This window comes from Ascaphus truei, chromosome 5 (genome assembly GCF_040206685.1).
Source record: "Ascaphus truei isolate aAscTru1 chromosome 5, aAscTru1.hap1, whole genome shotgun sequence".
In the NCBI taxonomy this organism is placed as follows: Eukaryota; Metazoa; Chordata; class Amphibia; order Anura; family Ascaphidae; genus Ascaphus; species Ascaphus truei.
Window position 1 is genome coordinate 278,010,191 of NC_134487.1, and position 132,800 is coordinate 278,142,990.

Consider the following 132,800-nt stretch of genomic DNA (forward strand, 5'->3'; position numbering starts at 1 on the left):
GTTACATTTGTCAAACATTTCCCAAACATTGGGTCTAGATGGTGTGCCTTTAACAATGGCCTTCATTGTTCCACTACATTTTAGTAAGGGCTACAAGACTAAACCTTTTACTGCAACAGTAGCAAGAGGATTAAGTAGCACAAAAAGTCAGATAATATATAAACCGTGACTGGGCAAGGAGACAGCAGATGCTGTTGATGTAACAATATTGGAAAGGTCCTATTCTTTGAAACTAATTTAAACATGGTGAATTGTTGAAAGATTAAAAACCGCAGCCTGCTAATTACCCTCAGATCTCATCTCTTATTCAGAGCATGAATCACATTCCATCACCATTAATACGCAGCCCATGAATTTTCAGTCTAATTAGAAGCGCTAGAGACGCAGCAGAGTTAGGACGTAGCACCCTGCGCCCGTCAGCACGAAAAAAAAAGGAGGTCATTAAACAGTCCTAAATTATTTATGGAAATTACTTTGCCCAAATTGTAATTATTTCCTCTGTGAATGCTGCTGTGAAACGGCGGAAGGAATGAGGGAGGCAGGATCAGGGATGGGTCAGAAGATTTAATGATGGAGAACATCTGGAATACAATGGAAACAGGTAAATTATCAATGGATTAAAAACAAGTGCAAAAAATGAAAAAGCAGAGACGATGGCCCCTATTCAATGAGATATGAAGCCTTCTTCCCGGTGCTGGAGAAGAGACCAGCTCACGTCAAAATAAAATCTTCTCCAGCACCGCAAGAAAAACATCCTCACAGCAGAAGAAATAATGGCTGATGCGAGAGGTTTGCATGCAAGCTTATACGGAGCAGTTCGTCATGATTGAGGAGAGGAAAATAATGATTAGAAAAGGTCTCTACCAGGAGGGGAAAAAAAAAAAAAATTAAAAATATCTTTATTGTTTACATTTCCTTTATTTCTGCCAAGCCAAGAAATTTTTGGACAACTACTGCTCACCTTCAATAATAATAATAATAATAATAATATAGATCTGTATTAATATCAAGACTGATTCCCAACACCGACTGCCACCTTATATACACGGGAAAAGAAATAAAGAAAACATTTAGGAAACTTTGTATAAAATCTAAAACCAGCCACGCTTTGTAGGAGAGCGGTGGCAAAGGGAGTTGCCATGAAAATCTGGATGTGCCCCCAGCCCCTCAGCCGGCAGGGAAGGTGTGAAAGAGAAATACTCCAAAAGCGAAGGGTTAAAGAGACCTTTGTTTCTCTGCTAGAGAAGCAACAGAGCTCTGGCATTGAGATAGAGAAACGGCAAATCTTACCCTGCAAACTCCTTTGCCGCTGCCAGTGAAGAAGTAAAAGCCTGCGAAAGCATTACTTCTCTAGCAGTGAAAAGCTAAAAACAAAACATTCCTATCCATACTGGGAGAATCACTGCGAACATTAAACACATCACAGGTCAAAAATCAGAGCCCAATGCTTGTGATATATTCACGGAGGGATCGGACACCAGTGATGCACAAGCAGAAAAGCGGATCGACTGTTTCAACAATTTCAGTGCTAAATGGGCCAGAACTCACTGCACAGCAATTTGTTCAAAGCTGCTTTAGTCAATGGAACGCTTAAGGAGTCTGCAAAGAGGGCAGCTCGGATCTCAAGCTGCAGGACTCACTTACAAGCAGCAGAAACTGAACAGTCTAAGCCACTTTGGAGAAAAATATATCATTTTCTTATGTATATATATTTATATTTAAAAAACAAACAAACAAAAAAAAAAACATGTTCTCCGTTGAGAGGTGGTGAAGGGGCTCAGTCAGGCTGCCTAATGTCCATGAGGGCAGGAATGTGTCAAGTCAAATGCAGTTTTTTTTTTTTTTTTTTCCTTTTCATCACAAGCTGAAATCTCAGAAACTCAGGTATACAAAACCAGAAGAGACTGTCACATCCCCAGGAGACGGAGAGAGTGATTACCCGCTTAAACTGTCTGATGCATAGACTTTAGCGCTCTGAAACAAAGCAGGACAGACATGGGCTGCATCTCTTCCGGCTGTAGCCTCCCCCCCCCCATCCCCTCTACTACCAGCTCGCCAATAAGTTTGTTTTATTTATAAAAGATTTTTTTTTTTAATGGCGGGTCAGGCTCCGCTCCCCCACCCTCCTCTTTACCCCGCTCCTTTGTGGACTGTGTATGCAGCTAAAAATCCTTCATATCCCACCACTGAAGGTGGGGTGGGTAAAGCTTCTATTTGCTGAAGTTGGCAAAGTTTGCAAAGGCATCTTGTTTGGGCTGCATGGCTCCTTGAGCCAATCCCATGGGCATCCCCATGGTGCTTGGCATGCTGATTCCCATCATGCCCTGGTTCATCATTGGAGGTACTCCCATTGAAGACAGGCCCATGGTGCCAGTCACCATGCTGGGGATCCCCATGCCACCAGGCATAATGGGGCTGGTCGGAGGTCGGACGGGCATCATGCCAGGAGTTGCGCTGATGTTTAGACCAGCAAAGCTCTGTGTTATCATGCCAATGGGCTGCTGTACATCTATAGATAAAGAATGAAAACAATCAGGTCATACATTAGGAATTGGAGGGTTTGTGTAATATTGGGGGGGGCACAAAAAAAAGTCCTATTACATGAATGCAGCATACAAGATGAAGGGCAATTGTAACAATTTCATTTTCATTCAACACTAGTCACCTGTGGTAAAACACTCAAGGGTTTGTAATTTTGGAGATCAATGGATTTGTTAAAATAAGCAATGGCTTTATACAATGGCTAGTTGCTGCATACCCCTGTGCACACACGCACACACGCACACGCACACGCACACGCACACGCACTATTCTCCATGTATTTCCCAAGGAGAGGGAAGACTTACTCTGCTGCATCATGGCATTTAGCGTGGGCTGGGTAGGCTTACAAGGATGCATGCCCGGAATCAGACTGTCCAGTGAGATGTTCACGCTGGGGTCAGACCAGGTGGCGGGCAGATGTTTCCCTGCTACTTTGAGGTCGGTTCCGTGTGAAGGAAGTGTATGCTGCTTCTGGAGGCCCATGTTCATGGTCTGCAGAGGCTAAGAGCACAAAGTGGTAAGAATTCTACTTAACTAGGGCATCTCCATGCATAGGACTTTTAAACAGGAGCCATCCAGGTTCAGCAGAATTTCACCTCCAAAGTCCTTGTTCTTTCATGAGAAATTGGCATTGGCTGAGACAGCCAATGAGTACAATATTCATTTTGCCTGTGCTAATTAAGAATCTTCCCCACCCCCAAAATGCCTGGAAATTTGTGGTGAATATCTCCTGAATAAGGAGATCCTAGTTTAAGTATGTATCATAACAATAAAACCGTAACAATTAAATAAAATGTAAACAAAACCATGTAATACAGACAATTGCTGCTTTACAGCAACGGAACATGGAAGAAATAATTAAGTTCCTTATTACAAACTTGTAATCCCAAACAGAAAAATCTTATAGCATTAAATACAGATCTCTAGCCCTTCACTCTATACAGCTCCACTTCCTGCATTCCACAGCCTGTTTAACTGGAAGTGCAAAGGCTCAGTAAAGGACACATGGAGGTTACCATTGTTTTAAGCCATGAAATACAACAACTGTAACGAAGTAATAGCGATAGACTGAGGATAACACAATAAAAATAAAACATTCAAACAGAGAACTGTTACAAAAGAGGAAGATAACGTTCACTGGTGGAGTCCGCAATGCATCGCAAAGCTGTTCCCTCCTGGTCTCTTGCAGTGAAAGAGTTAGGTGACAGAGGAAGTGTGTGTGCTAGAGGGTGACGTACTGTATGAGCGGTCATCCAGCCAGATATAAGGGAGACATAACCTACCTGAGAACGTGACATAGGCATAGAGATGCTCACAGTGCTAGAGCTCATCATGGAAAGGTTCATGCTCTGAGAGGAGCTGATGGTGGCGTGTGAAGACCCCATTATGTCAAAAAAGTCTGTGGCGTTGGCTGAGGCAGGGTTGGGTTGAGGAGCAGCAGAGAAGAGGTCTGTGCTGGGCTGTGTGACAACTCCAAACATATCAGCTGAGGGAACTGGTGGTGTTGCTGGCTGCTGATTGAATGTGCCCCATTCCCCAAATTCTCCATTCCCACTCGAAGATGGACCTAAGAAGAAGACGTTGACCAAAAATCAGGCGTTAAAGTGCTGGCGGCTGTGCAAACACAGAGGCAGCTAGATGCTGATGCAGAGCCTAATTTAAATCATGGGGCAGGCCTAGGATTGTGACAATAAGGGAGTTTAACCGTGTAGGGTTAGGATCTCCACTCCAGGAAATGGCGGTAAAATAACGAGCAAGAGTCTGAAATAATCCGTGAAGCAGAGCTACAGGAATATCGCACTGATCCAGAGCATGATATAATTCTGGGCAGAGCCGAGACTTCCATATACACTCACAAGTAGAAAAAAAAAGACAGTGCACTGCCTAGAAAAACAGGAGGCGGCTCACGGAAGCAAAAAAGCATTTATTTCAATAAAAAGATCAGACAAAAGCCGCCCATAGCTACACCAGGTGTCCACCTACGCGTTTCGGGCTCTATGCCCTTTCTCAAGGACCTGCACGCTATTAATCTACTGCTGTGGACTACTCCTCTGGATCCCGGAATTTAACAGTGAGTTACATTTCTGGGTTGCTATACCCTTATTTCTCACTGTATGGGGACATTGGTTGTACTGTTTATTGGTGCCTTATGGCATTAGGTACTAGTCCCCTAACCCTATAAGGGTAACTTTATTATATAACACAGTTTATTGGGAGTGGTCCTGTTGCAGACGCTTAAATGTTTAAAGGACTCGTTTATTCTGATGCACTGGCGTTCTACACATATATACACACACACACAGGATCTCAGCCATCTTTTTCCGATCTCTCTCACATACTATGTCACGGCGTCAAAAATGTAACAAGCTCTTTAACCGAACAAGCTCTTTAACTGAATAGTCCCTGAACACATTCAAAGAAATAACCCTCCTCAATCCTAGCAGGGGGTTGGGCTCCTGCTAGAGGACACACCTCAAACTTATCCATGCCCTGTCCTTCATATCAGACTTGGAGATATCTAAAAAGTTACACCCCGGATAATGCGATTACGAATTCAATGATCAGCCAATTTAAAGAGCCAGAAGATGTTGAAACAGACTGCTACCCAAACAATTGCATCCCCCTCAAACACTGAAGGGATTAACCATCTTTGCTCTGTAAATCACACTGCTTTTACCTTGTGGTGCTGGGAAGCTGGAGGATATAGCAGCAGGAGAGCTAAAATCTGCAAAACCACCAAATGGATCGGGCGAGGAACCTAGATGCCAGGATGAGACAGGACACGTCTTATTAATAACTTGGAGGATCTTGCAGGGAGTAATGCACCAATGCAAGAGATAACAGGACACACATCTTAGACAATAGGAGGGGAGTCATGTGACCCAATATTTAAGCAAGAAGGATGAGACCTGCCATCAGTTCGATGTGACATTTTGCAAAGAAGTTTCTCACTGTGCAACAGATAATAAACACTGTCTAAACCAGGGGTAGCCAACTCTAGTCCTCAAGGGCCACAAACAGGTCAGGTTTTCAGGATATTGCTGCTTCAGAACAGGTTGTTCAATCAGTGGCTCAGCCAAAGACTGCACCACCTGCACTGAAGCAGGGATATCCAGAAAACCTGACCTGTTAGCCCTTGAGGACTGGATAGAAAAAAGAGAAAGCGCAAGACCCTCATAGTGTAGTATATAAAAATAAAACAATTTTATAAAAAGGTGAGATATGCACGTACAAGATATATAGAACAAACAGGCATTGAGGTATAAAAAACAGTGTTAGAGAAGCTGTCCCACGTCCACTGCACAGGCTCCACAGATTCCGGCATGCACCCTCTCTTAGTGGCTCCGATCCTGCTTCCGGGATGACTCTGGTCGTGAGAATGCCGATTTGCATTCAGTTGCAGCACGCACTCGCAGGAGTCTGTCCACCGTCACTGCAGGGCGGTACTCCACTGGTGAATGAAGGGAGAGTGAACGTCCTCTCTGATTGGCTGTGTGTCAGGTTAGCACCCAATACATCACAGCCCACAGCTGATCGTGACCCCGATCCAGAAATACTGTCCAGCAAAGCACAGCAGGGGTTTCAGCATCTTAGTCTGTTGATAGGTGTGTACACAGCCACCAAATCAGAGAGGACGCTCGCTCTCCCCTCTTCATTCACCAGTGGAGTACCGCCCTGCAGTGACGGTGGACAGACTCCTGCGAGTGCGTGCTGCAACTGAATGCAAATCGGCATTCTAACGACCAGAGTCATCCCGGAAGCAGGATCGGAGCCACTAAGAGAGGGTGCACACCGGAATCCATGGAGCCTGTGCAATGGATAGAGTGGACAGCTTCTCCAACACTGGTTTTTATACCTCAATGCCTGTTTGTTCTATATATCTTGTACATGCATATCTCACCTATTTACAAAGTTGTTTTATTTTTATATACTACACTATGAGGGTCTTGCGCTTTCTTTTTTTCTATCGATTTAGTTAGTGATGTCCTGGCATCTCCATAACCGGCATAGCAGCAGACCCTCCTTCTCAAAGGGACGTTTTTTACATTGTTAGCAGTGACTTATTTGCTATATATTACCTTAACATCTTCATTGCACTTATTTGCACTGTTTATCTGTGACTATTGAGACACTCTGGTCACTATTTACTTTGAGTATACTAGTCACTTATTAGGTCTTATTTGACCATTATTTCACATTTTATTCATTATTTACACATTTGGTGCGCTTGGACATTTTTATGTTGTATCTTGAGGACTGGAGATGTTCACCCCTGGTCTAAAGTCGGCATGATAGAGCCAATATATCTTTATCATCGCTCCAACACACACACAGATTATTCTATGTCAGAGAATAAATGACAAGGTCCTGAAAAGGCCAGCCGTTTTCATTAACTGCTTGACCACTGCTGACATTTTCCGTTGTCCTACTGTGGCAATAAAGAAGCCTAGGAACTTCCCAAACAATAAAGAACATTCCCCGATGAACGTTAAGATAAGGAGACCAATGCCGCTCATCTCAGTTTGACAGGGACGTCTGTGCTGCGATTGTCGCCACATAACAGCTGGGAGGGCAGGTGGTGCAATAACATCTGGGCTGCACTCAAATATCCCCAGAGACCGATTCTGACAACTGGCAGAATGCCCGGACAGCTACAACTCTACAAGATATTCTACCCATCTGGCACTGCTAACCGGACAGAAACGGACTGCTCTATTGTGACCCAATACTTAAAACACGCAGAGATTTAAAAAATATATATATATATATATTCAAGCAGACACGTGTACCCCAAAGACATACGAGGCACACCCGCTCTTCATCCTTAAAACACACACACACACACACACACACACACACACACACACACACACACACACACGATAAACAGCACTCACAATGGGAATAGCAAATAGGTATATAATGGGGGGTGCCCACGGACAGAAATAATCTATTACATTTCTCAAGTTTTCACTCTCCGGGCACCACTGTGGGACGGCCGTATAGTCAAATTCTACGCGCTAAGCGTATCATTAGTACTCCATCTAAGATCATTGAGGGCCTGGATAAGATCCAATACAAATTTCAGTCTAGAGGTTACCCTGCTAAAGTTCTAGCGAATCCACGCCAGAAGGCTGAGAATTGGACTCCCACTGGATAAGAGGTCCATGAGAAAAAGAAATTCTCAATCCCATTTGTTTTCACATATAACACAAATAGTGGACTTATCAAGAACATCATACGACGACACTGGCCCCTCAGTAGTGATCCCCTTTTAGCTCACGCTCTTAGTGATCCTCCACTATTCTCGTATAAGAGGTAAAAATTTGCGGGATCGTCTAGTCAGGGCGAACTTCGGTGGCACCACTACGAAGCAGACATTCCTGGGTAACCCCAAGTTGGGGTGCTACAGATGTTGTAGTCAGTGTAACAGTATTGTGGAGGGACCAACATTTCAGCACCCTTTATCTGGCAAAACATACAAAATTACAGATTTTTTATACGTGCCTCTCTAAGGACGTTATATATTTAATCAAATGTCCATGTGGCTTGGGTTATGTGGGGGAGACCACCCAGAAGGTGAAGGATCGGATTGTACGGCATAAGGCGGCTATACGAAGGTGTGACCCGGAAGCGCCAGTATCACATCACTTCACACAGGCTGGGCATACTGTGAGTTAATTACGGTACCATTTAATCGATGGCATGGCACGGCAGGGCCGACGTGGTGGCAATCTACAGAAAATGTTATTTCAAATAGAGTCCAAATGGATTAGGACTCTTGGTACCCTGATTCCATCGGGCATGAATAAGGACTTGAACTTGAGCTGCTACTTTTAGACAGCTGTGCCCTTATGCCCTTCCTGTGCGTGCATTTAGTGACCCTGTCTCTATATAGCCTTGTGATGCCTGGTACCTATCCATATATCTCTATTGCCCCTTTGATTGGGGTATGTAGCTGTGGTGACAGGTCCCTGCGTATGGCTATCTTTGCGGGTAGATCCATCCTTTGCCATTGGTAGGTCCCCTCCATCCCTGACTAGGCCCCTTTTGGCAGATTTCCTGGTTTTTCAAAGCCATGGTCCTCCCGACCTACTTGGTGGGACAGTTACTACCTTATTTGTAGGTTTATTATGGATCATTACTGTGGTTATTAGTAAGTATTGTAAGGGTACATGTATATACAAATTTTAATTGTTACTCCGTGTGTGTATATATGTTTTTATTGGATACATATGTATTACTCTGCATTTGTTGTTTGCATCTCACCCTTTGTTCATTGTTTATAGGTAGCCCTTTGGGGGTACATATGGGATTCTGGTCTGTGGAGGATTGAAGCCTCACTGGCGATCCTCTGGTATACGTGCAACCATCCATCTTCTGGTTTATGAAAACATCTGCCCTCCAGACAAGCCCTTCATCTCTGCCTCTTACTGCCTGGTGATTCTCTGCCCGCTGCAGTGCTTCTACACGCAAGAGTATCATGGAGTGTGTACTACTGGTCACAGCGCATGCGCGACTTGACTGCGCTATACTTAGAAGCCTGGGATACGGCTCTCACACAGCACGCGAGTGCAATGCTCACCATGGCGATGTTTTTTTGTTTACACTACGCAGAGGATGAGTGGCGTCACGTAGCCACGTCAACACTACCAGCTGAATGGGACTACATTGATTAAAAGCTCACGGCTAATGGATGACGTCAGCCAGGCTTCATAAACCCCCTCTGACAGTGCAGTTAACCACAGACACCCTTTTGAGCTAGAGGAGCATGAGCATTTGGACAATTACATTGAGGACTGTGTGGTTTGATTCACTTTATCCATTTCATATGACTTTTGGACATTTTGTTCTGCATCCTCATTGCTCTCTTATTCTGCACTATTTGCATACTGCATTGTACCTTCCCATTATAGTACCTATTAGTGGAGGGTTTGTTTGTCTTCATTTGGGGCGTGATACTGTCCTTGTGGGTTGTGGGGCCAGGGAAGTACCCTTCTGTCCCTCAGGGGCTAAGGGGAACGGGCCTGACAAAGGGGTGTTCCCCGAAACGTTGCCCCCCTGTACTCCCCCTTATACCCACTTTTGTTATCTTGCCCACCCCCCCCTCGTTTTTTTTTGTTTTCCCCGTCCTGTCCTTCCTTTCCTCACACCCCCGTATTTGGTTCTACCTATATTTTATTAAGGTTTTTTCACTATAATGTTTTTGGTGTTGTCTGTTGCTTGATTCACTTGTGCACATATTAAATTACGCTTTGTTTATTTCATGCCGATGATTTGATCTGCTGATTTCTTTATATAGGGAGTGCTGGACTATTTAGTATTGTATACATACATATACATACTCTCTCTCTTATTGTTCCAACATGCAAATGCCAGAGCGCTACATGTACACATTCACTTCCTTCTCTTGCAGAAACACTGGTGTTTCCTTCTCTTTGCACATACAGTACCTGTTGTCTGACCAGATGCATCAAACAATAGATCCACCAGGGCGCTGGAAGATTTGTTGCCGGCTGCAGCAGGAGACTAGAAAGAGAAGCGAAACGAATGCAGAGATATCGAAACACATTCCCCCCCACTGCTCACTTATAGAGAAAAACACCCACCTCCAAACCGGCACATGCCCATTCTCTTTCACAGATAGAAAGTGTATAGATAAACAACGAGGGGGAAACAAAAGCTGACACGGTAGGCAGGGGAGGAATTTCCATGCAGCATTACAAGTGGGTAATTAAGAGAGAAGTAACATCAGTATTGCAGTACGCAAGTTAGAGCAGGGGAAGGAGCGAGAAAGAGGGGGACAAGCAAGCAATAAACCAGTGATGGGCAAGAGAGATCGTACAAGCTAACACAATTCTAGGCTACAGCCATATGCCAGAGAACAGTATACGTGGAGCAGTATCCCAGAGCGCCCACCTTGGCAGTCTGACTCTGAGTAGGAGGAGTGCCTTCTGGACTGGCTTTGTCTCCGGTGTAGTGGGCAGCTGCACCCAGGTCAATGGTTTTGGACGGGTTGCCCGAACGTCTGTGACGAGTGGTGGTGGTCTCGGTGGCCTCAGTGATGTGGATGTGTTTGGTGGTCACCCTCTCCTCGTCATCTTTAAACTCTCCTGTTTTTTTTGCTCGGTTGGCTTTCTTGTCCTCTTCGCTGTCACTGCAGAGTAAGGAGTTACATGAGAACAGCCCCACAAGGATCGGGTACACAGGTCCATATCTTAGCCCAGTGGTGCGCTGGATTTTTTTTGGGGGGGACGCGGGGGGGGGGGGGGACGCGGACGGCTGCAGCGGCCCCGTGCTCTTCCCCAAGGCATTTAAATTAAATGCAGGGGATTCCCGAGAGGCCTCTGTAACCTACTTACCGGGATTCAGTAGATTGTTGTGCCGAGTCGCCGTGGCAACATCTGACGCCACGGGACCCCATGGCGTCATTTGACGCCCGTCGCCATGGCAACGAAGTCATGTGTCGTCACCCCCCTGCGTCATTTGACGCCGGTCAAAAAGTAAGGGGGGCGTGAGTACCTGGGGGAGCAGGCAGGGGGGGGGGGCGCGCAGCGCCAAACGTTTGCGCTCCCCTGTCTTAGCCATTCCCTCTGGAGAGTTTGTTATGATGAGATACCCAACAGGTACAGTAATTTTAGCAGCACTTACAGTTCACAGCAGTCACTTCACGAAGTATACTCTGCAAGTTCTTACATCTCACTTAACCCTTCCACTGCCTTCTCAGCTTACATTTAACGTTAAGGTTCATATGCCATGCAACTTCTCATCCCACAGATGCGCCCCTGTGACATGCAGGGTTCACTCACCTGCCTCGCTCTGGGGAATCTTCACGGGTGTTCCTCCTGAACTTGTTGATGGTTTCGTCGATGGTGCTCCCAATCTTGTCACCGATTTCTCCCAGCTTGTCGCTAAACGGAAAGCCCGTCTTGCTCTTATCCCACTCCTCGTCCCACTTAGATTTGGGCTCGGAGTCATAATTTTCACCTGCAGAGTATTAAACAAGGAGAGTTTAAGACCCTTGTGTCCTTTCCTGGGTGGTTAATAATGGGCCTGGAAGGGGAGATGGAGTCAGAGCAAGGAGATGGAGACATTAGAATTGTCAATCAGAAGGCTGTAGGGAATGAGGTGGTGGGAAAGTGGGGGAAGAGACTGTCAGAACCAGGAGGATAGGATAGCAAAATCCAAGGGTATTAATGCATGGGGTGCGCAAACTGGCGGGCGTGAGAATTTCTAGGGGGCGGGGGTGTGGCAGTTAGAGGCTCCGCGCTCTTCCCCACTGCTTTTAAATTTAATGCCAGGGGAGGCGCGAGGCCTCTGTAACTCCCTTACCTGCTCTCTGCCGGGATCTTCAGCGACCTGCCGCCATGGCAACGCGACGGTCATGTGACGTGGCGCGTCGCCATGGCACCGTGCGTCAAATGACGCGGCGGGGTCACCTGATGTGACGTCACACGCCCCGCGACATCATTTGACGCAGAGTCCTTGGAGAGTGGGGGCGCGAATGCTGCGGCTGACGGGCATGGGGCGCAGCTCAAGAAGTTTGCGCACCCCTGTATTAAGGAAAGCCGAGGTGAGATGATCCATAGAGGTTCGGAAGGCTGATTCAGGATTGATGATGCAAAAAGCCATTATATTTGTGTCCAAGACAAACACATATTACGTACATTATAGGTTGAACTCGATGGACATGTCTCTTTTTTTCAGCCTCATCTACCATGCAACAGTATAGGATATTAGAGAACGCCTTAAATTAGCAAGAAAATCTTTACATGTACACACCGTTCCATAGATGTAATATTACGGGGTAAAGGCAATAAAAGAGGACAATATAAAGATAATCAAGAAGTCATTATCCAATCCATCCGGTATTGCCTGTAACTAGAGGCAGAGCACAGTTAGGCACATGCTTGTCACCTGCTATGTCCCAATGTGATCAGAGGTCAGAGGAAAGGAGGAAGCAGCACAGCGAGGTGCAGATGCAGTGACCTGTGTCCGTGCTGCACATGCAGCGAGGATAGGGCGAAAGCAGCAAAGCGAGGTAGCGAAAGCACAAGGGACATACTGCAGGAGAAACACCAAAGCCCAGCAAACGTTACAACCAGGTCCAACTCAGGCTGTCATTCAAAGAAAAAAAATCTCTGGTCCTTACACCAAGGCCGAGTTGGTTAACCCTTTGTTAACAGAGGCTGAGCATACATAAGGTAGTAATTAACATGTGTAATGCAGCACATGGCATTCTAGTCACTCGTACCTACTGTAAATTAGCAAATCTCGCTCTATATAAAACAGTAATAGATACAGAAATGGGTGTTGCCCATTTTTACACTGCTTGGGTGAAATTCTATTCATTGTTAATTGGAAAGACAAAAATAGAAGATCGTTTTATTATGTCTGGCGATATTACTGTATTGTATTTATTAATTTATTCTTTTTATATTGCTGAACTGAATGCACCAAGGCGCCAGACTGCCATGGAAAAACATTGTCTAGTTGTAGTTTTTCATGGAGAAGTTATGGGGTTTTAAAAATTATACTGCATTTTTTTTTTTTTTTATTTATTTTTTTTTAAAGGTCTTAAGTCCCAAAACTAAGGTTTATAGCAGGGGTGCTCAACTCCAATCCTCAAGGCCCTATAACAGGTCAGGTTTTCAAGGTATCCCTACTTCAGCACAAGTGGCTTAAGCAGTGGTTCAGTCAAAGATAGCACTGCCTGTGCTGAAGCAGGGATATCCTGAAAACCTGACCTGTTGGGAGTGCCTTGAGCACCACTAGTTGATAGAATTACACACTGATATTACTTCAAAACGAAGAGGGGACTGAGCTTTCCTGACTGTAGACAGACGAAACTGAAAAGTGAGATGTAAAAGAACCCTAGTTCCCAATTGCAAGTGCAATTTTCAGCAAAAAATATGTTAAATAGGCTGTGGTGTTAAAGAAAATAAAAATAAATTCAATACTTCCCCATCATTGGGTTTAATATAATTGATGTATGCACTGCTGCCTCACATTAGCATAGCATAAGCTCCGCAGTGCACTGCAGGTCCTCCTGTGCTGAACACAGTTAATACATTGGAAATCTACTTAAGAGGTTTCATATAGGCTGTGCAGTGTACCATCCCCGGAATTATACAGAGTAAAAACCGCACAATGGAAAATTTCAGAACAGAAAAAGACCGTGCAGATTTAAAGCAGACGCAAAAGAACTGCTTTCAAACATGTGATTAGTCCTCAACTCTACGCATTTTCTAGCTCGTCTAGATCAGTGTTTTTTAACAGGGGTTCCTAGGAACCTTTGGGTTCCTCGAGCATCCCTAAAGGGTTCCCTGCAATTTTAAGGTCAACTGACAATTGTACCAAATACAGAAGAATGTACAATGTATCTGATCTCAGACACAGTTTTAGAGAGAGTTGGGGTTCCTCAGAATTTCACATAGGGTTCCTTCACCAAAAATAGGTTGAAAACCACTGGTCTAGGTGCATGTTCAATGTATCTTTTTCATATGCCTCTGATGTCATATCCATCTTGATGGCACCTGACACCAGGACAAGCCTTTACCAGACAAAGGCTGGCACACTTCTACATTTCTTTATGGTAGTGTTCCACTGCAGTATGTCCGCGATGCCAAGCCACATTCACCAACTGCCTCCCGCTGTCCTTCACCATGTGCAGCATATGCACAGTACTCACTGTATCTAAACCCCCCCGCACTGTCCGACGACACCCCGATGTATTTGTCTTTGTTCTTCTTGGCTTTCTTCCTCTCCTCCCGTAGACGGTCATCGTCTTGGACAAACTCCACCATCTCCTTCACCTTCTGGCGGATGTTCACACCTTGGTCCTTGCCGTTTTCATCTGGGGGAAAAGAATCTTGTCAAACCTGTGTCTATCCAGCTAACTGCCTGGGTATATGCCGCTATCTGACTGCCTGGGTATATGCCGCTAACTGCCTGGGTATATGCCGCTATCTAACTGCCTGGGTATATGCTGCTAACTGCCTGGGTATATGCCGCTATCTAACTGCCTGGGTATATGCCACTATCTAACTGCCTGGGTATATGCCGCTATCTGACTGCCTGGGTATATGCCGCTATCTGACTGCCTGGGTATATGCCGCTATCTAACTGCCTGGGTATATGCCGCTATCTAACTGCCTGGGTATATGCCGCTATCTGACTGCCTGGGTATATGCCGCTATCTAACTGCCTGGGTATATGCCGCTATCTGACTGCCTGGGTATATCCCGCTATCTGACTGCCTGGGTATATGCCGCTATCTGACTGCCTGGGTATATGCCGCTATCTGACTGCCTGGGTATATGCCGCTATCTGACTGCCTGGGTATATGCCGCTATCTGACTGCCTGGGTATATGCCGCTATCTAATTACTTGTGTGAATTTACCCAGAAGCGCTAATTTCTCACTTATTGTTCTTTTATCAGTTTCGTGTGGGCCTAGGAAAAAAGTAATATAGGCCGCTTGCGACGGTTCTTTCAGGGCATGGGGTCCAGTCTGAACTGCACAAATTACACATCATGTCTTATATTTCCAAACTAAATTCAATAGTGGCAGAAATAGGCTATGTGCATTTAACTTATTACAATAGAAACGGAAGCCGCAAGATGAAAATAAAAAAAGTTACGTTTGAAACAATTCTTCAAAATCAATAGAACTAGTGAGAAATTCTTTTTTTGTGACAATTTCTTTGTTGTTTTTACAATGACTTCAGAATTTGTCCAGGGCATTATCCTCAGTGAACCCGATTTAAGGACCATTTCTCTTTCCCGTTAGGGAACTTGTGTGTTTTTGGTATGGTACGATTCTTAGGTGACCACAAGCCCTTAAAATAAGCAGTAACTGTCTGTTAAGTACTGTTACTTTGCTGTTTGGAAATAATTTTTGGAGCTTTAACGTGAAAACCCAAATAACAAATGCCTAATATGACAAAGGGGCAGTTACACAGCTGTGCCTTTTCACTTTAGTGCCACTCAAAATCACATTACAAAGTGTGACTGCCACTTTTGCCCCTTCAAGGTTTACAATGCATTGCTCCTCCAAAACTAGAGTTAACTGTTCTGAGGATTTTTTTTTTTTTTTTAAAGATTAAACGTTACTCTTCCTTCCTTCCCACTCATTAATACAACTTCACTCCTGCCCCCATTAAAGAATATACTAAAACACGCTCAAAGAGCCAATTTCAAGCAAATTAACACATTTTACAAGGCAGGCAACACACACACTGCTCCAGCAGCTCCTAATTGCTGATAACCTGTCTCTGAAAGCAGCAACTAGTTCTTTCTAGTTGAATAATATTCCGTCTGCCGCCTCCTCCTTCTACATCTCCTTTATTTTAATGCATTCAAAACACACCCCGGCTTTCCTTTGCCCTGTAAATATCATTTGGCGTAGGCTAGAGGACTAGTGTGGAGGAATAAACCCAGCTTCAAACAACGGTGCATGTGTGTGTTGGAAGGCCGACCTTTTTCTCAGTGTATAATTAAAGCTCAGCCTTTCTTTCTGCCGCCACAGGGGATCGGCCTCTGGTGCATATTTTAATATAAACCCCGGCCGCTCGTGTTGTGCTGCTTGTGTTGTTATTAGGTTTCTCCTCTCGGCAAAAGTTCTCCTCCTCGCTAATTAATACTCTAGGGTCCCGTGTCTTGGAATCTGTTCTTCACACAGCCTGCAGCGGCTAGGGCCCAATTAGGCCCCGACAGCCTGTGAAGACGTTCGGGTGAGTGACAAGTCCGACAACGGCTTTAATTTGCTCCTTTCCCCCCCCCCCACCCACCCTCATCTCTCCTCTTTTGCGAATACACACCTACAAAGTGGTAATTTTCCAAGGATCGCAGGTCATAAATGTGCTCTCTGCCACTGGTGACGACGCGCTCCGATCCGTTCCGTATGAGGTACGCCAGCAACAGCAAAGACTGAGCAGAAGGGAGAGAACAAGGCATTTGTAAAATTAGCTATGCTGGCTAAAAGGGAGCTCCCAGCGAGCAAAGGGAACTAATAGCAGTGATATGTTTCATAGATTAAATCTAAGTAACTGACAACTCTAAAATAATTCAGACAAGTATTTTTAAATATTTGTTTGGACTGTTTCCCTGGTAACAAGTAACAAGATGCTTTGAGTAGAGTTTGGTAATACACAGATATGATATTGGAATAATAATAATAAAAAAAAAAACATATATATCTCCAATATTGTTGAATATCACGATACTACTGTTAACCATGGGTGTCTGATGTTTTAGGGACAGTTCGTGACATGCAGTTTTCAGACACGGCAGCCTCATAAAAGACAGATCTACCAATGTAAAAGGTATGCTACCACCCATCCTTTATTCTCCAGTCCTCAGTGATAGAAGCACCCTTCTTCCCCGGAGGATCGGTCTGTCACATTACTTTTAAACCCCTTCCCTACCTCCATCGCTGGTTATCCACGATAGGACATTTGATAAATTTAGAAAATAGAAGTAATCGGATGGGGGGGGGGGAGGGAGGGGACTGTGAACTTCTACTAAATGTTAAAACACTAAAACATTAAAACGTTGAGTGTTTTTTTCCAATTGAGTAGATTTATTGTGTCAAACATCGTTACATATAGTTCTTCATATTGTTATTGTGAGCAATTTATGCTATTGCCCAATCCTACCTAGGAGTGTTTATCCCACTTTATCTTTCCAATGTCATATGGTGGTGGTTATATTCCACTTGGAATGATTCACACCTTACTCCCTCTTATCGGGAAGTAATTATGTTATCACACTACTACTAAGGTTAGGAGACAATATGTGACTGATCATATATACTTTATCTTTCTATGTTCTCAAGCTATAAGCACTGTAATGCTAGAAGGATCCCCCATAACCGGGACCCCAAAAATCCACTCATCTGTGACAAGTGGAAAATTAAAGTTAATGAGTGCAGGTAATACTGCAGGTGCAGAAGAACTGTGCTGGTTCCAGAGCAGTCAAACACCACTGTGCTTCCGGCTATGCAAGGCATTGTGGGACACAACTTTGGGAATCTTAGCTGTGATTGACAGTTTTGCCACCACTGTGGTTATTCTGCACTCAAATTTCCCAGCGCCAGGCTCCACAGGTTGGACACTCAAGTTTTCTTCTAACCCTCAGCAGTACTTTTTGAGCTTTGTCTATTTCATTCTTCAGTTTGAAATGCTGCAGTGTTTTAAAGGAAAGAAAGAATACTGAGCTAGAGTATCCTTTGTCACCTCTGCAAAAAAGACTTCACTGCAAATATTCAAAGCGCTCAATTTCAACTTTGCAAGTGCTACCGCTTCTTAGGATGAACTCCTAACTAGCACAAAAAGATCAGTACAGATTATATATTCTATGGTACTCAGAATTTCTGTGGTGGTGTGCTAATTGGAGTTAGACATTTGGGCCTAAAATGCATCACTTTAAACATGAATGATGAAACAGGTCATACTCGCCATTGGCTCCCCTACCAACAGAAACGCATATGACAGACTCAAGATAAGTGCCTGAAGTCCAAGTCAGACCAGTGCTCTTTAATGTCTGTATTCGTGAAATTACAGATTCACTGAAAGGCTAAGTATACCTTTCCGCAGCAGGGCTGACACTGCAGAAGCAGTAAACTAAACACAGATTTAGAATAACTAGATGAATGGCAACTACGGTCTAAGGCTAGGCAGTCCAAAACCATGCACTCGGGCCACAAAAACATACGGGCAGAATACATCATTAAAAATAGTAGCCGGTCAACCGCCATAATGAAAAGGGACCTGGAAGTCCATGTCAGATGACTCCCAATTCAATCTATCAAAGTAATGGGTAAAGTCAGCAGGATTGCATCGGGAAAGGTGTTGGCAGCAAAAACGTGGCAAGGTGGAGCACTACTTTAGAGACATTGGGCAGGACTTCACCAGAAGAAGAAGAGTTAGACGTGTGTCTGGTCTACAACATAAAACCATTAAGAAAGATAGCAGGACCTCAACATGTACACACACACACACACACACACACACACACACACACACACACACACACACACACACACACACACACACACACACACACACACACACACACAAAGTATTCAGGCTTTATTGGTTAATAAACAAACTATGCTGTCCACCTCTAATATTGCTTTGAAGAACTGATGGGACCGTTTTGATAGTTGGGAAGCAATATTGAACTACAATAAGTCGAATGATTGTACAAATTATTTTGGTCAGTGAAGTCACACTTAATAATTTTTCATTTTATAATTTGGGAATTATTCCCATTTTTATTCCATATATTAGAAAAAGTTTTATTTTGAACAAATGTTACACGTTACGGTTATATATTTAAGTAGGGCCTCTGTTTGGCATTTTTTTTACCTGGAAGAAAATAACGTTCATATATAGAAAGTGTATCAATATGGAAGCCTTTTTCAGAGAAAGAGGAATGCTAAAAAAAATAGCTTAAGCTCTGAAGCTTGAAATGTGAGCCCGTACTTCTGCACTGAAAGAATAGTGGGTCCATGGAAAAGCCTTCCCTCAGGAGTAATAGATGCTATTAATATAGAAGAGGGATTTAAAAACTGTTTTGGGATAGAGATCCTAAATATTAAATGGACCTAATGGGGCTTGAAGATTAACATCGGGAAGGACAATGGTCAAACTAGGTGGGCTAAGTACACTAGTACTTTTATGACAACTATCGGTTTCAATGCAAACTCAACAGCATTATATATTTAGTGACCATAACCCTTCCACTAGAAAATACTGTGGGTTAAAATGCTTTATGCAAGATGAACATAAACTACGGATTAAACGTCTTGCTTTTACCTGTGGAAGAACCAAGTAATGGCTAAACGGTTAACGCAGGGGTTCTCAACTCCAGTCCTCAAGACCCCCCCAGCGGGTCAGGTTTTCAGGATGTCCCTGCTTCAGCACAGGTGGTGCAGTCTTCGACTGAGTCACTGGTTGAGCCATCTGTGCTGAAGCAGGGATAGCTTTAAAACCGGACCTGGTGGTGGCCCTGGAGGACTGGAGTTGAGAAACACTGGCTTAGCGTGAGTCTTCAAGGCAGTTTCACCAATACCCCTTTGAGTAGGAGCCGGGAGGCACACGCAAGTTGTATTTTGGAATGCACCCGTAAGTGATCACGTACTGAACTGGAGAAAAGCAACTTAATAATAAATAAACATTCGTTAGGCATAAGTTGATAGGACAAAACAAGACACGAAGCACAAGTTTGTTTATGTTTAAGATGGTAGAACTGATGCAAAATTAACAAGGCTGAATGCATAAAAGTTACCAGCATTCAAAGTCAGTTACTGTCAACTCTCCTCTCCCAGCTTCTGATAATTGAAACTGAGCTTTACTTGCAAAAAAGAAAAGAAAAGAAAGAGTGAAATGTTAGCAATAAAAAGGAGGCAGCCTGGACGAGCCCGGCAGCTAATCCTCAGATGAGAAGTTGGATGTATAAGTAGTGTGTGTGAAGGCATTAAATATTAACAGGCACTGCACTCTTGGGAAAGCCAGCAGAGAGCTCACAAAGCACCCTGCAGGCGCATCAACAGTACCTCCTGTATACGCTCACCCTAAAGAGGCAAAACATCTACTGTGTAATACACATCAAAAAATAAAAAATAATTATATATCTCTCTGGCAGATCACAGGTGGTGGAATGTATATTCAGTGGTGTAATGTTAACACCTTCCATACTCGAGAGGAATGCAAGGCTTTGCAGACCTTATATGAGCAATGGAGTTAAAGCAACTTCCCCAGCCCAGTCTGCCGCACTGCTATTTTCTTAGAACATACTTACACCAGACTAAGCAAAACTATTAATGTTGGAACTGGGCATCAGGGGGTATTAAGGGGAGCAGTGTAGTTGTGCAGGGTCACTGATGTTTTCTTGTTAATGTTCTGTAAGAAATGTTATGCAACTGCTATAAGAACAATGTGCATCATCAATCGTGGCCCAGAAATCCTCATCTGTAAATCAACTTATTATAGTATCTTAAGTCTTCGATGAATGGGTGTATGTATTTGAGCATTGAGGACATTGCCCGACTACCAAGCCACTGTGCATCAGGCAGCATTATTGATGACCTTCATAGCGACCCGAGCTTGTCATGTATTAAGGGTCAGTATAGCACACTAACTTTTAGATCAGTAGTGCGCAAACTTTTGCTGCTGCTTCCCCCTGCTTTGTCTCCCACCAGTGCTCGCAACCTGCCCCCCCCCCCCTTTACCTTAGTACAGCGTCAAATGACGCCACGTTGTCATGGGGACGCATCCAGAAGCCAGCTAAATCTCGATAAGTTGAGGTTGCTGAGACTTCACGCGCCCCCCGGCATTTAATTTAAATGCTTTGGGGAAGAGAGCGGGGCCTCTGCAACCGCCGTGCTCCCCCTCAAAAATCTCATGTCCCCAGTTTGCGCACCCCTGTTCTAGACTATCAAGAGACAAGTACTTAATAATGTTCTGTACTTCCCAAAGAAGCGGTCCTCCATACCTTGTAAACTCTGCGCCAGTTCTTCTTGTTGTCTTTCAGCATCCTTGTCCACAACATGTTCATGAGCTCTGGAAACTGTTCGTACATGAACGTTGCCCTGGAACACACAAGAACCAGATGAATAAGTGCATTCTACCACTAGATGGCAGAAGTGAGCCTAATTAGGAGACCTAAGACATTAGCATCCATAGAAAGCTGCTAAAATGTTGGTACCATGTATTAATCCATACGCTGCCAACACGCTGAGTTTAGTCCCTCTTGCAGTAAAGCGTCTGCATGGACCATTCCATTTTGGTTTGCTTCACCCATGAATCACGTACAAATACCAGTTGCGATAGTGCAGAGTAAATGAGTACTTCAGCATTTGGTGATACCTTTTTTTATTTGGACCAACAATGGATATTACAAGCATACTTTCAAGAGTTCACGCTCTTCCTCAGGTCAGCAATACTGATTTGCAGATATTCCAAATTAGTTCAACACACAGATGTCAAAATCCAGATAACAATCTAAGGCCGCGTTTATAGTGCCGGCGACGCGACCGATGACGTCACCCCTCGCTGTCGCCACTGGCGAAAGTTGAACTTTAGTTTTGAGCGACGTCGCTGGCTACAAGGCCAGTGACGTCACGAAGGGGGAGGGCAGAGTGCAGTAGGCACTCTGTGATTGGTGTAGACAGTCACATGTGGCGACTGTCTCTCCCAAAATCAAATTTCACTGGTTTCCAAATTTGTGGTCGCTACGTCGCGCTTACTATAAGCGCATGCGACGGATTCAATGTATTTGTTTTGGCGCGACGTCGCAGTTGCCAGGCACTATAAGCGCAGCCTAAGGCAGATGATGTAGGAAAGGAATGGCAGAGAGAACAGTAAATAAACAGAGAGGGCAATAAATGGATGAAAGGGACAGTGAGAAATAGGACCAGGCATCCATCAGCAGTGTGAAGGGGGTGGGGGACACACAAGGCACCCATGTCCTTCACCCATGGAGAAATACTAATAATATGCATCAATTTCTCTCATGGAACCGGCTTTACATGTGGTTTGTGGCAAGAAGCATGAATTCCCGGTTGTTTTCATGTTTAATTAATTTCATTAGTTTTTTTTCATGCTGCTGCCAGTGGAGATTGTTGCTGGATGTTATTCATCATATCCCTGGTCTCAAACAAAAGTCTGTTAAATGTTAATGATTGTTAACAGGGAGCGGGTGACTGGCCAAAGTAATAACGAAGATGGCATCCCACTTCAGAAACCAGCGTGTTAACTGCACTCCTCAACAAAAGTGTCACCACAGGGGCACTTGGGCTTCCTGTATAGGTCACTATGTTGGGTCACAGACTCAACTGCCCGGCCTTAAAGCAGCATTTCCGTCAAACTCCTATAGGATTTTTGTTTTAAATAAATCAGTGGTGTTGTATTAGAGAATACTTACTGCGTTTCATGATTTTTTAAATTTATTTTTTTATTAAATGTATTGAGCTACGTTGGGTTGCGATAGCAAACATTTAGGAAGCTACTGCACTTCCTTTTTTGAAATAGGCGGCCATATTACGTGCCCCTGGAAAGCAGGATGTACGCCGATTGACTGGCAGCTTAGATAATTGCATTGCCACAAAGGCAAGAAACATTGTAGCTGCCTAGTTACACGGACTGAAGGATTGATTAAAACAGGGGTGCGCCAAGTTTTTTTCCCGTCCGTCTCTCCTCCCCCCCCACCGTGTGCCGGCTCCAGAGCTCACGCCCTCCCCAGTAACCTGGCATCAAATGACACCGAGGGTCAAATCACATGACCCGACCCCGCAGCATTATATGACGCGCAGTTCCATGACGACACTCATGTCACATGACCAGAAGCCGGCTAAATCCCGGTAATTTGAGGTTGCAGAGACCTCGCACAGTCCCCCGGCATTTAATTTAGATGCCTCTGGGAAGAGCGCGGGGACTCTGCAACCGCCCGCACCACCCCTGGGGGGGGCACTCTCCCCAGTTTGCGCACTGCTGGATTAAATACTAAAAGGCAGCCGAACCCTGGGAAGCGTATCTTTGCTGATCGATTACTGGGGAACGTGTGGATAGGCCACTTAGATTATTCGTTTTCAATAAAGGTAATTAAAAGCTGCATATATTAAAACAATTTTTTTTTTTAACGTGCCGCTTGGATTGCCCATTTAAAACCTAACCTGTTGGTGGCCCTTGAGAACTGGAGTTGGCTGACCCTGCGTAACTGGTCAGTGATTGTTAACATTTCAACTCCTGTGTCAGAATTGTATCTGTTTGTTTATGGAATTTTATATCACAAAGAAGAAGTATGCGTGTTATATAAAGTCAGATCAAGAGCTTCTCTGAAACATCGAGTTTCAAAGTTCCGATACTTCAAAGTCACAAATGGCAGCAGATGAGAAATACACAATTGTGATTATTAGAGGAACAGTTTTGTAGTGCAACATCAAATGTGGTACATTTATATTAATTCTGCATGCGGTATTCAAATAAATAATCACTCTAATTAGAAACTATCAAGAGTGCTTTGAGGATTTATTATGGATTTTGTGTGTGTGCCGTCAAGCCCACATTGTATATGTATAGGGCTGTATATGTATAGGGCTTTGAAGGTGGAATGTATACATTTTCAGTCTCTATGCTTTTCCTTTTTAATGGCAGCCCATATAGCTGGAATGCATACCAATTAGGTCAATGCAGGGAATGTTACAGACTCCTACTGTAACATCACTGGTGAATATCCAACCTCAAGATCATTACAGCATCAATAGCTCTCTCTATAATTGCCATTGAACACATTCAATGTTGGACCTGACAGGCTCCCTACTGCCAAATAATAACATTAGTAAATGGAGAACACAAGTCCTACTCAGTCAAATAAGAGAACATTATTTAAATTGACTACCTTTGAAAATAGTTATGTATACCACGACGTGGTGGAATCCTGCTAGCATTTTTTGGCAGAGGTGGCTGCACAAATATATTTAAGATACAATTGTAAAGATTTTTTTTAAATGAAAAGAAAATAAGTGATCTTCGTACTTCTTTTTCTACAGCCCATTGAGTGCAGAAAATGCCTGCAACATAAGAGTTATAAGGCGATGCTGGTCGTTCCAGTATTGAAAAATAAGTGAGGTCACTTGTATCCTAACTGATCAAAAAGTGGTAAATCCCTTACAAAACAGTCCAATTCAGCGCACAGCCCAAGACCTTCAAGAAAGCAGAAAAACTTTTCCTGCTCGGCTCTTTCACAAGAAGTTCTAACTGGAACAGAATTCTCTCCCTTCTCCCGGGAAATCACTGATTACTTACTTGGCTATATCTCCCATGACATGCCCGGAAGGTCCCCAGGGGTCATCGTTGGTTGCCTCTCGAACCTTAGACTCGATCTCTGAATAATTCATCACCACATTGGTGCTGCAAAGGAGGAAAGAAAACACAGGTGATTAGCATTAGTCCGGAGCCGCACATAGAGACTTCATAATGACACCGCTGGGCTCCTTAATGAGATACCTCTACAGGATGGGGAAGAGCCATGCTTAGTATTGTGGATACCCTGAGGACACCTTACAATGCATTTAAGTCATCTATGGGAGGAGGTTTTTCTATTCCATTAGGATCCTGGAATACAAATGAGACTGGGGATCGCACCACTCTTGGAATTAATCCAGCATAAATGCCTTGTGGACAAAATAAAACGATCATACTTAGAAGGCAAAGATTTAGGATAGCAGATTGCCCACCATGGAGCAACGGACAGGTAGGTACAATGAATCTATGAACAGAAAATCTTAGTTGGATTATTAAAGCACAGCCAGATTAGGTTACTTGCATTATTAAAGCTGACCTGTGGTCTCAAGCAAGTTCCACACTTCAAGGGCTGCGACCATTAAGACCCAGTAAAACATAACTTATACTGGAGCAGCAATAAAGAGAAATTATTTTACAATATGCCCTTGTAGCAGCATAGAGGTTAAAGGAACAAAAACATCTAGTTTCTAAACATTTCAATGTTTTCAGGATCCCCCAGTACAGGAAGGGTTACGAAAACCAAACTGTATCTGGCTCTATTCCAGGGCAATTAAAAAACAAAGTCTTTGTAAGAAGGAGGGACCCCATGCCTCCTCTTCCTTTCCCATGTTGAGATCAGACCTTGTTCCTCGCCATACCCAGGGTCCCTGTGACCCCAGCGCAAGGAAAGAATTTACATCCAGATGTGGAGGGCTGGTTGGGAGGGAGGAAGGAGAAGCTTGTTAGCATAAAACTTCCTCTGATTGATATGGATGGGATATTGGAGGATACATCCCAAAGCTTAAGGGGGGGGGGGGTGCTGTCTTTTTGGATTAGCCAGAGCCTCTTCCAAAGAACCAGGCCAAGATGGGGGGAGTAGGCGATGTGATGGCAGATCCCTGGCACCTCTTCAATTTCGGCTCTCAGGGAATTAGGTTTGTGCGACAGGAAATAAATCAAATTGCATACTACAAAACTGGGTTCCTGCGCATATGGATTCTGACCCCGTTCTGGGAACACGTTAAACCTCTTCACCGTGGGAGACCCACAAAAACAGTGAAAGGTTTTCCAACTTGTAAGCACATTCAGTTTATGAACCAGAATAGAGAAATACCTTGTAGGCCCCTCTGACTGCAAAGAGGATAAATGATTTCCCAACACACAAGGCTTCATTACACTGTGCCATATCCGTCCAACACATTAGAAAGTATTCCAACCAGGTCCAAGGCCTTCCAATACATTACAACCTATTCCAACCATGTCAAACTGTCAAATACATTGCAGCTTCTTCCTTTCATGCCTTGTTCTTTTATGATGTGGTCCACAAATTGTAAAACAAATTGTAAAACAAATGCTCTAATGCATTCTTGGTGCAAAAATGTCCTAAAAACAAGTTACATTCCAATACTGAATGTGTCGTCATTAAGCACATCTGAACTACTCCAGTATGACAGGGATCACCCAGGACAGAGGCATGACACAGTAACTAGAACGTTAACTTGGATTCACATTCGTCTATTGCAATAATGACATGCACATTGCTGTAGGCAGATTACCATCTAAATGTAGATCTCTTTACTCAACAATAGCAAGGTTGTTCCTTTCTCCCTTCTTGAGGCTGCCATGAAGATTAATAATAATAATAATAATAATAATAATAATGTTTGTTCTTGTATAGTGCTGCTAGTTTTACGTAGCGCTTTACAGAGACATTTTGCAGGCACAGGTCCCTGCCCCGTAGAGCTTACAATCTATGTTTTTGGTGCCTGAGGCACAGGGAGATAAAGTGACTTGCCCAAGGTCACAAGGAGCCGACACCGGGAATTGAACCAGGTTCCCCCCTTCTTCAAAGTCAGTGCCAGTCAGTGTCTTTACTCACTGAGCCGCTCCTTCTCCAAGATTAGACAATCGGAAATAGGGCTGAAGGAGCAGCAAATCCCAGTGTCACCAATTTTCCGTGACAGGGACTCATTCTGTCTGCAAAATGTTATGTACAGTGAAGCATACTGTAGGCGGTCATCATAATAATAATAATAATTTAAAAAAAAAAGGATGTATATATCTCCAAGATCTCACCCCAGTTATGGACACAATGCATGCTTTGATACGGAGAATAATAACTGCAAAGCAATGTAGGATTTGAAAGAAAAAAGAAAAATGCAATTAATAGTAAATCCTGTAATTTCACATAATGGACGAAGAGAGGAAGTGTTTGGCAAAGACGCTTCATTACAGGTCCTCCTAAAGCATGTTAAACCTCAGAGCAACGCAGGTCCCATTCAAGTGAAGCTTAGCACGGGTTAGCAAAACAAGCATCCGCCGTAAAAAGAAAACCAGTGGGAAAACATACGTGTGATAAATGCTGCCTAACCTTGGGAGAACATGGAAGGCCAGCCCAAAGCATATTTATTGGGATTGTATGTCGCAGTCCATGAAGCCGTGATTTCCCTTAATCCTGTCTGATTAGCAACCTCTGATTAAAATTATGAAAAATCTGTGGCACATAGTTCTTGAGGTTCCTGGGAGGATGAGAAGCCGAAATCCTCCTGATTTCCCAGAACCCTATTAAAAAGTATTCTCTCTGCATCTCCATACGAAATGTTTATTTAAAGTCACACATAGGATGGATGTCTCTCTTTGGCACAAACTTCTCATGATTGGAGCTGCCGGAAAATGTATAGATTGTGGAATAAGGTGGTTAATTATTCAAGGAAGAGCTTTAATATCAATATTTTTAAACACGAAAAAGCAATGAGCTTTGGTAACTTTTCTAAGTGGATAGAGAAATATCCATAATATTCCAAAAATACCCTCTATTGTAGTCCAAGCCAAAAAAGCAATTATGAACAACGGGATAAATAAATCACCGCCTTCCATGTTAGGCAAAGAAGGGTGGGTAGTCGTATTGGAAGCCGAGTTGGTCCTATCTTCTATGTAGTACAAGTAGAGGGAGTAGATATTATACCTTTTACTGGACCAACAAGTAGTTGATAGGTTACAAGTTTGTAACCTATCAACTACTTGTTGGGCCAATAAGAGGTGATATACCACCTACTCCCCTTCCATTTTAGAACTTGAAAAATAAAAATGTACCTTAGTGCAGGGGGGCGCAAACTTTTTTTCCTGCGCCCTCCTGCCGGCGGTCACCTCACCTCGGCGTCATGATGTCACGTTGCAATAGCAACGTGACGTCACATGACCTTGCGGCGTTGCCATGGTGACGCGTGTGGAGCCACGGTAAGTAAAGGTTTACAGAGGCCCTGCAGCTCTCCCGGCACTTAATTTAAACCGCGCGCCCCGCAGGCAGTCTTTCGCCCCCCCCCCCTGGGGGTCGCGCCCCCCAGTTTGCGCACCGCTGCCTTAGTGGACTATGATAGAAGAGATGCTTCCTATAACAGAAAACACTTGGACTCCACCATTTCTGCAAAATTGGGGCCTTCCTTGAACGGTTTAACCTTAAAAGCGCTGATAAACAATTGTGGATTTAGTTGAGGGAGTGCTTCAGTCTTTGGAAGACCTGGAGCACGCAGATATTTTCTATTGATTTGATACACTGGTAACTTACATTATGTTTGTTTGAAGATCTTCCTATTTAAAACATTTTGTATATGCAGAAAAGCTTGTGCTATTTGCTCCCATTACACCACATTATTTCTTCATCTTTATTTCCCCCTTTGGATTGTTAAAAATGTGAAGAAGAAAAAAAATAATGATTTGCAGGATCCCTTTACAACAGATGACTGTAAATAAATGATTGTGTGTAGTAAAGATTATTTTTATTTATTTTTTAATGCGCCAACTTGTTCCTCTGCACAGTACAATATGGGGGTAAAAACCATAAGCAGCACAATCCCGTGTGCTTTTTTTATTTTTAACCAACACTTTAACCAGGGGTTTCTCCAGAGCCAAACCGCGCTCTGGCGATCCTCCAGTTCCTGAGACACTTACTGGTAAAGATACTGGTTTTAAAATCTTCCCCTGGGGAAACAAAATGGCAGCCAAATCTCAGGTCAATAGAGAACCGCAACGTCATTGTTGTGTATAAATATATACACATAAAACCTCAAATATGTGTTCGGTATATGATGTAAGGTGATGCCTTGTGGAGAGCTGCTTAGACAGGCGAGAGGTGTAACAGCTTTAGCGCATCAATAAGGCCACGCTTATAGTCCCAGCGACGCAGAGCCAAAACAAAGGTATTGAATCAGTCGCGTTCGCTTATAGTAGGAGCGACGCACAGGCTTGGTCGCGATCGCTGGAAGTCAATTACATTTGATTTTTCAGTGACCGCAGCGTGACGTCAGCGTCGCCGTAGCAAGGGCTATAAGCGTGGCCTAACAATCACAGCCAAAGTGTTTTCACAAGCAGCTTCCTATCTGAATAACATTAAAGCCCCTTTTTCTTCCTGTCCTCTTTAAAATGGCCTCTACTGTAATTTTTCCAATACCATTTTTCTAACACAACTTCAATTATAGTGTGCAAACTCGTAAATATTGTATACTCAAGCTTTTTTTAGTTCAACTTTTGGGACTGAATTTGCAAACCTATTAATAAACACATTACTTTTAAAGATAGCATACACATGGTGTTACATTACTAGTATGTTGCATCACAAAACAGTTGCTGTGTGAATGCGCGCACAGACGCACAGACGCTTTCTCCCAATGGGACTCAAAGTGCGTTACAATTACAGTACAACGCATGATAAGCAGCACATAGGAACTTTTACAGATACTGTCCCTGCCCCAATGAGCTTACAGTCGATCTTTTTGGTGTCTGAGATACAGGGAGATAAAGTGACTCGCCCAAGGTCACAAGGGTCTGAAACTGGCATTTAACCAGGGTCCCCCGATTCAAACTCTGTGTTATTGTTTACAGAGTGTCTTTACTCACTCACTGCGAGACATTAAGGGAGCAATTCTATATTGCCCAAAGCGACCAATAATCGGTCTAGGACCTTATTCCTCTGCCACCGCTGGGACATTTAGCCGTCAAGGTAATGTATAGAGTAACCCCCTAAGCATACTCAAAAAAACCCTAACCAGGACGCCTTATCCTAACCTGTTAAATACTTACCCTAAAAGACCTAACCTTAAACCCCAATGCCAACACCAATCTTTACCCTAAAAACCGTAACCCCTTAACCTAAAAAGCTTAACCCATTACCCAAACCTCGCCCTAAAACCCCTTATCACTTACCTTAGGGACGAAACGGCCAGAGGCCGACTGTCCATGGCGGCTAAATGGCAGTAGCAGAGATATCCCATTCCACCAACAGCGACGCCCATTCAATGGGGGTTCTCGGCTGATCGCATCCTTCAGACAATTTAGAATTACCGCCCTAAGTCAGTGGAAAGCTATAACTACTAATTTCCACAGTAAAATAAATATGGAGTGTCAGGACATCCCATGGATAACCGTAAAGGGAGCTCACAAAGAACATTAACTGAATAGCTTTCTATTATGTTCATAAAGTGTTTTCCTTAACTCCTCAGAGCCTTGGAAAGGCAATTACGTTGCATATTTCACCACCATGCAAAGGAATGTTAACCCATTTGTTGCTCTGGCAGCCAATGTGTTAGACAGTGTCTCCCCTGGCCACCCCCATGGTTTGGGATAGTTCATGGGGCAGATGTACAGAGGGAGAAGCATCCCATGTCTATAGCCAGGGCTTGCAGGAGTAAGGGGGCAAGAAAGCAGTTTCCTGCACCTTCCCCCTTCTCTCCTTTACTGAGTGTGGGATATCTTTAGAAAAAGACACACTCTGCCAGGTAATGTGTGGCCAGATTCTCCCATGTACTTTTTGTAGTTGCACGAAGGTTGGATGTTCTTTGAGCTCATGCACATTACTAAAAAATTCCAATAGCTTTATCAGAGAATAAAAGTAATATATAGGAATAAAAAGAAACAGAACTAAGCTGGCAAAAGCAGTAACCTCCTTATCGTCCTTCAATGTATCTTCCAACTTGGCAAGAGGATTGGTCTTAGTTTGCAATTGATGATGGTCTCTAGGGTGGACTGTTCAGGGGGGGGGAGAGTGGAGGGGATATAATGGGAGGACTGATACTAGTGCTTGTTTTCCAGTAAAAAAAAAAATCTGAGCACAGCACAGATTGCTACAGGACACACAGTGCAGCATTCTTGGTCATCGCTAACACCATTATGAAACACTAGAGGGTTCCACCGAGCTCCATTTTCAGGCTATGCTAGATCATAAAACAACATCTCTCACTTTCCGCACGAGTCAATTGCTGAGGTAGCCCATTACATTGCCTATAGTTTAGTCTATCAAAGCATAAAAGTATGCTAGAAACTGACATTATTGCCACTGTAAACATAATATTTTGCAGAAATTGGGTATTTACAGTTAAAATGAAAATAATTTACAGTTCCATTACTGAATGTTAACAATGCACTAAAATCACATGATGTGTTCTCCTTTCAGGCCAGTCCAAGACACCCAGGTTGAAAAATACTATTGGGACATCACTTTGCAAATTAATAGACCTTCGGCCACTTTTATACACAGATTCTAGTAGGAACCGAAAGGAAATACGAAATATTTTATATCAATAAGCTCACTTGTCTTTACATATCCAACTAATTATTTTGAAGGACTGCCAGTTAAAAAAAATCCATACACAGACACACACGAACTAGGAATATGTGTAAATATGTTTATGTATGTACAGTATATACTAACTACACTAGAGCATTTTTAGGCTACATGTTTACATTGGTCTAGCTTGACAAATACAATTGTACATCTTTAATGCACACCCGGAGGTGGCAAACACCCACATATTTTAGGCTGTGCCATGTCCTGACGGGAACTGGTAATACCCAAGCTGTTCCCAAGTCCCTCCTGTGACCCAAAACGCGACTTGGCTCACTGCAATACAAATAAATGTCGATTTCAGAGTTCCTACCTTCTATAATTAGCAATGCAAACATTGTCCTCAATGCTAGGTTGGCTTTGAACGCCAATGTATTAAAATAAAAGGTTGGGCTTTAATCCTTTCCATGACAACTGGATATGTTTTCACGAGTAATGATCTATTGCAAGAACAACAATATAGAGAGTGGGTTGTATATAATAACAGCTGTATAATCAGGTTAACCTTCTACATGCAGAGACAAAACTCTCTGGCATACAATGTATTAAATAAAAGAGATGGGGGATTGGATTTTTTGTATGCCCCTTTGTGAGTTAGAGAGAAAAAAAAATCTGTGGGGTGTGTGTAGTGTGTGTTTTAGGCCCCTCTGGTGGTGAAGGAATGAGAGGATCTGTAAGCATGACAAAAGAATGGATAGGCACAGCAATTAGTCTCGGAAAAAAATTACTAAGCAGTGCACCTACAGAAGCAGCGCTGGGAGACCGCTTCTGGAATTCATAAAAACATTATATCCAACATATTGTAAATTGTGCATTATACAATCTAGGTCTCCATTTTCTTGCAATGCTTGTAAGTGTTGGCAACTGCAACTCGGATATTAAAGCAGCAATCTATGTGGCTCTATAATTTAGATGTGACTTGTGCTATTTTCAGGTATGGGAACCTCCCTGGTTTTCAAAATATTTAGCTTTAAGTTCCCATGAGCTGGAATAGAAAACCATACGGTAGCCCATAACATTTGGTCGCCTCCAGCTACCATACTGGTTTTTTTTTGGGGGGGGGGGGGGGTTGGGTGGTGTTTGTACCAGCAGATAAAAGATGGCTGAGCTAATGCAAGAATAAAAAAAAAAGTTTGAAGAGTGGAATCGAAATTGATGAAACTGGAAACCAGTTACCGTTATGCATAAAATGTTGTTCAGGTGCAACTTTGCCAATGAGACTTATGTCCGTCATACTCTAGAACGCCACTAATCAAGATAACGAGCAACCCGAAACACAAACAGAAAGAAGCTGCCAAGTAGTCGGTCATCACAGAAGGATCAATGTTACAGACTGCTGCTGCAAGATACCTTTCTTGGGTACAAGGCACAGCACTCACAGAACTGTTACTCTGACATAAGGCATCTAGGGGGGTTGGGCCGAGTCCATAGTCAGCGCGCGGGGCCACATTTGATTTTGTCGCGCCACGGCCGGGTCACCTGAGCAGTTCAGCCAATGAGGGCGAACCAGCTCTGTGACATCACTGACACGCCTCCCGCGTCAGAAATTTTACAGGCCACGGATCGCTCAAGCAACAGCGTGCGTGATGCTATGCGCTCCATCGCGCGCCAACTATATCCGGGGCCTTATTCACCAAATGGAAACAACCATTAGAAATCTTTAACAGTCCATTCATGTGAATGATTAAATGGTTGCAAACAGCAACTGCCGTTTAATGAATAACCCTCTCGGAGATATTGCTGATGCTCATACTCCATTATCTCAGTTAAAAAAAAAAAATGTATCCGAGTAAGACATTAATTACTACGTGTGTGTATGTGTTTAACTGTTACCTTTAAATATAACTTTAAAAACAGGAACCAGGGGGAGAGATTTAATCACCGAACAGGATGGTCCCCCGAAGTCTAAAACCCCCAACCGGTTCCCCGAGACATTACGCTCGTCTTGGGGGAGGGGGGCAACATTTACTCTGACAGAAAAGATCTTCTTCATTCTCCACCACACAGGGGCAGCCAATAGAAAGCTGCAGCATTAACATTGCAGCTTTAGGCCTCGTCCCTACTGTTCACGGCTGCGCTTGCTCTGGCGTACGCGGCCCGAACAAGATCTGGCTATGGGGCCGGGCCCAGTAGCTACCAGCAACGCTCCTGTGGAAAGCGCGAGGCGCAACCGCATTTTGTAAAGACAAGGATTTTGTCTTTTGTGGCGACAGCGTCACACGGTTTCCTCTAAACCAATGATAGCACAGATGTTTTAAAGCCAATCACAGTGAGTTAAGTTTCAACCAATGCGAGCGAAGACTCTTCATGGCCGCGCCCCCTCGTCGTTCGTCCCATCACAGAAAGTGAGCGAGTAGCGAGTCCACCGATCACAACTTTTACGTGTGCACACGTCGCCAGACGCTCCGCTGCACACTCACTGGGGCCGCAGCTTTAGATTGGTGGACGTGTGTGTGTGTGTGTGTGTGTGTGTGTGTGTGTGTGTGTACCAGAGGTGGGGTCCACAGATCAGCTCTTATAATAATTTTGGGGGACTTGCTGCTTTAAGATGTGAATCCAGATTATTTTAGTTAGAAGCTATTTGGGAAAAAATAAAAATAAAACAACCTGTTATAATAGAGTGGCAAATTCTTTACAGGTTATCACAGGAGCGGACAACTCCAGTTCTCAAGGGCCACCAACAGGTCCGCTTTTCAGCATCTCTGCTTCTACACAGGTGGCTCAATTGAAGACTGCACCACCTGCGCTGAAGCAGGGATATCCTGAAAACCTGACCTGTTGGTGGCTCTTGAGGACTGGAGTTGCCCTAGCATGAAGTTTCACAAGAGCTGCTTTATATATATCTGCAACAATTGCTGCAACAGTCTTGACACAAGTGAAATCGGTATGTCGTTCATTTTCCTCTGGTATTTCCTGATGAGGTTTAATTGAAACACCGAAATAGAAACTTGGATGAGTAATAGCTCTCTCTCTCTCTGGTGGTTAAAAAAGGCTTTCGCCATCCCTTAGGAGAAATGACGTGCAAAACAGGTTTGTCCTGTACATTACGTTTACGTAGTAAGCCTGAATCATGTTTCTGATCAGCAGAATCGCTGTGACAAATGCCTGAAATATCTGGCAAACTTCAGCTACTTTATACAAAATGACTGTAGTTACCAGGCTGCTCTGTGAACCATGCTCACAGTGGGCCTTTATACGGATGTAGGATGATGGTTGGTCGCAGTCAGCACGGAATCCGCCATGGGTACAGTCCTGGCACCCGCGGAATCCTCGCGACAAGACTAATGGCCGATCAGGATTAACACAGTGGGGGTCCCTGCGTCTGAATGGGACTCCAGCTTTGTGAATCCTACCGGGCTGCATCAGTCTGTAAGAGTAGATAGAGGTGCACAGAGTGTGACTGATTTTAACAGGCGATGGGGCATTTTTTATTTTAAAAACGTAGGATTGAAGCAGAGGGTCTCTGGAGCTGAACCACATTAATTTCAGCCCCTGCTTCTTGACAGACGGCCCCATAATGGGGTGCCGGTATCTCCCGTGCATTTAAAGGTCCCCGGTCACGTGACGCGGAAGAATTAAACATGCAGTGAGATACCGGCACCTGATATCGAGGCCTGTAACTCGGGAAGCAGGGGTCCTTGGGGCGATCCGCGAAGATAATGAAGGGGTTAAACCAAAGTAACTGGTTGGTTGGGGGTAGATGGGGTGGGTGGTTAGGTCAACCAGGAAGGTTGCGGGAGGGGCTAACCCCTTCATTACCTTAGCAGTTACCACTGCTAAGGTAATAAAGAGGTTAACCCCTCCCACTACCCACACGATAGTCCTAACCAAGCACCCCGGGGAATTACCCCATTATTCCTACACCACCTCTACTCCCAATAAACACTAAAATTAAACAAAAAATACTAGCCAACACACCCATTGATTGACACTGTAGTTACCTATGTACAGAACCCCAATGGCAATGAATAGGCACCCTACTCTTCTCCTCCCTTCCCCCCCCCACACACAACACATACATTGGCGTTGTGGGTCAAGAGTTGGTGCCACTGTTGGATGAGAAGGATGAATCTTCATCCTGGCAAAGGTAAGAAACACATTGATTGTATTTTATTTAATTGGTTATTTTTTTAAACATTTGCCAAAAAAATGCATTGATTGTCACAGAGGTTGTTTTTATTTACTTGTAATGTATTTTAAGTGTGTGGATTTTTTTTTTAGTTTTAGGTTGCCCATTCATTGCAGCAATCCTTGCCCCCCATTGTGGGCATGGTTTACCACAGTGACAATCAATGGGTAGGGGGGATGGGGGAAGTTGCCCCTGGGAGGGTGGTTAAGCCTACCGGTTGGGTAGCGGCAGGGGGGGTTAAACCCTTAATTACCACAGTGGTTAATAACTACTAAGGTGATTATGGGGTTACAGGCCAGTAGTTAGTTTTTTTTTGCCCACTAATGATGCGGAGGACAAGAATAACGGGGACGGCCTTCAACTAGGTATGGGTAAGTACAACTTTTATTTACTACATGCTGGCTGGGTAATGTTTTATTTTTAATGGGTAAATGCACTATTATTCAGATCTGGATAATAGGGCTTTTGCCCATTACAGTATTGTATGTGTTCGGGGTAGGAGATTGCTGGGGGAATGGGGGGGGTGGGGGGGAGGAAGAGGAGTTGAGTAGGAGGGTGCCCATTCATTGCCATTGTGGTTATCTGTTCTCCCATTGAGGGCATAGGTAACCACAGTGGAAATCAATGGGTGTATTGGCTAGTATTTTTTATTACATTGTCTTTTAATGCTTATTTGTATTTAATTATGTATTTTTTGGATTACAAATGGGCAAAAGCGTTATTAGCCATTTGGCTACTAGTTCTTTCGCCCCTGTGTGTGGTGATGGTGGTAGAGGGGGTGAAATGGGGGTGGTTGCCCCGGGGTGCATGGTTAGGCATCTTGTGTGGGTAGTGGGAGGGGTAAACCTCTTAATTACCTTAGCAGTAATGACTGCTAAGGTAATGAATAGGTAAGCCCCTCCCTGCAACCATCCCGGTAGGCCCAACCACCCACCCTGGGGCAACTACCCCTGTCACCCACCCCCTCTACCCCCAACAAACCAGATACATCACTATTGTATGGCCAGTTTTTTCGCCTAGCTACATGCTCCTTACATGGATGAAGCGCAGGTGATCATATATTTGTTTTGCCCTTTGGTTTAATCCCTTCATTATCTTAGCTGCTAAGGTAATGAAGCTGCTTTTATTTTAATGACATAGTATTGAAGCAGGGGGTCTCCAGAGCTGAACCGCATTAATTTCAGCCTTGGGACCCCCTGCTTCCCGAATTACAGGCCCCGGTATGGGGTGCTGGCATGTCCCTGCACTAAAATTCCCCTGTGTCACGCGATTGGACATTTAAACTGTTTCAATAATGTGTTATTAAAATAAGAGCCACGCGATCGCCTGTTAGAGGTGCGCAGAGAGTGCGTCTGATTCCATCTACTCTCACTGCGCGTCTCTTACAGATTGATGCAGCCTGGTAGGATTCACACAGCAGGAGTCCCGTTCAGAAGCAGGAACCCCGGCTGTGTTAATCCTGATGCCGCAGTCCACCAGCACATGTGCTGCAGCAGCTGATAGATACAAGATGCTACATCTGTAGATACACACACCGGGTACAGCTATGGGTATTTAAATGAAGATTTTATGATCAAAGCAAATCATCTGGCACTATGTACTGTGTTTGTCAATGCACCAACTTTGGCAGGGAAGAGGGCTGAAGGAGCAGATCGGTAATAACATCAATGCTGTGTCCAAAATGGTGTGCACAATTGACATTATGGTGTTAATATAAACGGGCACATAAAAGGCAAACTTCATATTTGGATGTTTCCATTTGCTGGAGGAGACTAATTAGATTGGCAAGTTATTTACACGTGACAGTATTTTCATTTTCGTGATCTTAGTGGCACAGCCCTTTAACCGAGGACTCCAGTTGTAGAGTCAATCCTTTATTTCTTACAACAGTAAAAAAAAAGTTGCCTGTCTAAATTAGACTATGAATTTTAGAATGAACTGCATACATGGTCAGCAACATAGAAGAATGGAACGGTTTATATGCACAATTTTAATAAAGTAACTGCTTTGGAACATGGAGCCCAAGTCAGCTCTCGAAAGTGCGAGTTTTAAATGTGTTGAGATTCTGGCTGTCTGGATAAACCCTACAGGCCTCGTTTATGTCAGGTTGCTTTGACCCAACCATCTGATCAGTTTTCTGCTGGCTCCAAGAGATGTTGGATGAAAGCTGCATATTATCATTTTCACAGAAATTCTTCCACAAATTTTCAGCACTTTGGCAATTTTTCAATTCCTTACTTCCTAAAACATACTACTTATTTTGAAGTCCAGCTGCAAAACTGAACACAAAGATCTCGCAACAAAAATGAGAAATTAAGTTATTTATTTTGACATACGATTTATTTGGCCCTTATTTATCTAGCAATTACATTTGAATAAACTTCATTACTTATTTTCATTCAATTCTGTACTGGGCTTGGATCTAGCACCACTGTGTTCATAAGCGTCCCTAGTCAACATGCTGTAAAGTGTATGAGAAGTGTATGAGAAGATTCACTCTGTAAAAAAACAAAAAACAAACAGAACTAGCACTCGCCAACATATCTTCACACGAGTTGTTTGTCGGTGATCAGATTTTATTCCTCCATCGCTAGGCATATAAACATAGATACAGTCCAAGGCCATTGGATCAGCACTCAACTTTGATAAAACAATAGCATAATGGAGGGAAAAAGACAACTTGCAGAATCCTCATAGTTTGCTTTAGCAATAGACATGTTTAATGTTGCTTCCTCCCAAGGCATACAGAAGACCCAAAAAGTTGATTAGACGTATGGCCCCTTCAACAAGCCTAAAGGAAACTAGGACTGTATGTTTTGTTTTGAGTGCTGATCCAATCCCCTTGAACCATACCTGAGAAGATTTACACTCCATTCATTTGTATAGGGCTTTAAACCTTCCCAGGCAATGAGAAGCTAGCTTCACAAAATATTAAATAACGACCAATGAGTTTATCAAGTGTGATTAACAACTTACCAAATTCAGTTCTCTGAACACAAGAAAAACCTTTGACATTTTGTTTGGGAGGTATAAATGAACACCCAGCATATTTTTTGTCCCACATAATTTGATGAGTTGTAAAATAGGTTGCAGGAAAATGGACAGTTCTAAGATCCCCAGAAAATAATACATCCGTTTTCAAAAAGTAAAACTACTGGAAGATTTCAGGTAAATGATCTGAATCATAAAAGTACAAGAACTATGGAATACGTGAAACTGCACCTTTCAAATTAATATCAAGGGGTTAAGGAAGCCTCATATCCTGCTTCCACTCAAGTCTGCATGAACAAAAACAAAAGGGGCAGTTTCTGTATGCTCAGAAAAAATAAACAAACAAACTGAATATGCTTCTTTAACCCTTTGGTTGCCTCCAGCAAAACACAATCGTTTGACCGCTCCTCAGAGCGGATACGTGACCTCCGCGCCCCTTAGCCCGGAAACGAAGGGTCCTCTTCAGTTTCCCTGCAGTACAGATCGCGTATGGAGCGCAGGGCCTAGTAAACTAGCACTCCGCAAGCATGACGGTCACTATATCACAGGGCTCCTGGAATGCCAGACCCAATGACGGAGTGGCTACGTCTTTGTGTACCCAAAGGGTTAAAGAAATGCAATCACTTGACCTGTAAACTCTTCAAAGCTACTCAAGTTTCATGTTACCCTGTTTATAAACCATCAGTTAAAATATTTAAATTGCTTGTCTTGTCATATGTTTTATGGTCATATATAAAAACAACATAAATTCTCAAGATTGAATCTGGCCACTGCTCCTAGTTCATTTTGATGGGGCTGCACCTTTAAAATCACCACCTTCTGCATAACAGCAAAATAAGCCTTTAATCAGACTAAATGATCAAGTTCTTAACTCCTGAGCTCACATTGCCATCATAACACAAAGGATTTAACGACGTGCTGTCCCTACAATAAGTATGCCAGTCTCTTAGTCATGTGATCAGGAAGCATGCGACAGAACGCTGGCTCTCACAGATAAGCCAGTTACAGTAGGGGGGGGGGGGGGGGGAATCATATCTTCTGTAACACTTTTAACAGCAAAAGCCTTCATCCTGAATATGAGATTAGTAGAGATCAATTACATGCTGAAGCCAAAACCCATACATTCATTACTTTAATCTCTTTATGATGTTGTGAACTACGTTCTTTATGCATTAGCAATCAGAGGTGAAGAAGGGGCATTCACCTCTTCAAAACATCCCGTAGATATAGTTGCCACCTTTTTTATGCAATAAAATGTCTATTCATTAACCACAATTGCATTTTCAAACTTTTGTGACATTCATTTAATGTAGAGCTGTATGTTTCTTCAACATAGTTGTTTTTTTTCCTTCTCTTTTTAATGTCCATGATTCAAAAAAATAAAAGAATATTAAGGACCAATATTGCTATAGGTAGTATAACCCCTACAGGTGCAGCTCCCCCCACTATGATCTATTTTGAAAGTGAACTCCACGTGATACCCTTTAATGCAGCTAACCAACCTTATTTTTACTTTTTTCTTTCGTGTTTTTATTTTATGTTAAAAGGCCCAATGCCTGTAATAGTGTTCATACTGCAACTGCTGTTTATTCTCACTTCCACCACTCAAACAAGTCAACACTGAACTATTTTCCAGACCCACTGCAAAGGATTGTTATTAGAAAACATCTCATTTTAATCCTGAAGTAGGGTTCTTTAAAGTCTACTAATTTCACTAAGCAAAAGGAGTTTAGCAGTAGAGATGAGTTCATTTTTTTTTGCGGATTTGGATTCGCAGCAGATCGGGCGGTTCCTTTGGTCCATGGATTTCTGCAAATCAGTCTCAAAAAGGGCGATTCGTCCTTCCAGATTTTTTTTATTTTTTTATAAATCAATGACAATCTAATCTGCAGATTCCGCAATCCTTGGAGGATTTAAAAAATAAAATTAAAAAAAAAAAAAAAAAAAACAATCCTATGGATTGCGGAATTTGCGGCTATTACTCGTAGAATCCTCCAATGAATTGCAGAAACCTGGAGTATTATACTCTTGGAATCCTCCAACGGTTTGCGGAATTCACGGATTGGATCCAATGGCTGTTTTAGATCCATCCGCACGGATTGAAACTGGAACAATCCGCCGACAGATTTTACACCGCGGAACGGATTGTGAATGCAAAGCTCAGGAAATTCGGCAAAACGGATTTTGACAGTTTCGCCCGTCTTTCCCTATTTAGCAGACATATTCATTTATGTTTTGACCACATTTTTATTTAGGAATAAAATAGTGTGGGGGAGAAAAAAAAAAAAAAGGAGTGAGCAGGTAAACAGGCACCACCAGTGAGTGTGTAAAGAAATCTACAGAAGGGAGTGGGGAAACACAGTATATGCCACTGCAGTTTTGATTGAAGGCTCAGGTTTCTCCTAGCAACGAGGTCAGCCCTCCTAAAGCTTTGCATAACTCCTCTAGTTGGAGGGAGTGGGAAAACCCTGTGTATATACAACTACAGCACGGGTAGCCAACACCAGTCCTCAAGGCCACCAATAGGTCAAGTTCATAGGATATCCCTGCTGCAGCAAAGGTACATACAGCTAAACCCCGTTATAACGCGGGTCTCGGGGTCCACCCCGAGACCACCGCGTTACTAACGGGGTCGCGAGAAAAAAAAATGGCCGCCGCGCTTTAGCGCATATTCATCCCGCGGGACAGGAGATGGGAGCGGGCATGTCCCTCCGCTCCCCGCTTCCCCCTGTCACCGCGGGACAGGCCGCGGGGCAGGAGATGGGAGCGGGGATGTCTCTCCTGTCCCCGCTTCCCCCTGTCACCTCGGGACAGGCCGCGGGGCAGGAGATGGGAGCGGGGATGTCTCTCCTGTCCCCGCTTCCCCCTGTCACCTCGGGACAGGCCGCGGGGCAGGAGATGGGAGCGGGGATGTCCCTCCTGTCCCCGCTTCCCCCTGTCACCTCGGGACAGGCCGCGGGGCAGGAGATGGGAGCGGGGATGTCCCTCCTGTCCCCGCTTCCCCCTGTCACCGCGGGACAGCCCGCGGGGCAGGAGATGGGAGCGGGGATGTCCCTCCTGTCCCCGCTTCCCCCTGTCACCTCGGGACAGGCCGCGGGGCAGGAGATGGGAGCGGGGATGTCCCTCCTGTCCCCGCTTCACCCTGTCACCGCGGGACAGGCCGCGGGGCAGGAGATGGGAGCGGGGATGTCCCTCCTGTCCCCGCTTCCCCCTGTCACCTCGGGACAGGCCGCGGGGCAGGAGATGGGAGCGGGGATGTCCCTCCTGTCCCCGCTTCCCCCTGTCACCTCGGGACAGGCCGCGGGGCAGGAGATGGGAGCGGGGATGTCCCTCCTGTCCCCGCTTCCCCCTGTCACCTCGGGACAGGCCGCGGGGCAGGAGATGGGAGCGGGGATGTCTCTCCTGTCCCCGCTTCCCCCTGTCACCTCGGGACAGGCCGCGGGGCAGGAGATGGGAGCGGGGATGTCCCTCCTGTCCCCGCTTCCCCCTGTCACCTCGGGACAGGCCGCGGGGCAGGAGATGGGAGCGGGGATGTCTCTCCTGTCCCCGCTTCCCCCTGTCACCTCGGGACAGGCCGCGGGGCAGGAGATGGGAGTGGGGATGTCCCCTCAGGTCGCCGCTTACCTCAGAACCATGCTGCCTGCATGGAGGTTGTAGCGGGGGGTTTCTTCTCCCCACCGCTGTCCCCGGTGCTCCCGCTGCCTGCGCGGGAGGAGGGGGGGGAGCGGGTGGTGGTGCTGGTCGCGGCCCGTCTGTGTAGAGTGAGAGAGTGTGTGTGTATGTATATATGGGAGAGAAAGTGTGTGTGTGTATATGGGTGTGTGAGTGTGGGTAAGTGTCTGAGTGTGTGTGTAAGTGTGTGTGAGTGTGTGTGAGTGTCTGTGAGTGTGTAAGTGTGTGTGAGTGTGTGTGAGTGTCTGTGAGTGTCTGTGAGTGTCTGTGAGTGTCTAAGTGTGTGTGAGTGTGTGTGAGTGTCTGTGAGTGTGTAAGTGTGTGTGAGTGTGTGTGAGTGTGTGTCTGTGAGTGTGTAAGTGTGTGTAAGTGTGTGTAAGTGTGTGTGAGTGTGTGTGAGTGTCTAAGTGTGTGTAAGTGTGTGTGTGTGTGTGTGTGTGTGTGAGTGTGTGTGAGTGTCTGTAAGTGTGCGTAAGTGTGCGTGAGTGTGCGTAAGTGTGTGTGAGTGTGCGTGAGTGTGGTCAGTGTGTGTGCAGTGTGTCAGTGTGAGCAATGAGCAGTGTGTGTGCAGTGTGCAGTGTGTGTGCAGTGTGGCAGTGAGCAATGAGCAGTGTGTGTGTGCAGTGTGTCAGTGTGAGCAATGAGCAGTGTGTGTGCAGTGTGCAGTGTGTGTGCAGTGTGGCAGTGTGAGCAATGAGCAGTGTGTGTGCAGTGAGTGTGTGCAGTGTGCAGTGTGTGTGCAGTGTGGCAGTGAGCAATGAGCAGTGTGTGTGCAGTGAGTGTGTGCAGTGTGTCAGTGTGAGCAATGAGCAGTGTGTGTGCAGTGTGCAGTGTGTGTGCAGTGTGGCAGTGTGAGCAATGAGCAGTGTGTGTGCAGTGAGTGTGTGCAGTGTGCAAAAAAAAAAATGTAAAAAAATTTTTTTAAAAAAATTTTTTTTTTTTTTTTTTTTTTTTTAAAAAAAAAACGGGAGCCACGGGAAAACCGCGTTATAACCGAATCGCGGTATAACGAGGCGCGTTATAACGGGGTTTAGCTGTATTTCTCATGGATTAAATATACTCCAACTTTTTACAGGGGTACTTTTTCTACATAGAAAAAAACAAATCTAGCACAAACTTCCCCGGGACTGCACCTTTAAGGAGACTAGGGCAGACCAAGGAAGATTGACGCTTTGCCTTTGATCGCATGAACCAAATCAAAGCTTAATAATCATCTACACATATCATGTACAAAAGTGTCTGCCTAACGCGCTGTAACTCCTACAACTTTAGTCCTTTTCCGTCTTGTTATACATCAATGGAGTGCGCTTTGCCATAACCATCAAGGAAATTACTATTTTTGAATTGCCAAAACTTGAATTTCGAAATGCTGCTGAATTCATTTTAGTCCCTACTGTCCCATCACCGGGCTGGTGTTTATTCCATTGTCCCCTTACAGAAGTCAATAATTACTTTGAAGTCGGTGGTGGCTAAAAATATAAAATACTTAGAAGCCAGACAGAATTTTGAGCAGTCCGAGATTTTTTTCAGCACAGGTGGGAGGCAGCGTTCCAGCTACCCTCCACCCCTCATCATCAGCTTTGTGTCACTGTGTGCATGTATGTGTGTATCTGACACACACACACACACAAAGTCTCCCTCTCTGGTCCGACTAGCCCCGCCCCTACGAACCTCTGCCTCCTGCTCATCTCTCCCCCTCCTCACTGAGCAGCGGTGATTTTACTGGTCAATCAGGTCAGTCTTCACTACACACAGCACAGGCGCCAGGGGGGACATTTTAGGCTTAAAAGCTTATAATTGCAATAAATTCTACAAAACTACAGGCTATTCGCCAAATTATGTTTCGTTTGAGCTTTTTGTGTTACATACACTGTACAGGCAGCTCTTTAAACCGCCAGTCGCGACAAAATGTAAGGCGGGTTTGTGCAGTCCCATTACACAACTCTCTACCACATCTGCAGACACCACAACTATGGCAACTAACTGCTCATCTTTTCAAGTGTTACAATAAATAAATACTTGGCCAGCATCGGATATTTCTCTTTCAAAATTTAGCACCCTGATTGATCTTTACCAAATTAGGCAAGAAAATTCAGACAATGACTAACCGAAACGGGCAGGTTTCTGCCTGAACTGGTTTCTCAGAAGCATCTGAAAAAGGATTGTTTAGTATGAAACAACTAGTTTCTATACCTACAAATAAACTATATCAGAGCACCAAAAAAGGACTCAATATTTTAATATCTATAACTTTAAAAGTGGTTGACACTTTTAGGCTGAGTCCATAGTGTGAGCGACCGCGCGCACGAACAGGCCGCACCTGAGGCAGGCCAGAGCGCGCGACCGCCCAGCAGCGTTTACAGCAGACAAAATTATTTTGTGTTGTCGCGCAAAGGCCGGGTCACATAACCGGTTTAGCCAATGAGGGTGAACTAGCCTGGTGACGTCACGGTCACGCTAGAACCTCACCTTCGCTGTGGATCTCAGGCCACAAATCGCTCGGCATACAGGCGTGCACTATATCCGAGGCCTTAGGCCAGGTCCCCAGTGGTCGCTGCTGCGCAGGCTATGGCATGCGCGCCACACACTACAGCTCTCTATGGCTCTCTATGGGGCAGGCCCCAGTCGCAGTGTGTGCGCGCAAAGCGCGATGACGCATCCGCTGGCAGGGAAGACAAGAATGTTGTCTCTGCTGCGACGCAATCACATGGTCGGCGGGCAGCCAACGGAAGCAGCTTTGAGTTTTACATGAGCTTTGAGCTTTTCACGTCATGGCTGCGCCCCCCCCCCCACCCCCGCCCCCTATCATGGCCGCACATTGCGGCTTTCACCCGTGCACGCGCCGCCTGGCTCTCTGCTGCAGTGAACACTGGGGCCGTAGCCTTGTAAGGCTTCTTTTGAACCAGTGAGTAACTGCTTCTCCCATGCTTCAATTCACTGACTTTCCGTCCCACCCATATGAAGATAACATTAGTAAGCATTGAGAGCATTGCCTAAATCAGATCATGCACTTGAACATAAAATCAGTAAGAAAAGGTTCAACCACTGAATGTTTTGTCATTTACAATGTACCCTAAGAACAGTTTAGAAGAGTTTTGGCTAATCATTTACACAGCAAACAACTTGGCTGTTAAAATATATCTGCGTCATCGTCGAAACACTTAAGATTTGTACAGAGTAAAAAGCCAAGACTGCCCTTTGAACCTTTTCAAAGATAAAGTACAATGCAGTAATCATTACTGCAACAAAACTTATTATACCAGGAACTTGCAGCTCAAAAGAAAGCTTGGGAAAGACGTGACAAAAATCCATTATCTGTTTTTTTTTTTCCCCTCTTAAGTCCCCTTAGACTTATGCGATATATGAAATAAATAGCAGACATTTTTCTTCAAAAAAGGTGTAAACAAGAGGAAAAGACAAAGCACAGGTCAGCCTTCAATACATTTTTAAAATCAGTAAAAAGCATTATCCACCACAAAAGGCCACCGCCTCAGAAACAGACCCAACACGTTTCACACTTTCAATATATAGTAAATTTGTTTTTACGGTATAAATGTTTCGTATTCATGACATGATGCATATACTGCATTTATACTGATTGAGGCACCCACCAATCAGAACTCAGTAGGGGAGATATATAGATATTCCTCCACACATCAACAAATACTCCTGAGGAAGCACTCGAAGTGTTAAACGCGTAGTATACATTGGAGATGGTGTGATTTTCCGGTGAACTTAGTTTCCGGGTTGGAGCTCTGGCTACAGAGATCCTGGTAGAGAAGCGGACCACGCAGGAACGTCATTGCACATGCGAACTTCCGACTTTCACCGTGACTATGTTCAAGTTGTAACACTGATTTGTCAGTTTGGATATTGCTTTTACGGATTATAAAAATATTGGAGGCTGACCTCGGTGCGCGGTCTTCCTTTTCCCATTGGAGATCATGTTGGGGAAGGATCTGGATCGCCCTTTATACAGTTTGGTTTGCCGGGTTTACCGAGCCGTCCGTGCAGAGGACTGTTTGTGTGATCACAATTGTACATTTTTCAAAGAGTTTAATTTTTTTTTTTAAAAAGTTAAATTTTCAACATTGCTGAAATGAAAGTCTGTCTATATATAAATGGTTTAAAAAATTGACAAACGTATAGCTATTGTGTAACAACTGGAAGTTATTACATGGTACCAAAACAAAATACACATTTCACAACTAAACATTGCTCACACACTTCTAGACAAAACAGAACATGGCTGGTACTCAAAACTGGGATCAACAAGTAAAACGAATTCTGACCCTTACGCTTGGATTGTGATAGATGTTGAGGGAAGCTCAGGTGCTCTCATCTTGCAGCAACAAACAGGTCAATGCTATAGGATCACACACTATGATATGACGAGGAGGAGACTTCAAAATGTCATTACACAATAATCTCAGGGGTGGCCAACCCCAGTCCTCAAAGGCCAGCAACAGGTCAGAGGACTGGGGTTGGCCACCCCTGATCTAACCGCTATAAACGTCATTCTGCTAGGTGAACACAAGGAAGAAAGAAGGCAGTAAAGTAATTTATGGTGTAGTCAATTACTGGAGTAACCTATTTGTAAATGTGGAACGACCACCGAGAACTGCTAATTTCAGAATTTTTGAGCATGCATATAATTGGACCAAATATTAGATCACAGATACGACAGACTAGTCTGATTCCAGGGAGTAATTCTACACAAACTTCTTCCACAAGGACTTCTTACACAGTCTGGTGCGGTCGTTTGGGATATTTTCGGCTAAAAAACCCCATTGACTTAAATGGGGATTTTAGGCAAAAAACAGCCAAAATGGCTGAATCGGATTATATAGAATAAGGTCCTTAGGCTCTACAATGTATTGTATATTTTGATTTAGGAGGGCAAGATGAAAAACCCGTACAGCTAGATTGCACCATTCAAATGTCAAAAGGGAATGGATCCCAATACAGATAGCTGGAAGAATGTTTATAAGTAAATCATTTCTTACACTTGTAAACTTTGTCGCTTGCCATTTTTGGCATTCTAAACCATTGTGAAATGTTTTGCAGGCACCTAAGAGTAGTGTTTTTTTTATCCTTTTTTTGGTTAAGGAACCCTATAATTATATTGTGAAATTTTGAGGAGCTTCAACTTTCTTTAATAGCGCGTCTGAGATCAGATGCATTGTAAAGAACCCCAACCCTCTAATAGCGCGACTGAGGTCAGATACATTATAAATTCTTCTGTATTTAGTACAATTTTCAAATGTCCTGAAAATTGCAGGTAATCCTTTAGGAATTCAAGGGGAACCCAGGGGTCCTAGGAACCCCTGTTGAAAAACACTGCCTTAGAGAATTAAAAGGGTGAAAGAGCAAAACAAAAAGTTGTTTGAATAAAACACGGAATATTAAAGTACTAACAAACATTTCCATTAGGAAATCTTTAGATATCAAAGAACTTCTCCGCTCACATTGCTGCAAAACCAATCCTTCTAGAAAAGGAAGCTGCAGGCGTGTTTAAGTCAGGTGAAAAACCTGGCAAATATAATGAGATCTTTCCAGAGTGCTACAGGATAAAAAAAGCAAGACAGGAGGGGAGAATAAATATATTCTATTTCCATATCAAGTATGGTGGCTCAAACTATACTTTAAAATGTATGCTACCACAACATATAAATAGCTCCTCGCAGCAAAAATAGCTGCTCATTATTCCTACTAATAGATGCATGAATTCTTCCTAAAATATAGGATGAGCCATAAAAAGGACAAATTCCGATGTGTGGTTATAAAGCAAAGAATTTATTTCCACAAGTTAAATGTTGCGGTGTCACGGTGCAACATATGGTGAATAAATTGACATTTTTATAAATATACAAAAATATATTGAGGCACATGATTATTTTTGGCAGCTATGTATAAATAAATTGGGGTTTGGCATTTAGGTATATCAAGAACAGTGAATCACAGGTTAGACTCGCCTCAGAACCATCAACAGAAACCAGAGTTCAAATTAAAGGAGCAAAACGTGAACAATTTGATGTGGTTAAGAAAAAAAAAATATTTCATATTATTTATTGTCATAACTGTTTGCATAGTTTTATATTTTTACTCCCAATGTCATTTTGAATGATTTTTTTTAATGTACTGATAATCCATTGGTTGATACAGCAGCTATTTATAAAGTCATATCCACTTTCTCTTTTGAAACAGGCTCTGACACACCTTTTTGAGCTCTGTCCTTTGGCAACAAAGTATCACAAGTCGATCTGTTGCTGTACTCCAAAAAAAACTGAATGTCTTACTCTGGAAGCTGTCACAATAATGTGTTACACTTTGTAATATAATGTTACATATCAGCTGCAGCATTTCACAGACTGCAGCACAAAATTAGAAGGGGGGCATAATGTTAGGCACACTAAGGATTTTTACGGATTTATAACAGGAGCCCCAAACGATTGCCATCTTGGGTAAGAATGTAGAACTATACATTGTCACATGCTTCACATATACAAATAAGAAATACAAAAATAAAATCAAAAGTAGTATTGCTGCTTTAAGTGAAAACGTACAGCCACGCAGAATTGGCTTTTTCCCCCGTTTAAACCATTTTATTCACACAGATTTATCAAGTTAGGTCACACCGAGGCCTAGAATCACATAATACATATTTCACAACACTGAAAAAAAGCTTAAGGATTTAAGTTAAAAAAGCAATCCCCCCAGAACCCTATTTATGTTTTACTCACATTATATTATATCCTGCCCGCTGAGCATGCCCTGGTCTCTTTAAAAAAAAATGAAAACATGATTCTTACTGTTAAGTAAAAATAATGTTTATTTTTTTTTTTTAAACTTGTAGTTTTTATTGTTTTTTTTTTTTATAAAATCACAGCATTAATACATCTCAGAACCATTACTGCATCATGTGATATCTATATCTCACGTGCATCTCAACTGTAGAACAACAATATTCAATAATTAACAAGGTATAATAAAAATAAGAAACAGAAAAAAGGGGAGGGAAAATGTGTAGCTTCTGAGGTTACTATGGAAGGTCTGGGGAGTGATCCATTTTAACACACACACACACACACACACACACACACACACACACACACACACACACACACACACACACACACACACACACACACACACACACACACACACACACACACACACACACACACACACACACACACACACACACACACACACACACACACGATTGTTAACAAAATAATGTGAAAGGGGAAGGAGATCTCAAAGTGATACAAAAATAAATAAAAATAGATGTCAATCAACACAGACTGCTTCATTAAATACCAGTTCTTACAAAAGTGTCAGCGCTGGCAATTTTATACAGAAACTCAAAAACTATCACCGCAAAAAAAGGGAAGGGAATCACAGAAGAAAGCACAGGAGGGTTTTTAGTAGGCTAGATTAACATGAAATCGCACTTTATAAAAACATTCACGTCTTCTAGACTTTATTTGCATTGAGGTAAAGGTCAACAATAAACAGAGATAAACAGGAATTTTAAATGTAAGTAGCTCTTCATACAGCAGGGACATGGCCTAGCTGGGACAGTCTAGTCTTCTTGAACGTTTAGCGACTTCGATGTAAATGACGTGGCTCACCAAACATTTTGAACTTTGAAAGTCACTCAAATGACAAATGATTGACGTATTATAATGCTACAATTAAAAATGCACCCTTATGATTAAGGGAGCAAGAAACATAATACATATTAAGACTTCCCATAAAGTCATTAGCATGTTGTAACTTGTTGCACAAGTGCCCCAAATCCTGACCAGGAAGCAACATTTAGGGCAGCTGATCCGGTTAGTGAAGGAAACAAGCACTCCTGGCATGCAGGCTGTGTGTGTGAGCGAACGGGTCGCTTCCAAACAGGAAATGTCACTACTCTGTCAGTAGATACCAGGAGTAAGCCACCATCTCTTGTCCTTGTTCAACGTGGACCATGAAAACCTACAATAACAATGAATGTGCCGAGCTGTATGTACACATCTCCCCAAAAAGATCCTCCCTCATGCTCGCCACGTCACACACCTTAGGCTGCGATTATAGTGAGTGCAACAGCTCTATCGGGCTGGCCATAGCGCGCAGGAGCGTGGCCGCGATGAAAAGTCAACACGTGGCACATTTTTGAAAAGACAAATTCTTTTGTGTTTGAGTGACGGCCGCGTCACGCGAGCAGTTCAGCCAATGAGGGTGAACCAGCCTGGTGACGCGTCAGCCACGCCTCCATCCTAAGAGCACGCATCGCTCGGGTGACAGGTGCGCAAGGCCATGCGCTCCATCGCGCGCCTACTAGAATCTCGGCCTTACCTAGCTAGTTCAGCCATGTTGTATTTGCAAAGATCTGAGGTTCTCTGAATTAATTAACCTGATAGCTAGAGTTAATGAGACCCCCCTATCGATGTTTGGGAGACGTTAGAGCAGAGAGGATGTGGAGGTCACTAGATTATTAAAAAATGGTGCAGTCCCATGAGAATTGTTTTTACAAGGCAATGCTTAAAAACAGAACTTCCCATACATCATTTTTGTTCCCAAATCTCAAATAAATGCTAATCCCAGTCATTGCTGTAAGGTTTAAAAGTGGTCAAAAGTTTACAAGCATCTCTCTCGCTCTCTCTGGAGTGCTACATCATAAAAATAAAAAAAAGGAAAATTGCTGCTGAAAGCATGCATTAAATAGAAATACCACTTGTAGTACATTTTAATGTCTCAGACAGGTCTGCAACCCTGTCATTCCCCATTATCTCTTAGCAAACAGTGCTTCCACTGCAGCCAGGGATTCTGGGTAATGACATGAGAATGAGCACAGTGCGTCACTCTATTCTACAGAAAGCATAAAAGGTTTGGTAAAATAATACTTTACTAGGTGATAAATTTAACTACAGTGAGTGGGTACTTTAATTATTGGAAGATTCCAATAATATTCTCGAAGCAGAAGAGGGTAGGTATATCTTTATTTATATAGCGCCATCCATGTACATCGCGCTTCACAGCAGTAATACATGTGGCATAATAATATAACACAATGGCAATAAGCGCTTCAGACATTAACGTAAAACACAAAACGTAGCACACCGCTCACTTTTTATAATTTTATAATGCTTATGACAAGTGTCTAAGATTGACACTAATGAGTGCTACCAATGTACAAAATCGCAAAGAAGAAATAATAGAAAGAGCCCGTGATATAGTCACGAGTGCCTTCAAAAGGGTACATTTTTGGTGCACATCACAATAACAATTTTTGTTTTTATTATACAGTGAAAAATCAAGGTGAATCTAAATCTACAGTGATAATAAAATATTAAAATACACACGCGGTGCTGTCAGCTGTTGTCCACTAGTATGTACCTATGGTAATGACTATTACAACATTGTGGGTTATATCATTTAGCAATTATTAATATTTTTTTTCAATGTTTTTATTAGGCATTTTTAGAGAATACAACATTTCTGACATATTTTGTAGCCTAATATTTTCCAAAACATATTTTTTTAAAGGGAGGGAAAGAAAGGCAACCTAAGTTGTCCATGAAAAAAGGGAGGGGGAGCCTTCATAGAGAGAAGGTAAGGAGGGAGGGTGGTGGGGTAGTTGAGGGAGTGGACTCACTGGCTTGGACATGATCAGCTGCACCGCGTGTGAGTGACGTCACCACGTCACTGAGCCCACGCCCACTCGGCGCGGTGCAGCTGATCATGTCCAAGCCGGTTGAGTAATCATGGGTCTGACCGGAGATGTCTGTAAGCAGCCAAGCAGTCCTGATCATTAAAGCTAAGTACTATACATTGAATTCGGCTCTCTAGTGCGAGGAGGATGCTATATGGTTGATTACTTTACTATCGTCTATCACTAGACTTAGGGACCCCCAGTACAAGTTGGCAGCGATGTTGGAGCTGTGCTGTTTGTTAGCAAGCAGCGTTCATATGTTAGTCAAATAGCTGAGGGACTCCCATGGTGGTCTTGTGTATTCTTACATTTCATTATGCTGTATGCGGACTACTCTACTTGTGATTCTATGACCTAGATAGCGTCAATCACATTAACATTGCAATATACTCACTGGCAATTTTACATCAATTGTATGAGTGACTACAACAGATTAATTGTGTGGTAATAGCAACTTTATTGCTTATAGCAGGAGGACAACATTAATAATTGCTAAATGATATAACCCACAATGTTGTAATAGTCATTACCATAGGTACATACTAGTGGACAATAGCTGACAGCACCGCGTGTGTATTTTAATATTTTATTATCACTGTAGATTTAGATTCACCTTGATTTTTCACTGTATAATAAAAACAAAAATTGTTATTGTGATGTGCACCAAAAATGTACCCTTTTGAAGGCACTCGTGACTATATCACGGGCTCTTTCTATTAGTCAGACATTAACGTAACACTAAGCAAGAGAGACCCTGCCCCGAAAAGTTTGCAATCTAAGTAAAATATTCTATGCCCTCATTCGTTAAGCCATACAATTGGTTTAACTATCAGTACTGCCACTCTATGCAATGACAGTAGTGTAGAGTTTAGCGATTGCAGTAATTCAAGTTTATATTGTATGATGCCCATTTTCAGTTAAGTCCCAAACACTAAGGTAGTTTTACTTTCTTCCACAAATCCCATCAATTTATCACACATTGACCTGGGAGGGGGACAGCATACATGAAATATGAGGCAGAGCTATCAATCGCTGCTCTGCTTCCCAAAGTCACGCCCTGCAATGCACTACGCAGCGTACTGTGGCATACAACTTCAGCACACAGCGCGCCAATTGATGGGTTACTTTAAGAACATAAATTAATGTTATATAGATATATGGTTTTATTTTACATATATGTAGGAGGATATACATAATATAAATGAGGCACTTATTTAGTGAATAAACACACAGATACCCAGGAAGCTCTGAAACCCCCCCAAAATTACCACACAATATAAATATAAATATATATATGTGTGTCAAAAGGAATGCCTCTGGACGTGGCTAAATGTATACAACAAAAAATAAAGAAGCCCAAAGCTACATCCATATGGCAAAAATACACAGTGAAATACCTATATATTCTCTTGTAAAACTTATTTAGTTAACACATAAGGGGACCACTGCACATATTTTGAAGCTTTGCGATTGCACAACAAACTTGAGATAAACCATTCAAAGCCAATCTCTGTGAGAGAGGGAGTAACAACTTGACACAAGAATAAATAATGTAATGTAGTAATCGCTTATTGTTCTGCTTCATTTGCCTGACAGCAGCAATGTAAACAGGTACAGCATATTCCAAGATATGTGATGCAACAGGTTGCTAATAAACTAAACATAAGCACCATAGGGGGAGGGGGGGGGGGAATGTGTGTTAACATCACTATTTGCTATTAAAGCAAACCTTTTTAAAGAATTTCAGCAAATAAAAACATCACTTGTGAGAACATTGACATGACAGACAGGTCTGCAGCCCTGCTTTTTCTCCATTATCTCCTAGCATACAGTGCTTCCACTGCAGTTAGGGATTCTGGGAAATGACACGCAAATGAGCACACCGTGTCACCTTTTGCTTCAAAGCCACATGGAGCCATATAAGCTTATGGAACATTTGATCGTGGCCACTTCGCCGCAGCCAAATGGCGCTGGCGCTACACCGCGACTCACCCTGCTGCCAATACGCCGTCACTGGAATCCCTGACGCTTCTAAGGCAAGTTTAATTATGGTTTTGGGAAGGGGATTAATTTAAGGGGTTTTAACGCTGCGGGTAGGGGGTTAATTTAAGGGTTTTATAGTAAGTGCGTAGGGGAGCGGGTTTTAGGGTAGGCACTCACATTAGCGGCGAAGTGGCCGGCGGAAGCGTCCGGCAGGGTGAGTCATGGCGAAGCGCCATTGGCCATTTGGTCACGGCGAAACGGCTACGACCAAATGTCCCAGACCGTAAGCTTATGCCTGCCTCATGACAGCATTTCAGCACCGCGTGGGTTAAAGAAGTGCATAGCTTGCAACCCTACTCACAGACACCTGTTGCAACCTTTAGGGTCTCTTCAATGTGAAGTTGGGAGAAAGAATTTCATAATATAACTGGCTTCCTTAAACAAAACATTTGGCCGCTTCATTTATCTACAAACATTTTTTCTTAGGGGTTCATGAAAGGATCTGTCAATGATGTGCTCTCTACTCTTATACCACCCAGCCCTTGCCACAGAGCCACATCTCAGCAGGTTAATTAGCTGCTAATTATTTTAAAAATACATGTATGTGTCAGATTGTTAAAAAAAATGTAAGTAATCAATCGCCGAGACTGAACCCCTTAAACATGTTAGTGCCATTAGTACACTTTAGTTGAAGGAGGGATTGCACTTTTAGGTTACGGCCCTGGTCCTCCCGGCTGCACGCGCGCATGGAGGCGCATGCAGCGACTACAGCCGTGATCGGCGATCTGTAGGGAGCTCGGCCATGACAGGTCATATCTGCCCTGCCATTGGCTTACTGCGTCTCGGCACCGGAAGACAAAATTCTTGTCTTCCCTGCCCACGTACATGTCGCAGCGCTTTGTACACACACACACACACACACACACACACACACACACACACACACACACACACACACACACACACACACACACAGATGGCTGTGCTGTGTAGAGCGCGCCGCCGTGACTACAGGGGACTCAGCCTTAACCGTTTGAGTGCCCGTGGCAGAACCTCCGGCACTCGATCACGTGGACGCTTTTCCCAAAGCGGTCATGTAATATTTCCGTCCCTGATGGCGAAAGGGGAGGAGTCCTCCACCCGTTCCACTTCATTATCCATCACATTATGTGCTCTACACCAGGGTTGCTCAAGTCCAGTCCTCTGATTGCGCCAACTGTGCTGAAGCTGGGATATGCTTAATACCTGACCTGTTGGGGGGTCTAGGGATTGGAGTTGAGTAACCCTGCTCTACACAAAACATATTGATACATTCACAAAAAGTAAAAGCAAAGATGACAATTTTAGAGCTGTGCTCCAGTTTGTAAAGCTTTGTATTAATGGCTTTGATTCTTCTGTCTCCTAATCACCCCTTGATGTGTCTCTTAATTAAATTCAATTTGTAACACCTAGGCAGAACAACAGCCTGTTTAGAAGTACCATTTGTTTAAATGTGCCTCACATGTGCTAATTGTGCTGGTTGGGCTGAACTTAATTCAGTCAGGTGACTTGTAAGACCTATATAGCTAGACACACCGGGGGAGAAGCAATGCAGCAGTATACATTTAAAGCAGCCCATATTTAAAGAAGTATTATTTTAAGTAGCAGTAGCCTGCAGTGTGGCGTTGAACAGGGAGTGAAACAAGAGGACAACACAATATCTTCTGGCCCTGAATCCTGGATTTGGAACTATGCTGGAAAGGAGGACATTATCTATCCCATACTGCACATCTCAGCTCTAAACTATTGCTGCCATGCCGCCGCTACTGTTTGTATTTGCTGTGACCTCACTTTTCAAAATACGTGCTTCTTTCTACCAGTCTCATTATGTCCAACTCTATTCATATATCTCAATCTCTCCTTTCTTCGCCACTTCTCAGGTCACATGAGCCCCTTTCTTACCTGCGCCCTCTGACACTACACAGCTATACCCCCTGCACTAAAACACACCCCTACAAATCATGCTCACACATTCTTTCTATCCATGCTTCTCCTCCTTGCTTCTGGGGATCTCTCTCCCAATCCTGGTCCTCCCCTTCCACATATAACTTCTACTCCTTCTGGAGTCAACACCTCTAACCTCAACCATCCCGTCACCCTCCCTCTTTTCCTTTCTCCTGTGCCCTTTGGAATGCTCGCTCCCTCTAACAAGTTCCTCTCTGTGCATGACTTCTTTTTTCTCACTCCCCTGCTCCTCTTTGCTGTAACTGAGACTTTGCTCACTCAGTCTGACTCGGCTCGGGAAGCTGCCCTCTCTTATGGTGGCCTCTCTCCCACACTCTGCGCCCTGATGGCAGGGGTGGAGGTGTGGGACTCCTGCTCTCCTATCTGCCATTACCCCACACAATTCCTATTACTCCCTCTCTTGCTTTTCCCTCCTTTGGAGACTCACACTGTCCTGATTTTCTCTCCTCTCCCTGTCCATGTAGGGGTCATCTATCACCCACCTACCTCTACTCATCCCCCTTCTGTCTCTCCCACTTTGAATCTTGGCTCTCTTTCTTTCTCTCCTCAGACTCAGAATCTGAGGGGGGGTGGGGTGTAAGTGTGAAAGCTCTTGCTACAGTCTATAAAAATGTGTGGTGCCAGGGGTAAAAGGGTTAATGAACAGACAAACAGTGGCCTAAGCAAGTGCAAAAAGACCCTTTTAGTAGCAGCACTCACTGAAGTAGTGTATATATTGTAATTAAAACGTAACCGTTAATGGTTAGTAATTTGTCTAACTTTTTATTAACCACACTAACCATTAAAGGTAAAATTTTAAGTACAATATATACACTACTTCAGTGAGTGTTGCTACTAAATGGGTCTTTTTGCACTTGCTTAGGCAAGTGCTCGTCTCTCCCCAGACTCCCCTGTTCTTCTCCTTGGGGACTTCATATCCATCTCCCCCTCGCTGATGGCCACTACCTAAGTTTTCACTAAAAACTTCTCTCTCATATTTCTCCATTTCCCCTTTTCCTCTCTCTGACCATCTCCTCATCTCATTTTATCTCTCGCTTCTCCCCTTCCAACTAAGGCCCGGGCCATAGAAGGGTGAGGAGATCCGAGCCGCGCTGACGCTGAGGCTCGCCTGCTGAAATCTGCGCGATTTCATGCCCATACAGGCGAGCCGGGGGGAGGTGGTTGGAGGCGGGGCAGTGACGTCGCTGGGCCAATCGCCCGCGACGCACTGACGTCGACGACGTCACGGCGCCGTGACGTTGACACTGCTGTGCTGTGATTGGAGGTTTTCAGCCGTCAGCGCGCTGAAAAACAGCTTGGTGCTCGGCTGAAAACTCCAACTCGTCAGCACGCCTGCGGACGCTCGCGTGAGCCCCCTCTCAAGGCATCCTCATTGAGGATGCAGGGGCTCAGCGCTGAGCGTCCGCACGCCTCAGCACGGCCTGTTCTTCTATGGACTCGGCCTAACACTCGTTCTGCAGAGACCTGCGCTCTATTAACCTACTAGCTTTTGATTATACTTTACGCTCCTCCCTCATCTCTCAGATCCAGACAACTCTGCCCTATCCTCCTTTCGTGATCTACATACCCCGCTTTCTCTATGCTGTTCTCGCCCTTTGAACCCCAGACCGTAGCTAAATTCCCACACGCGCATGCTACGCTACATAGTAGATGAGATGGAAAAGAGACATAAGTCCATCAAATTCAACCTATGCTAAATTTAGACAACAGATACTATAGCCTATATCTATACTTATTGATCCAGAGGAAGCCAAACAAAAAAAAACCAGTGTCATATCATCCAATGATATCTCACAAGGGGAAAAATAAATTCCTTCCTGACTCCAAGAATTGGCAATCGGATTGCTCCCTGGATCAACATTTTTCCCGTGTTTACTTATTTGGTATATCCCTGTATACCTTTCCTTTCTAAAAAGATGTCCAACCTTTTTTGAACTAATCTATTGTATCTGCCATCACAGTCTCCATGGTAATGAATTCCACATTGTAACTGCCCTTCATGTAAATCACCCTTTATTTTGTTGTTGGTGAAATCTCATTTCCTCCAACCTTAAGGGATGCCCCTGAATCCTTTGTATTGCCCTTAGGATGAATAGTTTGTTTGAAAGCTCCTTGTACTGTCCCTGAATATATTTGTATATAGTTATCATATCCCCTCTTAGACGCCTCTTTTCTAATGTAAATAAATCTAATTTAGCTAGCCTCTCAAATTAGATTTATTAATCTAATAAATGTTATTCATTTATTAATTTGGTGGCTCTTTTCCGCACTCTCTCTAGTTGCATAATGTCTTTTCTAAGGAGTGTTCCCCAAATTTTACTTCATATTCAAGGTGTGGTCTTACTAATGCTTTGTAAAGAGGCATAATTATGTTTACTTCCCTTCCATCCATTGCCCGTTTAATGCAAGATACCTGCCCAAATTTCCAGTCTCTCCAAGTCCTTCTGGAGAGAAATTACATCCTGCTCTGATTCTACTTCTACTTTACACTATTTAGTATCAGCAAAGATGGAGACTTTGCTCTCGATGCCAACCTCAAGGTCATTATTAAACAAGCTTACCGATCCCCGAGGTACTCCACTCACGCCCTTAGCCCAACAAGTTCCTGCACTCGTTCCTCTGAACATCGCTGGAGGAAATCTCACTCTCGCAGACTTCCTTCACTACAAAATTAATGCTATCCTGTTTCAACTCTGCCCTCAAGCTAAACAAACATACTTTTCTTCACTAATCAACACGCACAAGTCTAATCCATGCCACGCCGACACTTCTGTCTTTGACTCCCTACTCAGACCACCCTCTGCTGTCCTGCTTCCTCCATCTCACCTCAGGATTTTGCCGACTATTACAAGGAAAAGGTGGAATCCATACGTCAGGCCGCCACCTCCCTCCTCCCATCCTACATCTCTTCCCAACTCTCCTCCTGCATTCATTGACACTTTATCCGCTGTCACAGGAGGATGCGTCGTTGCTGATCTCTTCTTCCTCTACCACCTGCCCTTTTGACCCCATTCCCTCCCATCTCTGAAAACCTCTTGCGCCTACTATAATCCCTACGCTCACACACACACGTTTAACTCTTCCCTCTACTCTGGTACCTTTCCCTCTTCATTCAAAACATGCTACAGTTATACCATTACTCAAAAACAGCAAGCTAGAACCCGTCTTTCTAACTATCGACCTGTCTCAATCCTGCCTTTTGCCTCTAAACTCCTTGAACGTCTTGCATGCCCCATTTTCTCAACACCTATTCTCTCCTAGACCCTCTACAATCTGGCTTCCGCACGGCTCCCTCCACTAAAACAGCCCCCACTAAAATAACTAATGACCTCCATGCTGCCAAAGACAGAGGTCATTACACTCTGCTCATACTACTCGACCTCTGTGCAGCATTTGATACTGTGGACCACCCTCTTCTCCTTCACATTCTCTTGGCATTCGTAACAAAGTTCTATCCTGGATCTCCTCTTACCTCTCCCATTGTACTTTCAGCATCTCTTCTGCTAACACCTCCTCCTCTATCGATCTCTCTGTGGAGGTACCCCAGGGCTCTGTCCTGGGATCCCTTCTCTTTTCACACTCTCTAGGTGACCTAATCACATCTCTTGGGTTCAAATATCACCTCTATGCTTATGACACACATTTACTTTTCAACCCGACCTTACACCTGCTGTACAGACTAAAGTTTCTGAATGTCTCTCGGCTATATCATCCTGGATGGCCCTCCGCCGACTTAAATTTAACATGGCAAAAACAGCGCTCCTCATACTTCCTCCCAAACCTAGCCCTACTACCGCCTTCCACATTACTGTTGAAAGTACTATCATTTATCCAGTTGCCCAAGCACGCTGCATAGGGGTCACACTCGACTCCTCTCTCACATTCTCGTCTCACAATCAAAAAGATAGCAAAAAACTAACGTTTTTTTCCTCCGCAGTATTACAAAGATATGCCCTTTTCTCTGTTGCTCGACTGCAAACTCTGACACAGACCCTCATTCTCTCCTATCTCGACAACTGTAACCTCCTGCTGTCTGGCCTTCATGCCTCTCACCTGTCTCCCCTACAATATCCTAAATGCTGCTGCCAGAATCACTCTACTGTTTCCGAAATCTGTCTTGGAGTCTCCCCTGCTGAAATCCATCTCCTGGCTTATCAAATCCCGAATCACACAAAACTCTCCTCCTTACTTTTAAAGCTATACACTCTTCTACTCATCCTTACATCTCAGCCCTAATTTCTCGCTATACACCATCCCCACTCTTGCGTTCAGCTCAAGGATGTCTTCTCTCTACCCCTTTTGTATCTAAAGCCCTCTTCCTCCTTAAACCTTTCTCACTGACTGCCCCACACCTCTGGAATGCCCTTCCCCTCAATATCTGGCTAGCACCCTCTCTATCCACATTTAAGACCCACCTTAAAACAAAACTGCTTAAGGAAGCATACGAGTAGCTCCATGACTGATAATTAACACCTCATACATAAACCTTGGCCCCTTGCAGACGCACTTACCAGAACCCCCTCCTACTGTCTCTACGTTCTTCCTACCAACTAATTAGATTGTAAGCTCTTCAGAGCAGGGACTCCTTTTCCTAAATGTTACTTTTATTTCTGAAGCACTTCTCTGTGTTATTTATATTATTTGTTATTTATATGATTGTCACGTGTATTACTGTTGTGAAGCGTACATTAATGGCGCTATATAAATAAAGACATACATACTGTAATAAGTTACTCATACTTAGCAAGCTAAAACATATGCTGATGACATCCATTATGTCTCAAGACATCATTTCTTACACTGCCGGAAAACCAGTGGGACACCAGTCAGTGGCAGAAATAGATTAGTAGCAGGTTGCAGTTATTTCATGAATCTAACAGTGTGTTCACAATTTTTAAAGAAATTGGATTAGTGGTTTCTTGAATTTGATATAACCACAACCAAAGAAAGAAGGTGCAGTGTATCAAAGTAAACATTTTCACACCTTAACACAGATTCCAAAGGGCTTCACTTTTCTGCTTTACAGAAGTTAAAAAGGTGAGGGACTGTGTTTATGGGAATGTCTGTGCTGAGTCCCCGGATTTTCAGTTACATACACAAGCATGAATACATAGTAACTGCTTAAGAACTCAATCCCACACATTAGGTTGTGTGTGTTCCTTTTTTTATCCATGGTCACACCAGCAGTTACCATAACTGTGATTGTTTTTTTGAGAGCTGCTTTAATGCAACTTTGGAATTACTGTAACATTCTTTAGGCTTTCTGCATAAAAACAAACTAGTCAAGACTAACTAGGCCAAAATATACGGATTGATACAAATTACTGTTGTTGTATAATCTATATTATCTGTTCTGAGTTTGACTTTTGGCACCAATTTTTTTTTTTTTTTTTTTTAAAGCCATAAATTATACCTTAACTTTTACAACAAAAAAATGCAAACGGGAAGGAACGTCTCATACCCGAAGCCTCTTTTTATGTGACTACAATTCATGTTGCAAAGTGGAACTACTTAAGGAAGGGGTCAGATATGAGATTCTTAAACCTTGCGTGTGTCAATGAATGTGCTTTTTGTGAGATTTAAAAATCAAATTACAAATATTATGCAGATCCCACCTGGGTCCTCTACTAGACCCCTGTTTTGGTTTTGCATTTTTTCCTAAGCTTGTTAAAAACCAACATAGGAACTCACACCTGGCATTGCAACTATCGCAGAGTAATGCAGATTTAAGGGTAGACTCGATAGCCTTGTCACGTAATGCATCTCTACTTGCCGCTATCTTGATGTTCATCTGTCCTTGATGCACCTGTCCTCAGAGTTCGTGGCTAAGAGACATTTAGGAGGAGATTCAGTAGGCTCCAATACAGGGTATTGCAGCTTGATCCAGTGTTAAGGGCCATTCAAGTCAATGGCCATTCAAGTCAATGGCAGCGAGTGTGGAAACAGACTGCGATACCCTGTACCGGAGCTTATTAAATCCTGGCCTTGGGTCTATATGTTGGAGACTACTAAAACAGCAGGTGTTCTTTTCAGGAAACAGCAATACAGGCAAAAGGCATTAATCAACACATCAAAAGGATTCAACATTAGTATTGTTTAACAACCAGTGAAATGTGTTCTTTGTAATGTTTAGTGGAGTGGTCCACCCATTATTCCCCGCCCCCCAAAAAGCCAGCCTCTACATTCATTTGAAACCTCACTTAAGAGAAGGGCGGCATTCTCCCATTTGCTGCCAAAAAGCCAGTAATGCATTGCAAAGCAATACTTTTACTGGCTAGTCTGGTAGTGATGGTGTTAAAGGCCATATTTGACAGGCAAATGTACTATAGTAATTTTGGCAAAATTTAAGATTTTCAGCTCACACCAAGACATATTTGCACATACAGTAAGACATATGTACAAATCCAATTTAATATTTTCTAAATGTTGATGTTATGTACATTCCCTTTTTAAATATAAAAATAGATTTTTCATAAAATAAGGCTAATGAGACCGGCCACTAAGCTGGTACCGATAGATCAAATCCCAATAATGCCGTCAGGTCTTGCTGTCTTGCTGTGAGCAGGCATATTGTTTGGTTCTTCCATTTGCTATAGCATGCTGTTATATCAGCATATCTTTGTATGGTTAGTTCCCTACATTTTGTCACGAGACAGGGAGGACAGTTGGAGATCCTGTTTAGCCAACACTGTACAATTACAGGACAGATAAAGAAGTGCAAATGGAATAAGTGTAACATGCACACATACTCGAAAAATATTTACAGAACTGTTATGGCATGGGAGGTATTGTATCCTTTAGATATAGCATCTCACATGACACTTATGAATACAGACAGAATGTTCGTTCTATGATAATATTCAGGGAACTGAAAGATCAGATGTGTACACTTACAAATAACCAGACATTCTGATAAACAAAAAACAAACCCATGTCAGAGTGAACCTTTGAGATTTGCCAACAGGCCGAGAATAATTAAATTTTTGCATAAATGTTATTAATGTCATTTTTATTGGCACTACTGTCGTTACTACACAAGAAAACTCTATATTAGTTATAAAACTAACATTCAGATTATCAAGTTGGCAAATCTGATTTTAACCTAGTTTGGACCAGATCAGCAAAGCTCTGTTAAGGTACCTAGGTGTGAACCCAAATTAATGTCACGTTAATACTAACAGTGTATCTTCAAAGGATAACAAGGTTAGGTCATGTTTTTTCCCCTAAAGAGCACAGTGGTAAATGTAACGGCAGTTCGTGACGATATGCAGATGATACTGCACATCCACTAAAGTCTGTTAACGCTGGGACTTAAAGTTGCCATAGGTCAAAGGTCCAGAAACTGAAATAGGGCTTTGTAGGGTCTGGATAGGTATAACACCACAGTTAGGCATTCTTTAACCTAGTGTTATTTCCTGTCATTATTTCCCTCTCCTCTCAGTGACTTAAAGACCTATTTCATGGTCTGGTTTGGAGTAACTCTAAGGCCTCGGGCATGGTCTTACCAGTGAGCCCCTACAGCCGCAATGAGAGCGGCTTTAGTAGGGGCTCGCCTACGCTTCCGCAAGGGCGCGGAAGCGTAGGTCTTAGTGAAATTTTAAAATCAAGCGCTTGCCGGAGCGCAGGGCCGGTCACGTGAGCGGTTCGCCCAATGAGGGTGAACCAGCTCCGTGACGTCACTGGCCCGCCTGCCGACACGCCCACGGACGGCGCTCTGTCTAAGGCTAGGGAAAGCACCCGCTTTCCCTCAGCCTCAGCGCGCCAGCAATAACCCTGGACAAGGCCTTAGACATACTTAATATCACTTTTTGTAAGATAACTCAGCGTTATACTACAGTAATGTGACATTAAGCCTATACTAATGAGATGCAGAACACCGGTTGGTTTTGCATATAATTCGCTTGGAAGATGGCATGTTAAGTCAAGGAACTGACATCTATTCTTGTTTTAGGCAACGTCACGTTATGAGCCCTGATTTAACTGGGCTTTGTAGATCTGGGCCTAACAAGAGAATGTAAAGCTGCTATAATTCTAAATCCATTCACAAGTTATGTATTGCATTATGTTTGCTACACTCACGTGGCCTTTCTTATTCAGTCGTTCAGTCAAAGATCAGTCTATAAATGAGGGAGGGTTAAAAACAACTACATGCCAGCAGAAATATCTCTACCAGTGTCTATATACCCATTTTATACATATCCGAGTGTGACGATATGGGGTCTTATTCATAAAATGACAATAAAAAGGCACAGGGACGTAAATGTAAACGAAGGATACACAACATGTTCACTCAGTGGAGAATCTTCTTTGGCAAATGCTTAGGACAGGGGTGCGCAAACTGGGGCACGGCGTTTACAGAGGCCCCGCGCTGGGAGCGCAAGGCCTCTGTAAACTTACTTACCCGGCTTCAGGCACACGTCTCTATGGCAACGAGGCATCAGATGATGCCGCGGGTGACGTCACATGACCCCGCAGCGTCATTTGACGCAACATTAGAGGTGATGGGAGGCGCGATCGAGGAGGAGAGCAGGCAGGGGGGGGGGGGGCGCAGATTAGGGAGTTTGCAAACCCCTGGCTTAGGATACTTAAACACCCTAATACACACGTATTTTTCTGAACCTATTCCTTTTTCAAAATTGCTTATTCTTTGCATTGAATACATTTTTTTCTTAAGATAACTCATTGATAATTATAAAAAGGGTCTGCTGTATAGTGATCTAATCAAACTAACCAGGTTGTAACTGCACGTGTCATGATTCAAAGAGCCACATTACAGATTTGGGTTCGACCAAAATATGATATTCATGACATTGTAATAACGCCAATAAGACTGCAAGGAAGAGTATTGTGAAGCAATGGATTGTTTGATCTCTATGCACGAAAAGGGTAAACCCTGGTTGGGAGAGGGGGGAAAGAAAAAGTTATTTTTATTTATAAAATGTTTTACCAGGAAGTAATAGTTTCCTCTCGTTTTCAAGTATGTCAAGCAATAGGTGAGAAATGGGACATGATCCCAACTATGGCCCACATTTAACAAATACATAAATTGTAAGCTGGGCAGGGACTCATTGTGCCTGCAAAAATTATATGTACAACGCTGCGTACACAGTCAGCGCAATATAATAATATATATATGGGGGCTGGAAGTCAGGGTGCAGGGGTGGTGTTGCAGCCATCTTTGGGTGTATACATTTTTACATTATAGTAAGGTAGGTTACAGATTTCGTATGTACAGCACCCCCACACAAAACATAGTTCCTGTATGATGTGTGTGTGTGTGTGTGTGTGTGTGTGTGTGTGTGTGTGTGTATATATATATATATATATATATATTTGTGATGTGTATATATATGTGTGTGTGTGTATATGTGTGTATATATATCAGGTTTATTATTTTTTTGGGGGGGGTGGGGGGGGGTCCTGCATTAAAAATATAATAATTATTAGACTCGGAGGATATAATACAGAAGTGTATGAGGATAATGTCGGACTGGGAAAGGTGGGTGAGGTCCAGTCCCTGTGAGTGACACCTGACAGGCCTGCTCTGCAGTGCCGGTTCAGACCGGTCCAGGATTCCCCTCATGACCCCCCCTCGGACTCACGCTTTATCCACCAGCTCCCGCACTTTCCACATGTTGAGCATCGTTACGCTGCCGATCCGTTCCTGGGGGCCCCCGGGGGACTCACGCGAACACACACACGCTCGCGCTCTCTCTGTACCGGAGACGACGTCGCACACTGCGCAGGCGCACCAACTCTCCCTCCTCCGTGCCGCCACCGAACACGTCACCACCACCGCCCGCACATGCGCACTGGAGCTTTCCCCTCCCCGCTCGCCGTCCACACCGCGCAAGTGCAGGCGGTTTGGGCCCCGCCTATCGGGTGAGGTCACCGGCGGCAGGTGAGTGACCAAGCTTCATCAGTGGCGGAAGTGTCCTCTCTGCGTCACACTCAGGAGGAGTGTCCTTTAAGTGACGGTGACGTCACTATAAAGCTGTATAAATGTGCAGAGATTTGGATGGTTACAGGCACTGGGGAGTGGCTGACACTGTGATGTTGGCTATTTTTATTTCGAAGATATTTTACCAGGAATCTACACTGAGGGGCACCTCTCATTTTCAAGTATGTCCTATTTTGGGGGTGGCCAACGCCAGTCCTCAAGTGCCACCAACAGGTCAGGTTTGGATGCTATCCCTGCTTCAGGACAGGTGGCTAGATCAATGACTGAACCTGTGCTGAAGCAGGGATAGCTTTAAGCCGCAGCCCCAGTGCTGGGTGCTGCGCGAAGAAACACTGCCCCTCAATGGGGCTGGGCCCAGTACACACCTTCGGGCGGAAGGTGCAGCCGCGCTGTACAACTGTTTTTTTCCCAAAGACATTGAGATTGAATTTAGAAGTTGCGAGGGAGGGGTGGCCACGCCCCTGGCGGCGGTTCAGCCAATGAGGGCGAACCAGCCGTGTGAGGTCATGGCCACGTCCCTGGAAAAGCCGGGACACATTTCATGCATGTGCGGCCGGCAAGTGCTGATCTCGCATGCGCATGTCCGGTCGGTAAGTGCTGCTGGCGTGGCTGGCGCCGATTAAAAACCAGGACAGTGGCCCAAAAAGTCGTGACAAAGGCTTAAAAACCAGGACTGTCCTGGCTAAATCGGGACGTCTGGTCACCCTACCTGTGAGGAATCTGTGACACGCAATTTATTATAGGCAAAGATTATTTTACCGATATAACATGTATTTCTGGATTTACTTGTAGGTACTGATACAGAGACGGCAGACTCCAAGGACCAAAAGCAACGCGGTTTGGAGTCAGTTGGCATTTCTCATGGACATGTGCTCGTTTTATTCAGTGAGACTTTACTGTTGTCTGACGGGTGCACAAACTGGGTGGCGTGGCGGTTACAGAGGCCCTGTGCTCTTCCCCAAAGCATTTAAATGAAATGCCGGGAATCGCTCTCTAAGTTCCCTTACCTTGTCTCCGGCGGCTTCTGGCGACGCGTCGCCATGGCAACACAGCGTCAAATGCCGCAGCAGGGGTCATATGACATCGCGTTGCCATAGCAATGTGACAACACATGACGTCAGACTGCCGGAGACGTGGGGGGGGGGGGAGAGAGAGAGAGCAGGCAGTTGGGCGCAAATGAAAAAGTTTGTGCACCCCTGGTCTATGAGATGCTAAAAATGAGTGACTCCAAATCAGTGATCATCACAGAAAGTCGCTGTGTTCACATCTGTTAATATATAAATAAAATGGGTACAGTTGCAGGGTATGCAGAGGTCGAAGTGTTATGGTACAGAGTAACATTGTTGAAAGGTGAAACCGCGCTCGTGCTTCCAGAGTTTGCAGGTAAGTTGGTTTTTTTGGGGGGGGGGGGGGTTCCATGCAACTTGTATCTCCTTGCTGCTATTGTGTTGGAGCACTCCAGGCTCCTCAAGATATTGCAGAAGGGGGATCTCCAGAACGTGAAAGAGAAAACATAAAGCGCACAGGCGGTAAGTATAAAAAGCCGTTTCGATTGGCTATGAAGCACAAGCCGTGCGAAACGCATAGTGGTCATATTGCGCCATAGCTGTTCCTGCTCGGTGTCTAATACAGCTCACACTGTCAGACACATTAGAGCTGATCACGTCAGAGCTAGAAGCTGCTGACGAAACCATGAAGTGCCGGACGCTCTAACTTGCAGCACCGGATATGCCCCAGTTTGCGGGGCACCGAGCTGCACGTCGTTGAGCCCTCCTGGATGCTCGGCTGGCCCGGCAAGTAGCAATCAGTTACCTCATTGTAAGTGTTCATAGACTTTTTATTCCTGTCAATACCATTTTTATACTTGGCTCCAGGACGCTTTGTTTTCTCTTCTACGGAGTAACATTACTTTTTTATTTTTGCACCCAAAGTACAACACACTTTTTTTATCGCAAATTTACAATTGCACTTCCTTTTTTTTAAGGAAGAGGGATTAGTATTAATTTAATTAATGTAGGTCGTATAAATGTTGCCTAAATTGTTCTAAAATAAAGTAAAAAATACTCTGCCCCAATGTTTAATAAATATAGACCTTTATTTCAAAGGGGGGAGAGTGATGTGAGATGCAAGGGTGAACGGGGTAGAAAGAGAGAGGGGGCAGAGAGGGGAATGGGGGGGAGAGAGAGGTGAATGGGGAGAAAGAGAGGGGGAGCGGGAAAATTAAATCCCTGGCAACGCCGGGTATATCAGCTAGTTACAAATAAAATAGACAAAGAACCACCACTTTTTTTTAAACCCACTCCGACCTTTGCTTGTTGGTCTCTTCCTCAATTGTATTGCTGTATTGATGCAACAGACCAGATGCATCTGAGAAAATTTGACTTGAATGGCAGTTAATGCGGGATCGTGGTGTGATAACGTGTATTGGTGGTCAAGAATCCCCTCTAAATTCCATTACGTGACCCATGAATAAAAATACCATTTGTGGTGCTTATGCATGTCTCAGACAGGTCTGCAACCCTGTTGAAGTCAATCCTTCCACTGCCGACAGGGATTCTGGGTAATCACATGACCTGATACGGAAGAAGTGAAGTCGCCTGCAATCATATTTCAGTCATTTTAGTTCTTGAACTTTGATAGCCTATTTTATGTGCAGGTGTAAATGGTAAAGTTCCAAAGTGGGGGGAAACAGCCCCTGTGCCTGCACCACACTGTGATTCCCTCCCCCTGTACCTGCACCACTCTTATCCCCTGTACCTGCACCACACTGTGATTCCCTCCCCCTGTACCTGCACCACACTGTGATTCCCTCCCCCTGTACCTGCACCACACTGTGATTCCCTCCCCCTGTACCTGCACCACACTGTGATTCCCTCCCCCTGTGCCTGCACCACACTGTGATTCCCTCCCCCTGTACCTGCACCACTCTGATCCCCTGTACCTGCACCACACTGTGATTCCCTCCCCCTGTACCTGCACCACACTGTGATTCCCTCCCCCTGTACCTGCACCACACTGTGATTCCCTCCCCCTGTACCTGCACCACACTGTGATTCCCTCCCACTGTACCTGCACCACACTGTGATTCCCTCCCCCTGTACCTGCACCACACTGTGATTCCCTCCCTCTGTACCTACACCACACTGTGATTCCCTCCCCCTGTACCTGCACCACACTGATTCCCTCCCCCTGTACCTGCACCACTCTGATCCCCTCCCCCTGTACCTGCATCACACTGTGATTCCCTCCCCCTGTACCTGCACCACACTGTGATTCCCTCCCCCTGTACCTGCACCACACTGTGATTCCCTCCCCCTGTACCTGCACCACACTGTGATTCCCTCCCCCTGTGCCTGCACCACACTGTGATTCCCTCCCCCTGTACCTGCACCACTCTGATCCCCTCCCCCTGTACCTGCACCACACTGTGATTCTCTCCCCCTGTACCTGCATCACACTGTGATTCCCTCCCCCTGTACCTGCACCACACTGTGATTCCCTCCCCCTGAACCTGCACCACACTGTGATTCCCTCCCCCTGTACCTGCACCACTCTGATCCCCCTCCCCCTGTACCTGCATCACACTGTGATTCCCTCCCCCTGTACCTGCACCACACTGTGATTCCCTCCTCCTGTACCTGCACCACACTGATTTCCTCCCCCTGTACCTGCGCCACACTGTGATTCCCTCCCCCTGTACCTGCACCACACTGTGATTCCCTCCCCCTGTACCTGCACCACACTGTGATTCCCTCCTCCTGTACCTGCACCACACTGATTTCCTCCCCCTGTACCTGCGCCACACTGTGATTCCCTCCCCCTGTACCGGCACCTCACTCTGATCCCCTCCCCCTGTACCTGCACCACACTCTGATCCCCTCCCCCTGTACCTGCACCACACTGTGATTCCCTCCCCCTGTACCTGCACCACACTCTGATCCCCTCCCCCTGTACCTGCACCACACTGTGATTCCCTCCCCCTGTACCTGCACCACACTGTGATTCCCTCCCCCTGTACCTGCACCACTCTGATCCCCTCCCCCTGTACCTGCATCACACTGTGATTCCCTCTCCCTGTACCTTCACCACACTGTGATTCCCTCCCCCTGTACCTGCACCTCACTGTGATTCCCTCCCCCTGTACCTGCACCACACTGTGATTCCCTCCCCCTGTACCTGCACCACACTGTGATTCCCTCCCCCTGTACCTGCACCACACTGTGATTCCCTCCCCCTGTACCTGCACCTCACTCTGATCCCCTCCCCCTGTACCTGCACCACATTGTGATTCCCTCCCCCTGTACCTGCACCACACTGTGATTCCCTCCCCCTGTACCTGCATCACACTGTGATCCCCTCCCCCTGTACCTGCACCACTCTGATTCCCTCCCCCTGTACCTGCACCACACTGTGATTCCCTCCCCCTGTACCTGCACCACACTGTGATTCCCTCCCCCTGTACCTGCACCACACTGTGATTCCCTCCCCCTGTACCTGCACCACACTGTGATCCCCTGTACCTGCACCTCACTCTGATCCCTTCCCCCTGTACCTGCACCACATTGTGATTCCCTCCCCCTGTACCTGCACCACACTGTGATTCCCTCCCCCTGTACCTGCATCACACTGTGATCCCCTCCCCTTGTACCTGCACCACTCTGATTCCCTCCCCCTGTACCTGCACCACACTGTGATTCCCTCCCCCTGTACCTGCACCTCACTCTGATCCCCTCCCCCTGTACCTGCACCACATTGTGATTCCCTCCCCCTGTACCTGCACCACACTGTGATTCCCTCCCCCTGTACCTGCATCACACTGTGATCCCCTCCCCCTGTACCTGCACCACTCTGATTCCCTCCCCCTGTACCTGCACCACACTGTGATTCCCTCCCCCTGTACCTGCACCACACTGTGATTCCCTCCCCCTGTACCTGCACCACACTGTGATTCCCTCCCCCTGTACCTGCACCACACTGTGATTCCCTCCCCCTGTACCTGCACCACACTGTGATTCCCTCCCCCTGTACCTGCACCACATTGTGATTCCCTCCCCCTGTACCTGCACCACACTGTGATTCCCTCCCCCTGTACCTGCATCACACTGTGATTCCCTCCTCCTGTACCTGCACCACACTGTGATTCCCTCCCCCTGTACCTGCACCACACTGTGATTCCCTCCCACTGTACCTGCACCACACTGTGATTCCCTCCTCCTGTACCTGCACCACACTGTGATTCCCTCCCCCTGTGCCTGCACCACACTGTGATTCCCTCTCCCTGTACCTGCACCACACTGTGATTCCCTCCCCCTGTACCTGCACCACACTGTGATTCCCTCCCCCTGTACCTGCACCACTCTGATCCCCTCCCCCTGTACCTGCACCACACTGTGATTTTCCCCCCCCCCTGTACCTACACCACACTGTGATTCCCTCCCCCTGTACCTGCACCACTCTGATCCCCTCCCCCTGTGCCTGCACCACACTGTGATTCCCTCTCCCTGTACCTGCACCACACTGTGATTCCCTCCCCCTGTACCTGCACCACACTGTGATTCCCTCCCCCTGTACCTGCACCACTCTGATCCCCTCCCCCTGTACCTGCATCACACTGTGATTCCCTCCCCCTCCTCACTCTGCTGCGCGCCGGTCACAGGTCTCCCGCCTGCCTCATGCCCATCACACCCAGACCCGGCGCAGCTGATTTCAAGCGACGTAAAAGCCCCGCTCCGACGACGTCATAACCCAGTCTTGAATCCTCATCACACCGGCCCTGGCTCCTCACCACTGAGCTGCTGCAGAGGCGCTCCTCCTCCCGCACCGACAGCGCGTCACAGGAGCGCCAACCCCGTCATCCCTGTTGGTCTATCTCCCCTCGCTGCTGCCAAATCTCCCCCCCCCCCCCTGCTAGCACATCTCCCCCCCTCCCCACCGCTGGCACATCTCCCCCACACATAATCCAGGCAAGGACACGCCTCCTCCCTTCGTAGCCACGCCCCCTGCTCCTGCTCGTAACAGATTTGCAGGACACCCGAGGGAAAGTTAGAATGTCCATAATTTGGGAGGTGAGTGACATTGGAAGCTCAAAATAGTTGCGTTGACCTACAAATCCGCAGCAGAATGTCCACTGAAAGCTACGTGGTGCCGTTTGTGAGATTTCGATGCTTCTGACATACAGACAACTTAGAATTATTGTATAGATATATGTATGTTGTATGTATATGTTTGTGTGTATATATATATATATCAAAAATAAATAGACAATACCGTTCTATATATATAACACATTACACAAATCCTGCACTCCTCCCATGTTGGCTTACAATTTACTAGTGACATTCTAAATTTTGATCCTAATATGAAAGTCATTTATTTGCATTTTTTTAAACAATGTACAGTATATTATTTCATAATGTCATGTGGATTCAATTTTGTGAAATATGTGAAACTGGCTGAAAGGTTAAATGAATGAAGCATAATGCTTTCTGTGATTCAGTGCAATGAAATACAGGCAAAAAAAAAACAGAAACAAGGTTTCCTTAGCATTATGAAGGAAAAATGTGAGTGCTCAAGTTCCTCAGTGAAAAGTAATAATATATACACACACTTCTCTTTATTTGTGGGAGTCATACACACTCACCACCTCTTCCATATGGAGAATGTCACGAATACATTGTAAGCCAATGTGGGAGGATGACCATGTTATATGTTGCTGAAATTAGAAGCCTGTGCTTTTTTTTTGCTTGAATGGGTGTTATGTCCCTGACAACTAGATTGATACGTATGGTCTACTTTAACAACCAAAAATACACAATTATTAAATAATGGGATTGATCAGTGTATTGATCTGCCTTTATTCCCAATTTTCACCTGTGTGTTACTTTTAATGGGAATCAGTTTTGCCTAAAAATGCGGGTCCCATTCAATTCCTCACACTCTGTAAACTTCATTTTTTTCAAGATGATGTTTGGCCCTGGTTTATATATGTAGCTTACCCATCAGTGTAGATACTGACTTAATAATAACAATTTTTTTTTTCTTGTATAGCCCTGCTAGTTTTATGTTGCGCTATACAGATAAATTTTGCAGACACGCCACCCCCCACCCCCTCTCCTCACCGTAGAGCTTACAATATATTGGTTTGTGCCTGAGGCACAGGGAGATAAAGTGACTTGCACAAGGTGACAAGGAGCTGACACAGAGAATTGAACCAGGCTCCCCTGCTCCAAACTCGGTGTGGTTGTTTTACATTGAGTGTCTTTACTCACTGCTGGCCACAGCGTACTGGGATCATTAGCAGGGAGGAAAGAGGACAAAGATTGAAAAGGGCGCCAGGGACTTTTATAAAATATAGAGGTTTTTTTTATTAAGCAACCTCAACAATAAATAAATAAACAAAACAACTGCAACAGTAATCATTATCTTAACCCACCAAGATTTCTGGGTTCCCACTACAGGGAAGTCACTTGGCTTTATGTGGTTATGTGTCAGGGATGTCCCTGAGCTCTGGTCTCTCTCGTTCTAATGGTGGAGTTCTCCCGGTCTGCTACCGTAACTGCTCTTTTGCCGACTGCTATTCCTGCAGAGAATTGACTGTGTCTGCTGATTACCTAGTACCCGACACCTGTCCCTTAGCCTCAGCCAGGCCTTTAAGAGGCATCCACTTTCTGCGCCTGCTTATTGTGGTTCTCCCTTTGGATAAGCCCGCTGCCTTTTCGTGCCTTTACTGTTTGCTGTGTACCAGACCCTTTCGGATTTCACCTTGCTTGCCTCTATCTCGCAGCCCTGACCCTGTTTACTGACCATCGCTACCTGCTTGTCGCAATCCGTGACATCTGCCTGTTTCCTGAGCATTGCCACATGCCTGCTAGCCTGTCCCAGCCACTGGACTCCAGCCCTGCAGTCGCTCCCCGTGACAGAATAAACAGGCCCTTTATGGAGCATGCTGGAACAGGATCTGCTTTGACTCAACAAGTGACCACCATAGCACGATATTACAGGCTTTCAGGAACAACTGAGGCATGTACTTACTCAACTTGGCAACGTAGAAACTCTGCTGCAGGAACTATGTGCTAACCTGCTACTCCCTCGATTCTGCGAGACCAAGTTGTGCATATTCATAGTCTGATTGCTCCAGTTCAGAGGATTCCTAAACCAGTGCAGACTCCATTTTCAGATGCAGCCCGCCACTGCTTGCTTGCAATCCCTGACCTCTGCCTGTTTCCTGACCATTGCCACATGCCTGCTAGCCTGTCCCAGCCACTGGACTCCAGCCCTGTAGTCGCTCCCCGTGACAGAATAAACAGGCCCTTTATGGAGCATGCTGGAACAGGATGTGCTTTGATTCAAGTGACCACCATAGCACAATATTACAGGCCGACAGGAACAACTGAGGCATGTACTTACTCAACTTGGCAATGCAGAAACTCGGCTGCAGGAACTATGCGCTACCCTGCTACTCCCTCAATTCTGCGAGACCAAGTTGTGCATATTCATAGTCCGATTGCTCCAGTTCAAAGGATTCCTAAACCAGTGCAGACTCCATTTTCAGATGCAGCCCGCCATCTATACTACGGATGGGCTAAAATAGGACTGATTGTTTCCTTATTAAAGATGAGGCCCTCTCCTGGGTATCCCCTCTCTTGGACAAGATAGTCCTCTATTAAGGATCCTACAAGACTTCCTGGATGATATGAGCCTCATGTTTCATGACCCTAATCGTTGCACTAGAAGCAATTCGGATAAACCTGCACCAGGGCAACTGTACAGCTGCTGGTTATGCCACAGAATGCTGTAGATGGATAACTGACACAACCTGGAACGAAGCAGCACAGAGGTTCCATTTTCGCAGAGACTAGTCCGATCTGATAAAGAATGAACTTGCTAGGATTGTTGCTCCAACGGTAATGGAAGACTGTGTTTGTCTCTGTATCCAGATAGCCCTAAGGATTTCAGAGAGGACACTAGAGAGACAAGCTTTCACCTCCGGCAATCCTGATTTAAGAAGTTTTACTACTTCCTCCACTACAAATGGTGTTAAGAACGACAGTTTCCTCAGCTCCAAAAGCTGAACCAATGTAGGTAAATACTGTTCGAGGACCAATTGGCTCTGAGAAAAGAAGCCAACTTCACTCAGAAAACGTATGATTGTATTGTGGCAACATTGGGGATTATCTAGCCAGTTGTCCTAATAAGTCTAGGATGACTTTGTCCAATCAAGGTCCACAAAGTTCGAGTACCATGAATATTGTTACCTCTGACCAGCTACCGTCTCTGTCACAACCCGTATTCTTCACCACTCGAGAATAGCAATGTACCCATCAGGTATCCCCATTTACTTTTGAATATCATTCCTAAGGAAGGTACTCAATGCATCTCTACCACTGCTATGATTGACTCAGGTGCGTTTGTCAAATTCGAGGTCCATGAAAGTTCCTAAGATGAGCTTGATTTTGTCCAGGCCCAAAGATACTGTGAAGATGATGGAAGGTAGTCGAGGGTTCTCCACTAAGCTCTGGTCCTGTTACACATGAAACTGGTAATCTAACCCTCATAGTAGAGCTCGGCCATCAAGAAGAGATAAAAAAAAAAATGTAACCTAATTTCTTCACCTCGGTTTCTAGTTATTCTGGGTATTCAATGGCTGGTGGTCCATAATCCTCAAATCAACAGGAAAATTAGATCTTCCACTTTTTCCTCAGGACACTGTGAACTCTGTTGCCTGCTCTCAAAAAGCATCACCTGATAGAATGACAATGTGCAGCATTTCCTCCACCCGATCTGGTACATTTGTTGTGTGTGACAAAAGAAATGCAGATTTATGCTCCCTCCATACTGACCATATGACTGTCCAATTGAATTGCTAAATCGCCTGACAAAGGACTGCATTTGGACCAAAACGTCCACCCGTCCACAATACAAGCACTTTTTTGATATTGAAAAGACCTGTGGAGTGACGGTTTTTCTTTGACAGGATTCAGCTTGCAATTGAATTGCTGCCAGGTGCCCAAACCTGAGTTACAAGTCCTGCGAGAGTACTTACAAGAGAACATGTCTAAAGGTTTCATCTGATGCTCTACCTCTCCTGCTGGGGCCACTTTCTTCTTTGTTGGGGAAAAATAAGGCTCCTTATGCCCTTGCATTGACTTTCAGGAACTGAAAAACATCACAATTAAAAATAGATGCCCACCACCATTGATTACAGAACTGGAAAGCTTAAGGTCTGCCAAGATCTTTACAAAGCTTGTCCTCAAACTCTTATAATTAAGGTGAAGCCCAGCCATTGCCCTATCGTCTGGATGAATATACAGGTTTGCCCTGTGTATACATCCTATTGTGGCTCATCTGGCCAAATATATTATGTGGATGTATGGGTAAACCTTTATTTTCTGTGTGTAATGTAACTGCAAGCATGAAAATGTGTTTTAGAGCATAGCTAATGTCTCTGGACATGCAGGGCTGAGAAACCCTTAGTTCAAGGGTTCAGCCGACATGTCTGGAGAAATGGCAATTGCTAGGACTGGAGGGGGAGGAGTGTGTACTCAAGCCTGGGGAACCGTGACTCTGGCAGGGCCATTGTTCTGCACAGACTGAGTGATCAATATCCACAAGAGGTATCTAGCTGAAATAGGACCCTGAGGTTTTAAGTCCCAACTGACTGGGGTCTCAGTGGTTGGTTTGATTTCCCCACAGCCCTGATTTGTCTATGTAGCTCGCTCTGTGAATGACCCGCGTAGCAACCATGCTGTGATAGGTTCGCCACCCTTTCTCCATGATTTCCTATGGAGACAGGAATCTAGAAAAGGGGCGGCTGATCTCAGTTCCACAGATCATTCCTGGATTGGCATGTAGATGGGTTAAATGGTGTACTCTGAGGTTGTGCCAGAGACACCCCAAGACAAGGCTGCGTGCCTTTCTGAAGCATGCGATTTAAATTTGCCTGACTGTGACTTGCATCCAGCGCTGCCTAGAGTTCCTGATCCCCCAAAGGAGTGAAACTGTGCTGGGTAAGCCCTTTTGGTGGGACCAGGAACCTAGGATTGCTAGGATTCCCACCTGTATTCCCTGTGTGCAGTGAGTATAGCTCTGTTAGGTGACTTTGTGCTGTATCTGTTGGCTCCGGCCGAAATAAACACCCATTTATTTGATTAGTGTCCTGTCTGGTGCTTAATCACGTTAAAGAGTACTGGTCTTCTATGACAGTGATCATCAAACATTTCTCTGGCCTAAGTGGTCCTGTTACTCGACTCACCCGAAAATATATTCCGTTTAAGTGGTCACGGAAGCTAATTCGGTGTTTGAATGAGTGTAGTCTCTCTTTGCTTCAGCTCCTGTCCTCGTTCATCTGAACCCCGAACTTCCATTCATAGTGGAGATAGACGCTTCCGACTCTGTCATCCGAGCTATCCTTTCTCAAAGGATTGGACCTATGATCTCCTTCACTCTAGCGCATTTTATTAATACACATGTCTTCAGTGGAAAATAACTATGACATTGGGAACAAGGCGCTCTTAGCCATCAAATCCGCCTTTTCTTAGGCTGCGCTTATCGTGCCGGCGACAGCGACGTCGCGTCAAAACAAATGCATTGCCGCCGTCGCGTGCGCTTATAGTAAGCGCGACGGCTTGGTCACGATCGCTGGAAGTCATCTCAATTTGATTTTTCCAGTGACCGTAGCCTGACGTCGCCGGCACTATATGCGTAGCCTAAGTGGAGACACCTCATAGAAGGAGCCACTCACCTGGTTACCGTCCTTACTGAGCATCAGAACTTAGAATTTATTCGATCAGCAAAGAGACTGTCCGTCCAACAAGCACGGGGGGCTCTTTTCTCGATTCAATTTCCTGATCGTGTACCTCCCTGGCTATAAGAAATGGGAAAGCAAACGCTCGATCCAGGTTTTCGCCTAAGTCCTCTTCAAATTTTGAATGAGAGGAAACTATTCTGCCCAAGAGACATTTCCTTGGCGTCACCTTTTTCTCTGACACAGGTCACACATTAAAGGAGCCTATTCAGACAAGCCCTTCTTAAATAATGGCCTTTGAATCTTCCAAGACCATCTGTTCATTCCGGAGAAAGTAAGGTTGAAAGCCCTTCAACTGATGCATGATTCTAAACCTGCTGGCCTCCACAAGACACAGGAGCTTTTGTCCCGCTCTTTCTGGTGGCCCAAACTGTCGCAAGACGTCCATAAATTTTTCCTTTCCTATGAAACCTGTGCCAGGAATAAGACACCTTGTGCCTCCCCCCATGGCCTGCTACAGCCACTCCCTGTGTCTACACGTCCTTGGGGGTCAATTTCTGTGGAATTTATTGTGGAATTGCTTCCATCCACAGGATGCAGTGCGATCGTGATTGTGGTGGACCGGCTCACTGACATGAGCCACTTTATTGCCACCAAGGTTCACCCCACAGCAGATAAGACTGCCAAGGTTAATAATCCGAGAAATCTTTCTAATTCACGGAGTCCCATAGGGTGCAGTTTACTTTCAAGTTCTATCCTCCGGCTTTCACCCCCCCCCAGTCAAACAGCCAGACGGAGACAAAACAGACTCTGGAGCAATACTTCTGTTGTTTTGTTGACCATCTCGAGGATAACTGGGTTGAATTCTTGTCTCTCGCTGAGTTCTAAAACACCAGACTGCATAGCTTAACCCAGCAAACACCATTCTTTGCTAACTATGGGTATCATCCAACCTTCATTCCTCACTTATCTTTCTCCTGTACCGTGCCCGCTGTCTCAGAGAGACTTCGCTATAAGAGATCCAGGAAACCCTGAAAACGATTCTTTGGGATGCTCAGCATCGATACAAAGGAAACACTGACCAGCACCGCAGATCAGTCCCCGTGTTGTGAGTAGGAGAGAAAGTTTGGCTGTCAAGGAAAAACTTATGCCTGAAGATTCCCACTAGGAAACGTGTACAAAAGTTTATAGGCGCTGTGACCAGAGACTTTCTCCGGTTTAAATAGGCAGCACACCAAAAGCCTGTCCGTAGCTGATGAGTCCAGCAAGGAGCTGGTTAATAGCAGCTAGAGTCAATGAACCAATCTCCACCTGGTTCATCAAGCAGGTTTAAAGGTGTGCTGCACAAACTGCACAGGGTTGTCTTAAGCACAGAAGAACTGTGTTGCCAGCAATATCCCAAGGAACCAGACCCTCTATTCCAGGACACAGGTGGACCACGGATACCAACCCAAAGACTGATATAAAGAGCCCCCTGCATACAGGTACCTCTTTGGACTTTGGGGTCAGAGGCTGGTAAGAGGCCTATCCTCCCAGCCCTTCAGATATGGACTGGGAGAGTGAGTTAGTCCCTACAGGGGGATAGGCTGTTTTGTTTATTTTGTGTGCTCCCTGCGGGCTGAATAAAAGCCAAGGTTTATTGTCCCCAATATATGTCTCCCTGGTCATACCTCTGCACTCGTCTCCTACAGGCCCTTTCAAAATGTGATTCCAGATCAACCCAGTATCCTTTCAGTTACAACTCCCTGACTCCATGAGAAGTCAACCTATGTTCCACTCCTCCCTGCTGAAGCCGTTCCTGGAGAATAACTTCACAGGATGCATCCGTCCCCATCCTAACCCCGTCTAGGTTGATAGCGAGGAGGAGTTCATTGTAGAAAAAGATCCTAGACTCCAGAATCTTTAGACAGCAGTATCTGGTGCAGTGGATGTGCTATGGTCCTGAAGAGAGATCTTGGGAGCCACAGGAGGATGTCCATGCTCCACACCTGGTTAAGGCCTTTCATAATAAGTATCCGGCCAAACCAAAAACAGTATCGTCAGAAGCACGTTCCTTAGAAGGGGGAGTAATGTAACAGATGTCCCTGACGGGTATTGAACCTTGAGTTCTCCCGGTCTGCCACCTGGACTGCTGCTGTTCATGCAGAGAACTGTCTGTGTCTGCTGGTTGCCTAATACCTGGCATCTGTCCCTTAGCCTCAACCAGGCCTTTATAAGGCACCCACTTCCTGTTTCCTGTTTATTGTGGTTCTTCCTTTGTACAAGCTCTCTGCCTTTTGCTGTGTTACCAGACTTTTTCAGGCTTCATGTCGCTTGCCTCTCTCCAGCCCTGACCTGTTTGTTGACCATTGTTATCTGCTTGCTGCCAGCCCTGACCTCTGCCAGTTTCCTCACCATCACTACATGCCTGCTAGCCTGTCCCAGCCATTGGACTCCAGCCTGCCAGTCGCTCCCCATGACATTATGCAGGGCTACCCAAGGTGAGACTTCTGCTAGAGCTCGGACTAGAGTTATCATTTATTAGATGGAGCAGGGCTTATTTTCTAAAGCTGCATCCATGGTATGGACGTATGCACGGACGCGTCTGCACGCTGACCGATCAGACTGCCTAAAGGCAGTGATCGCGTCTATACGGTGTGCGGGCGCGTGAGCGTGGAAGCGGGAGGGGGCACGCGTTGCGCAAGAAACCTGTTAAAACTGATTTCTTAGCGCGATGGGACGGTCACATGAGCGGTTCGCCCAATGAGGGTAAACCAGCTCCACTACGTCACTGGCACGCCCCTAGACACGCCCATGGCCGTCGCGCATACCATGGCCAGGGAAAGCACCCGCTTTCCCTCAGCCTCCGCACGGGCGTAGTGTCAATGTACGCAGCCTGGGATTACAAGTCTCAGGGGACAACTGATCCCCCTGAAGTACTGTCTACCTGCAAAATAACACGTAATTCTAGCCACTTGCCTTTTGACTACTCAATGGGGACACCATGCTCTTTTCGTTGTCACCTTCCTGGGTCTAACTATTAGTCCAGATCTTGTTACTCCCTCTCAATTACTCAACAACCTAAAATGTATACTACCACTTAAACCATCCTTCCTTCCCCTCTCTCTGATGCTGGCTACAGAGAAAGGATCTGCCCAAAACGGACAGGTTAGAACAGGATGGGAACCATGGGATCCCCAGTTCTGAACTGTACTATTTTCAGCTCAGGGTTCCCCGTGGTTTCCGAATTACCGGTAAAAGTACCAGTAAGATATTCTTACCTTCACCATTAAGTATTTTATGAACCAGGGGATCCTCAGAGCTGACAATATCACGCTTCAGATCTGAGGACACCCTACATTCCATTCTTTAAATAATGGGGGGGTGTTTAACAAAAAAAGAGAGAGGCTGGAATTTCTGCTTTAACCTGTTAGTGACCATGTACAGTATATGGTTTTATATATAAGCACTGTGTGCTCATTTGCATGTCATTTCCCAGAATCCCTTGCTGCAGTGGAAGTGCTGTATGCTGGGTGATAATGGGGAAAGGCGGGGTTGCAGACCTGCCTAAGACATGCAGATGAGCATACAGTTGTATTTACATTTGCATATTTGCTTTGCTGTGGAGGGTTTTTGTCACTTTTTTTACTCACCATAACTTAACTCAGTATTATGGTTGGCCCATCCTTTAGCTTCTTTGCATACCCAGTTAATCAACCCCACACTGATGAGACCCATTAAGGTCGAAACAGCTGTCTGTGGGTGGTTTTCTGGGTATGCAGCTTAACCCTGGCTGTGCTCAAAGCTGTGACCATGCAGCAAGCTTAAGCCTATAGGGAACCATGTTAAATATGGTTTTTGAAGCAAAAAGTGGCACTGTGTGCTCATTTGCATGTCATTTCCCAGAATCCCTTGCTGCAGTGGAAGTGCTGTGTGCTGGGTGATAATGGGGAAAGGCGGGGTAGCAGACCTGCCTAAGACATGCAGATGAGCATACAGTTGTATTTACATTTGCATATATACATACATACATATTTTGAAACTCATTTATTTTGTTAAAGTTACAATAGAAGAATAAGATAGGATTGGAGAGGGGATATGGTACAGAAGAGAACATAGACCTGTAATATAGTGGCCCTTATAATTGGCTGTGGTTATCCAGGCGTTCTAAACTAGGGCCACGCACGGTAGTGAGCGTTGAGCTGGCCGATCGGGGGAAACACTCAAAAAAGTATGTATTCGCGCCACTACCGCTCAGTGAGGCTGCAATGTGTGTATGTATGTATGTATGTGTGTATATATGTGTGTGTATGTATATATGTGTGTGTGTATATATATTTATCAAAGTTGCACATGTTAATCAATTATTTATTCTCACATGTCTGGTTTTTTTTTTTTTTAAATATATAATAAATTATTAACTTTAAAACAATCTATACACACACATATACATATACATATACATACACACACACACACACACACACACACACACACACACACACACACACACACACACACATTCACACACACCCGTGCGCGTCATAGCCTGTCGCTTACAGCACAGACCCGTACACACAAAAAGTGTGTGTCACGTGCGTGCGCCAACTATAAAAGAACTGGAGTAAAGAGAGGATGTTATCTTTATTGCGTCATTTGTATGTCAAAATACAAGAAAGGTAAAGCAAATAAAATCATTGTCACCGAGTGTGTTCTTTAGTACTTACTTGTGTACTTTAGTACTCCCTTGGTATATTTTTTTTTTAAATCAGTTTTGCAGGCCTGGTCAGTTTAGTTCACCATTCATTTCAGATTTAGTGTTTAGATGTAGTATCCCAGTTTAGCTGCTGTTTGCCGGATTTCTGGAGTTCCAGGGTCCAAGCAGTGTGCATTTGTGCCCCCCCCCCCCGCCCCCCCCAGCTGCAAATAAAAGTTCAGGGATCAGATTGTTACGGTGAGGTTGTTTTGAAAAGTCTAGTAATATTGGTTAGTGGCATTCACCTCTTGTGAGATAAAAAGTTTATGAATGAGTGCTCTGGTGTTCTTGTAATGACACAGAGAAGAGAATAGTCAGGACACAAACAACACATGATCAGCTGACAAGGAGGTGACCACTTTTCCCCTGGCAATGATCACTGCATGATGAGGGAGGGGGTGTAGGAGGGGGAGAAGGGGTGTAAAAGACAGGGGGAGAAATACTTGGGAGGAGGGGAATGAGAGGGGGGGGGGGTGGGAGAAATAGAGGGGGGCGAGAGAGCGAGGAGATGTGTGAGATGAGAGGGGGGAGTATAAAAGAAAGGTGGGGTATTGCAAGGCTACAGACACCGGGGGGCTCCATGGAAACTCTTGTCCGGGGCCCCGGGAAAGATGTCAGCGGCCCTGCATGTTATATTACTTTCTTAGCATTTCTGTGAAATATGGGAAACATCATTTTTACATTTTACACCTGTGCGACACGTGCTTATCACAACCATATTTATATACGCTGCCAGCCGGTTTTGGCATTTGTCAAGATTTGTCATTTCATACAATGATGTATTATTGAGAGGAAAACACATTCTGTAATCTTGCATGTTTTATAAATATAATGATTCACTTATTTTCGTGGGCATCCAGAGCAGCTGTCTTTCTGTCTGCTGTAATGAGCTCCCTCTACTGGAAAATGGGAAGAATTACAACTCGGCATGTAAGGGCATAAGCAGTCACTGGGATTGGGAAGGCTGGGGCATTATATCTCTTTAATGGAAATACAGCTTCCATTTGGCATTTCATTTGAGTTGGTTCAGACTTAAATATAATTTCAACATTTTAATTAAATAATAAATACTAATAACATGCTAGCTAACGTGGAAGCTTGTGTTAGGATGTTTGGGGAGCATAAAAGGCAGACACCTCCCTTTTTACTTAAAGAGCAGTAGGGCAAGGGAACGTTTACCAGGGAGAAATTAGAAGAAACGGAGGCCTGCGCTCTCTCTTACTGGAAGTGCAATGAGGTTAAGGGAACTTTTATCAGGGAGAAACACAAAACATTTCCAACGCAGTGTGAGGATTGCCAGATAAATAGTTCTACATGTCTCTCAAGCTAAAGAAGGCCAAATAGCTTTTGAGGCAGTGAAGAGATTTAATAACCCCTGTCAGGCTGAAGGGTTTTGCAAAGTATTCCTGTCGATCTGGCAGCAAACAGGTTGAAGAAACAAGTCCTCCATTCATGATTGTAAGATTTTCTTGTTAATGCAACCTTTTAACAAGTCTTTTTTTTTTTTTTTTTTTTAACCCTTCCTAACATTATTTTTCATTTGAAAGGACAATCCCACATAGTCGGCCACTTACATTTCTTAGTGGCCTCTGAACGGGGAAGTGTTTGTAAATGAAGTGTTTTCTGTACCCTTATCCCACCCTGTCCTTATCAGAGAGCCAATAAAGATAGGTGGAGGGGAGACTGTGGACAAGCACTTGCTGAACACACAGTGACATCACACGGTGACAGTCACGGTGACATCACACAGTGACATCACACCGAAGGAAGTAGCCAGAGGAAATCAAACCTTTCCCATGGCAAATTTAAAAAATAAAAAAATAATTATAGGCGTCAGCTTTGGTAAAAAAACAAAAAAAAAACAAGTGATCACTTACCTAGTTGAGATCCCTTAATACACGTCACTGAAATTAGCTCACTTTGTTCCTAGGAGGGATTGGCATTTTATATTTGAAGCTGCAGCACTTCAGAGACATTTGCTTGTGAACTGATAGGCTTTTCACCACTTTTAATATGGCGTCTGCTACCTGTCATTGTCTACTGATAGGAATAAGGTGCGGTCTGTGCGATTAACCTCTTTACAGACATTGTTTTGCAAGCAGTTGTGCAGGCCCCTGTGGCAACAAAGGAGGCAAATGCCTATTTTATTATTGCTAATGAGCACTAGAAAGAGAAAATAAAAGCAATAAATAGCGAGACCAAAAGTGCTTCAATTGTCTGTGTTTCCACACCCAAGTGAACTTCCCATTGAAGTCAGTGGGAGTTCCCGTGCGATAGTGCCCCGATAGGCATGATCAAACTTTAATGAATAACCCCCTATGTCAGAGGGCTCTTCAGCTAGTTCTCCAAAAAAGCCAGGTCAGAAAACATTTAGTAGTGAGAGGGCCATAAGCTTATTGTAATGTCATTTTACAGATTTGACAATTTTGATATTTTTACTTTTTGCAAGCAGTTATAACACATGTACTATAAATATCTACATGACCGTAACTTCCAAGTGAGTTTCAGTGTGGAAAACTGCTCTTAGCTTCCTTAGCAACTACATGACATTAGCTAGAGCAGGGAGTCCAAGGGCTACATCAAGGCTGCCAGTCGAGCCCTGCCCTATATGTTTCTCCATTGCTTGAAGGGTCAATCAATAAACCAGTCAAACATGACCCAGATTCTGATAATGCTTCTCCTACTTTGATGGGTGTCTGGACACCTGAATCTCTCTGACAGCAGGAGATCCACTCTGGCTAAAAGCTACTGTTCGCTGGATTTCATGTGAAGGGAAAAGTTGTCTTGGCCTCTTCCCCCCCACCCCCCCTCAGATGGGCCGCAGAAAAATCTAAGAGACGGCTTTTCAGTAACAGTCACATCTAAGCATGTCTAGTGGTGACACGCAACTTCCCTTAGAGAGAGACCGATGCTCAGACAGCGGCTATGAAAGAAAGGCACGTTTCTGATCAAATTCATCTTGACAAGACTCAGCACTTAAGTTGTCAGACCAGCCTCTTCCCACCCCATGGGATAAAAGGTCATTTTGGAGGACAGTAGGGGGTACTGAAAGAGGTGCTGAGCTAGGAGCACGTGGCCAAAGACAAATTTCCCAGAATCCCTCAGCAACATATTACTTTTTAAGCATACCAACAAGAGCAGCTGACACATTTGGCTGTGAGGGAGTTAACAATTTTAGAAATGCACAAAATATGTGGATCTCTAAATGACCGCCCTTAAGTTTGACCCTTTCCCTGCCACAGCTACGTGTCTCATGTGTCCGGGACTGGCAAAGGGTTTAGGGTACATTTTTCAGAAAGTCATTAAACTTCCCAGTGGCATTTAAAAGAGGCAGCACAATTGAGAACAACTATAAAAAAGGCTCCAAAATGAATAAAAGGCAGGAAAATTATTTTTGTTGGCAAATGGCATGTTTATTGCTTAAGACATGATGCATTGTAAACTGGAAAGTAGGATTATAGTATAAAAAGTAGTCTTTTAAATAAAATGCTCTGTTAATTAGTACCAGCACTTGATAAACTGCAATCCATCCTTGTCAAATACACTGGTTCAAAAAACAAACAAAGGTAATTTCATTTTTGTTGCGGAAGCAAACATAGTTTTATGGCTGCAGGTGAGGGGAATTCAGTGTTTATAGGGGGTGGTTTTTTTTCTTACCTTGTCCTATCTTGAAAGACAAATCACTTGCTTTATAAAGGGACACTCCAACAAAGCAGGAAAACAATATACAGTATTTATATATATAATTTATTTTTTAAATAGGCCTATCATCAATGTAACTTTTTTGTAATTGTGAAGTGCTTTGAGTCCCATTGGGAGAAAAGTGCTATAAGTTATTAAAGCTGCAGTTCAAGCAATATCCTACATGTGTGTTATTTTAAATAAATCAGTTCTGTACTATGAGAAAATACTTCTGGCATTAAAAAAATAAAAACAATTTTAAAGAAATGTTTAATGTATTCTAATGTAACAAGCATTTTTGTTCCTATGGCAACCATTTACAAAGTCACATCCTCTTCCCCTTTTGAAACAGCATCACCTTTTTGAAGTGAAACTTCCTTAGTGGCACCTCATTCGTGATGGGGCAAAAAAGAATTGTGGAGACAGAAATGAAACGGATGTGACGTCAGTGCTGGCAGTTGAGGCCGGGCTGTGTTCTGGCTCAGCCCGACCCCAACACTGACATCACACCCGCTCCACAAATCCGCCGCTCCTAATCACCCCCCCCCCCCCGAGCCCCACCCCCCCCACACACCGTGACATATGCGGCGGCGATAGCCGCCGCTCCTAACGGCCGCTGCCATGCCGCGCAGCCTCTCTCCTCCCTACCTCCGCTTTCCTGCTGACATGCGGCGGCGGCGGCAGCCCTCAAAATTTAATTGGCAGCCGGTGATTCGCTGTCACGTAAGGTGTGTTAAGGGGTATTTAATTCCCCTCATCCGGCACGGGCTCTGTGGTGCTGCCCGCCGTGGAGTACGCTGCTCCGTGGTGGGATAGCTGAGGCCGAGGCTCCACCCCCTGCCCTGTCACTCCTGCTTTGGTAACGGGAGGAGGGGGGTAACGGGACCACGTGTCGCCGGGGGGGCTGGGAGTCCGCAGCTCCGTGTCCGAAGATCAGCCTGGGGTAGTGGGAGTCGGGAGGAGGGGGGTAGTGGGAGTCGGGAGGAGGGGGGTAGTGGGAGTCGGGAGGAGGGGGGGAGTCGGGAGAAGGGGGGTAACGGGACCACGTGTCGCCGGGGGGGGGGGCTGGGAGTCCGCAGCTCCGTGTCCGCAGCTCCGCCTGGGGTAGTGAGAGGCGGGAGGAGGGGGGTAACGGGACCACGTGTCGCGGGGGGGGGGGGGGGGGGCTGGGAGTCCGCAGCTCCGTGTCCGCAGCTCCGTGTCCGCAGCTCCGCCTGGGGTAGTGAGAGGCGGGAGGAGGGGGGTAACGGGACCACGTGTCGCGGGGGGGGGGGGGCTGGGAGTCCGCAGCTCCGCCTGGGGTAGTGGGAGGGGGGGAGGAGGAGGGGTGGGGGGCACAACACAGAGAGAGAGACACACACTGACTGATACACACACACACACACTGACTGACACACACACACACACACTGACTGACACACTCACACACTGACTGACACACTCACACACTGACTCACACTCACACACTCACACACTGACTGACACACGCGCACACACACACTGACTGACACACGCGCACACACACTGACTGACACACGCTGACTGAAACATGCACACACACACTGACTGACAAACGCGCACACACACACTGACTGACACACGCGCACACACTGACTGACTGACACACGCGCACACACACACTGACTGACACACGCGCACACACACTGACTGACACACGTGCACACACACACACAGACTGAAACGCACACACACACACTGACTGACACGCGCACACACACACACTGACTGACACACGCGCACACACACGCTGACTGACACACGCGCACACACGCTGACTGACACGCGCACACACGCTGACTGACACACATGCACACACTGACTGACACACATGCACACACTGACTGACACACATGCACACACTGACTGACACACACGCACATACATACTCACTGACTGACACACATACACACACTGAGTGACACACACGCACATACATACTCACTGACTGACACATACACTGACTGACACATGTGTGCCGAGCACGCGCGTTATAAGTCAATTTCTGCGACAAAAGTCAAAGAAGTTTCACTTACTATGCGCGTGCACAGCACACACAGCTTTTTTTTAGCCCTGCCCTCTCTAGCAGTGAACCAATTGAATCTAGTGCCTGCCTGGTCACATGATGTTCCTCACAGAACTTTGACCGTCGGTGCAGCAGAAGAGGACCCAAGAGGCATTTAGTGAACCCCCAACCGAATTTCACGATCGATTACAGGAGAACGGATCTATCAGCAACTTGGCTCATCACTTGTCAGTGTGCAGATTGTATTGATGCACATATGAATTATTATTTTTTTAACGACAGCTTGAACTGCAGCTTTAATGTAATTGGTGACGCCAAGTCACCCTTAAATGTTACTTTGCGTCCTGTAAAAAATGAATACATTTTTTATTTTTAACAGGTCTTGTGGAATTCAGTCTTATCAGATACTTATTGTCCTTCCCTTATAGTATGTTGGCTAAGAGATGGCAGTGTAATTCATATCCAAAAGGGACAAATGAAAAAAAAAAAAAGTGTGTATTGACAGTTGTATTGTATGTCTTTATTTGTATAGCGCCATTAATGTACATAGCGCTTCACAGTAGTAATACACGTGGTAATCATACAAATAACAAATAATATAAATAACAGATCATGGGAATAAGTGCTTCAGACATAAACGTAACATTTAGGAAGATGAGTCCCTGCTCCGAGGAGCTTACAATCTAATTGGTATGTATGAGGAACGTTCAGAGATAGTAGGAGGGCATTTTGGTAAGTGCTTCTTCAGGGGCCAAGCTTTATGTATCATGTGTCTAGTAATATTTACGGTGCTACTCATATGCTTCTTTAAGCAAGTGTGTCTTCAGTTTGTCTGTTATATACAGGTTTCCACAAACAAATTACAAAAGAGACTAGGTGAAGACCATAAAACCCTCCAAAGCATTTGTTTTCCATTGAAACATTAAAGTAAATGATGTAATGTACCTATACTAGTTATGGCACTAATATATTTAACATATTACCTATATATTTGCCATTAGTTCCTATTGGTGTTAGGATGGACTGTCCCTTTAAATGAGTTTCAGGCAATATTTGCCATGTTTAAATATCATAAAAAATATATAATGCTGCTCAGTCCATCAAACAAGAAAACTCTACCTTTTAGCAGTTTTGCAGCATAGTCATTCATTGATAGTTGCTGCACCCCTCAAGTAGTGAAAAGGGGTTAAGAAAGTCAGAAGTTTTCAATTACAAAATACGATAGCCGGGATTCTGGGGGGAAAAGATCATTACGACGTGCTTGTTTTGATCCAGAGTTCTGACTTATATTATTAATTTATATTTGGCGGTCAGGTAGGAATGTATGTTTCTGTATTCACTGGCTCCTCACCAGATTTTTTACATTCCAAACATAACAAGGAGGACTTTGAAAGAACCCACAGATTTACTTAGCAAGGGTTTCTCTTACCCAAGCCCCTCTCCAGTAATGCTGTCCCTCCCCTTCATGAACCCCATGAATGGAGCGGAGATCTTCACCAGCAAGGAGAATATAAGCTTCAAACCTCGAAAGAAGTCAATAAAAAGTTTATGCTTCAAAATCATAGGTGGAAGAGTCATTAAAAAGTAGTGACACTGCTGATTTGGGCACCTTGGTTCCGACATGCTGGTATAGCTCCATATTTAGATCCAAATATTCCAAACGGTGTGATCTATTCTATATTAAAACTGATGTTTAATATATTGTATATGTACAAATGCCGTACCCTTCCCTCTCCCCTTAACCCACCCTTCCCCATGTGATTTCAACCAATTTTATGTATCAATGTACCCCATTCCTTTTTTTGTGTGTATCCCCCCTCCCCCAAACCCAGTAAAATTATTAATAAACGTTTAAGTAACCCACCAAAAAAGTAGTGGTACTGTGAGTCAAATATGTACAACAAAGACAAGCACGCCTCATTCTTCTTCATCACTTTACTGTCCCCACTGGGCAAATAGAACTACCTAACCTGAACAAAAAAAACAGTGTTGTATATTTGCAATATTGGACTTGCAAATCCTTATGCAAAGTCTTTGCCCGTCAAGAACTACATCAGACTACTGCAGGGCCCTCTGCGCATCCTCTTTAATCCCTACCAGCTCACTAGCTCAAGAGTCCGTCAAGAAGGCCAAACAAAAAGCTACCAGTATATAAAACTGCCTTTCCAGCTGACTTTCAAACTTGCCCCCAACAATTCTGGTGTAACTTGCCTCCTTACATCGCGCCCTGACACCTGCCTGCCCCAACCCAACTATGCTTTCTTTTTTTTGTTTCAAATTTGTTTATTAGGCATTAGAACATTTCACATAATTACAGGTACATAGAATAAAATACTTTGGCCTAATACAAGTTTTTTTTCACATTTTAGTTGGTGTTGGGAATAAAGCCTCAACGTCCCCCTGACCCTCCGGGATCTGCAGGGGTGGCGTGAGTATAGAAACAGAAAAGGGAAAGAGGGGGTAGAGAGGGTGGAGGGGAAGGGGGAAGGAGGGGGCGTTGCCCCCCCCCCTCTCCTCGACAACTATGCTTTCTTAACTGCAAAAGATTTAGTAATCTCCTCCATGCCCTGCACCTTTAGGAAATAAGATACCTCACACACCTCCCTAATAACTGCTGATTGAGACAAACCACTGTCATTTAACTGAAGCAGCCAGAAGAACAACCCTACCACCCCACAACTTGCCTCAAAAACTCTCCACTCCTTCTAAACTTCAGTGTAAAAGCAACCACTGTGAAGTCACTATTTCTTCCCCCCCCCCCCCAAATAAGTATTTTATGCCTTCTCCCCAAGGATCCACAAGTACTCCGGGCAGCTGAAAGCAGTTGGCAATGCTTCCGGTGCCATCTCTCTGCTCTGCTTCCATTTAAAACAAGAGTTAGTAATGACATTAAACAGACCCAGCTCTGAACCATATGTTCTGATTTAAACAGTGCCGCACCAAAAACTTCAACGGCCTTAACGCATGCAAATTATTTCCAGTCAACCTATGCAAATCCATTACCACCCCTATAATATCCGACCAGAATGTCACCTCTCGCCAGCTGATCTCCCCAAATCTAAACCGCCACTAAAAGATTCCTTACCAGGCCACACGCCTTCCATTTATATTGCTGGAAAGAATAGCTAAGGAGATTAGTCCTATTGCTACTCAGCCAGTGTAGTCTTGATCATAGGAGTTTTTACGTACACTATTTGTAGTGTGTGTTATAAGCCGCATATATTTATTACCCTCTTTTTTAAAGTTTGAGTGTATTTATTTATTATATGATGTATTAAAGTTTATTTTAACTATACCTCGGCGATCCTACAAGTACCCTATACATCAAGGTACAGGTAAACCCCGTTATAACGCGGTCCTCGGGGTCCACCCCGAGACCACCGCGTTAGTAACGGGGTCGCGGGGGAAAAAATGGCCGGCGCATCTTCACTCTCTCCCCCCAGCAGCACCCTTCACCCCGCGGGACAGGAGATGGGAGCGGGGATGTCCCTCCGGTCCCAGCTTCCCCCTGTCACCGCGTGACAGCCCGCGGGGAAGGAGATGGGAGCGGGGATGTCCCTCCGGTCCCCGCTTCCCCCTGTCACCGCGTGACAGTCCGCGGGGAAGGAGATGGGAGCGCTGATGTCCCTCCGGTCCCCGCTTCCCCCTGTCACCGCGTGACAGCCCGCAGGGAAGGAGATGGGAGCGGGGATGTCCCTCCTCACCCCGCTTCCCCGTCACCGCGTGACAGCCCGCGGGGAAGGAGATGGGAGCGCTGATGTCCCTCCTCACCCCGCTTCCCTGTCACCACGTGACAGCCCGCGGGGAAGGAGATGGGAGCTGGGAGATATCCCTCCTCACCCCGCTTCCCCGTCACCGCGTGACAGCCCGCGGGGAAGGAGATGGGAGCGGGGATGTCCCTCCGGTCCCCGCTTCCCCCTGTCACCGCGTGACAGTCCGCGGGGAAGGAGATGGGAGCGCTGATGTCCCTCCGGTCCCCGCTTCCCCCTGTCACCGCGTGACAGCCCGCAGGGAAGGAGATGGGAGCGGGGATGTCCCTCCTCACCCCGCTTCCCCGTCACCGCGTGACAGCCCGCGGGGAAGGAGATGGGAGCGCTGATGTCCCTCCTCACCCCGCTTCCCCGTCACCGCGTGACAGCCCGCGGGGAAGGAGATGGGAGCGCTGATGTCCCTCCGGTCCCCGCTTCCCCGTCACCGCTTACCTTCTCCCCACTGTTGTCCCTGCTGCCTGCGCGGGAGGAGGGGGGGGGGAGCGGGTGGTGGTGCTGGTCGCGGTCTTTCCTCTGAATTGAACTCCCCCCCCCACCCCTTCTGTGTAAAGTGAGAGAGTGTGTGTGTGTATGTACAGTATACAGTATATGGGAGAGAAACTGTGTGTGTGTATATGTGTGCTGTGTGTGTGTAAGTGTGTGTAAGTGTTTGTAAGTGTGTGTCAGTGTGAGCAATGAGCAGTGTGTGTGCAGTGTGTCAGTGTGAGCAGTGTGTGTGCAGTGTGTGTCAGTGTGAGCAGTGTGCAGTGTGTCAGTGTGAGCAATGAGCAGTGTGTGTGCAGTGTGTGTCAGTGTGAGCAGTGTGCAGTGTGTCAGTGTGAGCAATGAGCAGTGTGTGTGCAGTGTGCAGTGTGTCAGTGTGAGCAATGAGCAGTGTGTGTGCAGTGTGTCAGTGTGAGCAATGAGCAGTGTGTGTGCAGTGTGCAGTGTGTCAGTGTGAGCAATGAGCAGTGTGTGTGCAGTGTGCAGTGTGTGTCAGTGTGAGCAATGAGCAGTGTGTGTGCAGTGTGTCAGTGTGAGCAATGAGCAGTGTGTGTGCAGTGTGTCAGTGTGAGCAATGAGCAGTGTGTGTGCAGTGTGTCAGTGTGAGCAATGAGCAGTGTGTGTGCAGTGTGCAGTGTGTCAGTGTGAGCAATGAGCAGTGTGTGTGCAGTGTGTCAGTGTGAGCAATGAGCAGTGTGTGTGCAGTGTGCAGTGTGTGTCAGTGTGAGCAATGAGCAGTGTGTGTGCAGTGTGTCAGTGTGAGCAATGAGCAATGAGCAGTGTGTGTGCAGTGTGTCAGTGTGAGCAATGAGCAGTGTGTGTGCAGTGTGCAGTGTGTCAGTGTGAGCAATGAGCAGTGTGTGTGCAGTGTGCAGTGTGTGTGCAGTGTGAGCAATGAGCAGTGTGTGTGCAGTGTGCAGTGTGTGTCAGTGTGAGTAGTGTGTGTGCAGTGTGTGCAGTGTGAGCAATGAGCATTGTGTGTGCAGTGAGAGTGTGTGCAGTGTGAGCAGTGTGTGTGCAGTGTGTGCAGTGTGTGCAGTGTGTGCAGTGTGTGCAGTGTGCAAAAAATTTTTAATTTAATTAAAAAATTTTTTTTTTTTTTTTAAACGGGAGCCACGGGAAAACCGCGTTATAACCGAATCGCGGTATAACGAGGCGCGTTATAACGGGGTTTACCTGTATTTGTCTTTGTACACAAACCAAATGACCAATTTCTAGACCATTGTTAGATTCAAGGACTAGGATTTATTTGTACCACAAGAGATACCAACCGCTATAATTAATAGCACAGTATCTTACTCTAAACCGGTATATTTGGTCTATTTAGTAGTGCACCCTTCAAAAAGGATATTTAATCTTTCCCTCTTTCCCTTCTGCTTATGTATACTGCAAGGTCCTCTTTCATCTCTTATGTAACCCTGATAAAATTATGCCTTCTTACCACCTAATTTACCTGCTGCCAACCTCCTGTAGAAGACCCTACCCATGTAATCCTACAGGTTAAATCCAATTGTCAAATCTTTCAATCTCATTTTCCAAGCCGACCACATAAAACCAATTGCTACCCTCAGCGCAGCCACTTTGTCCTCTGGCAACTTAGACACCATATCCACTGGATTGATTTAAATGCCATGGAACTCAACCTGGAAAAAGGACACTAAGTCTTATTCTCCGCTAATGGAACCCCTGCCTCTAACATCAATTATCTGAAACTTGAAAGCAACCTCTCACAATCACCAGAATAATTAACACCTACAAATAAAAAGTCATCTAAATAATGAACCATGTTAAAACTGCCCATCTCAAAAGTAAACATTCATTCTAAAAACAAACGAAACGCTTAAAAGTAAACAAGAAATTGATATCTGATTTCGCCAATAAAAAGCACAAGACAGGAGCCACCTTACCATCTTGTCAAATGAACCATATACGACTCTACCTATGTCCTTATCAATGTAATTATTAACTGAATTTGCTTCAGGGAATGACACAGGCTGATTAATTCAAAATGCATCCGGCTCTTTCTTTGGGACAACAATCAGGGGGAAAAGCCTTAAACCCAACGCCCCACCATGCGCTCAGGTCTAACCTCCTTTGCCAACTTCTCCACATCAACCTTCTTGTGCTCCCTAGCTGAACCCAAATGTTAGGCCCACACATCCTTCCCCTCACCGTTAGACGGAAGCTTAAAACAAACTGAAATACCATCCAAAAGCAACTTTGTAACAATCCACTTGGGGTACCATATAAGCCAGGTGTGCATCTTATCTACCCAAACGTGGCACCACCCTTTCCCAGACCATCCCTGACTGTTCCCTTAGCGCCTGACCACCAATTCTTCTTAAAGCACTTTGCTGCTTAATTTGGGTCCCTGCAAAAGGAATACTCATACCTAAACTTATATGTTAAATTGCCCTTTATTAAACTGGAAACAAAAGATTTTCTCCCTTAGGGTAACTTCTCACCCTGCTGTTGGCTGCCTGTTCTGTCCTGAAAAGACCCGGGCACTGTGGAGTCATACAGGTTAACCACATACCAATATCCTTCTGGCCCATTTCACACCCATGTGCACCTACCTCCACAACGCCAAACTTCCATAAACTATATGAGCATTCCACACTAGATACAATGCTAAGCACTTCCCTGGCTACTTCACCCTCATCACACTGGCCAATGTAAAAAATGCTAAAAGCCATGTTCCAATAATCTTAGGAGGCAATTTCCTCTTTTACTTATCCTTCTGCTCACCCTCCTCCGATTTACCATCCTTATCCTCCAAATCGTTGTCACCAGGAAGCAAGCTCAAATTCCCCTCTCCATATTTTTTTCTTAACATTTTTAGACAATTGGATACCCAAGGGTCTCCACATACAAACGTAAGCATCCCTTTTCCCTTCCTCTCCACTGGATCCCATGTTCTCTGAGGCCGGTTCACCTCTACCCATGGACTGCTTAGAGCTCGTCTTTCCACCTAATCCACTGGCCTTGAGCCAAGGCCACTGAAGCACCCCCAGCTATCCCTCAGCTCAAACTACCAGAGCCCAACCACATCTGCTATATACTTGCATCCACCTGCAAATTGCTGCTGGCGCCTAGTCACTTTATTGCCTTCTAACCTAGCTAACCATTGCTAACTCAGAAAACACACCATGTCACCAGTTCCATCCATCACCAGCTAACATACCTGATTGCACTGCCTCTGCCAACTACCCAACTCTGGGACAACCACAAACCCCTTCAGACCTCAACTGAGTTAGCTTATCCTCCAAAACCAGGGGCCTGGCTGATAAACCCCAGCTGGGGGTTGATATACTGTTGTAGATCGGTTACCCTCCTGCAGGCCTCTGCTCCCCCATATAAGAGATATGCCCATATTTCTTCCAGGACTCCGGACAAACTGGCTATGGCCACGGTAACTGCGATGAACCGACCTGCTGCTCCTGCGATGATAACTCAGTACTGTGCCTACAACTACATTGTCCACTGCTCTGCCTGCTGCCACTCACTCGCCTGTGCTCATGTCTGCTCTAATTCTTATAGCGCTTATAATTCCATTCAAACAAATGCTGGCTTCTTGAACTCCTTTTGCTACGCCTGTTCCTCCTGATGCACCCAAAAGATCAACTGTGTCTGCCTACTTCCCCTCGGCTCAGAACTGTAACAATGGTTACTGCAGACCCTGTGCTGCTCCGCCTCTCTTCCCAACCTGACAGGGCTGTAACTTGACTTAGCCTCTTCTGATGTATGTACAGGGCTTGACAAATTACCCAAAAAGATACTCGTCCAACCCAAAAAATCTAATCGCCACCTAGCCCTGCCCCTAGCCTTACCCCCAGCCCCCTCCATTATTTTTTTTTGCCAGCAGAAACAAAAAAGGAAATCAACAATTATGCTGAATAAATCTGCACCACAATCCTAACATACAGCTTCTCTGCTTTCTGGTATTGATCCCTGAACACACACACCACTTCTGTATCATTACCGCACCTTCACATAGCTATCACATTGCTGCACCGTTTACATTACTCCCAAGCCCAAAATAGTTCTGTCAAAGCACCTGCAGCCTGCAGGTTATACACTTTGCAATTAGGACTTGTTCCTAAGTAAACCTCAGTAGTAGCGAGACCTGTAATATAACGTACAACATCAGATAATCCCGCAGGTAAGGACTCGCGTAAGGACTCGACAGCAGGCAACTGGGCGAGTGCATTTGTCGAGCCCTGTGTATGTATATCTTTATTTATATAGTGCCCACAATGTACTCAGCGCTTTACAAGAGACAATACAGGAAATTATAATACAATAAGTGCAAACAAAATCAGACAGGAAATCCCTGGCCCAGAGAGTTTACAATCTAAGTGGTATGTTGGGAAACTTACAGTGACAGCAGGTGAGGGAATAAGTGCAATAGATAGCAGTGCTTGGCCACAATGGTGTGTAGAAGTGAGTGTGGGACAGTAGCCATTAGTCTGGGCAATTGAAATACTTAATTTAGGAGGTGAGTTTTAAGGTTTGACATAAAGATGGGGAGAGAAGGTGCTTGGCATATACTGTGAGTGTGAGGGAGTTCCACTGGTAAGGGGCAGTGCGGGAAAAAGGTTTAAGGTGAGAGAGAGCAGTAAATGTGAAAGGGGTGGAAAGGAGACAGTTATAGGTAGAGCGCAGAAGACATGCAGGGCACAACGAGAGATCAACACTGATATGTAGGTAGGAGCAGATGAGTGGAGAGCCCTAAACATAAGGAGGAGAACTCTGTAGGTGATCTGAAATTTGATGGGAATCCAGGAGATGGATTTAAGGAGGAGATGAGCAGAGACTATTTGGGGAGAAATGAAATTATTCTAGGAACAGAAGTTTGGATAGATTGAAAAGGAGAAAATTGTGCGTCAGGAAGGCCTGTTAGCAGTATTATTATTATTATCATTTATCATCATTGTTTATTTGTGAAGTATGTTACAATAATCCAGACAGGAGAGGATAAGGGCATACATTAGCATTTTAGCAGTAGATTGACAGAGGAAAGGGGATATTAGGCACAAATATATGATTCTGATCTGCTACTGAGCCCACTCTCCCTGAGCTGCCTCTCGAAGCTGATGCCAGCAGTGTTGTGACCAGGGGCTGATATGCTTGTATCCTTCCTTGCTCCCTGCTGTTCTTCCTTGGGCCATCTGGCCCCTTGTAGCAAAGGGCTACCCCATTAACCCACAGGTGCACAGCTTACAGAGAGACCCGAGTACCCCCACCAACCTCGAACCATCCCAGACTCTAGAGGAGAGCAAGAGCCTGCCAACCCAAAGCAGGGCATCACCGCCTTAGGTCACCCCCAGGGAATTAATAATAATAACAACTTTATTTCAACAGGACTCAACTACAACATAGTGCACGGTATGCGTATGATTTTTACAGACACAGCCCCTACCCGGATGAGCTTACCTGGGAGTTAGTGACTTGCTCAAGGTCACAATGATTTGAGCTAGCCTCCCCTGCTTTGGGCACAGTGCCATTGTTATCAGTCAGTGTCATTACTCACTGAGCCACTCTGTCAGCCTGCCTGCTATACTATCGTCGCCCCCTGCCTGCTATACTACCAGCGCCCCCTGCCTGCTATACTACCAGCGCCCCCTCCCTGCTATACTACCGGCGCCCCCTGCCTGCTATACTACCAGCGCCCCCTGCCTGCTATACTACCGGCGCCCCCTGCCTGCTATACTACCGGCGCCCCCTGCCTGCTATACTACCAGCGCCCCCTGCCTGCTATACTACCGGCGCCCCCTGCCTGCTATACTACCAGCGCCCCCTGCCTGCTATACTACCAGCGCCCCCTGCCTGCTATACTATCGGCGCCCCCTGCCTGCTATACTACCAGCGCCCACTGCCTGCTATACTACCAGCGCCCCCTGCCTGCTATACTACTGGCGCCCCCTGCCTGCTATACTACCGGCGCCCCCTGCCTGCTATACTACCGGCGCCCCCTGCCTGCTATACTACCGGCGCCCCCTGCCTGCTATACTACCAGCGCCCCCTGCCTGCTATACTACCAGCGCCCACTGCCTGCTATACTACCAGCGCCCCCTCCCTGCTATACTACCGGCGCCCCCTGCCTGCTATACTACCAGCGCCCCCTGCCTGCTATACTACCAGCGCCCCCTGCCTGCTATACTACCAGCGCCCCCTGCCTGCTATACTACCAGCGCCTCCTGCCTGCTATACTACCAGCGCCCCCTGCCTGCTATACTACCAGCGCCCCCTGCCTGCTATACAACCAGCGCCCCCTGCCTGCTATACTACCAGCGCCCCTTGCCAACTCACCACCTAAACTGCTAACCTCTCCACGTTCCTGAAGCTAAGTAAAAAAATCTATATATGTCTTTAAATATTGAATTAGATACTGAGCCAAAATGTATCCGAGCTTGGAGACTCCGTGTGTATTTGGGAACATTTAGGGATATTCCTGCATTTATGAAGACATCTCCCTGCCTTTTCTATTGATAGAATTTACTACTTTTTTGAGAGCTGGAAACGGCTTTTTTTCTTGTTGTTGCCATTTTAAGCATTTTTCTTTTTCTACAGGGATGGACACAGGAGTCGAGGTAGACAGATTGCTTTCAGATTAATGGAATGGGATCCAGATCCATCATCATTTCAAACTTCTTGAACCGTAAGCTCCGCTTGATTGAAACTTTTTTTGGGACATTCTGTAGCTATCTATTATAACCCGTTTGTCAGGAAAGACACGTTTGCAATAGGAACAAATAAAACTGGTGGGATTAAAGCCGCTATGTCACTGTGGGAATATGCACGATATTCCACACGCATAGATGAAAGTTTATAAAACAGCCCGAGTGGTTTTGGCAAAGAGTGGCTTTTGGGGGAAATTGTGGTTGCACTGTTTTTAACAGTTCAAATAGTTCTAGTGCTTTATAGGGGTGCTCACAAAAAGTTAACCTCTTCAGTACCAGACAGTCCTGGTGCATTTCAATCCATTTGACACTAGGGAGGTGCCAGCATTGCCAAAACTGCCACTGTGTTAAAGCTAAGGTAATGTGTAAGTCACTGTCACCCTGTGCTGCTAACTAACAATGATATTGTTGCAGTGGCAAACAGTACATTACAGCAATACATGCTATAATGTACTGTCATTATTTCCTTTGCTAAACCTGGTGCTGTTTTTGTCGGACTTTGCACCAAAATCTCGTGGCTGAAAAAAACGGTGCAAACACAGTTGATAGTAGTGCAAAATAGCACCAGGTTAAACAAAGAAAAGAGCCACATTGTTCAGCCAGCCTTACAGGTGCCCGGATCTTTAACCATGAACCCACCTCAGGAGCCATACAGACCTTTATTTGCCAGGATCACATGAGCCATACAGCTCCTGATGTGCCAGCATATCAAGCCATGACCCCTTAGGTATGACAGCTTCTGTATCTCCAGCTGTAGAGCTGACAGGGTCTGTGTACCTGACCCAGTGTTACATCATAGGGGTAGAAACATCTGTAACTCTGAGATATCTGTAATAACAAGGCTGTTAAACAAAAGGTCGCACCTCCTTTTGATGACAGCTTTCCTCTCTGGGAAATAAAGACCTTGGAACTGACATATTCTACATGGAAGCCAACAAAAACATCTTAAAACAAAGAATTCTCCCCCTAGCCCACGGGCGCCCCCCTCGAAATATGAGAGGGGAGGGCAATGAAACCCCTTCGAGATTCAATGAGGGGTTGTTCTGCTAAGTCCATAGCAACATTCTATTATATTAACCACTTGTGTTCTGGAGCGACATGCACTGTATACTGAAACCCATCGCAGATTCTGATGCATTGTAGGGGTTAACAACCATAAAACGGGGACAGAAATAACTACAAGACTAATGGCAATGTAATGAGAAACAAATGTTCAAGCATAGAAATACTTACAACAAAAAGACACAGAATGACAGAAAGCAGCAGAGTGCAGGGAGTGTACAGAGGTGCAGGAGAAAGCCTAAAAGCAGTCGAGACTGCAGAAGTTATGAGTAGGCTAAATCAGGGTGTGGCCAACTCCTGTCCTCAAGGGCCACCAACAAGTCAGGTTTGCAGGATATCCCTGCTTCAGCACAGGTGGCTCAATCAGTGGCTCAGTCAACTGAAGCAGCGATATCCTGAAAACCTGACCTGTTGGTGGCCCTTCAGGACCAGAATTGGCCACCCATGTGGCCTAAATGTTCTCACTGGGGGCCTGAGGCCAGAATGCATACAACTCAACAACCACATTTGTAGCTGTATTTCAGACCTTGCATACATTCTTAAATATAGTGCAGAATAAATGAGTACTTCAGTATTAGGTGATACCTATAACATTTATGTCATAGGGCAAGCTTTCCTATCGCAACTGGACTAACATGGCTATTTCCGTTTTATTCTTAAATATAGAAATATATATCCCCATCCAAGCAAGTCTGTAAAAAAAAATGATTTCAGGTTAAGTTAATATGTTAATGAAGAGGAAAGATCCGGTGCAACAGCAAACAGCCAAATGACGTCAGATCCACAGTTGAATGCAGTAGCTTTATTGGTATGGACACACACAGGTAAAAACAGCAGGCTGCAGCACAGCCTCCTTTACGCGTTTCACGCTCTGCTGGCTGGTGTTGGCCTCTCTGGGTGCACGGGGCTAATTCTGTAAAAAGTGAGATAAAACATGGCCGATTGCATTGTTGACATCAACAATGGCGACACTGTTTATTCTCCTGAAAATGCTGGTACCAGCAAAGGCCCAGATTCACAGAGGTTATCAGAATCATAAATGGCCATTAATGTCCCCGAGGTTAGTGCATATACACAAAAGCTTATTATATAAAAAGAATACAACAAACATTGTAGATCTCTTTAGCAAAGGCTTAAGTTAGCATTGCCATGCATTAACCTTGAATAACATGACTGGTATTGAGCCTGTCTTACCTAGAGGTGGCGTTACTCCTATCCACAGCCTCTTTCTCTCTCTCTTCTCCAAGCAAAACTTCTATTTCAGAGTCTGGATGGGAACTGTGCCACCTTTACGTATGACCAAACTAACGTCAGGGGTAGGCTACGCCCCCAGTGTACACTGCTGCATGCGCGCCTGGCGGGTTGGCGGCGCATGCACGTGTGAAAGCCGCGATCTGCGGCCTCTGGTTGAGCTTTCAGTGAGGGTCCAGGAGATCCGATGGGGGGGGGGGGGGAGGGGTGCAACGGGGGCACGGCCAGGACGTCACATGGCTGGTTCACCCTCATTGGCTGAACCGACCACCGTGATGTGGCCAGCGCCACGTCGCCACAAGAAAACACACAAATCTTGTCGGCAGAAAATCTGGTTGCGCATCGCGATTGCTACGTGCGCAGGCAGCTACTAGGACCCATTGAGGGGCGGAACTTGTTCCTGCAGCGCACACCGTAGCAAACACAGCAGTAGACACTGGGGCCGAGGCCTTATTCCCTACTTTAATGTATTTCTGTGGATATTCTTTCTTAAGGGGAACGACCATTATACGTAACACAATGCCCTTTCCGGATGAAAACGGAACTTACCGCAACGCCTTAGACCCCTCACCATAGAGTGAAAAAAACTGGTGCTGCAGAACGAGATTCTTCCTGTTCTGCAGTACGTGTTCCGCTTCATCTGGGGTGCCAAGATGGAAAGAGGCACTCAAGGGGGGTAAAGGAATTTCTGAGGTCCCTACTATGCTGCGTGCTTTCTTTGCAAGCAACTGTGTGCGAATCACCCTGAGAGACAAGGACTCTTCTGGCTACTCCATGTCCCGCTTCCTACTCCTGCCTCTCTGGAGAGCACTGGGGTGGGACAAGTGGGACAGCTCCATCCCTTACAACGGACACATGCCCTGGTACTCCAAGGACGTGAGGAAGTTCGTGAGGCAGAACAAACTGGAGGGAGCAAAAACAGATCTGTGGAAGCCCAAGGTCATTTACAAAATGATCTGGGCAAAGGTCGTTATAGAGTCAGTCCCAGGACTCCACCCCAACACTTTTGACTCCCCGTGAGTGCCGACAAGTACGAAAGCAGACTTAGCCTCGTGAGGCACTGCCCCAGGCGCAACCCAGTAGAGGAAACTGTTGTTCACCTCTTCTGGGTCTGCCCCTTTGCACGGGCCTTGATGCGAGCTCTGGACTCTGATCTAATGGACTGAATACTGAGGAAGTACATAACGTACCATGGACTTTTTTCGGGAACTTGGTTATACCTTGACGTTGGTATGCAGGCTTATGACGCTTTGGCCAAAGGGTTTAACTAAATAACCAAGAAAATATTATTATTGAAGTATTTAACTTTATACTCATTTCCATATATGTTTTGTCAATTGGATGTAGCATTGGGCTCCCCTGTCTTTTGTTATATGTATATATATGTATCTGTACCGTGTTAGCCGAGCTTAATAATCAAAAACGAATAGACGATACCGTTCTTTGGCTAATTTTGTCCATAAGATGAACGATCTGAAGGTGGCCATACTCAGAGGTAATCTTAGAACACTGAAAGAGAGACGGTTGCATAAATACAAATTTATGCAACTGTTCTGGACACTTTGCAGTGGCCTAAACGGAGATCGCAGCTTCATGAGTCACTACTCTGAAACAAGATAACTATCTTCCCATGAGTGCTAAAGTCCATGTCTATACATACTGCGCTATATGAATGCACACACAGCTGTCTCTTACACATACATATGTACAATGTATTTCTATCCCTATATACCAATAGGGACCACATAGTATTTACACACATTAATAGTAATGCAACACCCTCTTACATTTCTACACCTACCCACACCATTGGTATACACTCCCACAAACACCTTTTGTAAAGCTCTGTATACACTGTGGGCACTTTATAAATTAATATTTACACACATACATACACACACACACATACTTACATCCCTAACATTCAGAGACCATTTTACACCTTAAGTCATAAATCGCAAACTGCACAGGGGGAGGGATAGGCTTCAGTCAGATACATTCCAAGATGCACTGTTTTTAAGTAAAACCCTTTCTTGCTTTATCCATTGTAACATCGCCGGAAGAAGAGATCAGTGTATCTCGAAAGCTCGCACAAATAAAAGCATTTAGATAGCCACAGAACGGTATCATCTATTCATTTTTGATTTTATATATATATATATATTTTTTTATTTTTTTTTGCACTTCATATATGCTATTGATTATCATACTTAACTTGGACTTTTAAATATCCATATGTTATTAAATGACAATGTTTCTCAACCAGGATTCTGTCATCTAAGGGTAACTGAACTGAAGGGTTCCCAATTTGAGGACAGTACTAGAAAATTTCGTAGTAAGTAATTCTGTCTTTAATGTTTTGTTTTCATCCGTTATAGTGAAAGTTTAGCTGAAATATTGGTACATGGGTGCAGCTGGATCATATAATGATGGTTCTCGGTGGATACAGAGGTGGAGCAACATTGTATTATGACATACACCCTGCGTGTTATACATCACTGGGCCAGATGCAGTCTCTCGACTTCCTCAGGATTTGTCCCTGAGCCTCAGAAGAGCAGGAATGGACCAGAATCGTCAGTAGAAGTCAAACATACCAAAATTAGCAAAACAATAATGATTTAACAAACTATTTTCCTAAAACCCGGCCGCATTCACATCACAGCTGACGGCTCTCTTCTCTCTCCCTCCCCCCCCGCCCCTCCTGCTCCTCGTCCCATCCCAATTAGAGCATTTTTGAGGTTTCTCTCCACTTGGCATGCAGATCCTTCTGATTAGCCGCAAATTAATTTCTGGAACTGTTAGAAAATCTCGCGGAGACCCAGAAAACCACATAACTCACAGCAAAACTCATCCTGTTCTTATTGTGCTCTGGAACTCACTGTGGGAAAGAGAAACCAGAAAGAATGCGTTGAAAGAATTTTCCAAAATACTCTCATATCTTCCAATAACAGAACATATAAAGTGCTGAACATTCTTGGATGTCCCCCTCCCCCCCACCCCCCCCCCCTTGCTATTGTATTGTGTGGTGGGAATGGAGAATGTTACCCAGATGTTTCTGCCCCTACTGTGTCACTGCAGCTTTTGAAATATAAAGCATGTCTAATGTCAAGGTGTTTCTTCTACGCCAGGGGTTGCCAACTCCAGTCCTCAAGGGCCACCAACAGATCAGGTTTTCAGGACATCCCTGCTTCAGCACAGGTGGCTCATTAAACTGAAGCAGGGATATCCTGAAAACCTGTCCTGTTGGTGGCCCTTGTGGGCTGGAGTTGCCCACCCTTGATATAGAGCATGCCCAGATGTTTAAATCCCCGGTACTCTCCTGGTAACATTTTCCATAGATTGTAATGCCGTTTTATTGACCAGCACTCAGTAGCAACTCAAAACAGCAGAGGTCACTGCAGATGTGTGTTAACACTCAGGCCCAGATCCACAAAAAGGTGCTAAGCTTGAGCACGCCTTTACTCCTATTCCTATCAGTGGGAGCCCCCTTTTGTGAATCTGGGCCTTAGGGGGCTATGTGTAAAGAATCATTTGTTGTCAACATATTAAAAGAGTATGTCATTCATGGCGTGACGTTTGGCACACGGTTTCTTAGTCTGCGTATGGTGTGCGTCGTTCATACATATAAATGCATTAGGAAGTGTTTGCTACTACTTGTATTTGTCTTTTATGCCAAGAAAAAGTTTACAGGAAATGTTGATGCATTTCTAGCGCTTGCAAGTTATTTTCATTGTGTGTGTGTTATGTGTTATGTTATATATATATAGACAGACAGACAGACAGACAGGTAGATAGATAGATAGCATTGGTATTTGTGCACCACCGACAACTTCTAAGCTCCGCCTCTAACTCCACCGCCTAGTGTAAATATTTTCTTAGTGGAAACCACAGTTGACGCAAATGCCACGCAACCCATCAAAACCGGTTTTGTACACGGGCGCGCCAAGTTGCACAAATTTGTTACTCTTGTGCACGTCACAGTAATTGCTTTTAGCGATGCATTATGCACCCTGAACCTGCGCACGTTTCCATTTTTCTATGCCACTGCTTTGTTGATGATGTAGTAATCCCTGATTCTTCAATCACTTTAATACTAATAGTTGCCGCTTGCTTTTTTTTTATAGGATAGAAACAGGATTCTCCCATTAATCCCATTCATTTCAGACACTAACCTCCGTAGGTGCTGCTGGTATCTCTTTGGAGTTTAAATGTTATGATGTCACAGCTTCCTATTGGCTTGCGGGACATTTAAGCCGCCATTTTGTTGTGCACACAAGTTTCCTGGCTGCAGAGATACTGGCAATGCTACGGAGGTATGTATGTCTGGAAGAAAGGGGTCCCTGGAGCTTAAATGAAAGCGGTTTATTTCCTGGAGACCCCTGCTTCATTCCTGTAACAACAACATAAAAGCTGTAGCTGCTTTAAATCAAGGCGTGCTACTTGAAAGTTTCTATGCCTTATGTCTCACAAGACCCTATAACACCCCCCCTCCCCATACCCCCCATCTTTGTTTCGGTATGGACTATGCCGGGTATTTCTTCCTCTCTATCCAATGCTATCATGTAGAATACAGAAAACTCTGTTATTTCAATTACTTATCTCGTCATTGTAGAGGTAAAATTCATTTTTTGGCAAAAACTCACTAAATGCACTTCCTGACTTGGAATTTCTTTATTTCTGTTGGAAAACGAATTAATTGCCTATTTAGTCATAGTTCAGAGTTACCAAAAACATAAAACTCATTAGGTATGATTTTGAAATAATGTCAGAAAGAACATTTAATCGCCTTTTCAAAGAGTGTAGTTAATGACTTTTACCTCTGCGACGAGGTATTGTATTTAATGCAGAACATAATGAAACGATCCTGTAGCACAGGGGAGCGCAATCTTCCTTACCTTGGTATCCGGCGTCGGGACGTCATGACGTCACGTTGCCATAGCAACATGACATCAAATGACGCCACGTTGCCATGGCGATGCGTCTCCAGAGGCCGGCTGAACCACGGTAAGTAAAGTTTACAGAAGCCTTCGCCGCTTCCCCAGCACTTAATTTAAGTGCCTTCGGGAAGCACGCGGGGCCTCTGAAAACCCCGCACCCCCCAGCAGTTAATCTCGTGCCCCCCCTGGGGAGCGCACCCCCCCACGTTGCGCACCGCTGCTGAAGCACATGGGATACAGATAAACAAGTACAGATGGATTTTGCTGGTAAATTCCATTATATAAAGTGCAGTCACCATGTTAAAATGTATATATCTTTTTTCTAGTTCCGGGCTACAGATTATAAAGTGTGTATACAGTGACCAAGCTGTGATGTTCCTCACAGTATAGTACCATCAGCTTTTTTTTTTTGTACTTGCAAATTCCACTTTCTTGTTAACAGAAAAATACCTTTATTTTACAAAGCCCCCTTACAATTTTTACAGCATAAATATTGCTTAAATCTTTCTAAAATACAGCCCAAAGAGCTTTACCCCGAGGTGTAATAAATGTTCATCTTTAAACAGGTACCACTTACAGTATTTTATTAAGTAAACGTGACCAATAGCATAATAATAATAATAATAATAATAATATTTGTTGCGTATATGGCGCTGACAGAGTACACAGTGCTGTACATAGAAAGTTATCTTCCCGGATACCTCTTTAAAACCTGTTTATCTCCAGAACCGAGCATTGAATTTTTAAAATAAAACCACGGTTGGAAAGGCCAAGAAGATTCCCCTTAAAGTAAGTAAATAAAATAATATGCAATAAATGACCCTCCGCACTGAATGCTGCAGGAATGTCTGTGTGTGTCTTTCTCTGATGTTTCTCCCGCCTTGTCTCAGACAGCAGGGGGCAGATGTAACACTGCGCTCACCTCGCTGTGTTTGCTGCACAGGCAGCATTGGGTGCCCACGCAGAGCCTGTCACATGAAAAACAAGACAGACACTGAGTGACCGATATGAGAAAAAAGGCACAGTCCCTAGGAGAGTCTCACAGAGATACAGTGGCTGTATCAAACTATATGTGAAGGACACAAATGCCAATATTCAGTGGGAGTTACATTTTCCCTGCATCTATCGTTGTATCTAAAGCCCTCCCACCGAAAACCTTTCTCACTCACTGCCCCGCACCTCTGGAATCTCCTCGCCTCAATAGTCGACTCTCCACCTTTAAGGCCCATCTTAAAACACACCTCTTTAACAAAGTACTGTATATGGGTAGCTCCGTGGCTGATACTATACATCAGATATGCACTGACCGTGGCCCCCTGCAGACGCACTTACCAGAACACCATCCTAATGTCTCTGTAAGTTCTCCCCAATTACCACATAGATTGTAAGCTCTTCGGGGCAGGGACTCCTTTTCCTATTGTTACTTTTATGTCTCAAACGCTTATTCCCATGATGTGTTATATTATCATGTCCCGTGTATTACAGGCATACCCCGGTTTAAGGACACTCACTTTAAGTACACTCGCGAGTAAGTACATATCGCTCAACAGGAAAACGGCAGCTCACGCATGCGCCTGTCAGCACGTCCTGAACAGCAATACCGGCTCCCTACCTGTACCGAAGCAGTGCGCAAGCGGGGAGACTATAGAGCCTGTTACACATGCGTTATTTACATTAGTTATGCACGTATATGACTATTGCAGTACAGAACATGCATCGATAAGTGGGAAAAGGGTAGTGCTTCACTTTAAGTACATTTTCACTTTACATACATGCTCCGGTCCCATTGCGTACGTTAATGCGGGGTATGCCTGTACTGCTGTGAAGGGCTGTATACATGGATGGCACTATATAAATACTTACAGGTAGTCCCCGTTATCCGTTTCACTTTACAACGAATGGCATATCCAACGCTTTACAATGCAACCCTATGGGCCGTTTTTCGACACCAGAATGCGTTATCCAACGCTCACCGCCACTGATTAACATGGGACTCACTTTACAACGGTGTCACTATCCAACGCTACTTCCAGAACGGATTCCGTTGGATAACCGAGGACTAACTGTACATCTATTTATCTAGCTATCTGCTTATCTATTTATCTAGCTATCTATCTATCTGGGACGATTCACTGTAAGAATCCAGAGAGAGTGTGTGATAAAGATGATTAGCTGTTACCACAGTGCAACATAACAATGGCGACAAGGACTTCAGAGCCTGTTGTACATCCACCAGAACCCTTCCTGCATCACGCTGGAGAGCCCCCACATCCTTGGCATCGCTGAACTTTTCACTATATGCCTACTAACGGTTTGGCCGCAGGGGACCCCATGTGAATGGAAACGAGCACTACTGCGGCACTTAGGTTGAGGAATTTAGCATCTTTCCTACACATGGTGATGGCTCATCAATTACAGGCAGTCCTCGGTTATCCAACACAATGCGTTACTCAAAATGGCGTTGTAAAGCGAAACACGTTTTCCCATAGGAACACTGTTTAAATGAAAGGTTCCGATCCTGAAGGCATTTTTAACACTAAAATACACCAAATATTTTACGCAGACAATAAGATATGGAGCACACACATAAATTATATGTGTAAATACTGTATTATATATATAATATAACATAATATATTATATAGTGTAATATAATATTATATAGTATAATATAATATTATATATATATACGCTCTTACGACGCTTTGCAACGTTGTTTATGTGTGTGTGTGTGTATACACACACATAAACAATGTTGCAAAGTGTCGTAAGAGCGTTGGATACGTCGTTTTGGCATTGTAAAACTGAACATAGGTATGCATTGCACAGCGTTGGATAAGCCATTCGTTGTAAAACTAAGTGTTGTAAAACGAGGACTGCCTGTAATTGAGAATCAAATAAGCAGGCACGCCAGTGGTCTTTTCAAAAGTGTGGAGTGTTTTATTTCGGAATCAACGTTTTGATACTAGTTAGGACCTTTGTCCTATGATTTACTGAAACTATTCATGCACTTGAAACTCACTTTAAGCCCCCGCCCCCCCCCCCCCAAATGTCTTAATGGCAGGTGGAAGGTTTCTCCAGCGCAGCCAGAGTGTTAGGGAACCCATTCACCAATCTGTAGGGAGAAGGAGTGGATCAGTGGGTAACGACACTGACTGGCACTGAGTTTGACGCAGCGGAGCCTGGTTCAATTCCCAGTGTCGGCTCCTTGTGACAAGTCACTTTATCTCCCTGTGCCTCAGGCACCAAAAACATAGATTGTAAGCTCCACTGGGCAGGGACCTGTGCCTGGAAAATGTCTCTGTAAAGCGCTACGTAAAACAAGTAGCGCTATACAAGAACATGTTATTATAATTATTATTATGGCATTGCTTTAAGAGAGTAAGCAGGTACCTGTAAGTTCCATGCTTTAGAGGACAAAATGATATGTGATCAACTTATTAAAAAAAAAAAGGAACAGGCCCAGACTGCTTTGGAGGTGGCTTAGGGAGCCAACACTTTGACATGGCAGAAAACTATAGTATATTTGGGCTGCCTGATAGGGATAGGGATAGGGATAGGGATAGGGATAGGGATAGGGATAGGGATAGGGATAGGGATAGGGATAGGGATGGAGATGGCGATGGAGATGCAGAAGACAGAAACTGGTTTGCACAGTAACTCCTGTAGAAGCAGCCATGTCTGGTACTGAAGTACAGAAGCTGGAACAAACTACGGAAAATCCATGGGGTTTTATTTGTGGGGGGAGCTGCCACCATGCTATGATGAAAACGTGTCCAGCTCAAGGGAAACAGTGTAACCCCCCTTTATTGGGTACTTCCCTATGCTGACTACTACTTGGTAACGGTTAATAATATACTGGGTTGTAATGGGTTAAGCAGTTAAGTTTGGGTATTGCGTCACCCTGTAGCTAGCTTAGCTAAGAGGGTGGAGTGGTTTAGGTTCCATAGTGTAAAATCTCAGCCCATGTAAAGTGAGTCAGTTGGTTCTTGGTTATGTTCCAGGGCCTTTGTGTTTTCTTTGTCAAATAATGTAACTGTTCGATAAGAGGCTGTAGAAGGTAAGCCAGAATACAGGATCACCTACAGATATGCCCCTGCGGGTTTATCAAGACATGTGGACAGAAGACTACATACATTTTAGGAGAAATGTACACAGAGGGCCTAAGATAAGTAACCATTGACACAACAGAAGAGGTATACACTAGTCAAGGGGTTGCCAACTTCAGTCCTCATGGGCCACCAACAGGATAAGTTTCAAGGATATCCCTGCTTCAGCACAGGTGACTCAATCAGTGGCTCAGTCTAAGACTGAGCCACTGATTGAGTCACTTGTGCTGAACCAGGAATATCTTTAAAACCTGACCTGTTGGTGGCCCTTGAGGATGAGTTGGCCACTCCTGCACTAGTTCTAGCCTAGTAGAAAACTCCTCTGAGATAACCCTGCTAAACTCTTAAGTAAGTGCCCCGTCCCGGTTGAGGCCTGGGAATCACTGGTTGGGCGAAGTTATTCTTCTGGAAGAAACATTATTTTTACGGCAGCTGTTGAAGGATTGTAAATAAAGACTTTCTATATTTTGCAAAAGCTCCTGGCACCTATTTGTCTTCCCGCTTGCGCCCTGCTCCAAGAGACAGCAGCCAAATCACCATCTCCCATGAGAAAAGCGGACTGCTGCAAAGTGACCTGTGTTACCACAACTACCGTCTGGAAGGGCTACTGAAGCGGTATGGGAGCACTTGCCACACTCGCAGCCGCTCATCTCTCCACAGCCAATTAGCCGCCGCCGGCCATCTCGCCGCTAAGGTAAGTTATTAAGGGGTCAGCTTTACGGTAAGGGGTAAGGTTAGGGAAAGAAATGAAGGGTAGAAATTTTAGAGTGAGGGCTCAGATTCTGGGTTTTACAGTAAGGGGTTATGGTTTAGCTTTTTAGGGCAAGGGGTTAAGGTTAGGAGTTGTAGGCTAAGGGGTTATGGTTTTTAGGGTGAAGATTAACATTGGCATTAGGGGGTTAAGTTTACGGGTTTATGGGTAAAGATTTAATGTTAGGGGTTTTTGGGGTAAGGGCTAAGCTTACGAGGTTACCTTCACGGCAAGATGGCCGGTGGCGAGCCGCCTGCGGTGGGTGATCGGCGGCGGAGGAGTGGCTGCATCAAGCGCGTTACTATTTCTATTACAATGATGCAGATTCTATCCTCCTATCAGACACTAGCATGCATCATAGATATACTGCTCTATCCAATACAATGCTATCAAATGTATGCTATGTCCCTCTAAGAGGCAGAATATATCTTTGCAATATAATTTTTGGGGTCATGTGAGTATACTTCTGGTATAGCTTGCATCTACTACGTAGTAAACCCAGCGGAGAAATTACTCCAGTGTTTTATTTTTGTAAGAATAATTTCTTTAACAGGCCCAGTTATTCAGACTTTTTTTATATATATATATATATATACATACAAGAAGGCTGGCCAGCAGTGATGCTGGGACATTTTACAACCCTGCTATCATATTAGAGAGGAGCTTTGCCCCTGGAAAAGAATGTTGCAGAGTGCGGGGGGAGGGGCGGGGGGATGATCACCTGCTACACTACAGCAAAGGATTGTGAAGATCGCGAGGGTCACCTTGTAGTGGAGCAGTCAAAGCAGCGGCTCACAGAAGAGGTGTGGTGTCCTAGCATAGAGAGCCACGTTGAAGATCTGATCTGAGATTGCAAGCCTTCTCTGATATATGACAAAAGTGATATATGGCAGCCTGCAGATGCCGCTTTACACGTTATTCTCTGTATGGAGAAATTGCTCCAGACCCAAATATTTGCTAGTTACCAATGATCTCTATTCCTAGTGGCCTGAGGTTGCTGATACTAGACTGATTACATCTCATGTGGTTATCAAGTACCCGGATAGTTAATTTTTGAGATGAGGATCACCACTGTAATTTATCAGAGACAGCGGTCCACATTTTGTTTCAGGGGAGTTTGGGGATAACCTAAAGGAAAACTAATTAAACATATCCTGACACTTTGTTACCCCATAAAAGCAAATAGGGGTGTAAAATGGTTTAATCAGACACTTTGCCAAAGCTTTGATTAGAGCACTGCAATTCTACAGATCTCTGCCACAGGGTACCACAGGAGAGTCTTCTGCTAAACTGCTGATAGGTCCTACGTAACCTGTGTTTGACATTAACAATTTTCCACTCAGAAGACCAAGAGTAAGAGACCAAGAGCTCAGAGTACCAAAATCTAGGAATTCACGCTAATGTAGAAATGCCCCAAGCCAACACCAGAAGATATGTAAATAAAATGTGTAGAAACCACCCCCCCAAAAAATAGAAATGTAAAATGCCTTTGTCTGACCCGATCCAGATTCAGAACCAGCTTGGACCAGTAACTACAGGCTAAAAAATGGGTCAAGATGTGAGCAGGTTGATGAGGGGAGAATGTTGGATATATCTGCATTGCTATGATGTTTTATTTTGCATTGCTCTCTAGCCTTAAGGGTGATGATCCATTGGCCTTTTAAGAAGGATTCACTGTGAGATTCCAGGAATCTATCTATTTACTGTATCTATCTGCCTCTATTTACTGTTTCTATACCCAGCATTGTGTCTCAATTTGTGGAGCTCCCTGTTTTGTCTCCAGACAATGACCCATGCTTTAGTTCACTTTTCTCCTCCTCTAATGGGGCTTAAAGTCATTTTCTCTGAGTTATTCGATGAGTAATGGCCAGACTTAGAGGGATAGCTCCTATGCTTTATGTCGACACTGACCGAGTAATGTCAAATGACCAAGGCGCAGAGGTCTCCATGGTAACAGACAAAAGTGTGTGTCTCCATAGCTGTCCATCCCACACTGTATCTTTCACTCACAAGCCATCTCTTCTCCACCAGAATCTCTCACACAACATTCCTCTGCCTTTCTGTGTATGATGATACATTAGAGCTTTTTCTACCACCAGACATATATTTTCTTACCACTTCATTTTAAAAATCCCTTTCAGCATTGAAATTGGACTAACTGAGACTTAATGAGTTCTAGTGCCTAACGTGTTTCAAAATGCCATGCAGGCAGCTCTCTCCTGCAGTCTGTGCATGTGATATCACTACAGAAGGCTGCTGCTTATATACAGGTTCATTGTGTTTGCTATATTTTATACTTATATAAATGTACTGATGAACAGAGCCAAGTGCTTGGTGTACCTAAGGATTATTAACACTGAATAGGCCCACAATATGGCAAAGTTTGAGAACCCCTTAGTTACCAAACTAAAATACCCCGCAGCACTGCCTTTTGTTTCTATTACTATCTTCTGTCTGTCTTTCTGTGTAATCACTATGTTCCTCGTCACCTTTCTGTTCCTCCTCACCCTCACTGTTCTCTTTCCCTGTCAACGTTTCTCACTGCAAGTTTCCTGCCTGCGGAATGAGACGTGTGACATCAGATTACTGCCTGAGGCCCTGAAATGAAGGGAATGGTTAAAAGTGACACACAGGGATATACAGTTTGCTTCATGAAAAATGGGTGCAATGTTGGTGCAAAAACAAAATGTGATGCATCAAGGAACAAATCCTAATAAAGTCAGTCTTCTTTTTGTTCACTGATAAATCTGCTGCTGTTTTCATACAAAAATTCTACCAGTTTTTGCTGCAAGGAAATTTTAATGAAAGACCACCCTATGTTCTGTGTTGAATGTCCATTCCCAGAATGTTTCTGTATGTTTTAAACTCTGTATGGTTTCAAAAGGAAGTATGTGAGAACTAGAGATGGACTTTAAGTAATTTCATTGGTCAATGTACTCACAGGTGCACTGCAGGGTTTGTGTCACTTTTTACGCACTCATTCTAGAGTCAAACCAGTTGTAGAAATACCGTTTCAAGGCAGTGAAACCGTATCTAATTTGACAAAATCAAGACATGTTAAAAATGAAAAAAAAATCTTATTTTGAAATGCTCTTGCTACAGATGTAGCCAGAATAACTTTCTCCCCAGATGCCTCAAATACCCACGCCTGCGTCTAGAGTAGCGGTGCGCAAAGTGGGGGGCGCGAAACATGCTGCGGGGGGTGTGGTGTTTACAGAGGCCCCCGCACACTTCCCGGATACATTTAAATTAATTCCGAGGGAGCTGCAGGGCCTCTGTAAACTTCTACTTGCCTTGTCTCAGACGCTCCTGGTCACGCGTCGCCATGGCAACGCGGCTTCAAATGACGCCCAGGGTCATGTGACGTCGTGTTGCCATGGCAATGTGACATGAGGCCAGGACGTCTAAAGCAAGGTAAGCAGGAGGTGGGGGGGGGGGGGCGCGTGGGGAGAGGGACAGACGGCAGGGGGGCGCAGGGAAAAGTTTGCGCTCCCCTGCTCTAGAGTTTCCATAGTATTCAATTGTAACAATGATCTGTTATTTATATTATCTGTTATTTATTTGATTACCACATGTATTACTACTGTGAAGCGCTATGTACATTAATGGCGCTATATAAATAAAGACATACAATACAATACAATGTCGCAGATTGCCCGGGCAAAAGGAAAGTTAGGCTGGCTGTATCTGCATTTTAATGCGCTAAAATAGGAACATGGAGAGCATACACAAGCCTTGTAAAAGGAAATAAAGTATAGGATTGGCTATAAGAAATAGTGGTACACCAAACCGTCTAGAAGAGTGTTTTTCAGCAGGGGTTCCTAGGAACCCTTAGGTTTCAGCAGACATCCCTAAAGGGCTCCCTGCAATTTTCAGGTCATTGGAAAATTCTACTAAATACAGAAGAATGTACAATGCATCGGATGTCAGACGCGCTATTAGAGAGGGTTGGGATTCCTTAAAATACATCTGATCTCAGACATGCTATTAGAGAGGGTTGGGGTTCCTTACAATGCACCTGATCTCAGACACGCTGTTGTAGAAGCTTGGGGTTCCTTACAATGCATCTGATCTCAGACGCGCTATTAGAGAGGGTTGGGGTTCCTTACAATGCACCAAGATCTCAAACACGCTGTTAGAGAAGCTTGGGGTTCCTTACAATGCATCTGATCTCAGACGCTCTATTAGAGAGGGTTGGGGTTCCTTACAATGCACCTGATCTCAGACACGCTGTTATAGAAGCTTGGGGTTCCTTACAATGCATCTGATCTCAGACGCGCTATTAGAGAGGGTTGGGGTTCCTTACAATGCATCTGATCTTAGACACACTATTAGAGAGTGTAGGAGTTCCGCAGAATTTCACAATATAATTATAGGGTTCCTTAACCCCCAAAAAGGTTGCAAACCAATGCCCTGGAATCACACACTACTGGGTATACCTAATATTGAGTATCAATCCAATCACCATTATAGGGCATTCCACACAGTGCTTTAGAGAATGATATGAGCTGTTTTTAGGGTCTGAAGTATGACTCCACACCAGGCTAGGAGTGTGACTTCATCTACGTCCCAGAACTAAAAGGCCTCTTGGGTCCAACACACTTTTCTTAAACTGGAGAAAATTGGCATGTCCCCAGTGGTATCAGACTTTCCGTCCCTGCAGGCATCAGGCAGCCATTTCAGATCTTGCTTCCCTGTGTTTGCATCAATCCTTCCCGCTCCCCCAAATAGCAGTGAGGAAGTGGAGCAGGCGGGATGTGTTCTCATGAATTAATCAGCCCCGCTCGGGGGATGCATTATTGAAGCTCTCTGGTTAGTTCTTCATGGAGTGATCCGAGGAATATAGGCCACTGGTTTATTTATCAGGAAAAATAATGATTTCTGTTTGTTGTCTCCATTCTTGCCCTGCACAAGAAGAGGGGGCGTAGGGCAAAGGAATGATAGTGAGAAGAGGACCTTGGTAACGTATCACATACTTCTACACATTATCATTTGGGTTATGAAAAGACAGTCTTGGTTAACCCCTTCATCGCTGGAATTCCCATTGCGTTACTGGCCACACTAGCACTAAAGGGCATTGAATAGATATTTGATATCCCGTTTAGTAAGGCACCTTTTAATTACTCTACATAATGGTTTAAATCCCAGCACAGGCTCCTTAGGTTTTTATTCACTGAGGAAGATAGTATCAAGTCAAATGTAAGTAGGAAAAACCTTAATATCTTTATTTTTCATGTTAACCTTTTTGACAACTATTAGAAATGCTATGAATGCATAGATGTTATTATCAAATAAAAGTACATCTCAAGCTCTTCTATGTTATCAGTCATCATATAGCCTCCTAATGTCGTTATTAGAGATGTGTGGAGCTTATGCTCAAGTTCATGAACCTTGAAAAATTGGGCACTAGTTTGGCAATTTTTTGGGTGAATCAGTCAGAGCGGAATCATAGGACGTTCAAAATACGCCAAGCATATCAATCGCAGATTCAAGCCCGAAATAGGGGTTTTCTTGGGAGATGAGAAAATGCTTCGCGAATCACTTGCGAATTGGGATTGAGCTGCAATTCATTGGTGAAACAGCAAATTGATGGCGGAAATGTATGATTACTGAATTTTTTTTAGTCCTTGGCAAACTGGTTTGCCAGAAATCGATTTTGGTAAAAAAATAAATAAATGAAAAGTGTAAGTGTGTGTATGAAAAACACAAGATGTTCAGGGCACTCAAAATAACATAAACAAGAGGACATGTAACTTAGCTTGGAATCAGGGTTCTTGCAGTGCAGACGGGATCACCATCCAGCAACAGAATACATAGAGCAAATGTCAAAAAATCTGCAGCACTCTCTGGTAAGATAAATGCTTAGACAAGGTTTATTGCATCAGACGAGCATAAGGGGTCAAATACAAGAAAAGGGGAGCGACGTTTTGGACCTCCCGGTCCTTTATCCAGGATCTGGATATATATATATATCTATATATATATATAGATATATATATATATCTATATACAGTGTTCGACAAACCTATACATTTGCTCGCCCCGGGCGAGTGGATTTAACCCTCGGGCGAGTAAATATTGGCCCAAGCAGCACACGTTTGGTACTAGGTGGCGAGTAGATTTTTTTGTGTGGCGAGTAGATTTTTTGGTGATTTGTCAACCACTGTCTATATATATCTATATATATATATAGCCAACAATCAACAATGTACACAGACTTTACAAAAAAAGATGACACTACAGGGATTCATAAAACAATAAGTGAAAAACATTAGATCAGACAATAGGATAGGAAAGCCCTGCCCGGGAGAGCTTCCAATCTAAGTGGGAACAGACACAGTGGGTGAAGGAGTAAGTGTAGTTGATGGCACGATGATTGATAAGTGTCTGTTGGTGTGGGGTGTGCGGCAGAAGCGTTGTCCCCAGACTACTAAAATGCTTTATTTACTGTACGTGTGTTTTTCGGTTTCACTTAAAGGGGTGAAGAGAAGATCCTCGACGTATGCAGGGTGTGAGGAAGTGCCACAGGTAAGGAGCAGTGAGGGTACAAAGGTTTAAGGCGAGAGAGCAGTAAGGGCGAGCAAAGGCACAGTGAGAGATTATATATAATCATTCTTGTATTCCATAAACCCTGCCTCTATGTCATCAGACCCATTACACATTGGTTTCCATTCTATGTCATACTATACCAAATACTGTACAGTATATTCTGTAACCAAAACATCATATACTCTTCCATTCTGTGTCATCATAAACTTATCATTACTCTTGCTAGCAGTCAAACAGGGTAAATATTTTGTAAACACACATTTTAACCCCTTTACTGGTTAAATGCATAAATCATGACCTGTGACATTTGTAGCTGGTGATGCCCTAATGTAGCACCTGGTACTCTTTAATCCCACTTCACAAATCCATGAACACACTAATGATAAACATACAGTGAACGCATCAATACGCAGACACAGACAGACATTGATGCTGAACCCACACACAGGCGCTGATATACATTATCTGAACCCAGAAATGCTAAAATGGACACAATGCGCATGTACGCGCGCGTACAGTGAGCCACAGTAAAGCACTCAGGCAGGCTACAAATGTGTTGTCCTGCCTCCTACAGCATCGCGGCGTCAAATGGTGACGCGTTACCATGACAACGTGAAGCCACATGATGTCCCGTTGATATGGAAACGCGTCGTCACGTTAAGTTAGGACGCTTGAAGAGGAGGCAGCAAAATGGTAATTGCAACATTCTTTCCTTTTTCGCCAAAGAGCACATATACTATCAAAGAGACTTCTGGAACATTGTTCTCTTGACAGATGAGTCAAAGGTAGAACTTTTTTTACCTCAATGATAAACCAAACACTGCGTTCAAACAGAAGAACCTCATCCCAATCGTCAAATATAGTGGTGGGAGTGTGGTGGTTTGGGGCTGCTTTGCTGCCTCGGGACCTGGATGGCATGCCATCATTGACACAACCATGAATTCTACATTCTATCAGAAGATTCTAGAGGAGAATGTCTGGCCATCCGTCCGTGAGCTGAAGCGAAAGTGGGTCATGCAGCAAGACCATGATCCTAAACATACAAGCAGAACTTCAAAAGAATGGCAGCAGAAAAAACAATTCCACGTTTTAAAATGGCCTAGTCAAAGTCAGGACCTAAACCCCATAGAAATGTTGCGGCAGGACCTGAAGTCAGCTGTCCATGCAAGGAAGCCCTCAAATGTCACTGAGTTCATGCAGTTCTGTAAGGAGGAATGGGCCAAAATTCCTCAAAACCGATGGGAGAGACTGACCAGCAGTTACAGGAAATGCTTAGTTGAAGTAATTGCTGCTCAATGGGACGCCACCAGGTACTGAATGTACAGGTTCACTTACTTATTCACACATGGATATTGAATGTTTAATCATTTGTGGATAAATAAATATTGAAAAAGTAAAATGTTTTTGTGTCATTTATTTGATCAGGTTATCTTCATCTATTATTAGGACAAATTAAGATCTGATAAGATTTTCACATATTTCAAAACTAAAATGTTAAGTGGTTCACTTTCTCTCGCCACTGTGTATACACATGAAAATCTGTGAGTTTTGGGTGTTTTGTACTAACAATTGCAATTTAATAAGTCATGATTTTTTTTATCAGTCTACTTAAATTGGCTCCAAACTAGTAAGACTTACCCCCCAAAAATCAGTGAGATGACGTACTGTACAATATAGAGGACTAATTTGTGAAATAATGTATTTCAGGCCTCTGTGGTATCCAAGCAGTTAACGCCCGACTATAATCTCTCTATGTTATAATCTCACCTTTGTATCCTCGGTTTATTGATTTACATAAATTCTACACAAAGTACATTTTCATATCCCTCTTACATTTCATTTATTTAAAAAAAATAATAATAATCTTTACATGTCAGTGTTTATTGCCCGTTCGGCGGTTTGGATACAAGCACCCAAGTTTTAATTAGAGGGAAGCAAACAGCAGCGAGCGGGAAGGAGCCTTAAAACAACGCAATCATGCCAACAATTTAATTATTTAACAGAGTAAATAAAATTAAATATTTTTCTAGCGGGATGCAAAGTAATTACACTGCCACATTCATCAAAACCTTCACCATCAATATAAAAGGCGCGTCATTTAATAATTCATATTACAAATACGCAGAATCAGGGAGGTATAACACAACAAAGGCTGAAGGTAAGACGCATGTATGATTTCAGTGCTCGCTTCCTCAAAAACCTTGTCAGGATCAGAATTAACATTTTCATTTCAGCTATTTGACATTTCTTTTACAGCTTCTGGAAGCAGGGAATTCATGCCCTAAACCAGTGTTTTTTAAACCTTTTTTTTTTTTGTTAAGGAACCCTATAATTATATTGTAAAATTCTGAGGAATCACAACCATGTCAAATAGCGATTCTGAGATCAGATGTATTGTAAGGAACCCCAAACCTCTCTAATAGCGCGTCTGAGATCAGATGCATTTTAAGGAACCCCAACCCTCTCTAATAGCGCTTCTGAGATCAGATGCATCGTAAATTCTTCTGTATTTAGTACAATTTTCAAATGAGCTGAAAATTGCAGGGAGCCCTATAAGTATGCCTGGGGAACCCAGGGATCCATAGGGACCCCTGTTGAAAAACACTGCCCTAAACAGTAGTTTTGAACCTTTATTTCAGAGGTTCCATAAAATTCGGTAATTCAATATTTTATTCTTCAAGACCAAATAATTTTGTTTTGCCATATATATTTATTTTATCATTCAAAAAGGTAATGTAATGCTTAAAATATTACAAATGATGCATAATATTGAAATCTGCTAGTTTATTTAGCAAATATAAATCCTACCACAGCAGTACATTGTAAAGGACTCTCTTCCATATCCTGAACATCTCCTTATCGTTTTCCTGACCATCTGCGATTTGAGTTGGTGATTCTTAAATAACCACAAGGCTTTCACCACTCACAATAAATGTGAGTCGGATTACTTCTGTGTTTTAATTGGAATTTTCCTCCCTTTATGTATTGTATTGTACTATTGTGGGCTTCTTGTTTTACATACTGCACCGACACACTTTATTCGAGCAAATACCCAGTATGTACCTGGCAGATACCTGGAATGCGCCGCTCCTCACCTCTGACAAGCCCCGTTGTGTTTGCCTTCCCAGCCTGGGTTCATGCCTGGCTGATGGGCGGCTGATCTGTTAAATGATCTGTTTAAATGATAATAGGCTGCAATGCTTCGCGTGTCTACCAGATGGCATAAATTCATGAATTGTAATGCAGTATATATATATATACTGTGCAGTATTGCAGCCAGCGGGAATAAAATGCTTCAATCCCTGCCTGGAAAATAACGCAATGCACTCGGGCAGAAAACAGTCACAAACCTCAATACACCCGGGTATACCCGATTTCGTGCGACTAGCCGAGCTCGAATAAAGTGTGTCGCCAGTGTATACTATATATCCTTCCCTGGATTAGAGTGCGCAGGAAACAGAGAGTGACAAATAGGGTTGCCAGATGGCTTCTCCAAAAATTCTGGACACAATGGTGAAAGGTGCGATGTGCTCGAGACACACACATACAGTACGCTCGAGAGACTCACACACTTCTCTGCTCTCAACTCGGGATTTTGAGTTGTATCCAGTGTTGCCACCACTCCGGATTTCACCCGGAGACTACGGGTTTTGGCCACGTATCTCCAGGCTACGGATATCCTAAAAAACCTCTGGGTGGCGTTGTTTGGCGGCGGCGTCTCCCGGCATCCTCCTAACATCTTTTGCGTTCTCCCGGCATCTTCCCCTGCAACTCCTGTCAATATGGCGCCGCGTTGCCATGACAATGAGACGCTACATAACGTCTCGACATCACGTTGTGTCGCATTGTCATGGCAACTTGACGTCGTGACATCATGTAGCGTCCCATTGTCATGGCAACGTGGCGCCATGTAACGCTGCGTAGCCATATTGACGGGTTGCAGAGGGAGATATCGGAAGGATGCCAGAGGATTCCGGGAGATGAAGGTAAGCGCTACATTTAAAAATGTTGTCTCCGGGTTAGCCTTCAGTAGAAGGTGGAAACCCTGCTTGTATCGGAAGGCAGTGATATGTTTTCATGTGGGACACACAACTTTTCAGTAGCTGCAGAGTGTGATAGAGCATTTTGATGCTGGCAGTCTGTACCCTTTTGAATCTCTAGTCCCATACATGCAGCATGACGTGGAATCCGGTGTAGGAGATGTAGGTACTTGTTGCTGATGGCTTCTGGTGTCAAATGCACTTCTGAGTTCAAATATTTTTTAGCTGTATTTATATCTTTATTAGGCAGGTAATTTACCTCTCAAAAGGCAACTCCATCCAACTGTCCAATTATCAGAGCAGCTGTATGTGTTTCTGCCACCTGATACTGCACGGACAAGGCCCTCATCTTTTCCTCAAACTGTCATATGGATCTGTCTCCTCACCGCTGAACTTTGGCAGCCAGGGACACTAAGGGAGTACGGCATAATGTTGGGGTCACAGTGATACATCCGTACATACTTATTATATCTGCTTTGACCTCTTTAAATCCTGTCTGTGAAGCCAAACATAGGGTCCCCGCCACGGTTTCAAAGATCAATGAAAAGGCAGGACACCTTCACCATGATTTACACGGAGAGGCAGGAGGAAGACTCAGCACTACTGGGCACTTTAAACTATTTATTTACGACTCCTCACATTGTGTCAATGTGTATATGTATCTCTGTGTGAGTCTTGTTTCTAACTCACTCTTCAACTGATCCCTCAGCATCCTCACCTTTCAAAGGACAAAATTCCAAGGTTGTCAGGACAACCCTCACTGGACATAGCGCACACACATACCCAGCATCTCACACACAACCATACACACATAACTAGCATCTTGCATACACATCCAGCATCTCACACATACACACACATCCAGCATCACATACACACACATCCAGCATCACACACACACACACACACACACACACACACACACACACACACACACACACACACACACACACACACACACACACACACACACACACACACACCTCAGACACAACCATACACAACCATACACACATAACTAGCATCTTACATACACATCCAGCATCTCACACATACACACACACAGCATAACACACACACACATACACACACATACCCAGCATCTCACACATACACCGAGCATCTCACACATACACACACACAGCATCTCACACACACCCCCAGCATCTCTCACATACACACACACCCAGCATCTCACACATACACACACACACCGAGCATCTCACACATACACACACACCTAGCATCTCACACATACACACACACCCAGCATCTCACACATACACACACACCCAGCATCTCACACATACTCACACACCCAGCATCTCACACATACACACACACAGCATCTCACACACAGCATCTCACACACACCCAGCATCTCAAACACACACCCAGCATCTCACACATACACACACATAGCATCTCACACACAGCATCACACACCCAACATCTCACACATACACATACCCAGCATCTCCCTCATACACACACACACACACACACACACACACACACACACACACACACACACACACACACACACACACACACACACACACACACACATACCCAGCATCTCACATGTAACCCCTCCTTGCCCGTCTCAAATGGAGAGTCACATCAAAGTGTCTGATTTATATACAGGTGGTACTCAGCGTCTCTATTTACCTTCTCAGGGTGCTGGCATCCGGGTTGGCTGGGCTTGTAAACTGTGATCGTAATGAAGGGCGCCAGGAACTGTTCTCTAACAAACAGTCTCTTTATTCAACATAGAACAGCATACAGGCATACCCCGCATTAACGTACGCAATGGGTCCAGAGCATGTATGTAAAGCGAAAATGTACTTAAAGTGAAGCACTCCCTTTTTCCCACTTATCGATGCATGTACTGTACTGCAATCATCATATACGTGTATAACTCATGTAAATAACGCATGTGTAACAGGCTCTATAGTCTCCCCGCTTGCGCACAGCTTCGGTACAGGTAGGGAGCCGGTATTGCTGTTCAGGACGTGCTGACAGGCGCAAGCACGAGCTGCCGTTTGCCTATAGGGCGATATGTCCTTACTCGCGAGTGTACTTAAAGTGAGTGTCCTTAAACCGGGGTATGCCTCTACACACTTCTTCTCTGGGTGCTCAGGCAGCATCCCAGAGAGGCACATGGCTTCTCACATTTTTGCATCCTGGATATTGGCAAACCCTTGCATAGTAGAAGGGCTTTCATACATCCCAGCAGGACCCTTGGCAGGGGTGCACTCTTATTCAAGGATCCACATCTTGTCACCCTGTGAAGATACCCTCCTAGTCCCTACCATGGGTGCAGGTTCTTGGAGCAACTCCCTTATGATACTCTGAGGACCTATTCCAGAGACCTCTCGCTGAGTAGCACGCACATCCCCTGTTTTGGGTAGGCCATCCCTAACCCTACATAATGTGGCCTTATCTTGAATAAAGGACACATTCCCTAACGGAAAAATAAATAAGATGACCATGCATTCCTGCACAAGTAGTTACACACTTAAAATAGACTCTATATACAATGAGATTCTCCATCGCTGTCTCCTCCTGGGAACCTGGACCTAGAATCTTCCACCCTCACTACCCTCCATAGGGCCACCTCTAGTCTATGCAACAACTCAGATAGTTTATTTCCCTCCTGCTGATACATTCTCCTGAACCAGAAATATAATTCCTCCCCACTCTCGGTGGTACTGAACGTGTTTTCTATGGCCGGTAGGTACTCGCTAGGGGTGCTGACCTTGTTTCCCTCTCTAAGGGCTCTTACTATTGCCAACCCGGGCCCCTTTAGGTTTTCCACAACCCAGGCCTTTTTCTCTTGGTCCGATCCCCCCCATTCCTTTACCATCTGCACAGACTATTCTATACAACTTCTTAAATTATCCTCACTTTAGCGGGTCGTTCTTATGCCTGAGGAGACCCATAATCTCCTATAGTAATGATCCCTTCACTGGGATTGCATGGATTTCTTTACTAACTGTCCCATGGCAGTGATGAGTGCCTTGGTTGAAGTGAGAGCATGGCCCGTAGAGGAAGTAGGTACCTCAGGGTACATCTCACTATGGAATTCTTCCATGGTGGCCCCCTCTTTAGCTAGAAACTCTCTGACCTTGTCTACGATAGTGTGATTTACTAAACTTCTAGGGCAAGCTGCAGGGTTACAACCAACAGTGATATCCCCCACATCTCATGGTCCCTCCCTGCAATACTGTTAGGCATTTTAGCACAATCAATATCTTCCTCGCACATACACAGTAGATATGCAGTCTTAGTATTGTAACACAAAATGTTTCCCTGTGTTTGGGCCCGTCCCCACAGAGGCGCCGCTTCTAGTACCCCATTGACACTCACGTCATCGGACGTATCTGGGACCATTAGGATTAGAGCTTTGTTACTATCCGGACCGTCCTGCATGCACCATTCACTTAAAACGACCGCACTAGTGAGAATCGGACAGGGAAGTTCTGCAGGGGGCGCTATAGGGTGAGCGTTCTAGCAACTTCTATGCCTTCCCCAGTCAAAACCGGCTACTGGATAATTCTTTAGCCGTGCCCGTCTCTGATCGTATAATTAGGGGAAGGATTACGTGTATCACATAATTTACTCAAAATAAATACATCTCAATGTAACTCCTCTATTATCTAGCCCTCAGACTGATAACTGTTGCTGAGGCGGGGCCCTTGGGGCCTCTATTTTCTGGGTGATATGGCACACGTGGCTTCAGGTCAGGCAACGGGAGATAACTACAATGACAAGTATGGATACATTACCAACCTTGTGAACCTTAACAAAGGATCACTACATTCATATTATAACACATCACCATAACATTCCCCATAAACGCTGCATGGGTGTATGTCAGTGACTTAAGGATGAGGCCACCTGATCCTGGGTATCCAGGCTTATGTGATGGTGCCTGCACACCGTTGGAGCTTGTTAATGCAACTAAGTGTAGCAGGCCTGTACTTCACAAAATACTTCAATACCACTTTTAGCTGCAACCGTAGAGGGTCCCCTCCGACAGCGCTCGCTCCTCCGTGCGGCTTCCTGGTGACGATCTGCTGGGCCTCGCTGTATGATCTGCTGTTCTCCCTCCATTCAATGCATCCTCTCTTAGCAGGACATAGACTGGCCCCAGGTCACACTCAATCAAACCTGAAGTCATCCAGGCTTGTGCAGATCTCTCTCCCACGTGCCCTGCCACCTCCTCCTAAAGACTTCTCTCTCCTTAGTCCGACCTCATCCACAGCCTTGGTAATTGGCTGATCCTATGTCTATCATGTCACATATCTATGGCACAAAGGAGAGGAACTTAGCAGGGGACAGTGTGAGTGTGTTGCTTGCATCACAAAGGGGGTTACACACACACACACACACACACACACACACACACACACAAACACACATACCCAGCATCACACACACACGCCATCTCAAACAAACACATACCCAGCATCTCACACATACACACAAACACACACATACCCAGCATCTCACACACACACACACACACACACACACACACACACACACACACACACACACACACACACACACACACACACACACACACACACACACACACACACACACACACAGACACATACCCAGCATCACACACACACTTCTACTTTGGATCATTACACATTACTGACACCCTCATAATACCAAGAAAAAAAAAGCTCTGTAGTTCACAACCTGCTTCACACTGATGCCTTGAAGGCCCAGTCACAATCCAGGCAGTTCACTGCCTCACTCCACTGCCCTCTGGCTCCTTCCCACAGCACAAACCCTCTTTTAACAACCCAATTTGTCAAGAACCAGCTCAAGTCATTAATGCTATACCTGGTTTATAGAAATAGGACCTAATAATGAATGCTGGTAGGGGGAGGAGAAGGCTGAGTGATGCCATGTGGGGAATTACACAGGGCCTTGGGAAATGTTAACCCTTTTTACTGTCAAAAACACCTGTTCAGCAATTCAAGGAGGGATTTACCAACTGAGATCTGAGAATAAGTTACTCCTTCACCACCAATGCCGTCTGGTATACATTATTTACCAATGCATTGCTGGACACTCTGAAAGCTACATGGTTCATCCTTAGGTGTAATCCCTCATATACTGCAGTTATGATTGTAAGCATTAATTCATATTATTAATATTTGTTCCTTTATTTTAAATATAACAAATCCTTGAAGAAGAAGAGAAAGGATAGATCCCTGTTGCTCTGCAGTCCCTTGATGTAAAATGCTCACAATAAAAATACATATTTGTGTATCTAGAACCCCAAAAATAATAATCATGTATATGTAGAACCTCTTCCCCCCTCCCACGGGAAATCTGGCCACAACATGGGTGTTTCCCTGGTGCTGTAGCTCACCTGCTTGTTACACGAGGTCTGAGTTGCTCCACGGATGTTGAGTGAGAGCAGCAACAGGGCAGGCTTTTCCTCCCAGGGTGCAGCGCTTCCATCCCATGAGGATCCTGCCAGAAGCAGGATGGTCCCCACAGGCAATTCTCCTCTCCACAGATAACACGGCATGTTCGGTACAATGATGTCTTTGTTGGGTACACGTTATGGCATCCTCCATTTCCCCTGGAGCAGATACCCAGGGCTTGAGGCCCCAAGCATCCCTCCTAAACTCCCTCACCCCCTGATGGAATGAGGGGACCACTCCCACTCCTCTGAGGGAGGGAAGGCACACACCAACAACACCTCGTCAATTTGGTGGAGTGCCAGCTTTTATACCCGGGGGGGAAGGGCTTGTAACCCTGTCCCATAACAGGGCAGGTCCAGGTACTGACAGGCATCACACCATATACATGTGACCCAGTCAGTACCCTCCCCAGGTATGACACTCCAACTGCCGGTTTAGGCCTGCCCCTGGATATGGCAACATAGTACCCATCCAGGCTGCAACTGCAGGCTAGGCCCTGCGCAGGAGTTTAACCCCAACACTGCCTGTTCCTATCAGGCCTTATAGTGTTGAGGCCAGTGGAAGTCTGTAGCCAGGGGCACTAGGCTACATATATAAAAAAAAAAGTAATAGGGTAAACTACAGGGTGACGTTACTATGATGTAAAACATTCACTCCACATGGTTAAATATTTATAAACTAAAAGCAAAGAGAAAGTAGCACCATCTGTCGTGTTGAGTATAAGAGTCTTTAATGTGGGATGGAAGAATTCATACGGTAACATGCCACTTGTAGTTGTTTCCATTGTGTATTACCTCATGGCAAACAGACATATTGAAGGATGGGCCTCTTATCTGTTCTCATTAACAGTGCATTACAGAAAGGGTGTATGTACTAACCCAGGGGTTCTTAACTCCAGTCCTCAAGCCCCCCCCCCCCAACAGGTCACGTTTTCAGGATATCCCAGCTTCAGCAGAGGTGGCTCAATCAGAGCCTCAGTCGAAGACTGAGCCTCTGAGTGGGCCACCTGTGCTGAGGCAAGGACTGAGTGAGCCACCTGTGCTGAGGCAAGGACTGAGTGAGCCACCTGTGCTGAAGCAGGAATATCCTGAAACCTGATCTGTTGGGGAGGCTTGAGGACTGGAGTTGAGCACCGCTGTACTAACCTACAGTATCTTTGTCTAGAGCAAAAGTCCCCGTCCCCCCCAAACAATGTATCCGAGATTGGACTACTCAACAACAAAACAGACAGTCCCTATGTTTGCCCCATTTGTAGAACGTATATAAGTTTGGTAAACAGTTACTGTGAGACAGAGTACTAATGTGTTCTGCAGCATGGCCCAGAGCTCTCTCTCGCAGGTCGCATCACTTTTTTCATATACATTATTATTATATGTTTTTGCTCTTGATACATATATATTCGTTTTTATTATTAGTATTTAATTTAGATGTTAATCATATTTTCTGAGTGCATGGAAACTGGGATCTATCTATTTAACTTTGCAGATTTGCACCCCCACACCCCCAAAAAACTGTTTTTAAAAAGCACAATAACAAACTTTATGGTATATATATATATAAAGAAACAAATTTCAGCTTGCACTCAATGTACTCAAAAACATCAACAGGTGCCAGTCTCTGATAATAATAATAGAACAACATTACCATTACCATTCTCACGTCCGGTAAAGGAAGACTGCACTCAGATCAGTAAAGGAATAAAAAAAGTCTGTATTAGGCATCAATACAAAATGAACAGGCCGCCCAATCCGATGTTTCGGTTCCGGAGTGGAACCTTTCTCTCCCTTGAGAAATATAAAATATATATATAAATAGATAGATAGATATATACTGTAGATATAGATATAGAAATATACAAAACAAGAAAAAAAACACAGGCGCACTCCTAGTGTATTAAAGTTTTCACAATTTTATGGGACTGGACATATGATAAAATGCACACTCACAAACACAGCTAGAACTTAAGCATTTATGAGCAAAATTTCAAACCCCAGCACTGCAGTCTGATCCACGAGACTTCTGCTGTAACCAACTGACACACTCTCTCCGCAAACAAATGTGGAGCCTGCACGCCGTGTACCTCCGAAATCAGCTCTCCCGGCTACTGGCACTACTCCACTGTTCCCTCCGGCTCTTGCTTAGTGTTTGTTGGGTTCCCCTGACGAAGTCATCAATGACGAAACGCATACGGTGTTAGTGGAGTAAAGTGCAGATTTTACTGAGCAGACGCTGTGGAACAGACATTTGAACTTCATAGCACAATAGCAGTCAAAGGATCCGTGCCGCAGGACTCAACAAACACTAAGCAAGAGCCGGAGTGCTGGGAGTTTCAGATTTTTCTCATAAATGCTCAAGTTCTAGCTGCGTTTGGAGTGTGCCCTTTCCTCTGTTGCTCCACTGCTAAAACTCTGAAACAGGCCCTCATTCTCTCCCATCTCAATTACTGTAACCTCCTGCTCTCTGGTCTTCCTGCCTCTCACCTGTCTCCCTTACAATTTATCCTAAACCCTGCTGCCAGAATCACTCTACTCTTTCCTAAATCTGTCTCAGCGTCTCCCCTGCTCTAATCACTCTCCTGGCTTCCTATAAAATCCCACATCTCAAACTCAATTGTCCTCCTCACTTTTAAAGCTTTACACTCTCCTGCTCCTCCTTACATCTCAGTCCTAATTTCTCGCTATGCACCATCCCGATTCTTGCTTTCCGCTCAAGGATGTCTTCTCTCTACCCCCATTGTACCTAAAGCCCTCTAAAATCCTTCTCACTGACTGCCCCACACTTCTGGAATGCCCTTCCCCTCAATACCCGACTAGCACACTCTCTATCCACCTTTAAGACCCACCTTAAAACATAACTGCTTAATGAAGCATATGAGTAGCTCCGAGGCTAATACTATACACCTGATACATGAAGCTTGGCCCCTTGCCGATGCACTTGCCAAACGCCCTCCTACTGTCTCTGTACGTTCTTCCTACCTACCAATTAGATTGTAAGCTCTTCAGAGCATGGACTCCTCTTCCAAAATGTTAATTATTATGTCTGAAGCACTTAATCCCATGTTCTATTATTTGTTATTTATATGATTGTTACATGTATTACTGCTGTGAAGCGCTATGTATATTAATGGCGCTATATAAATAAAGACATACATACATCATGGCTTCCTACGCATTATCCAACATCGAAACGGATTTCCGGATTATCCGACGACAGATAATGCATTCCGCTGAATGCATCATCCAACATCGAAACGGATTTTCTGACGCCAGAGAATGCATTATGCTGAACGCATTATTAGACGTCGGAACGGATTATCCGACACTCACCGTAGCGGATTAACATTACATCCGCAATCCGACAGCGGTTTTTCGGGATGGATTACAGCAGATAACCGAGGACCGCCTGTACTTTGCAAGACTAAGACAACATTGTATCTCAAAAACAGAAATGTTTCTTTTTATATCGGTACAACACAGTTTACATGTAACATTCCTAAATGATTTTGATAAACAAGATAGTTAATATTAAGTCTGGTTGCTTAAATGCATGTTACTGTAGTGCAGAACAGCATGAATGCCCATAATAATGATTTTACACAACTCACTACCCATTAAACTAAATTACCAAGCAACCAGTATGCAATACTCAATTCAGTAACGGACTACTTCATCTTAATTGTTTTTTCAGAGTTGCAGTTGAGAGATTGGTTTGTACAGAGAAGTAAACCGATTTATAGAAGCTATAAAGAATGTTAGCTGAATAGATAGCAGTGTATGGTGTGAAAGATAATATTACAAGAAGCACTTTCAATATCTTGTGCTAATCGGCATGCTTGTTACACAAGATATCTACACTATATGGGGTGATGTATCAAACCAAAGGTGGACCAAAATTGACACAAATAATGTAATTTTCCTCCTGGTCTCTGTGTCAACGTATCACGGTTTTTGATCTAAGTTTTGTGCCATGAGTGTCAGCTTGTGAATTAGGGAGTGTCAATAGGAGGGGGCAGGTGTTACCTGACGCACAGATTGTAATGAACCAGAAACAAGCTAGAGAGCTGTGTATTAACCCTTGTCTCGCATGTGGGCAGGTTTGCCACCTTCTATTAAAGGCTAACCCGGAGGCTTTTTGCAATACATTTTCTTACATTGATTTATTTTATTTATATATTTATTTCTCTTACAGGCTGTGGTGCCATCTCCCGGCATCATGTCCCCCTGACAGGTCCAGTCAGCGTGGTTCTGCGATGTTACATGGCGCGCGTTAACATGAGAACGTGAAATCACAGCATCAAGTTGCCATGACAACGGGATGCCTTATGATACCGAGGCGTCACATCACGCCCGTCGTCATGGAAATGGACATCACGTGATGTTACGTAGCATCTCGTTGTCATGGCAATGCAGCGACATTTCCTGTCGCGGAGCCATGTTGACGGGATTTGCAGGAGGAAATGGGGCAGGTGACTCCGCCGCCCGGAGATTTTTCAGGTAAACCCGTAGCCTGCAGATACGTGGCCGAAACCTGTAGGCTCTGTGTCGAACCCGGAGTGGTGGGAAACCTCTCACAGGTGTGGCGTACGTGACACTGCCCTTACAGGTAAAGAAAAGATATCACACTCATCGTATAATGGGGTTCGCTCTGTCTCCGTCATATCTACTTCCAAACCTCAGTGTCCACGTTCCTCGGGGCCAGGGGTCTTCCTGGTAATGCCACGTAACTGCTAAGACTGTTGTTTAAGGCTGCAGCTTGGAGCTATGGGTTTTCACTCCTAAAAGAGACATTGATATCTGCACAGCACCTCCCCTATGCATTTTGTGGGGGCATCCACTTTGTCAGGTGGTGGTCCTATGGTTTCTCATTGAGCTCCTTTTGCCTCTATTTTAGATTCCTGGCCTAATGTCTTTGTAAATGGTGTGACTATACCTTTCAAGAAATTGCACAAGGGACTCTGTTCAGGGCAATAGTGCATCCAGGACCATGTCACAGCATCTCTGAACCACTGTCTCCCACTAAACATTTTGGCACTAGAAGAGTTACACTTTCTACGATTGAATTATTAAAATATAAATTGCTTATAGTGTACTTTGTGCTGTATACAGACAGTAATGAAATAATATATACAGATATTGGGTTAAAAAATAAATAAACCTATTTTAAGGATCTAAAGCACAGATCACTCCATGTTATCCCAGCCTGATATGACACACACACACACACACAGTCTCCCTCTCTCTTGTGCTTGTGCGAAGCAGGTCACAATTTTCCATTGTAATAACCCAATTAGCTGCAGTGCGTGTTTGCTTTACAAATCTCTAAGCTCCAATAAAGCCTCAGGTAGCCGATCTGGCGGAGTAATGAGGGCGAGGTGTAAGAATTAAAGGCCTGTCTCATCGGCTCTTTAAACTTCAGCCCTTTAACGCCTGACACGCTGCGTTCCTGAGCTTTTGGGACACAACCCAATTAACATCTCAGCATTTTGGAAGCAGCAATTTAATTGCATTTGCAAGCTTTCTTCGCTTAGTGCTGTTCCAAGGTGCTGCTACCTCTTTCCTTGGGGAATTCAGGATCAGGCACACAGAAACACACATTAGAAAGGGAAAAAAAACACATGCAGCACCAAACGTGCACCCATCTGCAAACATACAATCTCACTGTCATGAACGAACACCTTTGCTTTTACGCTGGAGTTAAATAAATAGGAACCGTTTCATACGAACAGAGGAATATTATTACGTAAGAAATATTCATTTTAAACTCATCACTATACAGATGTGGTCAACGTTATTGAACACATTAATGTGACGCTCTGCATCAAAGGTAGCACATTATGTAATGCGAGATTTCACATGGCCCTGGGCATCATTTAACACGTTTTTTTTGTTTTT

General features: G+C 44.6%; 1 protein-coding gene and 1 long non-coding RNA gene across 5 annotated transcripts; one reads left to right on the forward strand and one right to left on the reverse strand.

Moving 5' to 3' along the window:
- Nucleotides 1-544: 544 nt before the first annotated feature.
- CLINT1 (clathrin interactor 1) lies at nucleotides 545-65,514 on the reverse strand. Of its 2 annotated transcripts, none has more exons than XM_075602203.1 (12): nucleotides 65,254-65,514; nucleotides 24,353-24,457; nucleotides 21,042-21,138; nucleotides 16,364-16,472; nucleotides 14,234-14,398; nucleotides 11,352-11,529; nucleotides 10,462-10,699; nucleotides 9,996-10,071; nucleotides 5,219-5,299; nucleotides 3,825-4,108; nucleotides 2,847-3,033; nucleotides 545-2,509 (listed from the first exon to the last, which is right to left on the reverse strand). In XM_075602203.1, the coding sequence occupies exons 1-12, from the start codon at nucleotides 65,292-65,294 to the stop codon at nucleotides 2,211-2,213; spliced, it is 1,860 nt and encodes a 619-aa protein (XP_075458318.1). In that variant the 5' UTR covers nucleotides 65,295-65,514; the 3' UTR covers nucleotides 545-2,210. The 2 variants fall into 2 exon arrangements, with proteins under 2 accessions (XP_075458318.1, XP_075458317.1); XM_075602202.1 differs by having other exon boundaries at nucleotides 2,847-3,042; nucleotides 65,254-65,507.
- On the forward strand, nucleotides 65,410-104,610 carry LOC142495999 (uncharacterized). Of its 3 annotated transcripts, none has more exons than XR_012801879.1 (4): nucleotides 65,410-65,552; nucleotides 98,642-98,729; nucleotides 100,480-100,637; nucleotides 103,443-104,610. It is a non-coding gene; the product is annotated as an uncharacterized LOC142495999 (long non-coding RNA). The 3 variants fall into 3 exon arrangements; XR_012801881.1 differs by lacking the exon at nucleotides 65,410-65,552 and adding an exon at nucleotides 79,433-79,835; XR_012801880.1 differs by lacking the exon at nucleotides 100,480-100,637.
- The last annotated feature ends 28,190 nt before the right edge of the window (nucleotides 104,611-132,800 follow it).

Coding starts and splice junctions, on each gene's coding strand:
- CLINT1 (XM_075602202.1), bottom strand. CDS start 65,294: ATGCTCAACATGTGGAAAGTGCGGGAGCTGGTGGATAAAGC. Junction 24,458..65,253: donor CGGGAGCTGGTGGATAAAGC/GTGAGTCCGAGG, acceptor CCTCCTTTGCAG/CACCAATGTGGTGATGAATT. Junction 3,043..3,824: donor TGCCTATGTCACGTTCTCAG/GTAGGTTATGTC, acceptor TTGTGCTCTTAG/CCTCTGCAGACCATGAACAT.